The sequence below is a fragment of the Mesocricetus auratus genome, unplaced genomic scaffold (genome assembly GCF_017639785.1).
Source record: "Mesocricetus auratus isolate SY011 unplaced genomic scaffold, BCM_Maur_2.0 Super-Scaffold_4256, whole genome shotgun sequence".
In the NCBI taxonomy this organism is placed as follows: domain Eukaryota; kingdom Metazoa; phylum Chordata; class Mammalia; order Rodentia; family Cricetidae; genus Mesocricetus; species Mesocricetus auratus.
In genome coordinates this window covers 38,437,726-38,581,904 of record NW_024429182.1, presented here as the reverse complement: position 1 = coordinate 38,581,904, position 144,179 = coordinate 38,437,726, and the positions used below count along the sequence as shown (strand labels likewise).

Below are 144,179 nucleotides of genomic sequence, written 5' to 3'. Positions count from 1 at the left end.
TAATGTGGGCGATAGCAATATAATATATAACCCAAAGCATTTACAGACACAAATTTAAATGTAAGCTGAGTACAGGCTTCAGCCAAGGTCTGAAGAGTAGCAAGTTATCTCATGGTGTAAATGAAGGTGAAATGTTCCAAATTTCTTTTACAAATGTTTTATATTTATTTATTGGTGTGTGTAAGTTTTACTTGCATGCATGTATTCAGGATGAACATGGTGCCTAGGAACGTCAGAAAAGGGTGCTGGATCCCCTAGAATTGGAGTTGCCCGTGGCTATGGGACACACATAGGTACTGGGAACCAAGAGTGGCAAGTGCTCTTAACCAGGGACACCTAATATCACAAACTTTTAAAGATAATTCTGCAGTCCTACATTTCTCTTGTCCATTTCCTAGTTGAGAGCTTCCGGACAGAGTAATCTATAGTTTCAGAAGCAGATTCCATCATCTTTACCCTTAAATCATCTATAAAACGAAATCATTAACTTTGTGAAATTGTTACAAGAATTAAATGAATTAGTTTATCTAAAGGATTTGAAATAATGCTTATCACAGAAACAGAATTATACATGTGGATAGAGGCAACATTTATGCACCCATACATTCATGTTATCTTTAATTATTTTTTTTCTGTTATAGTCTCTACTACTCAGATACCAAATTTCAAAACCAGAGTTCCCTTCAGACACACTCAACAGGCAAAGGTTTTTCCTCCCTTAACATTTCTCTCCTCCTACCAAGGGACCCTTCCTTCATCTGACTGCCCGTTATTATAGTCGCAGCCACCTAATATATTCCTGGAGCTTTTCCTGTCTTCACAAGCATTGTTGTGTTTGCTTTCTTTCCTTTCTTAAGACCGTGGATTGATCTCAGGCGTGGATTCTAGACAAGAAAGTGTTTTACGACTGAGCTAAACCACACGAGCTAAGACCCGAGTGTTCTTCCACTACTGAAACCGCTTCAGTGCCTGAGCGTGGTTTACTCTCTGAATGTTAAAATAGTATGTGTATAGGGTGTGGAGACAGAGAGAATGATAATGGAAAGTGCTGACAACTGAAACAGTTCTCTATGAAATCTGTTTCTGTTTATTTTGGTCTGTTTATTGAGACAGGCTCTCACTGTGTAGCCCAAGGTGGCTTTGAATTTGTAATTCTCCTGCCTCATCCTCCCAAATGCACCACCATGTAATTCTTTCATTGTTGGAATTTTTCCTGTAAGTTGAAAATGATTATCAAAATGAGGTTGAACAAAACAACCTCATCATAGTGGCTTCAAGACCATTCTGGGTATACAGTAAGATCCTGTCAGAGAGAGGGGAGGTGGGGAGAGAGAGCGAACAAAATACTTAGCTGGCTTTGCTTTGGGGATGTCCAGAGTCCCTACTTACCCAATTAATGATTTTTAATTCATTACCTTTGCACATGTTGTTCTTGAAATGGAAACTCTGTCTTCTGTATTTGTCTCCCTGGGAAATTCCTTTTTATTTCTGGTTTTGAGTTGGAACCTCACTATGCAGCACAGACTGGCCTCAAACCCCTGTTTCTGTTGCTTCAGCCTCCTGGTGCTGGCATTATAGGTATGAAGCACCACACCACGATGAAAACTCCTATACGCTGGTAAGATGTCGGTGCTATGCGCCTAAACCCATCTGCTGTTTCCCCTGGGACTCACAGCGTTCTTTCTGGCCACCCCGACCCCGCCATACTTTCTCACATTCTGTAATTATTTGGCTGTCTTGTTCTAAACCCCGAGTTCTGTAGAACAGATCAACTCTGGCCTCTTTCATTATTTAAATCCCAATTTAATCCCAATTTGTGACTCCTTGAGTTCAGGTTTCCATTTGCTGGCTCTGGTGTCCTCACTTTCGTGGCGAGAGGCTGCCACGTGACAATTCTGTTGAGGCTTCCCGTTGTTCATAGCTAGGGCTTCGCCATACTTAGTCTCCCTGTTTGTCTTCCCTAACTTTTCCTCCTTGTGGAGGCAGTGAACCTTTCTTGGTGAGATGCTGAAAGGCAGGCACTATTTTGTTATGCTCACTCACCTCCCAGGTCCTTCTCTTGATGGGATCTTGCCTTTAACACTTTTCACTATGACTCTTGCAAGGCTGTTTCACTCTCTATAAAAACAGTGTGTCAATCCAGTGGCCCTTCTAAAAGAATAATTATCATTTGTTTTGTTTACGCAGTTTGCTCAGAGAATTTACTAGGCCTAATACTTCATGCTAACTTGTAAAAGTTCTTCGCAGTTTGCTCAGAGAATTTGCTAGGCCTAATACTTCATGCTAACTTGTAAAAGTTCTTCAAATATTATTAACAAAATGTAACAGGATATCTCTGTAGCCTTATATATCTCAAAGACTAGTGATCTAAGTGCCACGGAGAGACTGTTGTGTCCCACGTGACCCCCACCCCAGTCTTAACATCATTCTGCTGACACTTTAGGGGAACAATAAATGGCTCTTTATAAGTCTCCAGGTTTTGTTGCTTTCTTATCATGCAGGGCTGTGCCTTTTGTAGCTTAAACAAATCATTGAAAAAGAAAAAGCTATGGATATCAGCAGCAAGACAAAGTCACTTTGAAATATCACTCTCAAGCACCAAATACTTCCTAGGCTGACGAAGGTGCTTACAATCTGCCCTTAGAGAATGGAGTCTGGCTGGTCCAATGCTTCCTGAGAGCAAAGCCCTGGTCTTTCTAGTTTAGCTTTGTTCCCTGAGTCTCTGACAGTGCCTGATTCACGACTGGAAGTCAAATATTTAGTGAGTGAATAAGTGAATGAGGCCAGTCTAAGGGAATGCCAGAGTCTCAATTTATTGAAACCAGTAGAAAAGAAGACGCTGGATAGATTTCCGAGCCCCTAGATTTGTTCAGAGAGCAGCGCATGATGCATTTGTTTGATATGCAATGAAGATGCTCAGCTCTACCAGCTGAAGGACTGTGAGCATCATGGGTTGTTCCCAGAAGTGAGGGCTGTGAAGATGCCATCCTGTCCCTTTGTGTCCCAGCTGCAGCAGGGGTTTTCCGCAGTAGCTTTACTGGAATACAAGATCGTGTTAGTGGTGGCTATCCTCTCATCTGCTTTTTATCAACACAGGACAGTTTCCTGTATTTGTCAGTGATGTGGAAATGACACAGCTGACGTTAGCAGACATGAGTGACCCAAAGTTATGCTGTGTTGCTCCTCTACTCCCGTGCTCTAGCCTTGTTCGTGTTTTAAATGACCCTCGGTTACTCTTTTCTTTTTCTTTTTTTTATTTTCCTTTTTAAAAATGTGCATTGATATTTGACCTGCATGCCTTTGTGAAGGAGTCAGATCCGTTGGAATTGGAGTTACAGACAGGTGTGAGCTGCCATGTGTGTGCTAGGAATTGAACCTGGGTCCTCTGGAAGAACAGCCAGTGCTCTGACCTGCTGAGTCATCTCACCAGTCCCTTCGTTTGCTTTTTTAGGATTTATTTTTAAGATTGTGTACACGTGTGCCCATGAATGGAAATGCCTGACGAGGTCAGCAGAGAGCATAGGACCCTCTGGAGCTGAAATTATAGGCAGTTGTGAGCTGCCTGACGTGGGGACTGGGAACAGAACTTGGGTCCTCTGCAAGAGCAGCATGCATTCTTAATCGCTGAACCATCTCTCCAGCCTGAAGCAGTTACTCTCTTAAAGCCCCACTTTATTTTCTGTCTGAGCTCACGGTCACTTGCATGGTAGCCAAACCCAGATAATCTTGATCGATTGTGTGTCTCAGGTTTTCTTTCTTCTGCTGTTAGAGTCCAGGGAACTGACAAATGATGATGCGGGGCCAGAGGAGGGAGAAGCCTTAAATCACCGAAATGTGGTATACCCTGTACATGCTCAGCACGAACGGAGGAGAAAAAAAGGGGGGCTGGAAACAGTATTGGCTCCCTTGGACTGACACTGGATTGGCAGCGATGCGCTTGCAGCCAGGGTTGAAGTCATTTTCTACTTCGGCACTGCTCGGTCTATGGGGAATGCTGGAGTCAAGAGTCAGCGGCGGGATTTTGGGAGCAGGCCAGCAACTACATCTGTTCTCAACTGTAAGTGGACTGGAAAAAACACTGAGAGAAAGCCAACGAAGAGAACACAGAATCTTTGCTGCCGGCAAGGCCAGGAAAGAGGAATGGATCCATCACAAAGACGCTGAATTTAGAGACAAGCCTTTATGGAAATTAAGGGTGGACAATTCGTGCTCTGTTTGTGAAGAGCCACTCTCATTTCTGACAGTATTAAGGTCAGAATTCACAGCACATGAAAGCCATGTTGGCAGCAGGGTTTGGTGGTGCCAAACTGTCATCTCTGCACTTAGAGGGAGAGGTGGGAGGAAGGAAGAACGAGGCCAGCCTGGAAGAGGTATTGAGACCTTGTCTGAAACACAGAAAACAATGCCACATAGCACTAAAACCTTATGCCTCCCACTTGTTGGGAGGAGTCTGGGACTCAACTTGAGTGTTTTGGTAATGTTTACTAGATGCTGAACACGTTTTAGTGAATTTCATACAGGATTTCTTGTCTACAAAAACATCACTGGACCTTACTGCAGGAAGACTATAAAACCATTTTTCTCTTTTTATACAGAGGTTCTCTATCGGCTTTATGTCATGAATAGCGAGAGTTGGAGCAAGAGTACTTAACAGCTGTAGTTTGGAAACACAATGGCCTGGGTTCAAATTCCAAATCCATCATTTCCTGGCTGTATGACTTCAGTCAAGTTGCCCTCTGACCTTCAGTGTTTTCACCTGAAATGGGGATCATAACACATGACTAACCAGGTTATTGGGGGGACTGATGTGTCCCTAGCCACTTAGAAACCACAGGAAACACATTAGCTTCTTTTTCTCTTACTTGTTTAGTTTCTTTTTATCATTATAATTACTTTTAAAGTTTTCTTTCTTTCTTTTTCTTGTGGAAATGGGCATTTAACTAAGGGCTTTGTGCATATTAAGCAAGCACTCCACCGCTGAACTGTATATATCTACAGCCCTTTTTTCACTTTTTATTTTGCAAGAGAGTTTCACTAAATTATCCAGCTAGCCTTGAACTCAATCTGTAACCCAGGCTGGCCTCGACTTGTAGTCTGCCTGCCTTAGTCTCCTTAAAATCTCATCTTCTAAGCCTACACCACAAAGTCTGACTTATTTTATTTTTCGCTGACACAGATAAGGGAATTTATTCAGTATAACATGATACATATAGTCCATATTGAAATGATCAAATCCAGGTAATTAGCATATCTGTCACTCTAAACACTTTTCATTTCTTCATGGCTAACTACAAAATCTTCATAGTTACTTTTTTAAATTAAAATATATGTTTAAATTAAATATGTTTTATGTAGCTCTGAGTTGACCAGACCTCACCGAGTAGGTCAGGCTGGCCTCAACCTCACCGAGCTCCACTTGCCTAGCTCCTGGAGTGCTAGGATTAAGGGCGTGCACGACCACCCCTGGAGCTGCTTTGAAACATATGTACATGTGTCAACCATAGTCACCATAGTCATCGCACTATGCAGTAAACACTAGACTGTCTACACTGTGCATGACTGACCCATGCCTATCCATCCTCCTGCCCCTTCCTGCGTCGTCTTTAGTGCCCACTGTTTACGTCCACGAGATCAGTGGCCTTAGACTCCGCATGTGTGAGACCACGCAGTGCCGGTCTCTCTGTGTTCCTTGAGTTTTCTTGCTACCTGCCAGACACCATTGCAATCCAGTTTTAGTTTCTAGAGGAGTTGTTTTGTGTCATTGGAATGAATGAAACACATACGGCTTGTCTAAACTTGTAATTGTTTTCTTTTTTTTTTTTTTTTTTTTCAGACTAGCTAAAAGTGACAAGAGTAACCAAGAGTAACAGGCTGGGCGGGTTATGTGTGATGGAGCAAAGGCTGAGAGTCTCCTGGCTCAGCCACGTTGGGTTGGGTGAGCTGTGACAAGGGCCAATTGGGCTGTTCAGTCAAATGCCAAGTTCATCTCGGAAAGACTGTATGAAATGGCAGTTATAAGTTTATAAGTAGCAAATAAAGTATTCAAAATAGTAGACACAGTTAGAAATAATTTCCAAATCACCTGCAAAATATTTTTTTAATTTTTGGCTTTTAGAAAGGTCTATTTTCTAATTAGCCAACAGAACTCATACAAAGAGAATCAACATTAATAACAGAGAGAGTAAGGGAGGGAGAGAAGGAGGAGGGTAAGAAGAGAGAAGCTGTCATGGGTCCCTGAGCCCTACTCAACCTGTGAGTTAGTTATGATTTCTTTATGAAAAACGAGATAATTTAAATGAAATTGATTGTGTTTAAGGTGCCTTTCAAACCCAACTTTTTAGCATGTTGTACTTTGTTGAAGCTTACATTTCGGTATCTCCTTTGTTAACATAAATACCAATGGCATATTGAGAGGTACTTCAGGTAGTTTCTCCCTACAATAGTACCAGAGAAGTGTCCTCTCTTATTATTCCTATTTCAGGGACAAAGTAACTGGACCTGAGAGACTTAAATACTCTTTAGAGAACAGCCAGTTAGGAAACAGAGTGAAGACTTCCTGGGTTCATGCTTTTAACCCTTATGTCTCCCATGCTGCTCACTGACAGTGGGATGGGAAGCTTCTCTGGCAACAGAGAAAATCAAACCTTGGTGGAAAATATCCTCCTATATTCCTATTAGAACGGAGGTTCTTAACCTTCCTGATGCTTCATCCCTTTAATAGAGTTCCTCATGCTGTGGTGACCACCAACCACAAAATCATTTTTGTTGCTACTTCATAAACTGTAGTTTTTCTAATCTTATGGATCATAATGTGCTGTCTGGTGGTCTTAGATGACCCCTGTGGAACAGTGATTCACTATACCACTTATTTAGTCTACCACTGAGGTATAACCCAACCTCTGTGTGTGTGTGTGTGTGTGTGTGTGTGTGTGTGTGTATGAGTATGTGTGTATGTGTGTACATGTGTATATACACTTTAAAAAATTACAAACAGTACATAAGAAAAGTTTCATGGTGACTCTCCCTGGTAACAAGATAAAATGGTACTCATTTCTTATTCTGTATTTCTCTCTGCTTTGTAGGATTTCTATAATAGACATGCAGTATGTTGGTCAAAGGACACATACTTACATGAAAATGGCTTTATGAAGCCTGTGACTTCACACAATGAACAGCCAATAAATACACACACAGTTCATACTTGACTGCAGCCAAAAGGCCAGTAAGTGCAATAAGTAGATTTTTTTTTTAAATTAAGCCTTTCTAAGTTGACTCTCCAAATTCAATGGGGACATGTTTTGGAGAAAGTGTACAACAGTGCAAAGGGGTGTTCTGGCCACACTTAATGCTGTAGAGATATATGAAGCCTTTGTTAGCCTCAAGCCCATGAACCCTTAACTCCGGGCTGAGCACAGTCTTCCTTCTCCTAGACCACTGCCATCTAAGCAGAAGCATGTTGGTGAGCTGCCCCAGAGCCAATAAGTCTTCCAATACTCTGTGAAAGCCACAGAAAGGCCAACTTCTCTCAGAACAGGTAGATGGAGAAACAATCTCTTAGTTCCTGTACATCCAGCCATATTGGTACAGACTCAACTGAAAAAGGCAAGCAGTTTCCCCAGGGCCAAGTGACTTGAGTTTTCTCTCAGGGGGTACTGGTCAAAGTCAGCTGGCATTACCAGCAAAGCTCTGGCCTTTTGTAAGGAAGAAAACAGACAAACACGGAGAGAACCGAAACTGAAGGCCCGAGTGTGTTGATGGGGGAAGAATTGGGCTGCGAGTACTGTGGGGACACTCTCAGGATGTAAAGAGAAGCTTTTTCTTTGAGAGAAGCCTTCCCGCCAGCCTGGTTCTAGAGCCGCATCAGTCCCAAATAAACACACAGGAGGCTATATTAATTATGAAGCTGTTGGCCTTGCTTGTTTCTTACTGGCTAGCTCTGACTTAAGTAATTACCCCATAATTGTTAATCTAAGTATTTCTCTTACCGGAGAATAGTTCCGGGATTCCTACCCCATGGTGTTACATCTTGACTCTCTGTGTTTTTCCTTCCCAGAGTTCTCCTGGACTCCTAGTCCCACCTATCTTGATTCCCTATTGGCCAGACAGTGCTTTATTGACAAATGCACAGGACTTCCCCCAACATCAGGAAATGTCCATTGTTCTTAAAAAGCAAAGAAAGCTCTGGGCTAAGAGCTAGGAGCCTGGTGCCTTTCTAATTCTAGTTATGTCTATAACAGAATTGAGAGTAGAGTGTGGAACATTTAAGTGAGCTGTAGAGTTGCTTCTAGCCTTTATAGTGTCAACAGAGACTTATAATGAAGATAAACAATAACCATTTTAGTGAATACAAAATTTGCCCAATACCCATTACACAAGGAGAATAAATCACAATGCTTCAAAGAACTGTGAAGCCCTGAGCCTTCTCTTTCACTGTATTTTTCTAACGATGTTTAACAGCCAACTCTCTTGCGTCTGTGTTAAGTGAAGCTTTTTCTTTGCTAGCCACTTTGGTTTATCTTCCGCCAGTTGCCTGGGCTCTGCCGCTTTGTAGTCCCCAAATAAACACACAAGACGCTGTATTAATTATGAAGCTGTTGGCCTTGCTTGTTTCTTACTGGCTAGCTCTGACTTAAGTAATTACCCCATAATTGTTAATCTAAGTATGTCTCTTACCGGAGAATAGTTCTGGGTTCCTACCCCATGGCGTTACATGTCGACTCTCTTGTGTTTCTCCTTCCCAGAATCCTCCTGGACTCCTAATCCCTCCCATCTAGATTCCTATTGGCTCAACAGTACTTTATTGACAAATAACAGGCAAATAACAGGACTTCCCCAACATCTCCTCTTTTCTGTTTAAACAAAAGAAAGGTCTTAACTTTAACATAGTCAAATTATATATAACAAAACAGTTATCAAGTAAGAATACAGTTACAATATTTTGTCTATCAACATTTAGCAAGATTTAAAGAAAATATCATCTATCTCATTCTTGTGAGTCCAAAGTCCTATATGTAGTTTATCTTTTATCATAACTAAGGAAAACTATAATTATAACTATCTGTCTTCAACTCCATCAAAGACCACAGAAGGATAATATATAAACACTAGGATTGACAGAGATATCTTACTGCCTGGACAGTCACCCGAAGCTCCTCTGTAACATTGGGGCATCCATCTTCAGCTCATAGGCCACAATGTGTCTGGAACACTTCTCAGCAAAGCAGGAAATTTCAAACTGTCCATCTGCGCTGGCAGTCTGTCAGTCATTTTTCTTTGTCCTGTAGAATGTCTCATAGACTCTTCCATGAAGCAGGAACCCTGTAAGACTGAGTTCAGCAGTCACTTTCCTGTGGGTCCTGCATGTCCAGTTTATACAGCAACAGTCAAGCAGTACAGGCAAGAGCAGTTTCTTGCCCAAATGTCTAATCTTGCCATGTTGAAAGCAAACTCCATAACAAGTTTCTTCGATGCCCATCTTCCTCTCAGACGTAATTGGTGCTGTCAGGAGCAGACATTTCTCATTGTCAAGAAAAACCCTAAACCATTTTAATTACCATTTTCTGAAGGTCTTTGAAAGGTTTGAAGACTGTATATCTATCTCAAATACATCTCTATATATCTAGAAAACCTAACTTACCTAACAATAAATTCTGACTATTATAAGTAACTATCTATAGTCTGTATTCAATTATGCATTACGTTTTAAAAGAACAGTATAAGCACAATACTTAATCAAGGGGAGAAATATAAGCATCACAAAATTGACCTTGATTTTGTCTCAATAAATGAAAAACAATACCCATACCATAATTCCCCTTTTTACCATTAAAAAGAGATTGGTTGTGATCATTAACCAATTATAAACAATCCCATTTAAATGAAAACAAAGATTTATAAACACCTTATCTCTCCTATAAAAGGGGCTTCAAGAGGACAGCAGAGGCCACTCTCTCAAATTGCAACTCACAGTGAAACAGCAGGCTGGCCACTCCTGGGTGCACCCCAAAATACAGCTTACTTGAACTGGATTTGTCCTTCTCTCCTTGAGATTCTCAGGTTTAACAATCATCAAAGAATTTTCCAGAAGGTTATACTGACTTATATCCTTGCAACTAGTGTAGCATAGGACAAATATCTCAATATCCTTGCCAGCATGGGTAATTCTCTTTCAAAATCTCTTCAAGTGTGAAAAGTAAAACATGAGAGCATTTGATCATTTAAATGTAGATTACTTACAATCACCATTCCTTAGATCCAGAGATTCATGGACAGTCAGTCGTATTTGTTTCTGGATAAAGACAACTCAAGTGTCTTTCTGCTTTGTGATGTATTGAGATGTAGGTAAGCTGCCCAACATTCTTGCTATCACAGCTGTGAGTCATTCCTGCTGAGATGCCTTCTCCAAGACCAAGTGTCAACACCGATTGATTTCTGTGGTTTTCTTGGGGGAAGGAAAGACAAGTATTTTCTTGGAACAATATTTTGGCAAAATGGAAATGCACTGTAGAGGTCAGTTACATAATATAGAGGTAATCTGGGGTAGACTTTTCTTCACTTTCTGGGGAAGATAACTTGAATCATGTTTGGAAGATTTACTTAAAAGATGTTAGAGAGAACTGGCATTTTGGTTCTCAAATGCTTGCAATAAGCAGGTGTCTTAGCTAATTATTTATCACTGTAGATACACTAAGATGAAGACAGCTTGTAGAAGAAGTGTTTAATGGGCTCACAGCTCCAAAGGGTGAGGCTATCATGGCATGGAGCATGGCACTGGAGAAGTAACTGAGAACTTACATCTGATCCATAAGCTTGAGGTGGGGAGTACAAGAGTGGGCTTCTGGAAGCCACCCCCTCCAACAATGCCACACCTCCTCATCCTTCTCAAACACTTCTTTTTTTAAATCATATTTTTTATTTAAATTAGAAACATACTTGCTTCACATGTCAATTCCAGCTCCCTCTTCCTCCCCTCATCCCTTGCCCCTCCACCAACTCCCCCAGCCCCCCACCCAATCCCTACACCATTCCCTAGGAAGGGTGAGGCCCTCTACATGGGATCTCCAGAGTCTGTCATTTCGTCAAGGGCAGGACCTAGGCCCTCCCCCATGTGTCCAGGCTGAGAATGGGCTCCCAAAGTTCATTTGTACGCCGTGGTAAACACTGATCTACTACCCAAGGCCCCAGAGATTGCTAATGCCTCCTCACTGACACTACATTCAGGGGGTCTGGATCAGTCGCCTGTTGGCCTCTCAGCCATCAGTCTGGGGTTCAAGAGCTCCCCCTTGTCCGGTCAGCTGTCTTTGTGGGTTTCACCAGCATGGGTCTTGACCCCTTTGCTCATCGCTCCTCCCTCTTTGTCTCTGGGTTCTAGGTGTTCAGTTCAGTGTTTAGCTGTGGGTATCTGCCTCTGCTTCCATCAGTCAGTGGATGAAGGTTCTAGGACAGTATATAAGGTAGTCGTCAATCTCATTATCAGAGAGGGTCATTTAAGGTAGCCTCTCCACTACTGCTTAGTTTTCCAGTCTTCCCAAACACTTCTACCAGCTGGAGACTGGGGTAGAATATTATCTTAAGGTGTGTAACTTTTGTTTATGCTGTATTTGTTTACCTTTGTGAAAATGTGATTCTCTGCCTGTTTAAAACACCGGATGGTCCTAATAAAGAGATGAATGGCCAATAGCAGGCAGGAGCAAGGATAGGTGGTCCTGGCAGCAGAGAGTATAGATAGAAGGAGAACAGAGGAAGAGAGAGAGCAATGAGAGAACAAGGAGAGAAGGACATTAGGGGCCAGCACCCCAGCTCCCCAGCTCCCCAGCTCCCCAGCCCCCCCAGCCCCCCAGACAGCCAGCCACCCAGCCACCCAGCCACCCAGCCACCCAGCCACCCATGGAATAAGAAGGAAAGTAAAGTATACAAAGAAAGATAAAAGCCCAGAGGGGAAAGGTAGATGGGTTAATTTAAGTAAAGCTGACAAAAATGTCGGGCTAAGGCTGGGCTTTCAAAAGTAAGAATTACCCTCTGTGTGTGATTTATTTGGGAGCTGGGTGGTGGGCTCCTCACAGGGGCCAAAGAGTGGAAAGAGTAAGACTTGGCACAACAGGGGACCAAGCATTCAAATATATGACCTATGGGGCCGTTCTCACTCAAACCACCACAGCAGATGGGTGTGGCTGTTCTACCAGAGGTACTTTTGACTTTGTCGTCTTTGCACCTATGATGGTACTGGAAAGGATAACCTACCCAGGACACCACAAACTTAAAAAAAAAGTTGTAGTCAACATGCTTAATGTTTCCTAAATTTGGCTTTCTTGGTGTATTTGCAAAGTGACCTTCTCAGTTTTTACTAGTGTATATTAATTATACAAAATAATGGAATTCATTGTGACATTTTCCTGAATGTATATAACATTCTTTAATCATATTCATCTTCCTTACTACCAATCAAAGTACCTTTTGCAAAAATACCTGAGCTGTATTTCTGAAACATTTAGTATATAATTTAGAGAAAAAATATTTGCAATTAAAACACATCATCTGATGTCTGTTTATTATCTACATGGAAAACCCTCTCTATAAATAAAATGGAGAAAGGAAAGCGTAAGAAAGGTAAAATTTGACCTCTATGTAACAGCCCGATTTGGCCTCCATTAAGATCCTCCAGCCTGAGCCTCTTCAGTTTCCCCGACAGGGTGCTAATGCTGGGCTTTGTGCCTTGTGCTTCACATAGGCTAAGCACTTGCTCCACCACTGGGCTTAGATGAACTTCTGTGTTGAGATTGTGGCTTTTCTCAAGTTAAGGAAGACTTCATTCTGATGTCAATGTTACAGCTAACAATTTAGCTCAAGGCCACATGTTGTGACAGACAGGGCAGGCTGAGGTTAATGCATCTGGATTCTGATCCCACCTTTGCAACCAATCAGACCATCAGAATGCTGCACCCTCACAGGGTCTGGTCCTTTGGTAAAATGTAGCAATTGTTGATATCCTCCAAGTCAAAGGATCTCTGATTCTATTTCTGGGTTTGATAATATTGTCTAGGCAGAGAATGTCCAATTTGATTAATGATTTGCTGTTGTCAGAGCTAATAAAAAGGCAAACATCATTTTGAAAAGCATCTCTCTACAGCAGTAGTTCCCTTCCTCTTTTTTTTTTTTTTGGTTTTTATGAGACAGGGTTTCTCTGTATTATTTTGGAGGCTGTCGGTCCAGCCCGGCCTCGAACTCACAGAGATTTGCCTGCCTCTGCCTCCCGAGTGCTGGGATTAAAGGAGTGTGCCACCACCGCCCGGCTCCCTTCCTCTTTTTGACAGTGTGAGATACTCCATTGTTTCTTTTTCTTTTTAAAAGTTTTTTTAAATACTTTTTAGGGGTGTGTGTGTGTGTGTGTGTGTGTGTGTGTGTGTGTGTGTGTGTGTGTGTAGGGGTGCACATTGGGTGTTCTGCAAGAATAGTCATTGCTCTAAACCACTGAGCATTCTGTCCAGCCCTTCATCATTTCTACTACAGGTATCTAGAATATTCTTTCTCTGTTCTTCATTTTCCAAGGCCTATCTTTTGTGGAAAGGGGTAATGGAAAATATGAAATGTTGAGGCCAGGGCAGGGAATGTTCACAGGAAGAAAAGAAAGGACAAAGATGAGAAAGAAGGCCAGAGTGGGAAAGGCCTTCAGGAGAATGGTTGAAGAAAGCAGTGGCTGCCATGGAGAGCAGGAGAGGTGAGCGTTGTCCATGGAGGATGTTCATGAGAGCTCGCTGTGTGTCGAAAGTGAAATTCTTTCCATTGTTGTTGTTTGTTTGATTTTAGAGACAGAGCCATTCTTTGTAATGCTGACTGGCCTTGAACTTACTATGTAACCCAGGCTGGCCTTGATCTTGCAGTAATGCTCCCTCCTCAGCTTCTCAAGTTCTTACTGGGGTGAATCTCTACATCCAGCTTGAAATTCTTTTTTTTTTCTGGTTTCTTAAAAATACTCAAGAGTTAAGATTTATGGAGTTTCTTTGTTGTCCTTTGTGGTGGAACATTTGTTCTTTATATATGAGACAATGTGAAGAACATAGAATGATATAACCTTGTTTGGGGTTATATTTATAAGGTAGAGAAACATACTCCAACTGTAGCCTTCAGTCCTAACATAATGTTACAGAAAAAACAGAAAAGATGCTGTCGTAATGTCAGCATTCAGGGAGGGGAGGCAGGAGAAGTTTTAGTTCCAGGACAGCTTAACACACACACACACACACACACACACACACACACACACACACACACACACACACACACACACTTCTGAAATATGTATAGTTTGGAAAATTTCACAATAACCTCTCTTGTTGGAACAGGGTCCAGGAATGGAGTCATATGAGGAGAATTCTGAGTGCTTGTGGGAACACTCCAAGAAAACAAGACAAGAATCTTGGGGTCTCAGTTTCTTCAAAGCACAAAGTTGTTCTTGGAACAGGTTTTTGTGTGCCTCCCAGGTGTAGCAGATAGGAGTGATAGTTCAGATAGTCACTATTGCTTGCTGCTGTTACTCAATTAAAATTTTAAATTAACCTTTATGTGCCTGAATGGAAAAGCATGTTTTTGCCATGTGCAGCTTGTCCTTATGATTGTATACAGACTGAACTCATGAAAACTTTACCCATGTGACCTTCCTAATCCTCAGAAATTGTCAAAGGTTCTGAATAAAGTTGGCTATTGCATGAGACTTTAGTTCACCTCATTTACTCCATTCTCTCAGGCCCCACTGCCTCTAAGTGGTGATATTCTGTCACTGCAATTTGTTCATTTCTCAATCAAAAATAATTGAGTAATCTGAGATATGTTAGCATAGCACAGTTAAAATAAACATGACCCTGGATGGGCTGTTCCGCCAGGACAGGAATATACAGCAAACCAATAGCCAGCATCAAACTAAATGGAGAGAAACTCAACAAGATTCCTCTAAAATCAGGAACAAGACAAGGATGTCCACTCTCTTCATACCTTTTCAATATTATACTTGAAGTTCTAGCTAGAGCAATGAGACTACAAAAGGAGATCAAGGGGATACAAATTGGAAAAGAAGTCAAACTTTCACTATTTGCAGATGATATAATAGTCTACATAAGTTACCTGAAAAATTCTACCAGGGAACACTTACAGCTGATAAACACCTTCAACAAAGCAGCAGGATACAAGATTAACTAAAAAAAAATCAGTAGTCCTACTATATATAGATGATAAATGGGCTGAGAAAGAAATCAGAGAAATATCACCCTTTACAATCGCCACAAACAGCATAAAACACCTTGAGGGTAATGCTAACCTAACAAGTGAAAGACCAATACAACAAGAACTTTGAGTCTTTAAAGAAAGAAATTAAAGAAGATAGCAGAAAATGGAAAAATCTCCCAAGCTCTTGGATAGGTAGGATCAACATAGTAAAAATGGCAATCTTGCCAAAAGCTTGTCTATACTTTTTAAGATAGGCCTATTCAGAGGGAAGTTTCCACTGGGAGAGATTCAGTGGCTTTGAGGCCCCTGTGGCTATCATTCATCACAAGTCACAAGACAGGTACACAAAACAGGTAAGTAGAGTTGGTCCTTGGCTTAAATGTCACAATCCTTCTTTTGTGAAACGTGGAAACACCATGCCATGATTTTGCAAAGCATACCATGTTTAATCTGCATCCTACTCCACCAAGCTTGTGCAAGCAATAATCATTTTTTGCCTTTATATGACAATGCCTGCAAGGCAGACTCTGAATTATAAATAATTGTAAGGGAAACAACACAATGACCACATGATGAGATTGTGTGTGTGTATGTGTATGTATGATTATGACAGATTTTTGCCCGAATTAACAGCTTTATTTGCATGTAGCAAGAAACACAATTACATTTAAGACAATCTCTTGCCCCATCTTATGTCACTATTTCTCCTTTTGCACAATGACCATTTTGATCATAATTCTATTGTATCCTATATGAGTGTGCATATATTTTGTATAGGCAAGACATAGACCGGCAAATGATTTGGAGAATACATATAGCGCACAAGATATTTGTGCACAACTAAAAATAAACAAGTGAAAAAAAAGCAATATACAGATTCAATGCAATTCCCATCAAAATCCCAGCACAATTCTTCACAGACCTTGAAAGAACAATACTCAACTTTATATGGAAAAACAAAGGACCCAGGATAGCCAAAACAACCCAGTACAATAAAGGAACTTCCAAAGGCATCACCATCCCTGACTTCAAGTTCTATTATAGAGTTATAGTCCTGAAAACAGCTTGGTATTGGCACAAAAATAGACAGGTAGACCAATGGAATTGAATTGAAACACTGATATAGACCCACACACCTACAAACACCTGATTTTTGACAAAGAAACTAAGAAATTATACAATGGAAAAAAGAAAGCATCTTCAACAAATGGTGCTGGCATAACTGGATGCTGGCATGTAGAAGACTGCAGATAGATCCATATCTATCACCAAGCATAAAACTTAAGTCCAAATGTATCAAAGATCTCAACATAAATCCATCCACACTGAACCTCTTAGAAGAGAAAGTAGGAGGTACCCTTGAATGAATTGGTATGGGAGATCACGTCTTGAACATAACACCAGTAGCACAGACACTGAGATTGACAACTAATAAATGGGACCTCCTGAAACTGAGAAACTTCTGTAAGGGAAAGGACACAGTCAACAAGACAAAACGACAGCCCACAGAATGGAAAAAGATATTCACAAACCTCACTTTTGGCAGAGGACTGATATCCAAAATTTACAAAGAACTCAAGAAGCTAGTCACTAAAACACCAAATAATTCAATTAAAAAGTGGGACACAGAACTAAATAGAGAATTCTCAACAGAGGAATCTAAAATGGCTGAAAGACACATAAGAAAGTGCTCAAAACCCTTAGCCATCAGGGAAATGCAAATCAAAACAACTCTGAGATACCATCTTGCTCCTGTCAGAATGGCTAAAATCAAAAACACCAACAACAGTTTATGCTGGAGAGGATGTGGAGAAAGGGGAACACTCCTCCATTGCTGGTGGGAGTGCAAACTCGTACAGCCACTGTGGAAATCAGTATGACAGATCTTCAGGAACATGGTAATCAGTCTACCACAAGATCCAGCAATTCCACTCTTAGGCATATAACCAAAAGATGCACATTCATACCATAAGGAAATCTGTTCAACTATGTTCATAGCAGTATTATTTGTAATAGCCAAAACATGGAAGCAACCTAGATGTCCCTCAACTGAAGAGAGAAAATGTGGTACATTTACACAATACAGTACTACTCAGCAGGAAAAAAAATGGAATCTGGAAATTCTCAGGCAAATGGATGGAGCTAGAAGAAACCATCCTGAGTGAGGTAACCCAGTCACAAAAAGACAAACATGGTATGTACTCACTCACATATGGAATTTAGACATAGAACAAAGGATTACCAACCTACAATCCACACCTCCAGAGAAGCTAGGAAACAAGGAGGACCCTAAGAGTGTCATATACATGGTCCCCCGGAGAAGGGGAAAGGGACAAGATCTCCTGAGCTAATTGGGAGCATGGGGGGGGAGAGGGATTTAGGAGAAAGAGAAGGGAAGAAGAGGAGGGGAGAGGAGGACATGAGGGAGCAGGAAGATTGAATCAGGGGAAGAATGGAGGAGAGCAAGAAAAGAGATACCACAATAGAGGGAGCCAGTATAGGTTTAAAGGGAAATCTGGCACTAGGGAAATATCCAGAGATCTACAAGGATGACTCCAACTAACAGTCTAAGCAATAGTGGAGTGGCTACCTTAAATGCCCTTCTCTGATATTGATGACTACCTTATATGCCATCCTAGAGCCTTTATGCAGTAGCTGATGGAAGCCGAAGCAGACACCCACAGCTAAACACTGAGCAGAACTCCTGGAATCCAGTTGCAGAGAGGAAGGAGTGATGAGCAAAGTGCTAAGACCAGACTGGAGAAACCCACAGAAACAGCTGACCTGAACAAGGCAGAGCTCATGGGACCCCAGAATGACAGCTGGGAAACCAGCACAGGACGGATCCAGACCCCATGAATGTGGATGTCAGTTTGGAGGTCTGGGCAATATATGGAACCTCTGGTAGTGGGTCAGTATTTATCCCTAGTATATGAATGAACTTTGGGAGCCCAGTCCACTTAGAGAGATACTCTCTCAGCCTAGACACATGGAGGAGAGCCTAGGCCCTGTTCCAAATGATATGACAGACTTTGAAGATCCCCCATGCAAGGCCTCACCCTCCCTGGGGTGCAGAAAGGGGATGGGATAGGGAGTCAGTGGGCAGCAGGGTACAAGAGGAGGGATTGACATGTAAAACACGCTTGTTTCTAATTTAAATAAAAAAACGAAGAAAAAGCAAAACAACAATAACAACAACAAAATAAATAAATATGACCCGGACTTAAACCTTAGACACATTATGTTTAAGATGATTGAATATACTGTTACATGCCAAATACTTGGTGAATATTTAATGAGGAGAATATAAATTCTCATAATCTCTCTCTCTCTCTCTCTCACACACACACACACACACACACACACACACTCAATGATTCTTATATTGGACATGTGTAATAAAAAGCCAGGACTGGGTATGGTATCCTATGTTTGTTAATCTCAGTCCTCAGGAGCTGGAAGCAGGTCTGTGAATCGGAAGCCAGCCTGGGCTACATATAGAGGTTCTCCCTACTCCTCCCCCCCAAAAACCTCCGAAGCTAAGCTTCCAAATTGGTTTCTCTTTATCCATACAAAGTGATGGTAGAATTGGTCTAACGGAATAGAAACAGAACTATGTCATTTTTACTAACCTGTCCCCACTCACCTATGGACACATTGATAGGAATGCCCCAAAATGGCCACTAAATTGTAATTGCAGCCATGGTTCCCATTTGGGCTGAGTATGAACTCAGGTCCTCCTAAATGTTAATGCTGAGAGGTTTCTTACAACATCTCAAGGCTCCACAGAATTGTGTAGAGACAGACTAACTAGCTTTGGTCTGCACACATGCTGGCTGTAGCATTCCATCAGAATCGCCAAGCCAAGTGCTAAGATGCAAATGAACTTAAGCTTTTGGCCCTGTATGTATAGGGTGCCCCCTGCTGGTAGAGTGGAGCCTTTCCCAGAAAAAGCAGAAATCTGCTAGCTTGAACACTCACTGTATCAGATCCTTATAAGAGCAAATATTTTCCTGATAGTTTTTTTTCCTTTTTTAAAAAATTTAAGTTAGAAACAAGCTTGTTTCACATGTCAATCCCAGTTTCCTCTCCCTCCCCTCCTCCCCTGCCATCTTCACCAGGCCCATCCAATCTCCACTCAGATCCCCAGGGAGGGTGAGGCCCTCCATGGAGGATCTCCAGAGTCTGTCATTTCATCCAGGGCAGGGCCTAGGCCTTCCCCCAAGAGTCCAGGCTGAGAGAGCATCCCTCATTGTGGGATGGGCACTCAAAGTCTATTTGTACGCCATGGACAAATACTACCCAAGGCCCTATAGATTACCTAGGCCTCCTCACTGACACCCACATTCAGGGGGTCTGGGTCAGCCCCATGCTTTCCACACAGCCATCAGTCTGGAGTCCAAGAGCTCCCCCTTGTTCAGGTCAACTATTTCTGTGGGCTAAACCAGCCCAGTCTTAACTCCTTTGCTCATCAGTTCTCCCTTTCTGTCACTGAATTCCAGGAGTTCAGTTTTCCTGATAGTTTTTATGTGTTTGTTTCTTATAAGATTCACTTGAATTAAAGGTAGAAGATAGTACACTTTCATCTGAAGTTTAAGGATGCAAGTTTCCATGGCAATATGAGATACCATAATTCCTTTTTGGACATGTTAATATCTGATGAATAAAGTGAATCATTTATGAAGTCCAACAAAAACCATAAAATATAGTTCAAAAGAATTTCCCTAGTGTGTTTATGATGTAAAGCTTATCATATCCAAGGTGTTTTATTGGGAATGAGCCCAAGTCATTAAATAAGCCTACTACTCGTGTTCAGCTAGATAGTATTAAACCTACTTTCAAATGCTTACCAGATTAGCACCTCTCTCAACCCTCATCAGAGAAGCTTCTCTTTGTAGTGGATGGTGATTAACACAGAGACTCCAACTGGTCAATATGCAGAGAGGGAGAGACTTCCGAGTTCTCAGCCTTAAGGACAGCTGTATCACACACACACCCTCCCAAAGCTAAGGGGTCATCCAGGAAGAGGGGATTGTAGGAGCCAGGGGCAGTGGGTGACACACCAGGGCAGTCATGCATACGAACTCACATCAGCTGTGACTGCATGCCTAAGGTCCAGCTAGACAAAATACCAGCATGGATGGGGGAGGTGGTTAGGAAGTTCCACACTTGGCCAAGGAACTATTAGGCAACTGATGGGTGCTATAAGGGGAAGAGAGTCAGTTTTCTGCAGAGATTGGGCTCCTGAGAGATTAACCGTGCTCCAGTAGGTGGCCCTACACCCAACCACGTAGAGGCAGCACCAAGCAGACTTAGTGGTTTAAGAAAACAAAACAAAACAAGCAAGCCAAAAACATGAAATTGGGAGAGAATGCTTGGAGGAAGGGATAGGAGATGTTGGAGGGGAGGAAATGAGGGGAAAGAAGGGATTTGATTGAGACATTATCTGCACGTATGAAATCCTCAATGAAAAAGGGATATTTGGATAAGAAAAGTGTCATAGAAGGTACACAAACGTGTTCTTATACATAACCTTTCCTGAGACTTGGACTCTCTTTGAAACTGCATGATGCTCTCTAGCTGTGGCTTGCTGGCCTGGAACTCACTAGGCAACCCAGGTTGAGCTTCAGTTTCTAATTTTCCTGCCTCAGCTCCCTGAGGGCTGGGCTCATACAACCACAGCTGATTGCCTGAAAATCTTGAGTGCTGTTTGATGTGCGTCATCTCCTTTAAAGCACAGCACTGCCCCTAATATGACATTTCCAGTTTTCCAAACGTAAGTTTCCAATTAATTCTGGGAATTTTACATCATTTGCCCCAGTTCCACTCATCTCCCAGTTCCTCCATGTCTGCCCTCCGCCCTTGCAACCTCTCCAGGATAGAAAATAAAATTAAAAAACAAACAAACAGCTCCTGTACCAGGCTTTTTCTTTTAGGTCACCAAGTACCTTCCAAATCATGACACTGGCAGCCCTGGAACTCACTCTGTAGATCAGGCTGGCCGCAAATTCTCACAGAGAGCTGCCTGTCTCTGCCTCGTGAATGCTGAGATTAACTATATATTCACCACTACGCCTGATTCAGGGTTTCATTTTACATATTTTGTCTGTCTGTCTGACACCTGTCTACCTGTGTATCTATATCTGCTTATATTCTTTTAAAATGATTTTTCATCTTATTTCATATGCATTGGTGTTTTGTCTGCATGTATGTCCCTCCTCCCCCTTCCTTTCTTCTGTCGAGAAAAGGCCTTAACAGCCCAGGTTGTACTCACAATCATGGAGTGGCCGAGGATGGCTTTGGACTCCTGATCCCCCGCCTCTACCTCCAAAGTACTGGCATTGCAGATGTGCACTGTCCCACTTGGTTTCCTTCTTAAAATGATTTAATGCACACAATTGCTTACTTCCAACTGAATAACGATAGCAAGCCATGTCTAAAGGTGAGTCTTCTACTTCTACAATGACATATTATCATTCCTTTACATTTCTACTGATGATTTTATAATACTGGTTGCTGTTTAGAATCAGGAATTAAAATGGCCTTTGATACCAAAACAAGACACTGATTGATATGGTCCTACTTCAGGTGTCACCAGAGCTTAGAGAAGGCCATACCATCTTAATGACTGACAATATCTCCCTTTTCTCATCTTCCAGGAAGCTCATTTAAGAGCAGATGTCTGAGGTTTCCAAAATAATGCAAAGCACTTGTCTGTGATGCTTCCATGTAGAGTGAAGCCTTTTCCGTGCCAGCCACTTTGTTTTTTTCCCCACCAGTCACCTGGGCTCTGCCGCGTTGTAGTCCCCAAATAACACACAAGGCGCTGTATTAATTATGAAGCTGTTGGCCTTGCTTGTTTTATACTGGCTAGCTCTGACTTAATTATTTACTCCATAAATGTTAATCTTAAGTATTTCTCTTACCGGAGAAAGGGTCTGGACTTCTTACCCCCATGGCCGCTACATGGTGACTCCCTGTGTTTCTCCTACTCAGAGTCCTCCTCGACTCCTAGTCCCACTTATCTTGCTTCCCTACTGGCCAACAGTGCTTTATTGACATATACATAGGACTTCCCCATCACTTCCATAAGCCACCATCTCCATTTCTAATAGGTACTTTTGTAACTTTACAAGTGGACTAAACCTCTGCCAACAGTTGTCTTCATTATAATATTGTGCAGGCTTCATTTTCCATCATGGTCTAGGCTATCCATGTGATCCAGCCAAATGTCAAGATACACTCAGGGGCATCAGTTGTTTGAATGTGTGGTGATATTTTGTTTGTCTTGTACAAACAAAACTTGTCTGAAGATCAGAGTGCAGAGCTAGCTACACTAGTTAGCCATAGAGGACAGGCAGTGGTGGCACATAGCTTTGATCCCAGCACTCGGGGAGACAGAGGCAGACAGATCTCTGTTAGTTCAAGGCCAGCCTGAACTACATGAAATTGATCCAGTCTAAAAGAGAAACAGAGACAAGCAGTGGTGGCTCATACCTTTAATCCTAGTACTTTGGAGTCACATGCCTTTACTCCTAGCATTAAGGAGGTGGAGATAGGAAGGGATGTGGCTGGCCAGAAAGAGGAATATAAGGCAGGGCAGTCATTCTGCAGAAACAGTCTGAGGATGCAGTCTGAGGATACAGTCTGAGGATGCAGCCTGAGGATGCAGTCTGAGGATGCAGTCTGAGGCTGCAGTCTGAGGATGCAGTCTGAGGCTGCAGTCTGAGGATGCAGTCTGAGGATGTAGTCTGAAGGTGCAGTCTTAGGATACAGTCTGAGGACAGGATGAACCCTTTGGTAGAGCATTGGTAGAGGTCAGAACTCTAGGGCTGGCTGCTCTGCTTCTCTGATCCTTCAGCCTTCACCCCTTGATAGCTGACTCCAAGTTTTTATTATTAAGACCAAAGGGAGAGTTCATGCTACATGAATGTACTTGTCCAGTCATTCTAATGAGAAGTTCTTTTCGTCTTTCTGCCACCCGTCCTGGCCATGGTAATGCACTGTGGTTCCATAGTGCAAGCAACTGTTAAGTCCAGCGTGCAGCATGTGCTCATATCCACTTTCTTAAACTATGTATTCAGCTGTCTTCAGAAATAATCTGGAGTCACATGACCTATGGGCTTCATTTGAGTGAGTGAATGTGTGTATGTGTGTGTGTCTGTGTGTACATGCGACGGTGAGCTTGCACTTATGTATGGAGGCCAGAGGACAACCTCAGGTGTTGTTTCTCAGCAGCAGCCTATTTGTTTTTTGAGACAAGATCTCTCACTGACCAGGAACTCAATAGACTAGACTGGCCAGCCAGCAAACCGCAGCATTCCTACAGTGTCTACCACCTGAGCTCTGGGGTTACAAGTGTAGAGGTTCAAATCAGATCTTCATGCATGCATGACAAGTACTTGACTGCCTGGGCTATTTTCCCAGCTTTCATGGAGTCTTCTTAAATCGCACAATTGCTAGGAAAATTTTCTAAATAGCATCATTTTAATAGGGTCACAGGGGCAGGGGAAGCTTACAGTTTTTAAGTATCCAGATATTACATTTTAAGTTGTTTTAGATTACATCATAAAGGTTATTTGCAAATAAGACATTGATTTATAATAAACACCTGATCAGTGTAAGAGCCAACTGCTTATCTTAAGCTTCAGCGTAAAGCAGACACATCCTAAATACTTACTATTTAGCAGATAGTTATTGAATTAACAAAAGACTATCACCAAAATTTCCCCGTTGATTTTCTAGTATATAAAACATTGTATATGTATGAATATTTTGCCAGTACTAGTGTCTGTGTACCACGTGCATGCCTAGTGCTGGTGCGGCCAGAAGAATGCATCCTATCCCCTGGAACTGAAGTTATAGACATGTGTGAGTCACCATGTGGTTTCTGGGAATCCAACCTGCATCCTCTGGAAGACAGGCAGTGCTCTTAACTGATGAGTCATCTCTGAGGCCCACAATTCCCCATGTTTTAAATAACATGCAGCTGTGACTTCATCTACTACTTATAAAATGGGTCCTTTTCCTTGGAGGAGAATTTTACACCAACCTTCGGCAGTCTCCTATCATACGCTAAAGTGGACCCATACATTCATTGTGAGGGTGCTTTAAACCTTCAAGGGACCTCATAATTGTAACCTTGTTTCTAAAGTAGCGTCTTCACACCTTCCAAACTAGTTCAGGGCCACAATGCCATTTCCTCTAGGCAGCTCCTCTACCGCTCTGCCTTTGGTGAGTCTGTTGCAAGGATTACAACTCCCAATATGAAGAACTTCTCTAACTTTTTCTTTCTTTTTGAAGTAATGATTCTTTTAAACTCACATCACTCTCGTGGATACAAGCACAATTAGGATTCAGCTCAATATGATCAAACGATTTGTTACAGGGGATAGAGACAGAGTTCAGTTGGTAGAATGCTCACAAAACCGTCAAGTTGATCCCCAGCACCTTATAAAACCGAGTATGGTAGCACATGCCTGTAATGCCAGCACTTGGGAGGTGGAGGTAGGAGGTCAGGAGTTCATTGTCAAAAACAAAACAAAAACCACAAAGAACAGAAAAAGGTATTTCTGACTGAAGAACAGTAGTTCTTGGGATGATTTCTGTGTGGCCATATTATTCATTCATGTCAAATGTCTTCATGTATTTAAAAGCTTCAAGTCTTATGATGGTATTTTAATTGCAATAATGTGATGGTTAGTGCTGGCAACTTGAAAGAATCTGCAATCACCTGGGAGAGATAGCCTCTGGGCATGCCTTTGGGGATTCTCTAGACAGCTTTGAGATGGGAAGACCACCCACTGTGGATGATCAGCATTCCCTGGCTGGGATCCTGTACTCTGCAGCGGCTGGGGGCTGAGCAGCAACATGCATTCATTGTTCTCTGTTTTGATTGTGGGTGTGATGTGACCAGCTGCTCCAAAGTCTTGCCACCTGGACTTCTCCACTGGGACTAGACTGTACCCTGGAATTGTGAGCCAGAAAAAGCCCTTGCTTTTGTCAGAGAATTTCATGCAACGGAAGAGAGGTCAAGACACATAACATCCTCCAGGTATACCGATCCATCCTTCTGATGCTAGAACTGTGGGAATTCCACTCTTAAGAAGAGTCACTTAGCTGGGCATTGGTGGCGCACGCCTTTAATCCCAGCACTCGGAAGGCAGAGGCAGGAGGATCTCGGTGAGTTCAAGGCTAGCCTGGTCTACAGAGCGAGTTCCAGGACAGTCTCCAAAACAATACAGAGAAACCCTGTCTCAAAAAACAAACAAACAAACAAACAAACAAACAAACAAAAAGAAGAGTCACCTGCCTCGTGGTGATAGCACATACCTTTAATCCCAGTACTCAGGAGGCAGAGGCAGGCAGATCTCTGTGAGTTCAAGGCCAGCCTGGTCTATAGAGCTGGTACCAGCACAGCAAGGGCTGTTACACAGAGAAAAATCTGTCCCAACCCCCTCCCCCAAAAGTCACCTGATATATGCTGGGGTTTGAATATTTTATTTTTACTTTCCATTCTTCTTCTTTGGAAATGGATCTAGGAACAGCCATCTCCAGGAGTTCCAGATTTTGAACTTGCAGTCATTTACAGTAAGGTGGGTGATGCCACAAGTTTAGATACAAGGCTTACTCTGACTTCTGTTTAAAAATCAAACTCTCTGTTTCTCTTCACCAGTATGACTTTCTAGGTATTCTCTGCTGGTGTGAACATATTGGCACAAAGTCAAAGTTGATATTTAAAACGATTTGACAATTAACTGGTTTTAGAGAGGTGACTTGTGGTCAGTTATTACAAATATGCAATATAACAAAAAGGGGCCTTCACTTTATATTTTTCTTCCATAGTGTCATTGTCAGTAAGGCCTGGAATAATCCTGTCTGTGGTGGCTGAGAACCACATTTTGGGACATGAAGACATTGCTCTATGTTTCTAATATCACAGTTCATTATGGATTGCTTACCTTCTTTGGGGCATCTGTCTTACTTTCATTTCTAAAATGTATCGTGGAACATTCTAAAATGTTCTCTTTATGTGTGTAGAATATTCTAGACCAAAAGCCTAAACCTCACACACAGCGAATGGCCTAGAATTCAGGTTGAGTTTCAAACACTTGAAACTGGGGCACAGGGCTCTCCTCACCCTGCTTTGTGTCCCTGCCAGCTTCTTTAAACTACTATATTGAATTTCCTGGGAACAAGAGAAAACAAAAACCTTTTATATTGCCCCATATTCTTAAACCAATAGCTTCTTTTGCATAGTTCTATTTATTGCATAGTTAAGAAGAAAGACTATTCATGTTGAAGGTAAATTTTTTAAATGTCGAAGACCCTTTAATGTACAAAACATCCTAACTATTTTAGCTTTCCAAAGGGGAGAATAATCATAAAATGATTAAAGCGTGATATAAAGAATAATAATTTTAGAACAAATATTCTATGCAGAAATCTGTTTTAGGTTCCCATGGAATGAAAAATATTCTATATAAATGGAAATACGTCATACTTTAAAATTTATTCATGCTCTTTACAAAATAACATGACACTGTTGGTCATAGGACAGACAGAAAACAGCAACATATGTTCAAAAAGAGATCTTCCATGTAATTATGATGATCTGATATGCTGATGGCTTGCTCTACTGTTGCCAAAGGATTCGTGCCAATTATGTACCATGTATATAAAAATAAATATATCAAGACAAAAAAAGCTAAAAGTATTAGCTAGACTAGCAGTATATTGATTCAAGTTTCAACTGAGACAACCCGCCTCAGTGAATTAGATGGAGAGAAATAACAAAGACTCCTGACATCGACTTCAGGCCTCTATGTGCATGCATGCATACATGCCTGTGTGCCCACATACATGTGAACATGCATACAAACACATCATATTCCCATACACATACAAAACAAAGAAGGAACGTGAATAGTTCACTTATGAAACTAACAGTTACACTGTATGAAAAGTGCATAAAAATAAAAATCAAGGGATTGGAATGATGGCACAGTGGTTAAGAGCGCGTCCTGCTTTGGAGGAGGACCTACTTAGAACACCCACCTGGTGGCTCACAACCATCCCTAACTCTAGTTCCAGGGGATCTGGTGCCCTCTTCTGGCCTCTGCAGGTACCAGTAATGCTTGCAGCCCACCATTCATGCAGACAAAATACTCATACACATAAACTAAAAAACAAAAAGCAAAAAACCAAAACATAACTTTAAATTAGAAATGAATTAAAAAAATCTCCAAGTACTGAAAATAAACTGAGGCTTAACCTGTTAATAATTTTAATAGCTTAAAACATTGGAAAATATTTAGTTTTTTTTTTTTGTCCATACTTCCTGGCAATGTATTTCAGAGCTAAGTCTTTGCATCTTACAGTTAAATGTTTATTCCTGTGGATAATGCTACTTGATGGCCACCAAGTGTTTATTAAAGCTTGGTTAGAAGATCTGAGGGGACTGTACTTTCTGTGGTGCTAGGAACTAAATCCAGGGCATTGTGCATGATAGACCAGTGCTGAACTATTGCTCCTCCAATCCCAATCTCTCTTTTATTAAAAGTAAATAAATAAGGCCAGGCATTAGTGGCACACGCCTTTAATCCAAGCACTGTGGAGGCAGAGGCAGGCAGATCTCTGTGAGTTCGAGGCCAGCCTGATCTACAGATTGAGTTCCAGGACAGCCTCCAAAACAATACAGAGAAACCCTGTCTCAAAACAACAACAACAACAACAACAACAACAAAAAGTAAATAAATACTCTAAGAGTAATTTAAATCATCAAGTGAACTTATAATTTTAACGTTTTAATTTCATCATAACAGTTTGAACACTTTAACAGTCCAAAGACTCCTAGCTGTGAGTGTCTATAATTTTTTTAATGACTTCCAAAACACAATGGCATAGAGTAGATGTTCCCATCCCAAGTGGAAGCATTCTGGCAAACTGAGTGAACAAAGCAAAACAAAGCCAAAATCCGTCAGGCCAAACAATTCCTGCAGCTCCGCGTCTGGCTGTGGAACTCATAATGTAATCAAGAGGGCTTCAAAGGCTTGAGTAGCTCCACCCTTCCTATTCTTCCCCCCACAACACACATAGATTGTCTTTTAAGGTCCACTACATGCCTGTAGCCTCATTGGTGTATGAATCATGGTTCTAGTATCCGCAATATCCTGAGGTCTTCATCCTCATAGTTTCATGAAATGACTTCTTGGGGGCTCCTTTGCAAGGACTCCTATCTTACCACACATCACCAGGCCATGGCTGGTCTTCATGACCCCTTATATAGTGTGTCCTTCATGTTTTCAAAACCAGTACTGCACTGATGATCCTGCCAAGTTCTACTGCTTGATGGATGTATAACCAGGCTCCTTTGAACCACAGCTGTGTCAGTTCTATATGTAGACCCTGGAGAAATATATTCCTAGGTTATTGCAGAAAGAAGCTAGGTTTAAAAGAAATTATATAGAATTTAGCAATTTTCCAGCATTGCAGTGATCATTAAATTGATGCACTGTTGTTGTGTTCTATACCTTCTAGTTTAATTCTTTAAAATTTGTCCCTTTCTTTTTAAGTGTCATGTGTCTATGTAGAATAAAATATGATCATATCCAACCTCCATTTCCCATCACAAACTCTGCCTATATACTCCTTAGCATGCCCCTTCCAAATTTCATATCTTAAAAAAAATCCATGAAGTTCAGTTTGTGCTGCCCTTACGTACATGGGTTTGGGATCATGCATGGCATCTTGAGAAATCAACCAGTGGTGTCATCTTCAAGAGGAATGAGTCTTCTTTCCCATAGCAACTATCCACTGCTAAAAGTTCCTGAGTAATGGGTGGGCACTGAATGAACTATCCCATCTATGCTGTAATTTCTGCTGGTTTGATCTTGTATAGGTCTTGTGCACGTAACCACAGATACTATGAGTTAATGATTGCTTCATGTCACATCCAGGAGACAGCATTTTACAAAACTCCTTTCCATCTTCTGACTTTTATAGCCTTTCTGTCTCTAAATCCAGTTCTTAATTCATTCTTAAACATAGAAATCAATACTCCCTGCTTCACTTAGTCAGTACGAAGTATCATTACCATGTATGAAATGTTACCATATATTGAAATTTTCATGAAATAGTTCAAAATTTGAAATTTATTTGATTTTCATAAAAACTCCACACTGGGAAAACAGATAATAGTGTCTTTTAAAATAAGTTTTGGAGAGAACTTGACATATCCCAGAGCCCAGAGCTCAGCAGTGTTGGAGAAAGCTTTGAACTTCAAAGTTCTGTAGTTCTAAATTTCAAATGTTTTTACAGCTTGCAGTGAAATACTCTATATCCTTAAAACAAACTCTTTTTAAAAAAATAAGATTTATTTATTTATTTATTGTGTATATAGTGTTCTGGCATGTATGCCTACATGCCGGTAAAGGGCACCAAATTTCATTATAGGTGATTGTGAGTTACCACGTGGTTGCTGGGAATTGAACTCAGAACCCCTGGAAGAGCAGCCAGTGCTCTTAACCTCTGAGCCATTTCTCCATTTATTGCTCTCTTAAATTCCCAACTTTCAGCAAACATTTGTCTACACAGTGGTCTTCCTGAGTCAATAGGAAATATTGGAAAGACAGAGGCCCCTGTGAATTCCTTACATCAGAAAATACAGAAAAGATAGAAAATAGACTAAACTGCTTCCTACAGCAGTAGTTCTTAGCCTTCCTAATGCTGTGACCCTTTAATACAGTTCTTCACATTGTGGTGATCCCAACCATAAAATTATTTCAATGCTACTTTATAACTGTACTTTTGCTACGGTATGAATTGTAATATAAATATCTGATATCAGGATATCTGATATTCGATCTCCATGAAAGGGTCACTCAACCCCCAAAGGATTACAACCCACAGGTTGAGTACCACTGTCCTAGATCATAAAGTAAGAAATTCCTTCCTGGGTCATAAGGAAATATAGTAAAGACACAGGCCAGTCCAAATCTTGATACCAGTTTCTTCTGAGATAGGTATATTCCGTCACAGTTTTCCCTCAAAGAAATAATCTTTAGCCAAGTTAAAATGTGTTAGGACCGTCTGCATATAATCCTTTCTCAAGATTCTGTCACGGCAGCAACTCACATGCCAACTAAGCAGATTTTATCAGGAAATTTTACAAGAAAGTACCAGTAAAACACAGCCTCCATTCCTGGCTCCAGAGTTCTCAAGGTCTCATCTGATGGTCAGCTTTCCTGTTTCCTGGCATCTTGTTCCATTCCAGATAAACATATTTGTCACCTGGGTTTTTACATGACTTTCCCATTGCCCAATCCTCATAGATAAGAACAATGCCAACAATGCATAAATATTTTTATCTGAAGGGAAGGAACAGGTTTCTGGTTCTGTTTTAGATGTGCTTTATTTTATGTGTGTGTTTTTTTTCTGCACGTATGTAAGTGCATCTCATGTTGCCTGGTGTCCATGGGGGTCAGAAGAGGTTGTTGGATACCCTGGAACTGGAGTTAAGGTTAGTAGTGAACCACCATGTAGGGGCTGGAAACCAAACTCAAGTTCTCTGCAAGAGCAACAAGTTCTCTTAGCCTCTGAGCTCTGGCTTTCTGCTTTTAAAAGATAGTAGAGTATTTTCAAAATGAACTGTCCGTTATCACTGAATGCTATTTATGATAGTAGTAATGAAAACATTTACTAGGCACTTAACTTATGGAGTAATTCAACCACTGTATTGTTTTAACTTCCTAAGAAGAAATCACAAGCTTTTCTGGGCCACACTACTATTTTTTCACATCACTGGTCATAGTGAAAACAAACTATTACACAAAGGAACTAACAAAAGTATACAACCAAAATGTTTTACTTTTTAAGCATACATGTTTGAGAAATGAGCAATGCTGAGATTCCTTGGGGCTGGGGATATAGTTTAGCAGTACAGTCCTTGACCTGACTGCCTTAAGGAAAATCAGAGTCCTTTGCACAAATAAATCCATATTCCTTTTCTCTCTACCCATAGATTTCTGTGGGTAAAAATAACTGTGAACAGATGTAGCTATCAGTGGAAGAATTCATTCATGGGCTGGAGAGGAGATTCAGTGGCTAGAACACTGGCTGCTCTTACAGGACACGAGTTTGGTTCCCAGAACCCACATGGCATTTCACAACTGGCTGTAACACCAGCTCCAGGGGGCCTAACATCCCCTTCTGGCCACCACTGGTACTGCATGCATATATAAACATTAAATTATTAAAGTTATTTTTCAATTTAAATTAGAAACAGGACGTTTCACATGTCAATCCCTGCCCCCCTTTCCGACCCCTCCTCCCTTGTCCTTCCACCAGACCCCCAACCCCCTATCCAATCCCCACATCATTCACCAGGGAGGGTGAGGCCCTCCTTGGGAGGATCTCCAAAGTCTGTAATTTCATTCAGGGCAGGACCTAGGCCCTTCCCCATGTGTCCAGACTGAGAGAGCATCCCTCTATTTGGAATGGGCTCCCAGAGATCATTCATAAACCATGATAAACACTGATCTATTAAAGTTATTTTTAAAAAAGAATTAATTCATAAAAATATGTGAAAGTGAACTGCACACTGCAGCTCATGTAGTAATCCCAGTACTTGGGGGGGAGGGCAATGAGAAGGACTGCTTTGAAGTCGAATCCAGGTAGTCAAATATAGCAAGACCCTATGTCAAACAAACAAACAAAGGGTGAGGGATGTAGCTTAGTTGGTAGAATACTTGTCTACCATCTTAGTTACGTTGTCATTGCTGCGGTAAGACACCATAAGTAAGACAAAGTATAGAAGAATTTAATGGGGCTTACAGTTCAGAGGTGAGTCTATGACCAGCAGCATCAGCAGGAGCTGAGAGCTTATATACCTACACAGTCTCAAGTGTGAGATCCAACTAACCTTTAATAGCACAGACTTCTGCACTCTCCACTTCCATCTCCATTAACACACATCTTCCTACAAAGCCATATGTCCTTATCCTTCCCCAACAGTGCCACCATCTGGGGACTAAGAATCTATGGGAACCATCCTCATTCAAACCACACACTTACCATGCATAAAGGCATGGTACATAGTACCTGTAATCTCAGTACTTAGAAGGTGGAGGTGGCAGGATCAGGAATTCAAGATCACCCCCCCTTCACAAGGAGTTGGAAGCCAGTCTGGGTTACATGAGACCCTGTTGAGGGTATCTGAATTAATACTGGTTTTAAAATATTTAGACTTGGGGAAGGTTCCCATCGTTCTCTGATGAGGACTCCACAGACCATCTAAATAGTTTATGCAAACAGTATGCCTTATATGTTTAACATCTGATTTCATTATGAAAGTCTGCACTTTTGAGAGTCTGGCGTTTGTGTGGTCAGTTCTCCAATAAAAAATCCTGGGCACTGAGACTCTAGTGAGTTTGCCTGGTAGAAGACATCAAATTAGCCATTACCACTCATTACACATTGCACATACTATTGAACTCTTGGAGGCCTGACCTGGTTACCTCTGGCTTTCTGCCATGAACCTTTTTCCTTTGCTGAGTTTTCTTTGTATTTGTTCACTGAAATAAATCATAGCTATGATCATCATTATATTGAAAGCACTCTTAGCAATCCTCATATCTGGGAATGAATGGCCTTGTGAGTCTCTCACAGTCTCCTTTAGGGGGTTTTCTTAATCAAATGTGATTATAGTTAGAATTACACAATAGTAATAAATAACAATAAAGAAATGATAGCAATCTCATTTGTGTTATAATAACATGATAATTTGGAGTTACTTGGTGAAAGACTGAACAGAGTGGCTGGAAAGATGGCTCAACTGTTAAGAGCACTGGCTGCTTTTCCAGAGGACCTGGGTTCAATTCCGAGCACCCACATGACAGTTCACAGTTGTCTGTAACTCCAGTGCCAGGGGATCTGACACCTTAATATCAATGCACATAAAACAAATTAAAAAAAGACGGAACAGAAGAAAATAGCATTATGCTGATGCTGTGATGATGATAATGATGTTGATGCTGTGATCAGTTTAGGTCACATGATAAACATGCTAAAACACAGGAGGCAGAAAATACTATTATCCAACACTGAACTTGTCTCAACATTTTCCAAAGTGAATTCTTTTAAAACAACCACAAGTGGCTTTCCTGACTCTTTCTGAACATTCAAGATGTCGAAGCAAGGATGTGGTGGGCCCACTGGAGAGAAATTCTAGATTTCCCTGGGTCCTGTGGTAGGAGCTGTGATTAACTGTGCTGACAACACAGGAGCCAAAAATCTGTTTATCTTCTCCATGAAGGGAATCAAGGGACAACTGAACAGACTTCCCGCTGCTAGTATGGGCAACATGTGACCACCACAGTTCAGAAAGGCAAACCAGAACTAAGAAAAAGGGTCCATCCAGCAGTGGTAATTTGACCACAAAAGTCGTATCAAAGAAAAGATGGGTTGTTTCTCTATTTTGAAGACAATGCAGGGGTCATAGTAAGCACTAAGGGCAAGATGAAGGGTTCTGCTACCACAGGTCCAGTTGCAAAGGAATGTGCACACTCATGGCCCAGGATTCTATACAATGCAGGCAGCATTGCCTGATTCTTCAGTGTTTTTTGTAAAATAAATTTACTAAAAAGTCTCTGCTTCAAAAATAAATAAATAAAAACTACAAGCGAGTCAGAAGAACAAACGAGTGACCTGACTGCCAGCTGAACTGCCCACTCCCCAGATTCTGTTCCCCAAGGCTCATCCCACAGTCCGTGCTCCCCCCACCTCGTCACCCCCACTGCTGCTGGGCCCTGCCCCCACCTCATGGACTCCTGTGGGTCAGGTGCTGGCTACACCAGTGAGAAGAACACCCTTCCCCACAACTCCAGCACACTTCACCTGCTCAGGTGCAGGCCACAGCAGTGAGAACAGAGACAGAAACTCCCTATTGGATCTGAGGTCAGGCTGGCCTCCAGAAACCCAGGCCACAAAGTCTAGAAGAACAGAGGAAACAGAGACCAAGGAACAAAACACCCACCCATCAAAGAAAAACTCAGAAATCAGAACCTTGAAGTAATCATCCCAAACCCAGGTGCCTAAACACCAGTGTTAAGGATACCATCAACAACGGCCAGGGCAATATGGCACCACCAGAGCCCAGCTAGCTTACAATAGCAAGACTTGAAAATAACTGTTAGCATGAGGTTCCATTTACATTAGAACTGTTAGGATAGTATATGATCCTCAGACCCTTCTCTTGGGTTTGCATAATGAAAAGTTTATGCAACTAGCTGACATCTCAGATAGCTTCTGAGGGGAAGAAACACCATGCCATTCTTAGCCTTTGAGCAAACAGACTTCAGCTACTTCCTGCGTTTAAGGATATGCAATGTATTAATATCCACAAGAGCTCATTTGAGATCAAGGCAGGAGGACAGCAAAGCACACTTCCCTCTTGTCAAGGTTAAGTACTCATGCCTGACTGATCAACTAGAGAGCCTGGTTTTTGCATGTCTCAGAAAAAAGTGGTCCAAGTTGGTTTTGAGGGGGTTATTTACTCTTCCTATCCTAGCCCAAAGCCTTACATAGAAATCAGACCACACTAACAGGTTCTCCAGCTCTCATCACTTTCACTACTATATTTATGTAGAATAGATGACAACTTTTTCTGTCTTTTTTCTTTTTTTTTTTTTCAAGGCAAGGTTTCTCTGTGTAGCTTTGGAGCCTGTTCTTGAACTCACTCTGTAGACCAAGCTGGCCTTGAACTCACAGAGATCTGCCTGCCTTTGCATCTCCTGCACTAGGATTAAAGGTGTGCACACCACCACTGCCTGGCAGTAGATGACAATTTAAAGGCATGTGAATATTTTGGTGATGAGAAAGAAACAGATGTGTAGGTGGTTAAGAGCAGAGGAAGCCTCTGTAGTCTGTTCAGGTCTTGTCACGTAAACCATGTGATCCTGTAGATGTTGTTGGCACCAGTGGTGAGATGCCCTAAGGATTTTGTGATAAGAAAACCATGCTTTAGGGTCCTGGGAGTTGTCACCAAGGGCACTTTATCTCCAGTGGTGAATCATGCCTTGAGGAACGACTCCTTCCTTGACACAAGGTGCTGATGGAGACAGAACCAGTTTATGATTTCTAAGCTAAGAAACTTTTTGTTGTGAGCTAAGGCATATCAACAAAATCATAATGTAAGGGGAACACAGCATTAATATGCTATAAATGAAGGTGAGACATCTATGCTTGATTAGTAGGGCTAATGGGGAAAAGTAGCTGCATGAGGAGCAGCCGAGACTCTCAAAGGGACACTGCTTCAGTAATCTTCCCCAGCCAGTGCACACTCTAGGCCGGAAAGGGATTCTGTCTGAACAACTGGGACAAGAGTAAAAGCTTTGCCTTTGTAAGTGAGGGTGAACTGCAAATGAATGGTAGTTTGTCTGTGGAGCATTCAGAGGTGATACAGGGATATGGCAAAGAAAACGCCCCCCAGGCAATACAACTTGTCGTTGTGCACCTGGGCACCCATTTTGTATGGAAACACAAGAGTTTGGGGTTAAAATATGTAAATCTCCATGGCAAAAAGCTAGATGAGTTAGCTAGGAAACCTGGAAAGAAAAAGGATTGGTGGCTGAGGGTCAAGGCAAGTGGATAGACTTGAAGAAATGCTAACCTCCACCAGAGAACATCACAGAAGAGGCGTGGAAAGCCCACAAGGCAAAATTACGGGGATGATTGGCTAGTAGCTAGCAGTGTCATTCCACTGCTGGCAGGATGAATGTGTAAATTAAGGGACTAGGGTAGCAGAAATGAAGGCCATGCCAGGAACAAGCTTTGTGAGTTTGAACTCACTAAGAGGTCTATCTGCCAGCAACAGAGAGTAGGGAAGAGGGTGACTGCACCAGACTCCTTTTGTCTTGCAGAGTAGCTGTTTTGTCAGCAAAAGACAAATATTTTGAGTAAGGGTTTCCTTTTCCTAAATTTGGGGCCTCTGGAACGAATCCTTTCTGAGGACTTGGGATATTAGCCCGGAACTCTGTGTAACTTTGTACTGGAAAAAGAACTTGGTTGTAGCAACAGAGATTTGAGAGTGACTCCTATCATATGGTAGGTCAGCCAGCTGCCACAACAAAAAGGCGGTGGCATAGTCTGGAGAAGGCTCAGCTCAAGGACAGGCTCATAAGCAGTACTTGGAAGGGTTAGGATTAGGGGGCAAACTCCATGTGGCTCTTCTGCATCACAGCATTGACACACTACATGGTAACTGCATCACAGACATGATACACTACATGGTGACTGCATCACAGATGACACACTACATGATGACTGCAGAGCAGACACACTACATGGTGACTGCATCACAGAGCTGACACACTACATGGTGACTGTATCAGAGAGATGACACACTACATGGTGACTGTATCACAGAGATGACACACTACATGGTGACTGTATCACAGAGATGACACACTACATGGTGACTGCATCACAGAGATGACACACTACATGGTGACTGCATCACAGCATTGACACACTACATGGTGACTGTATCACAGCATTGACACACTACATGGTGACTGTATCACAGAGATGACACACTACATGGTGACTGTATCACAGCATTGACACACTACATGGTGACTGTATCACAGAGATGACACACTACATGATGACTGCAGAGCAGACACACTACATGGTGACTGTATCACAGAGATGACACACTACATGGTGACTGTATCACAGAGCTGACACACTACATGGTGGCTGCATCACAGAGCTGACACACTACATGGTGACTGCATCACAGAGATGACACACTACAGGGTGACTGTATCACAGCATTGGCACACTACATGGTGACTGTATCACAGCATTGACACACTACATGGTGACTGTATCACAGCATTGACACACTACATGATGACTGCATCACAGAGATGACACACTACATGGTGACTGCATCACAGAGCTGACACACTACATGGTGACTGCATCACAGAGATGACACACTACAGGGTGACTGTATCACAGAGATGACACACTACAGGGTGACTGTATCACAGAGATGACACACTACATGGTGACTGTATCACAGCATTGACACACTACATGGTGACTGCATCACAGAGATGACACACTACATGGTGACTGTATCACAGAGATGACACACTACATGGTGACTGTATCACAGAGATGACACACTACATGGTGACTGTATCACAGCATTGACACACTACATGGTGACTGTATCACAGCATTGACACACTACATGGTGACTGTATCACAGCATTGACACACTACATGGTGGCTGCATCACAGAGATGACACACTACATGGTGACTGTATCACAGAGATGACACACTACATGGTGACTGTATCACAGAGATGACACACTACATGGTGACTGCATCACAGAGATGACACACTACATGGTGACTGCATCACAGAGATGACACACTACAGGGTGACTGCATCACAGATGACACACTACATGGTGACTGTATCACAGCATTGGCACACTACATGGTGACTGTATCACAGCATTGACACACTACATGGTGACTGTATCACAGCATTGACACACTACATGATGACTGCATCACAGAGATGACACACTACAGGGTGACTGCATCACAGATGACACACTACATGGTGACTGTATCACAGCATTGACACACTACATGGTGACTGTATCACAGCATTGACACACTACATGGTGACTATATCACAGCATTGACACACTACATGGTGACTGTATCACAGCATTGACACACTACATGGTGACTGTATCACAGCATTGACACACTACATGGTGACTGTATCACAGAGATGACACACTACATGGTGGCTGCATCACAGAGATGACACACTACATGGTGACTGTATCACAGCATTGACACACTACATGGTGACTGTATCACAGAGATGACACACTACATGGTGACTGTATCACAGCATTGACACACTACATGGTGACTGTATCACAGAGATGACACACTACATGGTGGCTGCATCACAGAGATGACACACTACAGGGTGACTGCATCACAGATGACACACTACATGGTGACTGTATCACAGCATTGACACACTACATGGTGACTGTATCACAGCATTGACACACTACATGGTGACTGTATCACAGCATTGACACACTACATGGTGACTGTATCACAGAGATGACACACTACATGGTGACTGTATCACAGCATTGACACACTACATGGTGACTGTATCACAGCATTGACACACTACATGGTGACTGTATCACAGCATTGACACACTACATGGTGACTGTATCACAGCATTGACACACTACATGGTGACTGTATCACAGCATTGACACACTACATGGTGACTGTATCACAGCATTGACACACTACATGGTGACTGTATCACAGCATTGACACACTACATGGTGACTGTATCACAGAGATGACACACTACATGGTGGCTGCATCACAGAGATGACACACTACAGGGTGACTGCATCACAGATGACACACTACATGGTGACTGTATCACAGCATTGACACACTACATGGTGACTGTATCACAGAGATGACACACTACATGGTGACTGTATCACAGCATTGACACACTACATGGTGACTGTATCACAGAGATGACACACTACATGGTGGCTGCATCACAGAGATGACACACTACATGGTGACTGTATCACAGCATTGACACACTACATGATGACTGCATCACAGAGATGACACACTACATGGTGACTGCATCACAGAGATGACACACTACAGGGTGACTGCATCACAGATGACACACTACATGGTGACTGTATCACAGCATTGACACACTACATGGTGACTGTATCACAGCATTGACACACTACATGGTGACTGTATCACAGCATTGACACACTACATGGTGACTGTATCACAGCATTGACACACTACATGGTGACTGTATCACAGCATTGACACACTACATGGTGACTGTATCACAGAGATGACACACTACATGGTGACTGTATCACAGCATTGACACACTACATGGTGACTGTATCACAGAGCTGACACACTACATGGTGACTGTATCACAGAGATGACACACTACATGGTGACTGTATCACAGAGATGACACACTACATGGTGACTGTATCACAGAGATGACACACTACATGGTGACTGCATCACAGAGCTGACACACTACATGGTGACTGCATCACAGAGATGACACACTACATGGTGACTGTATCACAGCATTGACACACTACATGGTGATTGCATCTCAGCATTGACACACTACATGGTGACTGCATCACAGGGATGACACCCTTCATGATGGCAGGGCTGTTTCCATTCCAGATTCGACTTGATCTGCAGTTTTTTTTCTTGTTCAGGGCCTCATCCAAAGCAGGCAGCCTCTGGCAACTCTAAGTGTATGAGTCCCAACCATGAGTGAAGGTATGGAATATGTTGTCTTCCAAACCCAAAGAGGCCCTGGAGGCGTTGTACTTCCTTTCACTGGGAGAGAAGCAAGATGTAATAATTAACTCTCACTTTGTAAATTTACTCTAGCATACACCTCACTCTTGGGATTCTTGAAATTCTATGGACATAAAAAGTTCCCTCACTACTCTCTAGAATACATGTCTTACTGTAGCCTTCAGCATGCTAGTCACTTCTTGCTCATACAGTGTCACTAACGTGTTGTTTCATGAGATGGTCTAGATTTCATTGCAATATGTTATGGTAGAGGGCTGCAAATCTATATAGCCCTTAGGCTATATTATAATTATAATATTGTATATCATTATCTACCACATATATAAAATTCAACTACTTCTAGTTCTTCTTTCCTAACTGGGGTAGAAAATAACACTTTTGCAAAATCAGTAGTTGCCCACCACATGCCTGGGACTATGTCACTATTCTCTGTCACAGATACTAGATTCAGCACAGCTGTAATTAGCCCTCTGAATAGTTAGGTTTGCCTGTCTGATTCCTGGCACACGACCTCCCTATTGCTCTCTTTTCTTTATTATAGTTTTCTTTTGGGCATATATTATAATGGGACATTATGTCACATAACATTTGTTTATTGTTTCACTCCTCACTTGAGTGAAAAAAGTAGGTTCCACACGGCAGGCACTTGTCAGTGTTGTTCTTTGTCATGTCTTTAGCTCCTGGAACAAGGCTTGGCATACACCAGGAATTCAATAGACTTGTTAATAAGTGAATGTGGTTTTCTTTGTGTGTTTGTAAGGAATCACGGACTCTTGTCCTTAATTCATCCCTTGGAACTATGGTGAGTTATTTATTTTCAAAGGCATTGTTTTAATTCAAAATACCAACCAGAAAAATACAAACTTCTAATTTTTGTTTTGCCTTTTGAGACAGAGTCTCAGTGTGTAGCCAAGTTTGGCCAGGAACTTAAAATCTTCATTCCTTAGCCTCCCAATTGTTGAGATTATGGATGTGCACAAAGCTGCTTGATTTTCTTTCTCTTATTTTCAATGTCTTTCAAGGCAAAAGAGTTAGAGACAGCCCCACTCCCACTGTTAGGAATTCTACCAGAACACCAAGCTGCACAACCATAACAATTATGCACAGGACCTATCTCAAACCGATGCAAGCTCCATGATTGTTACTTCAGTCTCTGTGAGCTCGAATGAGCCTTGCTTAGTCGATTCTCTGTAACTTAGAATTTCTTAATCTAGATCTGGAGAATTTCAGAGTTGTCAATGGATAGGTCTGTTTTGAAGGGATAGATTGCAGATTTCTGTAGATTTTTAAAGGAGACCCACCACCTTCTACAGAGATCATAAGTTCCTTAAATGGCCAAGCATGGTGGTACATGCCTCTAATCTCAGGACATGGGGCTGTGAGTTCAAGACCTGGCCTGACATAGAGTTTTAAAATAGTCAGAGTGAAGCAATGAGACACTGTCTCAAAATAAATCAATTCCTTATCTGGGAGGTGATATCTTACACCTTTAATCCCAGATCTCAGGAGACAGACATGGATCTCTGAGTTCAAGGCCAGCCTGGTCTACAGAGTGAGTTTCAGAACAGCTAGGGCTACACAGAGAAACCCTTTCTTAAAAAAATTAATTCCTTAATGATTAATTTCAGCCAATTTCCAGCTTTCCATCTACTCTTTCAGGCACCAAAGGTGATTGGAGGCTTTTCAAGACACAGCACAATTGATTAGATAAATGTTCAGGACTGGTAGAGCCCTGAGGTTTTCTGAATTTTCCCACAAGGATGTCAACAATATGAAGAAATGTGGTTACTATGAATGTTGCCTTGTATATTAACACATAAAAACCCAGGTCTTCTATCTATTGCAGTCCACCCCATCCATCTCCAGTCCTTTGGACTGTAATCCACCATACCTGTTCATATATATTTAAGCACATCTAATCAACCATTTATCCATTTGCATCCATTTTTCTGTTCGTTTGTTCACCAGCTCCCCTCCATACAAACCACAATCCATACAAAGAAAACCTTGTTCAAATGATGGAGGTCCATTCTGTTTCTCTTCAGAGTTCAATCACTTTTGCATATCTCCACTTTTTTTTAGTTTTGTTATATTTTTATTATTTAAAACAATTTTTAACTTTAAAAATATTTTGATAATATTCTTCCCTTCCCACCAAGTCCCTCCTGATCCTTTCCTCTCCCCACTCAACCAACTTTTAAATTCTTTGTTAAAAAACAAAAAAATTCCAACACTACAACAAAGCCCTCAAAACAAATAAAATAAAACAAAACATCAACTTCCCCACAGAAGCAGACAACTGTAACAACACATAACACACAACATACCCACACACAACACACACACACACACACACACACACACACACACACACACACACACACACACACAACTAAACCAAGCCAAACAAAAAACCTGTATAGTCCGTTTATGTTGGTCAACTACTCCTGAACATAAAGACTGCCCTCGAATGGTTGACATATTCAGTGTCATTTTATTGGAAAAACTGGTTTTCTATCTCCAAGTAGGACTACATGACAGTTCAGTTATTAACCTTTACCCTAGTGGCTAGGTTTCCATGTGTTCATTCATTAAAAAATAACAATATAAAATATAACATGATAAAATAAAAACTATCACATCGGAGTTGGACAAGACAAACCAATAGAAGGAAAAGAGCCTAAGAGAAAGCACAAGAGTTCAAGATTCACTCATTTGCACATTCAGGAATCTCATAAAGAAACACTAAACTGTACATATTGTGGAACACATAATATATACAAAGAGGACCTGATGGAGACCCGTGCAGGTCCTGTGAATGCTACTTCAGTCTCTGTGAGTTCATATGAGCTTTGCTCATGTTGATTTAGAGGTCTTGTTTTCTTGGTGTCCTCTATCTCCTCTGGCTCTTATACACTTTCTACCTTCTCTTGCACAGGGTTTCCAGAACTCCAAGGGCATGGATTTGATAGAGGCATCCTATTGGGGGCTGAGTGTTCCAAGGTCTCTCATTCTCTGCCTAATGTCTAGCTGTGGGTCTTTATATTTGTTCCCATATACTGCAGGGGAAAACTTCTTGACGATGGCTGAACCACTGTTAAATTCTCTGCTGAGCTCACTTTCTTTGCTGTGAGGTATGCAGGTCTGTCCCTGGGTATTAGGAATAGTGCTTCCAGCGACAATTTCAAACACACTTTTGATGGTGATTAATATCCACTGGGAAAAGAAAAAAGGAAATGATGTCTTCATCTTCTTGAAATTTCTCTTTTAGTGAAATAATATCAGTGTAAAAATCCTCAGGCTGCGCATGGTGGCACACACCTGTAATGCAAGCATTTAAAAGATTGAGGCAGGAAGATCAAGAAATCAGCCTGGGCTACATAAGAAGTTCCATGCCTGTCTAAGCTACATATTGTCTCAAAACAAAACAAAATTGTAAAATGGGGAGGGAGGGGAGGAACAACAGCTCCAAACCAACAAAACAAAACCCAACCAAACAAAACCAAAACACTCCAAAATTCTCATTGCACTAAGATTAAAAATTCAGTTAATGGTTGCATGTGTAGCTTAGTGTGAAGTACTTGACTGGCGTTTCAGAAGCCCTATTTTCAACCCAATACCACATATACACACACAAAAGTCATGTCAAATCAATGCTAATTTTTCCTAGAGGCAACCACTACTGACATTTCGGTGTATTTATCTTCCAACTCTATTTTACACCCACACATAACCATCTGTACTTGCTTTTATAAAATGAGATTCTAGTGTGCAGGCTATTTTAGAATGTTACTTTTCGTTTCACATCTCTTGGGTGTCTTACTAAATGTGCATTTACACCATGAGTAAATGATGACAGAGAATCTGTGTGGAGGTTGGGAGGTCTTCTAAACTCTTAGAAACAGTTCTGAGTGAGCTGCCTTGTACAAATATCCATGAGAATTTGTCTTATACCAACTAGATATGGGTCTTATTTTCTGAAACAAGCCAACCAACCAATAAACAAAAAACCTCGAGTTGAAGGTGATAATCTCTAAATTTCCCTTTGTCTAAGAATCTAATTATGGCAGATATCCCTAAATTATAACATATTTTTCTTGATTTTGCATAAATATACATAGATCAGATAAAAAGACTCATATCTCCAAGGTTCAAAGTAAGTGAAATTAACAGAAATGAGAACTTTCAGACATCCCTATAGATTCCTTTGATAGCATGTTTTAATACTAAGTTATTTTGGCTGTTAGTTATCTTTTTCTTAGCTTAAAGCTGAATCTGTCAGGGAAATTTATTCAATTAATTTTTGTCATTAGCAAATCTTATCTGAACCCTCTGGAGGATAATGTTCCTCATGGATACTTTTCAGGTTTAACAGTTCATTTTATCTTTTCTTATAAAACAGTTAGAGCTGTTCTCTTACGAAAGAGAAGGGTTGAATTGACAGAAGCCTTGATAATGAACAGTCACTGTCTTTTTTGCCTTCACTAAAGGACATTATTCAAAACAATGCCTGTGCTCTTTAACACTTATTTCATAGAAGATAGAGAAGTCATGACGAGCTAGTTTAGACTAAGGGGCACGAAGGGACATGACAAATGAGATACACAACCCTTGGATCCTGAGTTCTGGACTGGGGACATTGCTGAGCTCATTGATGAAGCCTGAATGTGTACCGTGTGCTGAATTTGACAACATGTTATGCTGTGTCCTAAAGTCCCTATTCCCAGGAGATGTACTTTTTAGGTATTAAAGGGAATGACATCTGTCGTTTTATTTTCCAGTGATTCAGACAAAACATATCTAAATGTGAAGAAAAAGGTAAGAGCAAAAGATTAAAATGTGGTAAAGAGTCAACGATTGGTACATATGGGTGAAGGATTTTTCACACTATCCTTAGAGTTCCTGTAAGCTTGAGATGATGCCAAAATGAAAAATCCATGCCTTATGGAACAGACCTGTAATGTCTGCTGCTGTCAGGAAACTGAGCCTTAAGTCCCAAACTCAAGGCCCGTCTGGGCAATTTAGTGAGGGTGTCTCACAATTAAAGTGACTATGACTACATAAAGAGGACAGGGGGCATAGCTCAGATGCAGCTCAGTGCTCTAAGTCATAGAGTACTTGTCTTGTGTGCACTCAATAATGCAAAAATTAGAGAGAGAGAGAGAGAGAGAGAGACAGAGAGACAGAGAGAGAACACATGAATGAAAAGGAAAAAGTTCTTAGAATTTTTTTTCCATGTGATACTGATAAGTATTGGATTCCCAGTTATTGGGTTTCTCTGCTGAAGCAATAAGTCAGATCAGGCTGAATTAATAAGATAAGATTTAATAAACAGGGCAAAGCAAAGCAGAGCACTCCTAGATGACTCTCAGGAAGGCAGGAGAGAGAGCACATGACTGACCCATAGATGGGTCTTAAATACCCTGTAGGTGTTGCCTTGATCAGCTCTGGGGGAGGAGCTAACCCATGGTGGGCTTTCTGGTGTGGGCCAAATGAGGCTGGAACAAAGTTTCCCAACAGCTACATGTTGGAATTTTATCAAAGATACACCTCTAAAACGTCTTAGTCTTCAAAATATCTCATATACAGCAAATTTTTCTATAAAAGAAAGTGAAGCGAAAGGTAACAATTAAAAATAAAACACAAGAGCATTCAAGAGAAAAAGAAGCGACTTGTAATAGTTTTAGTGTGGGAAATTTAACATACAAAAATACATATAGATAATGGCAAAATCAGCACTCATCCATTCACAACCTGGAGTTAGCAATTATCCCCAAATTGCTACAGATGTCTCATTTTCTGTTTTGTGCTAATGTTTTTAAAATGAGGCCACTTGTAACTATAGTACCATGATCATGTCTGATTAGATTAACAGTGATCCCTTAATGACACCTAATTCTTGGTCCAAGTTCAAGTATTCTCACTTGACCACAAATGTGTCATTCTTTGACTGGTTGGAATCTGAATGCAAAGCACATATTAACTTGGCTTTTCCCAGAATTCCAGCTGTTCTCTCCTGGTACAATATTATATCTAAATACTTCTGAAAGCATAGGGCAAGAGTCCTGCTGAGACCACTTCACCCTTTTCTTGCCCCTTAAAATCCAACCCCAAATGGAATCTGGTGCTAAAACTTTAAAAATCTGATTTATAGATATTGCAATGGGGCTTGGAGAAATGGTTCAGCTGTTAAAAGCTAAGTTCACAACCAAAATGCCAAGCTATGCAATGGGAGTCCATCCTCCTCTGCTGCACACAGTCTGAACTGTTTGCCCTACAGGCCCATGGGACGCAACAGGCCCCAGGAAGGAAACCTGTTGGCACAAAGAACGAGCTCTCTCACCTCTGCTCCCTTTCCCCTCCCCATACATCAGCATCCCTGCAGTGCACACAGTGAGCAACTGTGTCAATGACAGTGTTATTTCCTGTGTAAATGAAAGTCCATCAGGGCCTCATGTCACAGTGACCACAAGGGTCCCAGATTCATGACTTTGTCTGAGCAGTGTGGTCTAGGAGAAATGACCCACTCCACCCAGCAGGATTTCTCTCTCTTTGGCTTCAGACCATGTCCAGCTTACTATTTTGTACTCTCTATCAAGCTGAATCCCTTGATCTGCCTACACCAGCCTGGGATGTCTGCTTCGTGGAAGGGAAATCAAAACCAAAGACACCAACATCTGTCTCATGACCGTCACAAGTCCTTTACCCTGGAGATTACGTGTAGTTTTTCTTTTTTTTTCTTTTCCCTCTTGTGATGCAGAAAGTGGTTAAGAGGCAAGACTCCCTGGGTTCATATTGCTGGTGCTTACTACCTGGACACTTTTCTAGAGATAAACTTGCTGTTTTGTCTTAACTCTTCCACTGATACCTACTTCCTAAGGATGGGGTGCGGACCAACAGAATCCATTTCTACTCACACACACACACACACACACACACACACAGTGCCTGGTTCATTGTGGCAGTGTATGTGTCACTATTTATTTGCAGATTTTGTTTTATGTGCTAAGTGGGAATGTGAGGCCTCGATACAACAAAAGCAAGCAAAATTCACCACTGGAGATGAAGTTTTTCTAGCTCCTGAAGCGAGGTATTTATCTTTGTTCAACTCCATGTCATGTGTGGCATTTGTTATTGTGTGATCTGGGGGAGGGAGTAGAGTGTAGTAGACTATGTTGGGTACCTTGGCAGATATGTGTGTATGTTTGTGTGTGTGTGTGTGTGTGTGTGTGTGTGTGTTACCTCCTTGGAAAATCATTTGATTTCATTTTATTGATTTATGTGTGGTGAAAGTGAAGCATGAAGGAACTGATAAATTTGTCTGAAGTGAAAGAATGAGTTAATGGATGAGTCAGGACTTGAACTTGGATTTCTTAGGTTTCATCCATTTGTTCAACAGACGCACAATCAGTGATGAGACCTGAAGGAGGTTAGTAGGAAACATAGCAAGTGAAACGATACAGAACCAAGTTCTGCTTCCCTTGGTCTCTTTGTTGGCATGCCTTCTGTGATCAGCTGCAGAGACCAAGGTTAATTTCTGGTCCTCACAATGAATCTTCATATACTTGAAAATCCTTTTCCAGCTGCCTGTGTGATGAAGGCTTCTTGTTCTCATGGGTTTCCTGGTGTTTTAGGTTTTCTAATGCTGTGAAGATACACCATGACCACAACAACTCTTATAAAAGAAAACATTTAATTGGGGCCAGCTTACAGTTCAGAGATTTAGTTCATTATCTCCATGGTGGGAAGCATGATGGTATGTAAGCAAAGATGGCACTGGAGATGTAGCTGAAAGTTCTCTATCTGGATTGCTAAGCAGCAGGAAGAGTGACACTGGGCCTGGCTTGAGTATCTGAAGCCTCAAGCCTACTCCCTGTGATGTAATTCCTCTAACAAGGCCATACCTCGTAATACTGCCACTTCCCATGGACATATGGGGGGCATTTTCATTCAAACCACCACCCTCTGTAAAGATAGCTGTTTCTTTAATATTGTGGACAACCTGAAGTTGATGAGGAAAATGAGTCTTACTATCTCCGAGTTTCAGTCTATCTGTGAAATGAGGATAAGTACCCTCAACAAGAGATTAAAAATTCAGATCTTATGCTATTTGTTAGAGGCAGAGCAATCATGTACACGTACTGGTGTGCACAAGCATATTAGCTAACTTTAAGTTCTCACTCCCCATTTTCATATTGATTGCCTTTTCACTGCCCTGTGGGCCAAGAATCATTTTTCTCATTTTCCAGGTGATTATGTGGAGACATGGGGAACTTAAGCAGCTCCTACAGAGTCACACAGCTAGTCCCTAGTAGAGCCAAGACTGAATCTGAGCTATGGGATGGTGGCTATTTTTATATTAAGTGGGGCTAAAAGAGAAATAAGGCTCGGAAAGTAAAGGGTAGCCAAGAGACTAAACTTGAGTATGACTTTTGCCAAGTCTCACACTCTTTTAAGCAGTTTTGTGCATTTTGAAATTCAGGTTCTCAGGTCCTCAGCTGCCTACCCTCATAGGGGATTCTCCTGTGTCCTCTTTGAGATATGGAGTCCATCTGCCCCTGCTCACACATGCCTGCTCTTTGTACCTCACAGTATGGTTTTTGGCAGCAAATATTAGTATATTTTTTTCAACACAGCATTTATTGGTTTCTTTGACTGGTTCAAGTTACAGTATGCAAACATATTTTTTCACTTATGTGTACTTTCTTCAGTATAGTTTGGTTTCTAGTATTTACCGCTTTAAGTTCGTTTGCTAAACAGTCAGAGCATAGTTTCATCTAAAGTAATAAGCAAAGGGACACATCTAAAACTTTAGTCAATCAACAAGAAGGACTGGAGACTTCAATTGATTGTGCTTGCCTGGGTTTAATCCTCAGCACTGCATTAAAAAAAAGGATAATCACAGAGAAAGAGAACAAAGATATGGACAGATAGCGTGAGGGAACTACAGCTGGCTCTGTGTGGGAAAATGCATCCAGCCTCATTGCTAAAGAGCTATATCATCAGATGGTAGTATCAGTTGTTTTCTGCTGAAATGCAGGAATATGCTGTATACTTACTAATATATTTCTTTTTGTGAGGTAAAGGGACAGGAACATGGGATTTTCATTTAATGCCCTTGGTAAAATATATTTGGCAAGACCTCTGTGAGGGACTGGGTGACAATGACCTTTGCAAACATTATAGGAAACTGCTTTGTTTAGGTCAGAATTTCTTTTATTCATTCATTCATTCATTTTCTGTACATTGGGGTTTTGCCTGTATGTATGTTTTGCAAGGATATCAGATCCCCTGGAGCTGGAGTTACAGACAATTGTGAGCTGCTATATGGGTGCTGGGAATTAACTGAACCCAAGTCCTTTGGAAGAGCAGCCAGTGCTCTTAACCACCAGCCATCTGTCCAGCCCAAGGTCAGAGTTTCTTAACATAATAGATATTATTGAGAGATTGGGCGAGTCTTTGCCTCATTCTGTGGTGGGGGGATATTTAGGATCTTGCTTAAATACGCCCATTAATTGCCAGTAGCACTTTATCCCCAAACCTTTGAGTGCAAAAATCAAAACTGCCTCCAGAAGTTGCCAGATATCTTCTGGGTGACAAGATCACCCTATTGAAGATGCACTGATTGATTTGGGAATGGAGCTTCATGTATGTAATCTCAGCACGTGAGTGGCTGAGGCTGGAGGCTGGAGGCTGGAGGCTGGAGGCTGGAGAGTTTGAGATCAGCCTAGGCTACAGAGTGAGATCAGTTCTAAAAAGAAAGGAAATGAACACTATGGATTTCATTGTCCTTTTTTTTTTTTCTTGGACTCAGTTGGAATGTTCCTGCACGGCTACTTTAATGACTGAATTTATTCAAAAGGGCAGGCAGGACTAGGATCAGCTGGAGTATTGAGATGGGTGGATCTTCTCTCTCTGATACACGCAGTCCTTGTTCCCCACTCGTGGTCTCTCAGTCCAGTGGCTGAGTGAAGATGCGATGGTCTATCCCCCGATCTCTCTAGCAGAATGTTGTTCACGTGGTAGCTAGAGGCTGCCAGTGACACAGAACCCTGCCTGGCATGCATGCAGCTTTTGCTGATTTTCAACTAAGCAGTATTTCTACATATTTACACAGAGTGAAACACTGTCCATAAAAGTAACCATACATTTATGACTTCCTTTGGTATAGTGTGGTATCTTGGTAGAAGGCAGCTCAAACCAAAGTTAGGCAAAAGAGTTTGCAGCTGGCCTTTGCCAGGTGCACAGGGTTTCAAGCCTGGCACCCCAGACTCTCAGACCTCAGTCGATCTCTTTTCGCCAACACATCTCATCTTTCTTGTCAAAATTCTCTTCTGCATGGTAATTAACTTCCTCTAGATCTCAGTCTAACTATGACATTTTAGGAGAAGCATTCCCTGTCCCTATTATCACAGACCTGTCTCTCTGTGTAAATGCTCTCCTTATAGAATGTATGTGGCAGAGAAAGGTATATGTCTAGTCCAGAGTCATGGTGAGGATGTGACTGCCAGAAGCCATCAATATTTGGGAAACATACATAAAAATGCATCGACTTTCTTATATAACAAAACTACATACAAAGAAAAAAACCAGTGAAGAAGTTACTTGGCAGGAATTCAAATTATTTCAAGGTCTGCATTTCTTGAAATCAAAATACATGCTCAAGTTTCATTTCTCCCTAGAAACCATGCTGCTCTGTATTAGCCAATAGTGCAAGAATGTAGGCTTAAGCTCTGACCACTCAGAATGAGGCACAACACCCCATGGTTTAGGAATAAAAACCTAGTGGGAGACCCAGTTTGATGTCATCGCTTGCTAGATTTAGCACAGCTATGCACCCTTCGCCTGCTGAAAAACTGGTTTACCTGGTCGTTTTCTTGAGACCCTGGATCATTTCTTACAAATGTAACTTCCATCTTACTCAATACTCACAACTTTTGTTTAGAGAGTTTGTCACAGTCTATGCCATTGTAGTTATTTGAATGAGGACTATTTGAACACTTGATCCCAAGTTGGTAGCACTGTTTGTGGATGTTTAGGTGGTCCAGGCTTGCTGGAGGAAGTATGACACTGGGGATGGACTTTGAGATTAAAAGCCTTCTGGCACTTACGAGTTTGTTCTCTGATTTGTGATTGTGGTAAAGGATGTAGGTCTTCAGCTTCCAGCTCTATTGGACATACTTACTGCCTGCCTGCTGGCATGTTCCACTGCCATTAGTGACTCTAATCCTTTGGAACAGTAAGCCAAACAAACTCTATGGAGTTTTATCACAGCAACAGAAAAATAACCAATAACAGCTTGCCCTTGCCCCCCTTCCCCCGCTAAGTGCTAGGGCTTGAATCCTGGACCTTGTGCTTACTCAGAAAGAGCTCTCCCATTGAGCTATGAGCTCAACCCAGTTTGCCCACAAGGAGAAAGGACCTGCCATACTTTACTTCTCTGGTGCTTGATAAAACACTGACCAGAAGCAAGTTGGGGTTGGGAGGAAGGTTTTATAATGTCCTACAGGTTACAGGGAAGCCAGGGCAGGAGCTCAAGGCAGAAACATGGAAGCAGGAACTGAAGCAGAGACCATGGTGGAGCCCTGCTTACTGGCTTGCTCTCCATGGCTTGCTCAGCTTGATCTCCTGTGTAACTCACGACCACCTGACCAGGCGTGGGCTGGACCCTCCCACGTCAATCATTGATCATGAAAATGCTCTTTAGACAGGTCAGCAGACTCATCTGACGGAGGCAAGTTACTTACCAGGTAACTTTAGTCTGTGTTAAGTGGACAAAAGCCACTTATCACAAACCCCTAGATGAAAATGTGGGGGCTTTGTGGTGCCATCTACCTTCTGGGATCCATCAGCGTTTACACAGGGGGAAACAGCAAATGATGTGCAATGAACAGAGTGTAGCTCGTCTATAAGAGATGTGGCAGTGATGCAACAATGCAAAGGTTTAGAAAATCTTCCTCACTTTAAAGCAACTTACACATTTTACAGTGGTTTTCTGACAATCCTTAGATTTATTATGTAGCCTTTTTTTTTTTTTTGAGACAGCGTTTCTCTCTAGCCCTGGCTGTCCTGGAACTCACCCTGTAGACCAAGCTTGTTTTGAACTCAGAGATCTTCCTACCTCTGCTTCCTGAGCACAGGAATTAAAGGCATGTGCCACCATGCTTGGCTGTATGTAGCAAATTTTTATATACACATGGAATATAAAATCAGATTTTCCACTTTTGTCATGAATGACATTTTCCTCTCTCCTCTCTCTCTTCCTTTCTTTTCTTCTTTTTTTAAAAATATGGAACATTTAACAGTCTTGTTAGTTTGTTAATATTATTTAAATGATTTTTTATCTAGATTTAATGAGGCATAATTGACACATAAAAATAGTGAATATTGAAAGCATACATGTGATGGTTTGATACACGTTCACCACACATAGTAGGCCAATGACCTTGACTGTCTTTCAAAATAGTTTTATGCTCATTTTCTCAGATCGACATATAGAAAAGTAATTTAAAATTTAACTGGAATGCTAACTTTAAAAATTTGTTAACTATGATTTTTCAAGTCAAGGTGAGCTTAAAATTCCTGGAGAACTCTTTTCCCACCCAAGGGGTCTGGGGCTACTGAGGGACTCTGTTATGACTTTCACATTTAAATTGGTTTTCAGTAATAACTCTGGGAAGCATTTTGGATAATGCATTTTGGGGTAATTTTAATAGTGACACATTACTGGAAATTGCACATTTCCCTTCTAATTTGCCTGTTTGAAGAGAACACAGGATTCTTAACCTTACGAGGCAGAGTGGATTTATATTTCTGTGGGTGCCTGGAAGGAAGGAATAAAATCCAGCCGATAACACTTGATTCAGGACATTGGTATTATTCCAAGTTGAAATTTATGTGCTGGATTTCTCCATTTTTGGTTGCTATGACAAAGCACCTGGATAGCTTATGAAGAAGGGAGGTCACAGTTTTGGAAGCCGATGAAGGGTTTGGGGGAGGAGGCATCACAGAGGCAGGAGCCGTTGTTGGAGACCACATAACAAGTCAGGAAGCTCCAGACTCAGAACTCAAGTCTCACTTTCTAAAATTTATAAATAACCCATTCCTGTGAAGAGCTAACCTCAGAGTCTGGCTAGGAGAGAACTACATTAATTCCCCAGCCTAATCTAGACCCTCCACTTGGCTTCAGCTTTTATAGGGTCAATCACTACCTTGGGCACATGAGCCTTTGAGGGCCACACTTGTGCGGTGTGTGTGTGTGTGTGTGTGTGTGTGTGTGTGTGTGTGTAAAACAAGTACTTTCTATTCTTACAAAAATTCTTTGTTTTATTAGAAATCTCTCAGTGTACTGCATAAATGAGCATATTGAAGAGATGATACAGCTCTTTTTTGTTCCCCTTACAGATGTCACAAAATACATGCAGTAAAGGAATAGTGAAGCTACATGTGTTTTAGGAATATATGCTAGAAAATCTTAATCTAAATAAAGCTATAGAAGCAACTTCATTCAGGTTGAGTGACTAGAAACAACTCATAACCATTTTCAAGGGCAGTCCTCAACTGTTAAGTGAGAATCAGCAAGAGATGCCCTTTTCGAATTCTTAGATCTGGGTGCCAGAAGCAAAGAACACCACATATGTAAAAGTGGCCGTGTAAGTCATGAAAGAAAAATGCTAGAAAAAAGAGAAAACCATACCACTTAAAAAGATTTATAGGGGTTGGAGAGCTGCTTCATGGTGTGGTCAGGTGCTTGTTGCACAGTTTGGGGACTTGACTTCAGATCCCAAGCACTCTAGTACATGGCCCGAGTGGTTGTGAGCTGTAACAGCAGTGCTGGGAGGCAGAGATATGGGGATCCCAGGGCCTTGCTGCACAGCCAATCTAGCCAATCAGTGAGCTCCAAATCCAGTAAAGACCCTGTGTAAAAAATACAAAGTGAAGAAGAGTGACAGAGCCACTCAGCATCTACTTCTGGACTTCATGTGTGCATGTGTGCATACACCCAGATACAGTTCATACAGCATGCAATACACACAATGACACCAGCACAACAAAATATTTTGTGTGACTTTTTTTAGGTGTTGTATGAGGTTACCTTTTCCTCAGAGTAGAAGATCTTGGGATTTTTGAATAATAACAGAGATTTAATTCATATCAATCAAATAGGATGTAGAGGCTTGAAATAGAGTACATATATGTTTTTCCTTTTTGTGAAAAGACTGTGTCAGAGTTTTAATTACACCAGCACTGATTACATCATAAGTTAAGCCAAATGGGCAGCACGCTCAACAGCAAGCACACAGCCCTCCTTAGGCTCAATAAAGTGAGAATGTAGTTGGCTGGACATAGGGAAATAAGTAAAGAAAAGACGGTCTGTAGACACACAGTTGGGCTGCGGTGGAGAAAGGTCACACTGACATTCCGTAATGTTATTGCACCCAGAGGATGGGGACAGGGCTGCTTCTAAAACTTAATTAAGGAAATGGCCTATCAACACCTTTCTCATGAATCATTTCCACACCCATGCACTCACTGGCCCTAACAGGAACAAGTATGACCAGGTCCACACAACTCTAAAATGACCATCTGACCTTCTCAGGGTGAAACTGTGAAGGAACAAAGTTCTAACGGGCTGGAGGAAAACTGCCTAAGGAAGAGGGGATGAGAGTCAAGGGATGCTCTGTCACAAAAAAGTGGGGGTGGTGACAGACATGCTGAACACAGGGACCCTAATTTGCTCCCTGTCTCAGCACGAGGTCCCTCAGCTTCCCAAGGGCACCCCCATTTTCATCCACCTGGCAGGCAGCAGGGGTTAGTGGCTTTTATTTATCCATTGCCTTCAGGTATGGCCTGGGCTCCAAGAGCAGCCAGTTTCCTGTGCCTCCCTAAAAAGTCACTGTGAAGGTAATATGATTTAAAATTCCAGTTTAGCTTAATCACTGGGAGCTAAAGAAGATCAGAGACACCAGCAGCAGAAATTGATGGGAACTTATGAATTGCACAGGGAAACTGCTATAGCACTTCTGTATCGAATCTCACAATGACGCTGCCAGCTAGTTACCATTACTCTTCCTCTTTTAAAGTGCAAACACGCAACCCAGAGAGGTTGGGCATCTTGATCGCAGTTATAGTAGTGAGCTGTGGACTTGGCTTCTAACCCAGGCCATCCGACTAAAGGATCTTAATTCTCAGACAAGGTGTTATGCTGCCTGAACGGTGAAGACATAGTCATGACCAGAGTGTGAATGGGGGGCATGCTCTGAGCACCCCTTTCTCCTCGATGCATTGACAGTAGTGGTAAGGACAACAAATACCATGTAAGTGGGTGATATTCCCAGGATGGACCACATCCAATAGCTGCTCCAGAGTATCCAAACACCTCACCATTTAGTCATTCTGCTGGGCCATGCCAGCCTGAATCCTCCAGTGGGGTTGGTGGCGGGCATCGAGAGCACGCTGCCACACAACTTCTCCTCTCTCTCCTGCTTCTGGGCCCTTCTGCTTCCAGGTACCACCTGGTGGACAGGCCTAAAGGACATCCTGCCACTCTGCCTCAGAGCCTGAGTCCCTGGCAGTCACTGTCAGTTTCACTGACGCTGTCTCCTTTGCCCCTCCTTTCCTGTCTGTTTTTCATTTTTTTATTTTTCATGTTTCACATGAACATCTAAAATAAAGTTTATAAATGTTTCAAAAGTAGTCTATGAAAAAACATCCAACCACTCCCTGTTAACAGACTCTAGTTTTGAAGTTCAGTTTTAGTTTCACAAGAAAACTGAGCAGAAGACACAGTTTGTCTCCCTGACTCTCGGCATCCGTGTCCCTTGGTTTGGCGATGAATACAGATAATGGAAGAGCTCTTTACATCAAGACATCTAATCATGAATTTGTGATGATTATTTTTAGCTACGGAGTAATCGGCCCATTTAATTCTAATACACTCTTGGAAAAGCTGTTTAAACATTCCAGGTTCGGTGTTACATCTCCAAAATTGGCTTAATGACTTTTGGGAGGATTTATATAACATAGCTGAACTCCAAGCAAAGTGCCTGGTGCTCAATAAAGATCCAGAAGAGAGACATTTTGAACAAATTTGGCACAAATCAGGATGCAGGGTACCTCAGAAACACATTATCAATTTGTTAATAAATCAGAACAACAAATTGACTCCTGTGTTTCTAGAGGTCTGCCATTTGAACTCAGTTTCGCTAGTGTAGTCAGCTTCTAGGGAGAATTCTTCATGGACTTTTCCTGCTTCTGGTGGCTGCTTTCCTCCCTGACTCCTGGGTTGTGTCACTTCTGTCACTGTCTCCCTGGTCACACACCTTCCACACCATTGCATTCTAAATTTCTCCCCGCCTTCCTCTCTTGAGTGTGATTGCAGTTAGGGCTCACCTTGGTAACTTAACCTAATCACATGTGCAAAGATGCCATTTCCACATCCAAAAGGCAGCAGGATTAGAATCTTGATATATAGGGCCGTGTGTGTGTGTGTGTGTGTGTGTGTGTGTGTGTGTGTGTGTGAGAGAGAGAGAGAGACAGAGAGACAGAGAGAGACAGAGAGACAGAGAGACAGAGAGACAGAGAGACAGAGACAGAGAGAGACGACAGAGGTCTGCCCCTCCTCTTCTTTAAGAATTATTTTTATATTATGTGCATTTGGCCTGCATGTGCCATTAAGGTCAGAAGAGGACATTGGATCCCCTGGAACTGGAGTTAGAGACGGTTGTGAGCTGGCTTGTAGGAATCTAACCTGGGTCCTCTGGAACAGATGAAAGTGCTCTTAACCACTGAGTCCTATCTCAGAACTCCCTCCTCCTTCCGGGCGTGGGGGTGGTCTCAAGATCTAAACATCTCAGTTGGAAGCCACTGAAAGTGTCCTTCTTCCTTTAAAGTTTGTCACAGAAAACAATCTGTGCTGTTGTTTTAAGTCGTCCTTTTTCTCTCCCAAAAAAGGGGGCTGGGGCTGGAGATGACGGATGTGTAAGGCATCTGTGACATCTCAGAAGTAGGTGGAGTGGCTCCTTGGGTGCATCTTTCCAAGGTTTTTAGTTAATTGTGCATACGTTCTAGAAGTGGTTCCGAAATTGCATGTTGCAGACACTGCTGACTCAGTGAATAGAGTTTTGTTGGGGGAATCCAAGTTTTTCAGGATCTCAGGAGATTCTTGTCGGCCCCAGTCTGAAAACACTGATTCAGTTCTATGAAATCCTGAACCAAACGTTGGAAATAGGGTATTCCCCTTCCTGCCTGCTGGTGTGTCATGGTTGCATGGTGGAGATTTACTGGAAGGGTGGTGAAAGCAAAAAAAGCAAGACTGAAAAATGAACAATCCCGTCTGTACAGTATTTGTTGAAACAGTTCCCCAGGGGGAACACTTCCAACTCTGAAATAAATAGAAGATGATGACTGTCCCGATTTGGCAGTCTTGCAGCTGTCATTAGCTCCAGACCTCGTAGGTCTAACGGATCAAGCCAGGTCGCGCCCTATGCTGTAGGCGAAGCTTTTCCTCTGCAAGAGCAACTTCCGCGAGGGCACCAGGTGGTAGCAGGGCTACTTAAGCCACCCGCCAGTGTATTTTGGTGTAGGATGGGCTGAGGAGTGGTCTTCAGAGTTTCATCCCGCCCGCTGCAAGCTTCAGCCACTCTAGAATATCGTGGGTAGAAGGCGTGGCCAGACCTAGGGATATTTATTCTGGCCCCTTGAGCAAGATGCTGGGGCTGCTCCAATCTCCCAACGCAACAGTCTGAAGTCAAGAGCACGCTGCCTCAGTGGGGAGGGCTGAGAACCCAGATCCCGTGCTGGCCAGGTGGGGGCAGTGCAGACGCCGAGACCTGAGGCTTAGAAAGTTTGTGGGTTGTGTGGGAGCTTGCGGGAAATTATTGGGGGATAATGCGGTGCCGAGTCAGCTTCATTAGAGGAGCGATCAAAGATGATGATGTCTATCTCAGCTGTTAGGTGATGAGGGAAGAGAACAGAAATCAACCCTGGGGCATAGGTGGTGGTGGTAATGGGGGTTCAGCAGCTTGGCCAGGCCAGATAAAATGCAGGCTCAGTTTCGAGTGATATGGACTGTAGGCTTACATTGGCCCGGTCAAGAGGTGACAGGGCAGCAGTATTAGACTCTGTTAGGGGTGATGAGGGCAGAGGATCCGGCTTAACCCAGAAGCTGACCCAGTAGCGTGGTCAGCTTTCTGCAGGTGGTGGGGTCACAGGGGGAACAGATTCAGGCTCAGCTAAGGTTTCTGAGGATCGCAGACTCAGGTTCAGCCCAGCCGGTTCCCGCGAACGCCCAGGTAGTCGTCTGCAGCAAAGCCCAGGGCACGCTTGGTAGCCCCGGCCGCGGGCAGTGCCAGTGTGAGCCCTTCCCTCTGGAGTCAGCGGGAGGCGCTGAACCTTCGTCTCATGCAGGAGATGGGAGGAGCCTCCGCCCCTCCGACAACAAGCCCCGCCCACAGGCCCCGCCTCTGCGCCCGCCTCCCTAGGTCCCGGCCGCCTGCCCAATCCGCAGCACTTTCGGCCCAGCGGAGCCGGCGCTTGTGTGACCGGTGGTGGCCGAGGGGGACCCTAGCGAGAGCGCCCGGGGACCTGCGCGGCTCGGGAACGCGCCCTGTCGCTATTGTCTCAGGGCCGCACGGGATCGCGCCGCCTGGACGGCGATTCCCCTCCTCTTCCTCCGGGAGGGAAGGATCCAAGAGCGCCAAGCCGGGCTGGCTGGAGGAGGTGGCCGCGGAGGCGGAGGGAGGAGCGTTACTCCCCGGTCGCGGCTGTTTCTCCTCCGGCGGAGGCTGGGCTGCCACTGCCGCTGGCTTCAAAGAGGCGGCGGGTCCCGGGTTCCTGGACATGGAGGGGAGATCCGCATGCAGGGACTCCGGGATCTCCTCTCCCGCTCCTCGGGCTACCGCGTAGACACCTGAGTAGACCGACGCCTGGAGGGGGAAGGGAAGGTAAGGCTCCGCCGGTCGCGGGTCCCCAGCCCCGCCTCCTTGGCGGTCCCCGGGGGCCGGGAGGGCGCGGACCCGACCCGCGCACCTGGGCGTCCTGAAGGCCTGGCCGTCCCTGCTGCTGGCGTTTTTTGCAGAGAAACACAACATCCAGTGGTTCCCAGCGTCCGCCTTCGACGGCGCCTCCCCCGCGGGGTTCTCCGTGCGCCCCGTGGCTCAACCTTCTTCCACGAAAAGGGGTCCTTGAGAATCGGGGCTTGATCTCTTTTTCGCCCACTTTGCGTTCCGGGAGAGGGTAACAATGGACCTTTTAAGGTCGGTGTGAACAGCCCTAAACTTTCTCGAAAGGCTGCGTGGGGGATGCGGACTGCAGTGAAAGATTGGAGGAATGTGCATTGTGGAGCCTTGGCGTCCGCGAGCGCGCGCTTGTGTAGTTTGTGGGGGATCTTTGTCTCCTGTTCCCCTGGGTTAGAGTGACCCTGATCCTTGTGGTAAGGCGAGGCTTTAAAATCTGGGCATCTTTGAAAGTGGGGACCAGTTTTAGCACAGGACCCCAGTCCCAACTTTTCCCCGCTCGTCTTGCCAAAAAATGGGGTTCTCTCTGTGAGTGCCCTGAGGGGCTGCACTTAATACTACTTATTACCTTCCAGCAATAAAACCAAGGTCCTGACTTGCCTGCATACCCACTACTGAGGGTTGATATTTGTCACCCGCCCACTCTCTGGAGCGGAAACACCTCACTTAAGTCCTCCGCTTAAGGTTAGGAAAACAGACTTTGATATATGTCTCCTTTCATCAGCAGCTGGGGTTAAAGATAGAGTGCCTAGTATTTTAGGAACTCCTTTCGACTCCACTCACTGTCTTGGACTCCCTTGTGCCGGTGATGTAGTGCGATGCTGCACAGTCGCACATGTTGAAGGTGTGCAGATGTCCTGAGAGCTCTTGGAAAAAGAGAATTTAGAGGGAGAAAAGGCAGGAGAGAAGTTCCATCCGAACTGAGGGAGTCCTGAATTCCCACTGCAACCATGCACATCTGTTGGAAATGGCCGCTAAACACAAATTATATATATTCCTAAAGATTAAGGAAGCTTGAACTTCAGCACTGGTCTGGGAGTCCTACTTTGGTGTGTCCTCTATTATTGATCGAAGAGTTCTTTTGAGTTTGCATTTCTGGGAAAAGCAGACTATTCACCCATCATGCAGTTCACTTGGTAAATAGAGGCCAGTTTGCCATGGTGCTTTCTCCTGTCTTTGAAATAACTAAACCTTAGTTACGTCTATGTGCTGTAGATTCAAAGGAAGCTGTGGATTGGGGCTGGAAATTTGTCTTCTGACTTTAAATTCAGCTTGTCTCATACTGTTTATCTGATTTTTGTCCTTACAGGACAGAAAATTAAGGTTAGAAGTGAACTCTGATCCATCTCCTGTTCTCTGTCCGCCTGTGGATGAGAGTGAGCAGAGAAGTGTGGTGAGTGTGTATATCTGGGTGCATTTGTGCGCGTATAAGACATTAGGGCGGAAATTCTTTGTTGGACTCCCATGACGTTCTGTGCAAAGTGGATCCATGGCTTATTGTTTAAGGAAGGTCTCTTTTCTCCATCTAGCCTGTGACTAGTGGATTTCCTGCAGCGTTAGAATCGAATGAAAGCTGAAAGTGGTGACACCCCAGTTACGCTTTAGGAGGCATAGCCACACCCGTCCTCACAGCTACCAAGAAAATGGGCAAAGTAAAGTGGGTTTGTGGGCCATTATGAAACTGAAAGGATACCATGTAGTAGTTGTGTTGAATTTATAGTTCCAGACCCACATTTATAGATGTTTAAACATTATAAAGCGCACCGAAATACTTATTAGTAATGCACCCATCTATCCGTCTGCCGTGGATCCTTTAACTGAATACTCATAAATCACCCATCATGTGCCTGACAATCTGGAAGGACTCTGAGCGTGCTCTGTGGCACTTTCTGTTAGTGGGAGAGGGAAGTGCAGGAGTGACTGGCTGCAGATGGGGAAGCTAGAGGGCAGGAGATCGCTGCGTGTTTTCCATTGACAAAGATGAGTAAGGCTGCAGCTGAGGAAGTGAGTGTAGCTGGGGACCCAAGCAAAGCAAGAACACTGAGATCTTATCAGTGTGTGAATGGAGACCCACTGTACCTATGAGTCAGGGGGACAAAGGAAATGCCTGGTGGACGCTGGGCAGTAAAAATGGTTTCTGAAACTATCTGTTGAAATCACATAACACAGTAGAGACTGACAATTGGCATAAGAAGGGCCGTTTTTTACTGTTTTATTTCTTTTGAGACAGGCTGGCCTTTTATTGTTACAGCCATCATGACTGTCCGGGTTACTGGCCTGCTACTACACCCAGGAACATTGAAGGTGGGAAGTCAGGCTGGGTTTCAAAAGAAGGTCTGGCAGTCATTAACACTAAATTTCTTCACTTGTGAGATACATTTTAAAATGCTTATTGAATATATATGCTGGAGTCAATTAAGTTTACAATTGATATGCAACACTGCCAATCCAAAGTTTTAAACCGTAGTTTTAAACAAGCTGTAAGTAAATATAAATTATAGCTTAATCAAACTGGCCTCAGCCATAGGTTCTTATTTATTGGCTCTTAAGAATGGAAGCAGGTGTTTGGGACGGTTGCCTGGCTGCTACTCTGTGATGTACCTCCCTTGTCACTCACAGGAAAGCTTTTTGCTGGCTTGGCTTGTGAACACTGATGAGAGGGATGGGCTGTCTGGTCCAGGACATCACTCAAGAGGACTTTGTCTGAGTTTGTCTCCCAAGCCAGCTGTTCCAACAAGGTCACCATAGGAATAGGGTGGGGGTGGGGCAGCTGCATGTTTGAGACTGTGAAAATCACTTTTATTTTCTCCATTTGTAAAGAGGTATAAATTTCAAGGAGACTGTTAAATGCTCTCGTAACAGCAGCTGTTGTCGGGGTGAAACGTGAAACTGTAAGTGGTACTTGCTTTAGTTCTCTACTTGAAATGGACACAAGGTCAACTGACACTTTGTAAATTGCTTTGGATGGAAATTCAAACTCAGATATTTAAAACTATACAGTTAAATGTGAGTCAGGGTATTGGATACTGTTGTACATGCTGAATGCTGGCCTGTGGTTGCAGGGGATCCTACAAATAATGATAAAGGAAATGGAGACCCGAGAGGCTCACTAATTAGGTAAGGTCATGTAGTGAACTGATGGCTGAGCAGGGACAAGAACCCCTTTGTTCTTATTTCCAGATGGTAATTGTCCCCACCTTCCCTATTTACTCTTTTATTCCATTTTGCTTTTGTTGGCAGCTAGTTATTTAGTGTTTAAATAGGTTTTACTTGGGCTTAGAAAGTCATTGTACCTAAGTTTAAAAGGTAGACACATGTCTTTTCATCTCCCATATTTATTTATCCATGATATGGTGCATGTCGTAGGGTGGTATTGTGATAAATTTTTGTCAAATAAGGAACTCCATGTAAAAATGTTAGCTTACTTGCATTTTTTTGTAAACAGGATGCAAATTTGCAATATTGTAGAAGTGTGCTTTTTTTTTTCCTAAGAAGCAAGTTCCTGGAAACATTCAGACATTTTTGTGAATCAGGGTAAAAGCATGCTAGGGGTAGTGTGTGTGTGGTTTTTTTTTTTTCTTTTCTCTTTGCTCATTTTGAGAAACCTTTAATGCTGGTTGTCAGGACCTATGTTCATCAAATATTTTATTGCATTTTTTAGATTAGGCAAGGCACATGGCATCAGATAGAATCATAAGGTGTTTAGTAAAATGTCTTTTTTTTTTTTTTTTTTTTTAGTTTTTTGAGACAGGGTTTCTTTGTGTAGTCCTGGCTGTCCTGGAACTCACTCTGTAGACCAGGCAGGCCTGGAAATCACAAAGATCTTCCTGCCTCTGCCTCCCAAGTGCTGGGATTAAAGGCATGGGCTACCACCACTCTGCTGTAAACTGTCTTTTAAAAAAGTGAAACAGACCCGGAAACTGTAATTACTGTCTCCTTACAAATGAGTGCTTTGATCTATGAGACAAATCTGTTTTGAAATTATTAGTAGATTCCCTCTGTACACAGATTTGTAGCTAGACATTCTCTTTACGAAGTGGGAAATGGTGACCTTTTTACACGAGGTGCACCAGGGTGGCTTCTTAGTTTGGATAGTAGGCAACAGGAAAGTTGTATTTATTAAGAACTTGTGTTGTTTTTGCTTGAGGTATTGACTCAAGTAGCTCCAGCTGGCCTTATACTTGTTATACAACCTCCCAAATAACACACAGGACACAATAATAATTATGAAGCTGTTGGCCATTTGCTTGGTTTCTTATAGGCTAGCTCTGATTTGATTATTAACCCATAATTACTAATATATGTTTTATAAGAACTTATCTTTTTGAGGACACACTCCTGAGCACCCGTTGCTCCCGGGAGATCACATGGTGAGAGCTCTCCTCACTACAATTCCCAGAATCCTCCTAGACTCCTAGTCCCACCTATCTTGTTTCCCTATTGGCCAACAGTGTTTTATTTAAACCAGTCAGACACATATTTACAGAATGAAATCTCCCAACAATGTAGGTGCTGGGAATTGAACTCTAGTCCTCTGCAAGAGTAGGCACTAATCTTAACTGCTGAACCATCCCTCCAGCCCCTTGATGAAATATCTTAAAACATACAACCTACTGCACCACAAACTAGGTGACTTCTTGGTCAGATCTGGATACCAAGTCTCTTGAGTTAACCAGTTGTTTATTTGGAAGCTTTTTCTTAGTTATTGGCTTTCATTGTAGAGACTGGAAGCCTTCAGTGTTAGAGTGATTTTGGCTGTTGGTTCCAGTACTCTTTTCTAAAGAATGATTAGTTTGAGTTAGTAGCACTACTATAAAATCAACTTTGTTGACTGACTATGAAGGCCCAATATGAAGCTTAAAAGATTGTACTCATGAAGTTAAAGATGTGGCTCTAATTGCTCAGTGGGACTGCATTGATAACTACTCCCCAGCCACCGTATGGCATAATCAAACATAAATAAATGCTGTTCGTGGTGAGGAGCTAGCACTTGAAAGGAAATGGGATGTATGCGAAGGTCTAGCTCAGAAGGCCAAATGTAGACATGGCCTGACCTACAGTCATTTTCACAAGGGTCAGCCAGTAGCAAGCTTTTCCTAGCCGCCTATATTGTCTTATCTTGACCTGGAACCTTCTAGTCCTTTTCGTTTTTGTTGCTATTGTTGAGTCTGGAGCACTTGAGCTGGTCATGCTTCCCAGGTTTTCATCCTGTGTTTAGCTGTACAAACTCCAGCCACTATCTTACTCATGGGAGGAGCAACTCCAGAGTACCAGGCCTGACGTCTTGCTGAACATCAGGGCAATTGCTGACAAGATATAATATGGCCTCTATGCTTGGCTGAGGTTTCACATGCTCGGGGAGAAGATGGAGTATGCCTTGCAGTCTGGTTTAGAATTTACTTGCAGTTGACATCATGCCTTCAGGATCCAAAGACTACAAGAGACTTCTGTTTCCTCAATCACCTTGGTTGTTGTTGGTGGTGCACTGTCAATCAGTATCAGAGCTGTTAGTGCACCCTCACAAGGTAAGGGAATTGGTTGGAGTGGTCCCGGGTGAGCCTGTTTGATGGGGTTTTTAGGAAACGTAAAGAGGGTTGCATTCATGGAAACTGAATGAGATCACATAAATTCAGATCCTCCAAGCTAGTTTCTTTGCCCCACCATGTACTGCTGTTACATGTTGACTCCCATTATCTCCCCACCACCCTTAGCTTAGAACTAGACTTGGAGCTTCTTGATTGGAGTGCCAGCTATGCGTGGTCATGCATGTGTGCATGATGCACAAACGTGTGTGCATGTGAGTGTGTATGTTGTAACCACCATGTCCATTGTGAAGCAGAACCCATGTGTCAAGAGATGATGGTGCATACCTTTAATCCCAGGAGAGAGGCAGGTGGATCTTTGAGTGGAACTCAGGCCACCTGAGTTCAAGGACAGCCAAGCTACATAGAGAAACCCTGTCTCAAAAACCAAGCACAAACAAACTGAAATTTGTTCTTGTGTTTTCTGATTAGAACACTTCATTTTAGGGGGAAGGGTGGTAGTGTACTTGGGTTCTGGTCCCGTGATTGAGTAGCCTGGATTGTTTCAGTTTGGGTATCTTTGATAATTGTCCTTGGTTTGAAAAACAGGTCAGAACATAGTCTTTATTCTGTGAGTCATAGAGTTTCAATGTTTGGTGTTATGAGATCATGACCTTTTGGCGTATCTGTGCTTACTAGTCAAGCACACCTCTTCTTTTAGCCTTTCCCCTACCTTATAGTTCTACTGACATAACTTCCTGCCCGATGCTTCTTGAGCAACATTTTAAAGGGTTGTCCCTGGCAGTCTGCAGAGGATGCAGCCAGCCAATGCAGGCCGCGGGCAGCCCTGCCTTTTGCTGTATTAATTAAATCGGTCTCCTCCAGGTCAGACCCCAGCTTTGGGTTTTTCTTTGGAAGGTCAGCTGCAAGGAGATGACGTTGGGGGTCCTCCATTGTGGGCCTCTGCACAGCCATCTGTCACTGTCAGCAGGTTGGAAGCCTCTGTGTCTTTCTAGCCAATGGGGAACAAGGGTGAAGTCGTAGCAGTGGGGGATTGGCCTAGGGAGCCTTGGGAGGGGGTGGGGGAGCTTTTTAAGAGAATGAATGGGGAGAGAGGGAAGGGATCTGAAGAAGAGTAATGGGATAAAAAGAAACAGAAGGCCGAGATGCAAATGACTCTTCTGCCTTTGTCTAATTCTTCCTAGTGAGGAACCTTTTCGATCTGCTGGAAGTACGAACCACACAACATACAGCCAGGGATCTGCCTGGCTTTTATTTGGGATTTGTGAGTGGGGGGCAACTCTCACTCTGCAGAAAAGCCGACTTTGTAAGGTAGGAACAAGGAAACAGAAGAGCCAGAGCTGCCTGGCTCATATCTGCCTAAGGCGGGTTCCTGTTTTCTGTGCTCAGCAGCAGGAGGGTCCTTACTGGTAGGGCACAGGTAGACTGCAAAGTCCTATATTCAGGGCAAATTTTTGTGTGGAGATCTTTTCCCCTTTTAATTACAGTTTGGCTGTGTGGCACTGAGCATGAGTGAGTGAATCCAGTTTGGTTTGGTCTGGTTCTTGGTACTGTTGAAGGACCTTAGTCTAGAAGAAAGACATGCATAATCGACAGCTCCACAGTTCCGCCTGGAGGCCCGTGTGCTCTGCTCCATTTTGCTTTTATTTCTGCTTGGGCAAGTGGTATTAGCTATACTGATTGCTGTCTCAACCCTCCACTCTGTGGATAGGCAGTCCTTTTCCTAACACTGGGGTGATGGTGTACCTCAGCCTTGGGCTTGTTTCAGCTGTGGAGGACTTAGGGTTGTCACCCATTGCTTCTTATGAACCTCATTAGCAGAGCTGAAAGGGCAGGGCTATTCAGGAGACTTATTGTCAGGCCTCTTCCTCATATGGCTTGAAGGACAGGGTCGTAAGAATTAATTAAAATGCTTAAAGGGCACTTTTTTGTTCTTTAAACTTCATTATTGACTCTTTGGTAGTTTCACATCATGTACCCCAATTCTGTTCACCTCCTGGTGCCCCCATATCCTCCCCTCAACCCCGCCATGCCTCCCATATAAGGAAACAAATCAAAGTAATCAAGCAAACACAAACAAAACAAAAACCCCAACAACAAAAATCTCTTTGCTTCTTCTTTCCTGCTTCCCCAACACCACTTCATTAGTCCTGGCGGCACTGGAGGCTTCGGTGTGCCGTATAGTATACCCCTTGGCCCCATCGCTTTTACTGCAAGTGTCTATTGGAATGGGGCACGCCTGGTTCAAGGCCTCTGGTTTCTGGTACACCACCGTCACTGGATCCCCACCAGAACTCCTTCCTCTAGGATTGCTCCACAGGACCAGGCCCTTCACCAGCTCCAGCAGGTCCTAGATGGGGTAGATGCTAGCGTGGGCCAACCCAAGGTCTGGCAGTGGGCCTGGATAGTAGCTAAGCTGGTGAGTCAGGGTCCCTGGGACCATTGGGCCACCCACCTCGGGTGAGGGGCTGGAGTCAGCTCCCCTATATGCTTCAGGGTCAGTTCACCCTGGCCTGTGGTGAGGGGTAGGGGCCATCTCTCCAAAGTGTAGGGGCCAGCTCTCTTGCTGTTGTTTAAAGGACACTTTGACAGTTAGAAAGTATTTACTTGGATGACTTTTGTCTCAGATATTTGTAAACATCATTTAAAATTTTTTCAAAAAGAAATACTTACTTGTTGTTATGAATGTTTTGTTCACATGTATTATCTATACGCCACATGCATGCCTGGTGCCCAGGGAGGTCATAAGAAGGCATCATGTCCCTGGAACTGGAGTCATAGATGGTTGTGAGCCACCATGCGGGTGCTAAGGATTGAACCCAGGTCCTCTCCAGGAACAACATTCTCTAACCACTGAGCCACCTCTCTAGCCCCTAATTATCCTTTACATGAGGGGTCTGTGTCTGCCCAGACGATTACAGTGTAACTTCCCGAGGACACACTCAGTGAAATTGTACCTGAGTGGCTAATTTCACTAAGAACACTTACTGGTTTTTAAATAAATACTTAGTTGTTTTGTCTTTTTTTTAGGGCAGTTTTGGTTTTCATGTGTTTACTATATTCTGACTATAGCTTCCTAGGACAGTATAACTTAATTGAAATGTCATTTTTGGAGCAGGAAAGTAATTTTAAGTAAAAATACTTATTCCATTGTAAATGATTAGTGGCAGTAGTTTTTCTTTTTTAAGTATAATTAGTCTTTTTAGGGTTGTATGTTTGGAAGGTTCCTTATAATTTCCCTGTGTTTTCTGTAAATGGACTTAGTATGTTTTAGAGGGGTTTTTCTTTGTGAGGAAGATAATGTGAATACTTAGCACTTAATTTTGGTGATATTCATCCTATGCATCTACATTGATCAAGTAGAGAAAGCAGATGGGGGATATACAACAATTGCTTTCTGAATCCCTTATCCTTTCATTCCCGGGGCCGTTTGTAATAGGGCATATCTATTCCTCTCGTACCTGGGAACCTTGCTTGGATTCACAGCACTTCATGACAGGATCACTGTAAGTAAATTAGTTGCAATGAAAACACGCTAAAATTTCAAAGCCAGACAGTTGCAGGGATTATGACATACCCTGGCATTGAGACTGGATTAAGAAATGCAGTGTCCTGAGTGTGTGTCCTGTAGTAGCAGTGCATTTGGGCTGTGGGGCCTGCAGTTCTCTGGGACTGTGCTTATTCAAGTCTGAGATCTCAGAGGAAAGCACATACAGCTTTTTCAATCTACTGTTTTCTTCCAAGTAGTCATTATATGTGTAGACATAGGATTCGTGCAGAATTCCTCATGGTGGTTAAAAAACGTATTTTATATTCACCCCTTTCCAACCTCTCTTTGTTCCACAGAAATCTATGTTCAAATGCACAATTTTTACAGCATTGGAAGTTTGAAAAATTGAAGGCCCTAAAAAGTTCCTGGGTGCTGTTTATCAACACCCACCCAGAGTTTCTATGTGTAGCTCTGGCTGTCCTGGAACTCACACTGTAGACCAGGCTGGCTTTGAACTCACAGATCCCCCTGCCTCTGCCTCCTAGCACTGGGATTAAAGGTGTGGGCCACCACCACCAGCTCTAAGTTTATCTCCTATTAAGCAATTTTGTGTGTTCAAGCCTGAGCTTATTGTGTATCAGCAGATACAATCTCTATATAAAGAAAAGTTAAATGAGATACCTAACATTATCCCTTAAACTAAACCAAACTGCAAACTTGAAAGTCACTGTGATGTTATTCCCTGTTGGGCCTCTCTCTAAGACAGGAAGTTGGGAAAATAGGATTTTAATTGAAAATTCAAAGCAGCTGGGAGTTAACAGCTTGACTGGGTCAGTTCAGATGACTGTAGTAAAATATATTATTTGCTTTTATAATTTGTGTACACTTCTTCTGGAATATTTTACTTTCGTTGTATGCTTTTACTTTTTGGGCCCAACACTGATTACATTGTGGAGATATTCTAAATCTTAATAAGAGAGAAAGATTGCTTAGCCAAATTTTAACAAGTTGCACAGACATTCTCAGAAGCAAAGATTGTTGACCATTCAGTTGATTGTTGTTTCAAAAATCACCTTAGGAAATCTTTGATTAGATTATGCTGATATCTTGGCTGTTTCTACAAGTCTAAGGTTTCCATTTAAAAATAGATTCACTTGGGGCTGGAGAGGTGACTCAGCACCAACTGCTCTTCCTGAGGTCCTGAGTTCAATTCCTGGCAACCACATGGTGGCTCACAACCATCTACACTGGGTTCTGATGCCTTCTTCTGGCATGCAGGCATACATGTAGACAGAGCACTCATCCCCCAAAATAAAAACAACAACAACAAAGATTCTCTTTAAAATTATAGGTTGGAGGAGTGGGTGGTTGTGGTGGATGCCTTTAATCCCAACACACACACACACACACACACACACACACACACACACACACACACACACACAGGATTGGATTTTTTTTCTCTTGAGACAAGGTTTGTTTGTATAGTGTTGGCTGTCCTGGATCTCACGTTGTAGACCAGGCTGGCTTTGAACTCACAGAGATCCAACTTTCCTCTGCTTCCCTGAGTGCTGGGTTTAAAGGCGTGCACCACTACGCCTGGCTTTTGGATTCTTATTGAGAGTTCCATATTGCTGGGTGTGCGCATGTCTGATGAAGGATGGTGGGAGTGTTTACAGTGGATAGAGGGCTGGGTGACTTAGACTGATGATGAGACAGAATGAGAGCGGTGTCCTCCATCACTGTGATAAGCACCTTGGTGTATCTGCTGTGCCCGCATGCAGAGGACTTTCCCTCTGATCCATCTTATCGCTTCTTCCTGTCAGCAAGAAGTGGAAGGGAAGGTTTTCCATTTTTTCCCTTGTGTCTACCACATTTCATACTGTGTGATTGAACCCATTATAGCACATTTTGCCAGCAAGTTTGTAGAATTCCTGCTTGCAGATGTTAAATCAACCTATCAGTCAGCAGACTGCAGGTTAGAACTGTATTTTGAAATGGTTAAACAAGAACTGACTTTTTTCTCTTGAAATATTGCTCTTAATTTCTCCAAGTTGCAGTCAGTGACACAGATTAGTTAAGTTTCTCAGAGCCTCAAGAATATTTAAGTGTTAAATAGAAAATTCCTGGCGCGGGGGGGGGGGGTGCAGTTGGGAGAAGAGGTGGGGAGAGATAGGAGAGATGGGAAGAGAGAAAAATAGAAAAATCTGTAGTTTAACAGATTTTCTGGGACTAAATGTAACACAGAATCAGATAGATATTTACCCATCTCTGTTTTCCTTCCAGTATGTGTGAGTACATGTGTGTGTATATATAGATATATATTAAATATATGTCCTATTATACTTGGAACACACACATACACCACACACACACACACACACACACACACACACACACACACACACCCCTCATCTCCTAGCATTTATGATGAATTCCTTTGCAGGAATTTGTGGTCTAAGCACAGTAACCACTTATTGAGTACCTGCTGTGTGTAAGGTCCTGTGAAAACACCAAGGTGAGACAGATGGATAAGAACATAATCTAATTGAAGCATAAGGCTGACAGGAAGACTTTAAACAGTACAGGAAGAGCAGATGGAATGGGGGACTCTTGAGATGGCCTCCTAGACAAGACAGTGCAGTGTTTGAAAACAATCAGTTTAACCCCTCCATTCAAAAAACAGTGTTCTCAAAGGCACACCCCTTTTTATAGCTTTAAAAACCCATTAATATTATGGTAATTAAAAATAATTGCTTTCTGGGATAACTGGCTATACTTATGCCACATAAATTAATTTGTGGCTTTTTATCACTTGTATGTGTTCCTGCTGCTTTGCTATTATTTGAGGCATGAACATACCTGTTTCTCAAGAAAAAATAGTTAACATAACAGAGAGGTTTTTGGGTTATTTTGGTAGGTGGTTGAGGAGGAATTGAATTGGAAAAAAATTGCATATTTCATACTCCTTTGAATGCTTTTTTTTTTTTTTTTTGGTTTTACGAGACAGGGTTTCTCTGTATTGTTTTGGAAGCTCCTTTGAATGCTTTTTATCAACATTTTCCAGTCAGGTTGTTATGATGTTAGAAAATTCTTTTAGTTGTCTGTCTTAAATATTTACTTTCATTACCAGTGTAAATGTTTAATTATTTGCTTGTGTGATTTGTTACTAAGTCTTTTGAGCTAATATTTTTAAGTCATCAGGTAAGTAAATACTCATAAGATAGTTATTTCAAACACCAAAAATTATGCTTTAAAAACTGTGGAATGTTTCTCTGATCTGTACATGAAAGACTTGGGTATTCCCGTTGTGGGTAGCTTGTTTATTTCAGGGGCTGTGCCATGCCATAGTCGCACATGCTACTTAATCCCAGCACTCAGGAGACAGAGGCAGACAGATCTCTGAGTTCAAGGCCAGCCAGGGTGGTTACCCAGGGAAACCCTGTCTCAAAAAACCAAACAATTAATCATGCAAGTTAAACAAAACAAAGTGTAGTAAAATATGGGTGAGCCCCTTTTGTATAATCTGACTTTCACTACAAGAATGACCTTTAAAAAGTGACTGATGGGGGCTGTAGAGATGGCTCAGTGGTTAACAGCGCTGACTGCTCTTCCAGAGGACCTAGGTTCAATTCCCAGCACCCACATGGCAGCTAAAAACTGTAACTCCAATATTTAACACCCTCACACAGATATACATACAAGCAAAAACCAAAACAAAACAAAAAAATTGCAAAACAGTGCACATAAAATAATTGTGCCCGGTGCTCACACTGAGACTGGAACACCAGAGGAAACTTCAGTGGTTTTCAGGGTTAAACAACTATTGAGAGTTTGGGAGGCTGAACACAGTTTGGCAGTATTTCATGGGTGAATTTTACCTTATCTTCCAAACAAGTGATTTAAAACTGAATTTGGGAGCTAGATTTCTTGAGGATACTGCAAAGCTTTTGTCTGACCCTCATTGTTTCTCTGACAGTGTCAGAACCGCTGCTTCCTGAATTAGTGAGACATCGTTTTTTTCATGAATAATTTAGATCTCTAAGTGGCAGTCAATAGTTTTTGAAGTAATGTATTCATAGTACCACGTCTAGAATAAACCCATCAATGTGAAATGAAACCTAAGGAAACATGTTTCTGTTTTACAATTTTAATGATTTTTGTGAATTGAAAATAGGATTGTTTTTTACCACATTATTTATTCTAAAATACGGAAGTACTATTACTTTTGAGGATAAGAATGGTGGCTCATTTTTAGTTGTCAACCGGTGGGCTAATGGATTCAGAAGGATTCATTTATGGCAGATGCCTTCTGAGTTTTCTCGTTAAGTTGCAATTCTGTGACATTGAGGACATGCTATTCTGTTATTTCCAGTGGATTGGTGACTCCCTGGAGCCTCTCACTGCTTTTTATTTTATTTTTTATTTTTTTGTGGCTACATCTGGTGTGACACAGTATTTCCCGAGAGGGCTCTTCAGCTTGGTAAATAACACCAGCCCTTCCTATCTGAGACAATGAGGCAGAAGGATGAAGCTCTAGGGGCATAGATCCCAACCCTTCACAGCGGACCATGACAGTTGTGTCCCCTCCCAGTGAACCTGGCACTCAGGAACTTCCTCTGTCCCTTTCTTCGTTAATGGACAGCTTTGTTTTTGTTTGTTTTTGTCACACTCTGCTTGGCTGTGTTCATTGTTTGGGTCTGCTGCTTGGGTCATAAGCAGTTTCCTCAATAGCACCTTGGATGGCAGTGTTTTTCCTTTGTCTGAAATGTAAGTCTCTTCATCTAAACAATGGCTTTTATTCACACATGGAGCCCCATAGACCTAGTCATTTGACAGACACACTGGCTCTGAGAATGGTCTTTGCCTCATGTAAACTTATGATCAATTTCTGATTAGATTTCCTTTGTGTTCCCCATTAATTTCCATGCCATTTGGGTCCTTATTAGTGGGCCATTTTATGTTTAATGAATTTGCAATTTGGAGACTCTCTGCATGACTAAATTCTTGTTCTTTATCTGGTAGCAGACACGGGGAATTTATTGTGAGGGTATTGCATGAAGTCAGGTAACTCGGGATGCTCTGGTTGTTAAGGAAACAATGGAAGAGGTTGGGTGTCAATTTCTGAAGCTGTTGAGCAATCAGAGTTATCAACAGTTAGTGTAGCAAGGCGTTATATGGTAGTGCTCTCCCTTTCTCCACCTTCCCTTCTTTATTTTTTCTCTCCCCCCTCCCTACCAAATTAACAATATCATTCACAGCTCGTTCTTCTTGGTGCTAACTATAATGAACATAAAGAGGAGGGCCTTTGCTTGTGTCTGTTTTTCTCAGCTAAAAAGAATCACGCATCATTAGTTAAGTGAATTTATTCATGGGAGATTCCAGAGATTAACATGCTGTTTGAGGCCTGTTAGGTCCTGATTGTGCCCTCTGTAAAGAGCTGCGTCTTTAGAGTCAGGGTCCTGGGCTGGTATGGTTTTCTTTCTAGGAATCAGCTTTTTCATGAAAAAAAATGGAGATAGTGATGCCTATTTGTAGATTTGTTTGAGGCTAAGCCTTGGTTACATATTAAGTTCTAACCCACCCTGGTCTACAGGACCCTGTCTTCAAACAAAGTTTTAAAGCCATTGAAAACCTTCTTTTCCTTTCCACAGTGACAAGGTATCATGTATGCTGCTGGCTCCAGGGGACACTCCCCTGCTTTCCTGCAACCGCAAAACGGAAACAGCCATCGCTCACCTGGTTACGTTCCTGGGAAGGTGGTTCCCTTGCGTCCTCCTCCTCCTCCAAAGAACCAGGCTTCAGCCAAATTGACCTCCACCAACCAAGAAGCCCTAGCAACTTTTGCTTTCTCCCCGGAGGAGCAGCAAACGCCTAGGGAGAACCGAAAGCAAAAGAGACACAAGAACACCTTCATCTGCTTTGCTATAACCAGCTTCTCGTTTTTTGTGGCGCTTGCAGTCATTTTGGGAATATCCTCAAAATATGCTCCGGATGGTATGTACTGTGCGTGCTGCATGCTACGCATGCGCATGGCACTTCGAACATAGGTTAAAAGAAGAGCTAAGGCGCTGTACGTAGAACATAGTTTTAAAAAAGAGCTAATTCAAACATAGGCTAAAAGAAGAGCTAGGGTGCTAGGTGGTGGCACAAGCCTTTAATCCCAGCTTTTGGGAGGTAGAAGCGGGCAGATCTGTGTGAGTTGAGGACAGCGTGGTCTACAGAGTGAGTTCCAGGACAGTCAGTGCTACAGAGAAACCCTGTCTTGAAAAACAAAAATCAAAAAATAAACAAACAAGCTAAGTTGAGGAGATAGAATACTAAAACAAAAGCAAAAACAAAGACAACCTTTTGTTACTTAGGCTGGCTCTAACTACCTAACCCACAGGTAGGATGAGATATGATTTCTTATGAATGAGAGCAGTTGTTTGAGGAATCTGTGGGAAATTGTAAGTACGAAGGCTTGGCTTTGCTAGCATTTTTGGCCCCCCACTGTGTCTCAGAGCTCAAGTTGTTCTTGGAGCACCTCTTCAAAAGCTCTTCGAGTCTTTACTACTTCCTGGGGGAGTACAGGGTTGTTCTTTGTGGGAGCCGTGAGTTCTGGATTGCAATAAGTTTATTTGGTCATACTTATAGTGATAAAGTGAACTTCATTTTAAAAAACAAACAAGCGACTAAAAAAGAAATTGTTTTGTGATTTGAAACAGCCTTGGTAATGAGTGTAAAACATTTAAAAAATACTTTTGAGTTATGGAGTATAACCTTAAAAGAAACTTCTATCCTTGTGTGTAGGTTGATACATTTGTCCAGTTCTACCCATTCTGTCCATAGCTGAATATCATGTAGGGAGCTTTAAATTCTTAAATGATATTTGCTTTTCAAGAAGCCAGGTCAGAAATTTAGTGATCAGTATTGAGGAGATAATTCAGTTGGTGAGGGGCTGAGTTTAGTTCCCAGAACCTACAAGGGGTGGGACAGTGGGTCACAACCACGTTGAAGTCTAGGGGCTCCAGCACCCTCTTCTGGTTTCACTGATACCTGGATACACATGACATACATTCACAAACAAACACACATAAAAAAATCTTAACAAAACAAAACCAGATGTGGTCCAGTGTGCCTGTAATCCCAGCACTGGGAAGGTGGCATCAGAGGGACTCCTGAGTCTAAACGGAGCCAGCCTAGGCCAACCGAGTGGGTTTTTCTCTTTGCCTCCACATGCGTGTGTTATCTACTCCTTACTCCTCACACACACACACACACACACACACACACACACACACACACACACACACACATGTGAGAGAGAGAGAGAGAGAGAGAGAGAGAGAGAGAGAGAGAGAGAGAGAGAGAGAGAGAGAAAATGGTAATAAATTTGTTTTGATTGCTTTTGGAGAAACGTGTTGCCTGCTAAGCTCAGTATGTTTTCAACAAACAGTAGCTTCCTAGAACAGTTTAGAACTCAGAGGTCCTGGGTCTATGACATAGAGGACCTCAGACCATCCCAGACCATTACAACCCGAGCTGAGTATCCCTTTGTCTTTGTTTTTTCTTTTGAACGAAGTCTACCACAGGTTTTTGTCTGAGTAGATGCCTCCTTAACTGGATATAATAGTCTAACAGTTGAGGCCCGCATTGCCCTTTGTAAAACTTACAAATATTATTTTATTTTGGTTTTCAGGGTACTTTAGGGATTTTTGTCAGTTTTAAGGTCCTGGAGGAAGTAGTTACCAACATTTCCAAAAGAATAAACAGGGACTAAGAGAGATGAGCCTGTCCACATCTTTGTTGACCAAGCCAGTTGGCCACACTTTGAATTTATTACATTGATTTCCCTTGCTTGTAGTATTGACTTTCTATTCCCAGTTCCAAACACAATAACCAAGTTCTGATTCACATTTTCCAAATAATATTCAGGAGCGGGAAGCCAGACTGGTGGGAAATCAGAGCTGTAATCTGTGGTTTTTCCCTGGTATTTTCTTAGTCTGTCCAAAGCCCTGGGCTGCAAATGTGGCTTCTTGAGTCAGTGTTCTTTAGTTCCACATGTTGGAAAGATCTAGCATGTTGCAGTATTTTATGGTCAGCCTCACCGTGGTGTTTTGCTGTTACAGATGTGCTACTCCTCAAGCGGGCTAGCCCAGGACATGGGGCTGGCTGAGTTGATTTTTCATGATTTCTGCACACCATATACATTTCCTCTTTTAAGTATATTTTGCTGGAAGGAACAACTCAGGAATGTCTGGGGTGATAGTTCTAATGGAGTGTGCTCTCTAGGAATTGATTACAAGCAATTAAGAGGAATTGCATAACTCTTACAATGAACTTCAGGTCTCCACAGACTGAAAGTCTTTCTCAGTAGCTTGTGGCATGTGACATTTGCTTCTTATCTAACACTCTGGAGAATTCCAGCTCTATGTTTTATGAGATAGGGAGGCTGAAGAAAAGTCATGTTAGTTTTTGTAGGGCTGGGGATTGGACTCTGAGCTTTGTCTGTGCTAAACAAGCATTCTCCCACTGAGCTACACTGCCAGCTTCAAGGATGGCCTTTAGTGTAATGGTTTATAATGAAGAGTTACATAGTAATTACGAATCTGGAATGAGAAAAATAATCCCATCAAATGCTTGCCAAAGCCTTAGTGATACTAATTTAATTCTAGTTGCTCTCACTTCAAAGTGACAGCATAGGCTACATAAGCTCTTAGAGATAGGAAGATTACAGCATTGGGAATGCAGGTTCAAAATGCAAATTTAGGATGCTTTCTCTTTTATCTGTAGTCTCTCCTTTCACTTGTGACCCTTCAGCCTCAGCGGTATTTCTTCTTGTTGTCCTCAAGCATTTGTCACTCATTCCTACTTTTCTACCTTTGCTTAATTTAAACACAGGTGCTTAATTGAAATATAGATGAGTTGAGTAACAAATGAGCTAGGATAGCAGGATATATATATTTCCTATCCTTTTTAAAAATAGGTTTATTTTTATTGCTTTTATTTATGTATATATATGTGTGTGTCTGTGTGGGTGAATGGCCACATGTGTGTGTTGGTCACAGAGGCCAGAAGAGGGTATTGAATCCCTTGGAACTGTAGTTTGAGGCAATTGTGAGCCAGATGTGGGTGCTGGGAACCGAACTCTGTGAGAGCGGTCCATGCTCTTAAGCATTGTTTATTGTTCCATCATCTCCCAGCCCCAACTTTCCTTGTATTCTTGTCTCCTCTTCATACTCCTCATATTTAAGTGTTATTCATCCTTTGGGGTCTGAGTCTATGAAGATGCCTCAGGACCTCCAACTTGTTCTTCCTTTGTCTGAGCATACTTGCTCCTAAATTAAGGACCACATTATTTACTATTTATTCATTTCATACATGATGGCTTTTCTCCTAGGCTGGTTTATAGACTTGTAGAAATATGCCCACCACCATCTATACTTTACAAATTCATAGTATCTACTACAGAGAAGACCAAATGATCTCCAGCAAATCTTGAGTTATTAGCTGACCAAAAGTGAAATATGATTTTTCTTTCCCCTAGAAGTATTTCATACTCAAAAAGCCATCGTTTTATTATCTACTTCTCTAGAGGCAAGTTACAATTCTGGTAAAGGAAGATTACAAGTCACGGACCTCATTTCTTCAGGAGGAACTTCCACATCACTCAACTTGCTGACTAATCTTTGTGTTGGCTTCTCTACTCTGCAATTTCCTCATCTCTGAAAATGAGAAGTCATGGTTTTGGCCACTTGCCTTCTGTAGTTTTGTTAGGAAAGTGTGCATGTGGGGAAAGAGGTGCCGTTGCCGCTTATTCTCTGATTCTCTGTGTTTAAGAAGAAACTTTAGAATAGCTAACATATATGTTAGAAATGTCTGTGATTTCTGTTTCCATTAGTCAAGGCATTGAGAGAGAGAGAGACAGAGAGAGAGAGAAATAGACACACACACACACATGCGCGCACACACACACACACACACACACACACACACAGAGAGAGAGAGAGAGAGAGAGAGAGAGAGAGTGTGTCTGTCTGTCTGTCTGTCTGTCTGTCTGTCTGAGATTATGGGAATCTAATCCGCGATCTCAGGCACGATAAGCTAGCACTTTTCTAGTGAGCTACATTGCCACCCTATTATTTTCTTCTCTAAAACGTCTTTATAGTGTGAGTCCCAGCGAAATTCATTCTTAATGCTTTTATTTCCAAAGTAGGTGGTCAGGGGAACTTCATTTTTATCCTGTGACGTTTGGCTTGAACCAGGTGATAACTTAATTTTGTGCTAACATTTTTTTTTAATATATTGAAGTAAAGAATTCATACCTCTTGTGTTTGGGAGGTACTTTCATTCCAGTGGCAGGAGATCAGTGACTCTGAACTTTCCATGCACACCTGTGGTGTTCAATGACAGTAATTCCTAGGCTTGACTGGCCATGTGGTTTTCCTGCACTTTGTTGGATTGGATTCTCTATCAGTGTTGTGATGTTTTGTAGAGAACTGTCCAGATCAAAACCCTCGTCTCAGGAACTGGGATCCAGGACAAGATTCTGGAAAACACATTGTTATCAAGGAGGGAGATATGTTCCGCCTGACCTCAGATGCTACAGTGAATTCTATAGTCATTCAGAATGGAGGTAGGTAATAAATAACCCCTGTCTGTGGGAGACCCATGGATGCTCTGTAATGTGGGGGCCATCTGCTCTCCCTCATATAGAATATCTGTAGTAGATTTTGTTAAAAAAAAGAAAGACAAAAGACAAAGGGATGCCCAGTTTTTTCTCATTGCTGGGATTAGGTGTTATAGGACTGCCTTCAGACTGTTTATTTTGAATCAAAGCTCCAGAGGGTGTCCTTCACAATGGCAGGGGAGACATGGAGACTGGTGTGTCTTCCTCTGAGAATCTTGCATCTGGTCACATCATGGTACCAGGCAGGAAACAGCTGGCATTGGATCCAGGGGACCAATCACCCACATGAGCCACCTCTGGTGACCCACATCTGATAGCCAGAACACAGTTCCAAACGTTCAAGTAGTGTTGTTCCTTGCAGGACTGCTTGTATTTGGGGATGATAAAGATGGATCCAGAAATATTACCTTGAGGACTCATTACATCCTGATCCAGGATGGTGGGGCGCTTCATATTGGAGCAGAAAAATGCCGCTATAGATCCAAAGCAATGATTACCTTGTATGGCAAGTCAGATGAAGGTGAAAGTATGCCAACATTTGGCAAAAAGTTTATTGGCGTAGAGGCTGGTGGGACGCTGGAGTTACACGGGGCACGGAGGACATCATGGACCATGCTGGCAAGGACTCTGCATTCCTCAGGCTTGCCCTTTGGTTCCTATGCCTTTGAAAAGGACTTTTCCCGGGGCCTTAATGTGAGGGTCATTGACCAAGACACAGCCAGAGTTTTGGAATCTGAGAAGTTTGATACCCATGAGTACCACAATGAGAGCAGGAGACTGCAGGAATTTTTGAGAGCTCAGGATCCCGGCCGGATTGTAGCTATTGCCGTTGGAGATTCTGCAGTCAAGAGCCTGTTACAAGGAACAATCCAGATGATCCACGACCGGTTGGGAAGTAAGCTGATCCACGGGCTGGGCTACAGGTAGGTAGACCTTGTTCCTCTCTTTCCAGCTCTGTGGTAAAGTTTATAGCCTGTGAAAGCAGAGAAGGTGGGCAGAGACCCACAGACAGCTGCTGCTGATTTAGCTGGCAGCATGGTGTGTCTTTCCCCCCCCTTCTGTCCCCCCCTCCCCGGCCTTTGCTGTTGGTGCATCCAATTGGCTCTTGTTTGAACCATGGATTTAACTATTAGATGTGGTGCACAGAACAGTCTTGGCTTTGACTTATGAAGCCCTTTGTGAATTGTCTCTCAGTGTAGAAAGCACAGAGATGTGGTTCTGAAAGGCACTGGGCAGAGTGAAGGTAATTGCCTCTGAAGAGACTTCCTGTTACCATAACTTCTGAGCATAATGAAACTGAGGCTACTGAAGTCTAGGCTAATTGAGACAGCCGAGCAGCTGAGAGGTTAGAGCACAGTTCCATGAAAAGGCTGTCATAAAAGCCCTAAGGGGTATCATGCTTAGGGCCCTTGTGCTTTCTTTTTTTGGAATCTTTTGCATGTTAATTTGATTGGAATCCTTTACATGGTGTTTTGATTCCTGTTGCTTCATTGGCTCAGTTCTGTCCAATTCTGGCATAGGAGAGGCAGCCCAAAGTTGGAGCGCTAAGCTATTCATTCATACAGAAGTTATCTCTAATTCTCTAGAAGAGTCTACTCTTCACCCTTGATTTCCTAATACTGTCTGGAGGCTGACGGAAGTAACTGGTTCACCATTTAACTAAAGAAAAAAAAAAAAGAAAGAGAAAGAAAAACAAAAACCCAGAAGTTGTAATTCTGCTGAATGTTCTTAGGAACATTGGGAAATGTCTGCAGTGACAGAAGTGAGAGGGCCTCCAAACTGCATAGTGAAATGTGACACGCTTAGCTTTTCCTTTGGGCACAGTGTTAGCCACAGAAATTCTTGAAGATAATGTTAGTGATGGACAGAGGTCTATTATCATCCTGAATTGTTTCTTACTCACCTTTCTTATGAGATATCAAAACACAAGAAGGAAAAACCAACAGCCAACTGGCATGGGGAAATAATAGGCATGCTCCGGAGGCAAGATGCCTTAGGAATGCGAGGAGTGTGCTATATAGGTAGAAAGAATGGAGGCCTAGACACAGGACATTGAGAGCAAAGCCTCCGAGGGTTTACTCTGATAACACACAGATGGAGAAGTACTATAATAGGATGCAAAGCTTAATGATAGATTACAAGGCAATCCTTATGTAGTCACCACTCAGGCCAAGAAACAAAACTTTGCCAGCAGACCATGGCCCTCTTACCACCAGTGCTAAGCACTGTCATTCATTCCATCTCCAAAGATAAGCTTTCTCCTGAGTTAGGTTTAGGTTAGTTCCCCTTTGAGCTTCAGATAAATGATGGCAGACTAAATAGTTTGTGTCTGGTTATTTTTGCTTACCTCATGAGGGCTCTTCATATTGTCACATACAGGGCTGTCTTTTTTCACCACCCTTCCTTCCTTCCTTCCTTCCTTCCTTCCTTCCTTCCTTCCTTCCTTCCTTCCTTCCTTCCTTCCTTCCTTCCTTCCTTTCTATCCTAAGACAGGGTCTCACTGTGTAGCTCCAACTGTCCTGGAACTATATAGACCAGGCTGGCCTCAAAGTCACAGAGATCCACCCTCCTCTGCCTTCCAAGTTCTGGGATTAAAGGCCTGTGCCATTAAACCCAGCTTCCACTATTGTTTATTTCCTATTGAATGAATATACTAAAGTTTATTTACTGTGGATATCAGAATGACTTTCTAGCTTGTGTTTCTGTAACTATTCCTTTACCTAGCTACTGATATACCTGTGTACCCATTCCCGTAATGCATAGACCAAGGAGTAGAAACATTTTCTTGGCAATGTATTGTATTAGTCAGTTTTCATTAACTGTGACAAAATAAATATCCAAGACTGTTAACTTAGGAGGAAAGATTACTTTTGGCTCACAGTTTGAGAGATTTCAGTCCATGGTCACTTGACCCTGTGGCTTTAGGCCTGTGGTAAGGCAGAGAACATCACAATAGTAATGATAGTGGGTAAAGCTGCTAACCCCACGGTGCCTAGGATGTAGAGTGAGAAGAAGGACCCTGGGATGCCAGAAACCCAGTGACTTGTGTGTGTGCGTGTGTGTGTGTGTGTGTGTGTGTGTGTGTGTGTGTATGTGTCTGTCCGTCCATGTGTCCTTAGAGCCCTGAAGAGGCCGTCAGATCCTATGGAGCTAGATTGTGGGCTGCTTCCTATAGTGCAGGTCCTTAAGATTTAAGACTGGTGCTCCGGAAGGGCAGCTGGTGCTCTTAACTTCTCTGCAGCCCTTAGCCACTCCAACCCCTTTATCCCTGTCACCTCTTAGGGGTTCAGCTACTCTTTAGTATCCCCAGTGGCTAGAAACAATCCTTCAACACGTGGAGCTTTTAGGGAATATTGAAGATCCAAACCAGAGTGGGAGTTTTTGTTTTTGTTTTTTACTTTTTATTCTGCTCTTTTGCTCTTTTGGGGCCTGTCACCCAGCTCCCAAATAAATCACATGCAGAAGCTTATTCTTACTTATAAATGTCCGGCCTTAGCTTGGCTTATTTCTTGCCATGTTTCTTAACTTAAATTATCCAAACTACCTTTTGCCTCTGGCTCTTATCTTTATCCTATATACCTTTCTTTACTTCTTGCTCCATGGCTTGCTGTGTATCTGGGTCGCTGTCCCTGATGTCCTCCTTTCCTAGCTCCTGGATCTCTTCTTCCCAGATTTCTCCTATTTATTGCCTTTGCCTGCCAGCCCTGCCTATTCTCTCTCTTGCCTTGCTATTGGTTGTCCAGCTTCTTATGAGATCAATCAGGTGCTTTAGACAGGCAAAGTAGTAATAGCGTTACAGAGTTAAACAAATGCAACATAAAAGAATACAACACATCTTTGCATCATTAACCAAATGTTCCACAGCATAAATGAATGTAACACATCTTAAAATAATATTCCATAACACAGAGTACCTCCTGTGTGTCCTGATGCAGCAGTGGCAGCAGTGACAGCCTCCGTTCTTTATGCCATCATTGCTTCTGACCCTGTGTCACCATTGGCTGTAACTGTCTCGACTTTGCTTTCTAAATTCCCTTTAACATATCACCACTCATTAATGGAGAAGTTAGAATGGTGTTCAGAAGCCTTCCGTTGTATTGACATTGTCTCCAGTGTACACGAACAGGCACCCCTTTGGAAATCGTGTTCTAGTGCGTTGAAATTTCCCACGAATAGAGGAGCAAGTGGGAATGTTCTAGGGGTAATGCTAATAGAACAGAACATTGTTTCATAGTTGCTGAGGCAGTTCTGGTAAAGAAAGGGAGACTCTGACATTCTTCCTCTCTTCTCTACTGGGAGATAATAGTTGAGATACTCTTTGTTTGAGCCTTTCTGCTGTATTGAGGATATAAAAAGCTCTGCCTGGTTCTCAGACTCTAATCCTCACCAGGGCAGCTGCAGGACTTGAAGGCTGTGTGGGCTTGCTTTAGTGAACCTTTTCTCTGAATATCTGGCCATCTGTCTGGCATAGAATACATTTAGTAATTTTTTTCCCCTCAAAGTATGAAGTTCACATTTTTCTTTTCATGTTTTGAACCAGGAGGCTTGAGGCAAGTTTCCTGGCTTCTTAAGACAAGTTTCCTGGCTTTTGTTGCTATATTTTTTTCTTTGACTAACTTGGGACACGAGCTGGGGGGAGTCCATTAAGTATTTGTTATTTGTAGAAGTTGAATGGCATTTTAAAAACACATTGCTTTCTGCAGGTCATCATTTGTAAAACTGAAAATCTATAGGATAGCAATTCTGTGGCTTCAAGGATGTTTAGAAACTTCTAACTCAGTGATTCTCAACTGTGCCTAAATACACAGACATTAAAAACTGCTAACTCTTAGGGTGTCTTGACCAGGTTTTTAAAGGGTGGGACCCCAGTCAAAAGAATGGTAATTACTGTTGAAAACTGTGACCTCTAAATTAGAGGTGTGTGTGTGTGTGTGTGTGTGTGTGTGTGTGTGTGTGTGTGTGTGTGTGTGTGTGTAGGTCCTCTGACAACCTTATAGTGTCCCCCTCAATCACTTTCTACCTCATATAGTAGGATAGGACCTTCCTTCCACTGAACCTGGAGCTCACAGATTTGCCTAGTCAGTAAGCTATAGTGATCTACCCATGTCTACCTCAGTAACAGATTGGTGCCACTGGACCCTGCCTTTTATTAGGTGCTAATCTGAACTTAGGTCTTTATGCTTGTCCATCAGGTTCTCTACTGACCGAACCCTCTCCCTAGACCCTAAGGGTTCTCAGAGTGTGGTTAGGAGCATCATTTAGCATCGCTGAGAAATTTGCTAGATTTGCAGATTCTTTGATCCCCCCATTCTCAGCCTGTGGTGGCAGGAGAATGGGGCAGTGATCCTATTTATCCATTCTCCCTCAAGTCAATCTAATGCTAAGGCTTGAGAACCACTGCTCAAGTCATTGTTGAGTTGATCTACCTGAACATTCAGGTACCCAGACCCCACAGTATTAACTTTGAAAGCTTCCGGGCCATGAATCCTCTCCCTGGTGATATCCTGGAAGCAAGCCAACAAAAATAAAACAAACCAAGAAGCCAGGTGTGACGGCAGTCTCAGCACTTTGGTCATGGAGGCAAGAGGGTCAATAATTAAGATCGTTCTTTCAGCTGTGCAATTCAGTGCCAGCCTAGGTTACTCAAGACCCTGACTCAGGAACAAAACAACCACCAAACACTGCAAAAGAGCAGATGGCAGTCTTTTTAGGAGATAGCAGGGGATTTATGTCTAGAATGACACATGTTCCTGTGTGTGTCCAGGAAGGAAGTCCATGATTAGCTGATGCCATAGTCATCAGTGTTTCACCTGTAAGAGCTGGAAAAACAAGTTTTTGAAAATCAGGTGCATTTGCTTCTGTGACATCAGTTACCTCAGCAAAAACCTAGAAACTGCAGCCTCAAGGGAAACGTAAGAAATGAGGTACAGATGTTGAAAATCAGTCTCCCACCATATCCATGTCTAGGACTTGGGCCATTTCTGTGACAAATAACCAGATATGCTTGCTGTTCTCCTGCTAGGCAAGCTTGGGCTTTAGTTGGTGTCATTGATGGTGGAAGTTCTTCCTGCAACGAATCTGTGAGAAACTATGAAAACCACAGCACTGGTGGGAAGGCCTTGGCTCAAGGAGAATTCTACACCTTGGATGGTCAGAAGTTCTCCGTGACAGCCTATAGTGAATGGATTGAAGGTAAGCAAAGGTGGTTTAAACTCTGTGAGACACAGGTAAGGACTGTGACAGATAACTGTAGGGCATTACTGTGTTCAAACATCAGTCAGTCTTGGCAGATTTGACAGCTAGTTAGAGTTGGAGCTAATTTTCCTACTAAACTTAAATCTTGTAAATTCAAGAAGTCTGGACTAGCTACTGATCTATTTTAGTTTAGGCAACCCTCTTTGGACTGTGTTCTGGATCCTGAGTCATAGTATCTAATTAAGTAGTGTGATAGTTGACTTTGGTTGTCAGCTTGATGATTTCTGCAGACACCTGTCTTCTGGGCATGTGGGTGGATGAGGTTTATTGAGGTGGGAAGATCTACCCACTGCGGGTGGCACCATTCCTTGCCCAGGGTTCGTCCCTTCTTTAAGTGGGTGAACACAGTGTGACCAGCTGCTTCAAGCTCCTACTGCCTTGAGTTCCCTACCATGATGGAGTGTCCCTTCAAACTGTGAGGGAAACAAACCCTTTTTTTTTTTACATTGCTCTCATCAGCAACAGAAAAGTAATTAAGACAACTAATAGAATACATTTAAAAAAACATAAATGAAATGTTAAAAAAACCAAATAAATGGAATCTCTGAGATGTGACAAGAACTTTTCACATATTGCTTCTAAGCAAGTGGCTTTGGACAGGAAGTGGTATCTACGATGGGGGGAGAAGCTGGACCAAGCCCTGCTTCGGGCCTCCATAGTGGTTTCAGGCACAGGTGGTAAGCCCAGCCCTAGCATGAGTTTGGTCCTGTATGTGTTCAACAGTTCTGTCTACAGGAAAGTTCCAGGCTGGAGGAGACTACACCAAGGGTTGAGTCAGCTTTTCCTGTGTAGGGACCTTAATTTCCACGTCACCTTGGCTGCTCATTTCTGGAAGTGGGAACTCCTACCATCTGCCATGGGCTGACGTCCTCAGTGACCCCTGCTTTCTGGAAGGGTGGAAATTCTCTGGAGGAAGCGGGACACTGAACTCACTTCCTTTTTGTGCCTGCAAGAGGTTATTGTAGGCAGAATTTTCTCCTCAGCCTAGAAAAAAGTGAGAAATTATCAAACACTAAGGTGTTCCCAAGTCTTTTCTGACTTTTTTAAAAGAGAAATCTAATGACTATTCAAATCAAAATTTAGTATCATATCTTGGAAATAAATACTGGAATTTAATGTGAAACTTTTTATGGAGTATTTTATTTTAATGAAACCTTAAATTTAGAATAATGATTTGTGGTAGGATTTCTGATGATCTTTGTTCTAAGTTCCTATTTCCATTTTTGGAAGGATATGCTATATGAAATGAAAATGTTTGCGAATGAACATTTTTTGTTTATTTGTAACATTTTCATTTGTAAACAAAATATGTTTTAAATAAAAATCTATGATAATTGCTGGAATTTTTTATCTTAGTAAATACGAATTCAAGAAAAATACTGAGAATGTACCCAAAATTTGCTCGAATGTATATTTGTGTTTGCATATATGCATACACACATGTACTTTGCAGAAAATACATATGCAGGGCAGATTAGTTCCCAGTGACAGACTTCATGCCTTGTCCTGGTTAGGTTGTATCTGGACAATTGACCAAGACTGTGAGACCATTCATGCTGTTCTTGTTCCTTGTCCAAATTTCCTGTCTTTTTATTCTCCCAACTCAAGTAAACATATTCTTTAGTTCATTAGAGTAAGCATCATCTTGCTAGTTAAGATAAGGCAATGCTGGAGAAGCATTTTTTGAACACAAATCTTTGAGGAAGAGGAGGAGTTTTCTCATCTATTGATTTTGTAAAGTAGCTGTCTTTTATTCTATCCACATTTCCCTCAAGCTTTTTGCTCATGACATTTTTTAAAATCACAGATATTGTAGAGTAAACACTTCAGCACTGTACTGAATGCAACAAACCGAAGTATAAGTTAGAGAGATTTGGAGATACTACTTGTTTTAATCATTTTTTTATTGTTATGATAAACTGTCATGACCAAAGCAACTTACAAATGTAAAGCATTTACTTTGGAGCTTACAGTTTCAGAGGGTTAGAGTCCATGACTGTCATGGTGGAGCAGTAGGTGAGAGTTCACACCTTAAGACAGCCATGAGGCCGAGAGAGAGCCAACTGGTAATGACATGGGCTTTTGAAATCTCAAAACCCGTGACTACCTCCTTCACTCCTCATTCTTCTCAGACAGTTCCTCCAGTTGGAAGCCAGGTATTCAGATACATGAGCACATAGGTCATTGTCACTCAAATTTCCATACCACCTGTTAGTAATCAGAAGTTTCCATCATTTACATTATATCATTCTCCAAAGGCGCTAAGCTGGACAGGTCACAATCATGTACTTGTAGGTGACAGTATATCACAGTCCATAATTATCCATTTGGCAGACATCAGTGACCTGTACTGTGAAGAAGACGAAGAGTAGTGAATACACAAGGGGTTTTGCCCTGCTGCCTTCACTGATGCCCCTTGCAAGGATGAGGAAGGTATAAATACTGCCAATGCTTGCCCAGGCCCAGAGCAGAGGGTACTTTTGGCAAGGATGTTCAGAAGTCTTTAAAGACTCCCTGTCATTTCACTTTGAGGTGCTAGGGAACCAAATCCATGCACAGTTTGTGGTGTTCTACTCAATAAGCTTCTTCCCCAGCAATTTCCCAACATAACGGGTAGATAGCAATTTGTTTGGTGAAGAAGAGTAGAAACCCATCCTAGTCAAAGAATGCAGAGTATGTTTGCCCTTCCACTGTGTAGAAACTAGAGAAGGTGGCATCCATGCGGAGGCCAGCCTTTACTGACTTTGGTTCCTTGACCTTGGACCTTACAGTCTCTAGAACTGGGAAAAATAGATTTCATTGTTTATACATTTTAAAAAGAAATGACTAAAGCAGGCACAAAGCACAGAAATGAGGCATGTTTTGCAATGTACTTTCATTCCTAGCACAAAGATGGTCTGTGTACTAATGTCCTGTCGCTTCTGATGACTTGAACCAAATAAAGCCACCAGACATTTATTCCAGACCTCTTCTGTGTCTAGCCACTTCTGTTGAAGTGTTCCCGGTACATGTGAATATTTTGGGGGATGACAGTATTATAGTTCTTGTACTGAGATGAAATAAGCGCAGAATGTCAGCACTGAGAATCTTCAGACTAATTTTGAAGAATAGTTTACTGATTTAACAATTTGTACATGGTCATTGGTGTATGGACTCTCTTCCTTTGGGGGCCAGAATCCAGATTTTCTTGTGTTTTTATCATTTAGAGACAAATGATTAGCACATGGTTAGCATTATGGAAAAAAATGGCCACATTGTACTTACTTTGGTTTTTGTTTTGTAACTCAGGAACACATACTTGTTTACAAAAACATTTCTCTTGATGCCTGTTTTTTTTTGTTTGTTTGTTTTTTGTTTTTTGTTTAGGAATCTCTCTTTCAGGTTTCCGGGTAGAGATTGCAGATGGAGCAAAGCTTCACCTATTGGATGATGTTGGTAGCTGGGAAGCCGGAGACCGAATTGTGGTTGCCAGCACCGACTATTCCATGTACCAAGCAGAGGAGTTCACTCTTCTCCCATGCCCTGAGTGCAGCCGTTTTCAGGTCAAAGTTAAAGGTACTGGACTCCTCACTTTACTTTGGAAACATGCTCTTTTCTTGGCCTTTGATTACTACAATCCTTTCTCCTGACCACTCCCATATCATCGTGGACACTGATCTTAGAGGTGACACACCGCCATATCATCATGAACCCTGATCTTAGTGGTGAGTGCACTGAACGATAGAGTCCAGAGGGTGGTGAACAGAATGCTACCATTACAGGCAGTGTTTCCACTACTGGTGAGACCTAGCAGGTAATCAGTGCTCCTTATTAAAGGAAAAAGATGACGATTGGCAAATCAGTTTTCTAAAGTCCATTCTAGTTTCTTACTTTTTTTTTATTGTCAGATAATAAACCTGCCCAACAACTAATTAATTTTTTAAATATCAGTCTTTCTTTTGTTATTATTACTATCATCACTATTACTATTTTGGTTTTTTCAAGACATGGTTTTTCTGTGTAGTCCTGACTATCCTGGAAGACTATAACTGTCACTTTGTAGACTAGACTGGCCTCCAAGTCAGAGAACCTCCTGTCTCTGTCTCCTGAATGATGGGATTAAAGGCATGTACCACCACTGCTGGTGTTTAATATTTCTTAAGGAAAGAAAGACTTTTTTTGAATTCCTACTTTCTTAACTAAGAAAGAAAGGAGATCTTTAGTTTATATTTAAAATAGAACCAAATAAGGTAATTTGATGAGGCTTTATCTCCTGCCGTAACTGTGAGGAATATGGTTTTTGGACGAGAGCAGTTCAAAGCGAGATTCTTACTGTGAGCTGTGAGTGGAGAGAATGGCTACCGTCTTCCAGGTTCCTCCTCTCGTCTCCACTTGCAGGTCCTGCCCAAAGCGCCTTGGTACTCGCTTCCCTTGTGGGCTTTAGTGCTTTTTCTTTCACATTGCTTTCTTGTTTCTGTACTCAGCGATTGTATTGTGATGCCACAAAGCAGAAGCTGCAGACAGCCTTCAAGGCTTGTTTTTGAATAAAGAGCATTGAAGTTTGAAATTTTTGTGCTTTAATAAAAGAAGTAGTAGAATGTTAAGTAGAGTTCTTAGCTTAGAGTTGGCATTTTTCCCCCTTAGTGTTTTGTTCAGTTTTCTCCTTTTCCTTATTTTGTTAATACTGGGCACACAGGAAAAGGAAAAAAGGAAACTCCCAAGTTACAATGATACCATCCATCATTACTATCTGTGGAAAGTCCCACACTCCTTTCTGAGTTTAATAGAAAAACATCAGATGGAGAAAGTAAACTTCTTTGAAATTGCTTGTAAACTTCCAGGAAAGGTAACTATTTAAAAGATAGCAGGGGGAAAACAAGATGACATTCTCTATTGGCTGGAATGCAGACGCTAATCACTTAGTTTGAAGTAGAAGCACAATGTGATATTCCATAACAAGAAAATTTCCTTCTAAGGGTCCCTGGCATTTGGTTCTTCATATGTCTGTCGGGTGGCTGCAGAATGAGTGCAAGAACTAGGGAGAAAGTGTCAGGCTGTTCCCATGTCTTTGTTGCTAACTATGGAAGGACTGAGCCACAAAGGGTAGAGCAAACCCTATGACTGTCTGGGGCTGAGAGCAGCAGCAGGAGTTCTGGCTTTGGGTGGGCAGTTGGACTGACAGTCTTGAAGATCCCGCTTCTGGGAGTCTGTCATCCCCAGGTGTTTTAGATAATGTCTTGAGATTGTCAAATGATGGAGAATGCTTTTCTGGATGGTTTCTCATTTTTTTTCTTTGTTCTGACATTGTCCTTCCTTCATCCACATCACCAGAGACCCCCCAGTACCTGCATGTTGGTGAGATCATAGACGGGATAGACATGAGAGCAGAGGTTGGAATTCTCACCCGGAATATTGTGATCCAAGGAGAAATGGAGGACTCATGCTATGCTGATAATCAATGCCAGTTCTTCGATTATGACACCTTTGGAGGACATGTGATGGTGGGTGGAAGGATTTGATGAGTTCCTTGAAACCTAGTAGCTAAGTACTAAGAAATTTTTAAGTTGCTAAGGAACTTTTGGTGGAATTAGGTAGGGTGTGTGTGTTGTGTGGGGGGGGGTGTTATTCATATATATGGATATTAAAAAGACAGTGTAATTATTTTTTAAATATTAGAAAATGTTTAAAAACAAAACCTAAAAGAGAGCAAGGTGTGATTGTGTGCACCTGTAATCCCAGACTTGGGAGACTGAACCAGGAGCATCAAGGAGTTCAAGGCTAGCTTTAGCTATGATATTGGGCTAGACTGTGTGAGACCTCCCCCCCCCCCCCACACACATAAATAAGAAAAAAGTTGTGCCTTTATATAGCCTGGACTGTCATAGTTCATCCATTAAGAATTATTAACTATACATCAGGAAGAACCCAGTCACACAAAGTTCACCATGAAGACCTTGATATCCATGCCTGCAATTTCTCAGAATTTCTTGGCTTTTTAAGAATCTGATATTACTAAAGGTCAGCAGTACTAATATATACAATCAAAATATGGTTCTATAAAAATTATTGTGTGCAGATTTTCATTATGGAGAAAAACAAGCAGTTACCATATGGTGACAGTATTCTATGTGCCCAGTTACTGGGTCTCATCCACATTTGACTATGAGTGTCTGAGCTCTTTTTCTGTGTTGGGCCACCTTTAGCTTTGCTCCTGGATCTCTGGCTTCAGAAATGCCTGTGCTTGAAGATATTGAGAATGCTCTAACTTTGCATCACAAGGGAGTGTTTTATTTTTTCCCTTAGTGGAAAGTTAGAAAGTTAGTTCCAAAGTTAGGATGTTGATCTTTTTCACAATGGAGGATGGTCTGTGGTTATAGTCTTCTTAATTCAGCACTGGTTTTGGCATGTTGTAGCCTTGTGTCAACTGTTGAGTCTTCCGTGTATTTGAACAAAATACCCAAGCAGATGTAAGTGGTGTGCACTTGTCATTCCCAAGGCTTGCTATGCTGAGGTAGGAGGATCCATGTAAGGATAATGATGAGGCCAGCCTGTGCTACATGTTGAGTACTAGGCCAGACAGGGTTGCAAAGCAATGCCTTGTCTGAGGAATGAAACAAAACAAACCCAACTCTACCCTACAACTCCCTATCCTGCCTTGTCCCAGAGCCCACCCCCAGAACACAGTTTGTGATTTTCCTGGTTTCATTTTTCCTTATTTCTGATTAGAAGTTAGTTCCATGGCTCCAGTAGTAAACAGTATTTACTACTGTTTCCCCCTTTCACAGTATTGGGAATCAAACTGGGGGTCTCACACAAGGCAATCAAACCCTGCTACTGAGCTACATCTCTAGCCTCCAAAGTGCTGTGTTATTAATGAGGATCTGGTAAAACACAAAAGGAAAAGAAATGTTCTTATCTTATTGGTGTGTGTATGTTTGTGTGGGGTGCAGGTACGTGTGTGTGTGTGTGTGTGTGTGTGTGTGTGTGTGTGTGTTTTGCATGTTTATGGAGGCCAGAAGTCATCCTTGAGGGGTTTCCACCTTGATTTTGAGACAGAGTCTCATTGGGACCTAGGACTTACCAATTAGGCTAGACTGGCTGGCCAGTGAGCCCCATGAATCTATGTATGTCTGCCTCTCCAGTACTGGAATCACAAACATTTACGTCCCTTCCTTAGCTCTTTACATGGGGCTGGAGACTGTACTCAAGCCCTTACATTTGCATAGCAAACATTCTACTAGCTGATCTATCTCAAAGCCCCAAAATGTTGTAAGATGTTTCCTCCATAGACATCTTCCATTTAAACAATACGTGTGCATACTTGTTGCCTCTTTCCTGTCTTGAAAACTTGATTTGGAATACTTTGCCTTATAGATAGAGAAGAATTTTACTGCAGTCCATCTTTCTTATGTGGAACTGAAACACATGGGCCAGCAGCACCTGGGACGCTATCCTGTGCATTTTCATCTGTGTGGAGACGTGGATTCTAAAGGAGGGTACAGCCAGCCAGCGTCTGTGGTTGGCCTGTCTATTCATCATAGTTTTTCAAGGTGCATCACTGTGCATGGGACCAATGGCTTGCTAGTAAGTAGCCTCACATTGTGCTGACATGCAACTGTTGTTATTGAAACATTAGCTCTCCTTGATTCTCATGACTCCTCCATCTTACACAAGTAAACTGTCTGACCACATGCTGTGCTTTAACCTGATTTTATTGAAGATTTTGGGTTTTCATCCGTAGAAGCCTAGTCTTTTTAAAAATCACCTACATTGTCTAATATGACCGCTTCATGGATGCCCCAAACAGTCTTGTGTCCAGTGACATTCTGCACCTACATTTCTGCAGATCAAAGACACCATTGGATTCGATGCACTAGGTCATTGCTTCTTTTTGGAAGATGGTGTTGAACAGAGAAATATTTTGTTTCACAACCTGGGGCTTCTTACCAAGCCAGGAACTCTCCTCCCCACGGACAGGAACAGTTCCATGTGTACCATCATGCGTGACGGGGTGTTTGGAAACTACGTTCCTGTGCCTACCACAGACTGTATGTGAGTAATTAGTGGACTGGGAGTTGTGTGGTGGTCAAGGCCTTTGACTTTTGGGGAAGCTGTTACTGGGGAAATTTTAGTGGATAGGGTTTTTGTGAAGAATGTTTCAATCACTGTCAACAATGCCTTGCAGGGCTGTTTCAACTTTCTGGATTGCCCATCCCAACAACCATCTGATCAATAATGCAGCTGCAGGCTCCCAGGTAAATGACACTTTTTTGGGTGTCTTCATCCTTGTGACTGTTCTGGCTTGTATGGGTGGGGCCTTTGTGATGAAAATCATGATACTGTTTTCTGGTCCTGTTTGTCTAATTGAGAGTGAGCTAACTGAGGTTGTTCTTTAATTTTCTAAATCCTTGCCAGTTAGGAGCTTCTGTCTAGAGAAGGTGACAAATGAAAGAGCAGAGGTGAGCTGTTCTTCAGGAGTGTAGCCTCTCCACGATGGATTGGTAGTGCACTATATGTGATCTTTCTGGTTTCCAACTCTAGTGCTTATGAAAAAAGAAAGCTTTTCCATGTCCTTAGGGGAATGAGTCAGTGTGTAGAATAATAATGTGTCATTCTGGCCAAGGAACACATCTTTTTGGTAAGTACAGGGGTTAGTTACATTTACGGACATCTTGATAAGGCAGCTGAAACCTCAGCTACAATTTGTTTAAGTCAGACAAATAGGCACATATACACACAAGAGAACAATTTCTTCCTTCCTTCCTTCCCTTCCTTCCTTCCTTCCTTCCATCCTCCCTTCCTCCGTCTCTCTCTCTTTCTGTCTTTCGAAACAATCTTATTTTACATATCAACCCCCCCTTCCCTCTCCCTTTCATCCCCTCATGCCCCCTACTCTCCCCCTTAACTCGTCCCCCCCACCCACTCCCCAAGGATAGTGAGGCCTTCCATGGGGGATCATCAAAGTCTGTCACATCATTTGGGGGGGGCTAGGCCCTTCTCTGTGTATGTGGGCTGAAATATTATCAGGTAGTATGGGAATGGGCTCTCAAAGTCCATTTGTGCACTAGGGATAAATACTGGTTCTACTGTTAGAGGTCCCATAGGATGCCTGGGCTTCCTAACTAGAACCCACATTCAGAGGACTTGATTCGATTCAATGTTGGTTCCCTAGCTTTATGACTGGGGTTGCTGTGCTCTCACTAGATCAGGTCAGCTGTTTCTGTAGTTTTCTCCAATACTGTCTTGACTGCTTTGCTCCTCCCTTCTCCCTCTCCACAACTGGATTCCAGGGGTATGGCTCAGTGCTTAACTGTGGGTGCCTGCTTCTACTTCCATCAGCTACTGGATGAAGGCTCTAGGATGGCAATTAAGGTAGTCATCAATCTCATTATAGGGGAAGGGATCAAAGGTGGCCTCTCCACTACTGCCTAGGTTCTTAGTTGGGGTTGTCTTTGTGGATCTCTGAACATTTCCCTAGTACCAGATTTGTCTTTAGACCTATTCTGGTTCCCTCTAGTAAGATATTGCTTTTCTTGCTCTCTGTTTCTCCCCTGACTCAGACTTCCTGATCCCTCTTGTTCTCCTCCCTGCTCCTCTTCTCCCCTTCTCTTTTTCCTCTACCACCCCATCCCCCATCCCCCCACCCCCTCACCCGTGCTCCCAATTTGCTCTGGAGTTCTTATCCCTTTTTCCTTCTTCAGGGGACCATGTATTTCTCTCTTAGGGTCCTCCTTGTTTCCTAGTTTCTCTGGTGGTGTCGATTGTAGGCTTGTAGTCCTTTGCTCTATGTCTAATATCTATATATGAGTAAGTACATACCATGCTTGGTATTGGCACAAAAATAGACAGGTAGATCAATGGAATTGAATTGAAGATTCGTATATTAACACACACACTTACGAACACCTGATTTTTGACAAAGAAGCTAAAACTACACAATGGAAAAAAAAGTGTCTTCAACAAATGGTGCTGGCATAACTGGATGCTGACATGTAGATCCTTATCTATCACCATGCATAAAACTTAAGTCCAAATGGATCAAAGACCTCAACATCAATCCAGCCACACTGAACCTCTTAGAAGAGAAAGTGGGAGGTACCCTCGAATGAATTGGTACAGGAGATTACTTCATGAATATAACTCCACTAGCACAGACACTGAGATCGACAATTAATAAATGGGATCTCCTGAAATTGAGAAGCTTCTGTAAGGCAAAGGACACAGTCAACAAGTCAAAACTGCAGCCCACAGATTGGGAAAAGATCTTCACCAACCCCACATCTAACCGAGGGCTGATTTCCAAAATATACAAAAAGAACTCAAGAAGCTAGTGACCAAAACACCAAACAATCCAATTAAAAAGTGGGGCACAGAAATAGAGAATTCTCAATAGTGAAATGTGAAATTACTGAAAGATACATAAGATAGTGCTCAACATCCTTAGTAATCGGGGGAATGCAAATGAAAACAACTCTGAGATACCATCTTACACTGGCCAGAATGGTTGCAATCAAAAACATCAATGATAGTCTATGCTGGAGAGGATGTGGAGAAAGGGGAACACTCCTACATTGCTGGTGGGAGTGCAAACTTGTGTGGCCACTTTGGAAATCAGTATGGCGGTTTCTCAGGAAAATGGCAATTAGTCTACCACAAGATCCAGCAATTCCACTCTTGGGAATATACCCAAACAATGCACGTTCATACAACAAGGACATATGTTCAACTATGTTCATAAGCAGCATTGTTTATAATAGCCAGAACCTGGAAGCAACCGAGATGCTCCTCAACCGAAGAATGTATGAAGAAAATGTGGTACATTTACACAATGGAGTATTACTCAGTGGGAAAAAAACATTAAAATCTTGAAATTTGCAGGCAAATGGATGGAACTGGGAGAAACCATCCTGAGTAAGGTTACCCAGTCACAGGAAGAGAACAATTTCTAAGAGAAAAAAAACATTATTTTTAAATGGTAGAAATTGTCCCATGGATAAACATGGGGTAATTTATCCTCATAGTTGAGTGTAGTTCAAAATTACTGACTAATATAGATGAACTTTTAATGAAACTATCAAGACTGTAACTGGGCTGAAAATTACAGTGTAGGTGTGTGAACATCCAGTATCATGTAAATTTCCATATGTACACATCACAGTTGTTCAACATGTTATAAAGGACAGAATGTGGGCCATCATTTCTGAGTTGTGTGTAAGAGGGGAGCTGAAGAGAGTGTTTCCTTGAGCAAACCGGGGTGGAGGCATCGAGGTGTAACCGATGAGCCTGTGTCTGAGATTACTCTTAAAACATGAAATGTAACTTGAAGGACTCTGACATTTGAGGACTGTCTTTTGACCGGGCAGACACTGGACATTTGATGATGTCATATTTCCATTCATTCATTCTCCATCGAGTATCTGAGGCACCTGTGTGGGTTTGTGCTCAGCACTTCTTACTGGAAAGTTAGGGTAGAGAGGCAAGCCTGCACCCGTGCCTGCTTTAAGTCAGCAGTCAGAGCTCTGCTTCCTCTTAGCTCTGCCAGAAGCTAGGACTGCAGAGGAGAGCCATTGCAAATAGCTCAGAAAAGCCTTGGGCAAGGCAGTGAAATGCCTCCCGATCTTGGGCCGTGTCTCAGGCATGTTTTTCCGGTCATTCCTGATTTTTTTCTTTTCTCTCTGGAAAAAATGCTTCAGTAAAGATAGCATTTGCCAGGGCCTTCTTCTCCCAAAGTGGGCAAAACTCTTTCATTACACTGACCCATTGCCTTTTGAAAGCTGCTGTCACCTGTTTAGACATGACAGTGCCTAGCAGCAAGCAGCTGCTGTATGCCTGTGCAGTCCCTGTCCCCCAAGTCCATGGCATCTTGGGAGGGCTGGCTTTGCCCTCTGCTTGCAGGGGTGTGGTCCCAAGCCTTTTCTCCAGCCCCGTTATGTTTTCTTCTCCTGTCTGAAATGCATCCAATATGTTGAGGTGGCCAACGGTTTTTACAGAATAGTTGGTTTTCTTAAGACCCATTTGTCAACTTTGATCATGGAAAAATGTTGACATTACAGTCATTTGGGTATGTAGGTTTGTAAACTCTCCACACTCCTCCAACTAACAGGATACTACATATGTCATATTTTAATTATCTTTTTTCCTCTATTAGATTGTGAATTACTTGAAAGTAGTTGTACTACAGATAAGCATGTAGTGAACACTAAATAAATACATGCTGAATTTGAACCAATATCTTTTTTATGCTATATGTTTAAGTTTTGAAAAGCTGCTTTATCAACGTTCCATAGTGTGAATTTATCCTTCAGTTTGGGTTAATTATTAATTCATTCCTAAAATAGAAAAGGTGGGAATAGAGTTAATAAGAACTTTGATTTCTGTTTCCATGTTTCACTTTCTGTCAGAAACTTTTAAGCTGTTCTACTGTTAGGGCCAGTAGTCCTCCAGTAAAACAGACAGGGTCCACACTGAGAGACAGCACCCTGATTCATACATGTGGCGTTTTCTCCCCCACGCTGGCACAAACTTGCCTGAGAACAGGAAGGGCATTGGAGTTGTTTGAAAGAAGCCAGTGAGCTCTGTCTGCCAGCAGACAGTTGTTTAATAGGCATGACTCATCTATTGATCAGGTTTGGAGGTAAACACGAGAAACCACATTGCTTAAAGGCTGTGTTGTCCTGGTCATGCAGAAGGCAGGCAGGGCTCTCCATCTGCATACCATTTTAGACATACAATCATGGGAAAGCTGGATTTGGGTATTTGCCAACTATGTCTTTTGTCCAATCCTGCAAGCAAAATTGTATTTGCTCTGAAAAATAACCAGATATAACTGTTTGCGGGGGGGGGGGAATGCTGTATAATGTGGGCAACTTTTTGCACACAATTTGGAACTTAAAACAATGGAAAACATTTGTTACAGGGTGTTTTATGAGGGCATTTCACATGGTGGCTTTAGAAAAACCGAGGCTTTATATGCATGAAAAGACAATATTGTATATTTTCTCTCTTATTCAGAATCTTGCTATAATACAAATATTTGTATATGTGACATTAAAGGAGGGGTCAGGAGAAGGGAGTCTATAATGAGATGAGGGAAGGGGGGACAAGGGGGACAAGGAAGGGAAGCAAGGAGGAAAGATAAATACCACACATTTTCTTCATAGAGAGAATCTGGATTGTACATATGTGTCACCATCATAACTCAAAAATCTTGGCCCTCCAGTTGGCCCTTACAAGAAGTAAATGTTCAGTTGTTAGGGACTGGAACCCTATCTCAGGTAAAACAGAGCACGAGATGGGTGGAGTGTATAGGGCCTGAAGGACAAAGAGGAAGATTGAGGCCTTATGTCGCAGATATTGCTATGAATCTCTGGGGTCATGATCGTACCCGTGAACACAACCACATGGGAGTGGTTAGTGCTATGGATATGTAAAATCTCTCCTTACACATGTGTGTGTGTGCATTTGTGTGTATATCATATCCCAAGTAGAGGGAACTGTTTGTGGGGGAAAACAGGGAAGAGAGAGAGAGCTTGGAGGGGGGCCAGACGTGGATGGGGTGAATATGAGTGAGGTGTATTGATCCATGCATATGAAAATGTCATAATGAAACCCGTTATTTTATACATTTTAAACAATGTAAAAATAGTGTCTTTAATGACCTTTCCCTTTCATTTATAGGATGCTGGGATATGGTATTTATTCCACAAAGAACCCACTGGGGAATCCAGTGGAATGCAGCTCCTGGAGAAACCGGAACTCACTCCACTGGGAATATTTTATAACAACAGGGTTCATTCAAATTTTAAGGTAGGCTCCTAACTTTTGAAGTATGTATTATGCACAGGGTATATTCACTGCAGCGACTGGGCCTTCCTGCTGTGACAGAGTGACACAGATACAGTAATTGATGATGAGCAGATGTTCACTTGGCTCAGGGGTCTGGTGGCTGGGACTCTTAATTTGGGCCAGCATCTGTTAAGGGCTCGTCTCTAGTTGCAAAATCCCAAGACACAGCATACATTTGCATGTGCGATCTGTGTGACTCTATCATAGACTTGCTGAGGAGTCCTTTTGTCTCTTGTCCCTTGCTTTCCGCCCACCTGCCTGCCCTCCTTCCTTCTTTCTCACCTTCCTGTCCTAAGTGTCAGGTTTCTAGGATCATACACATTAGTGGTTACATGTCTGGGGCTTGAGACCCTAGCTTTGCTTCTCTGATTCTCTCCACAGTGCTCCTTGAGTGCCTTTTGGCCACTTACTACTACTAAGTATTTAAATGGCGAAATACCATTTAAGAACATCACACTTAGTTTAAGTCACCTAAAGGTCGTTCAGAAACTCCAGTTTCTCTGGTGTTTGTCATTCACCCCTCCCTTTCATCATGATGAATATCGTTGACTCATTTCCTGCTCACAAGTCACTTTAATCTTTTTTATTGTATATGAAGTCCTTAGATCTTTTGCTGTGATATGACTCATATCACAGTTCAGTGAACACTTCCATGTTGGGGTTAGAGAAATGGTTTAGTAGGGAAGATCCTTATTGTGCCAGCATGGGGACCTGAGTTAGGATCTGAGCACCTGTCAAAGAGCTGGATGTGGCCGTGTACACCTGTAACCCAGAGCTGTTGCAAGCAGGGATAAGAGGATGGCTGGGGCTTGCTGGCTACCAGCCTAGTTCCAGGTTCAGCAAGAGATCCTGTATCAAATCAATAAGCTGAGGAGAGATAGACCTGATACTCTTCTCTGATTTCCATACAGGTGCACACAGGTTCATACCCCCCCCCCACACACATGTGTACATACAATACCCAAATACCCAAATCTAAGTATTAGGAGAAGCTTTGGATCACTTGAAGAGCTGAGAGAAGAAAAAACTGCTGTGTTTGCTGTGAGATGGGAAACTGACTAAGGCTAATATTTAGAAAGTAACATCTCAAAGGGAAAAGTCATTAATTTTTAAAAAATTACATTTGTGATATGAAAGCTATGTCTCATAAATTCTTAGTGTCATATGACATGACAATATGCACTTGTTAATTATAAGAGTATTAAACCTGAGTGTATAATTAGGTTTTAATTTGTTAAACTTGGGAATGATTATGCAGAATATTTTATACCTGAAGGAATTGAATCTTTGGAGTCCTGGAAAGAAACTTGCAATGTTGGGATCACTCGTCACGAATGAGTACACTTTGACAAGCCCCTGTGGCTTTACTTATTGAGGCTTCTTGAACCTTTCCCTAGATCCAGTCAGCTGTGTTTATGTGGCTGTTTACTGGGTTACACTTCAATGTTTTATGGACACATTAGAAACACATTCAATATGGAATCCTTCTTTTTTATGCTTGCCCTATTTCTCTATTTCAGTGAATTAAATAACTATTTAATCCCATGTTTGATCTAATCAAAAACAACAAAACAAAACGAAACAAACCAAACAAACAAACAAAAAAACCAAAAACCAAAAACCCTAAGCTTCCCTTCTTGGCCCCACATATTTCATCAATTCTACCATGCCGTCATACTCACCTTGCCACAAATACAGGTCATTTGATTTTCCTCCTGAATGACTGACAGTGTCTCCTAGCTCATGTCCGATGTCTTCCCTTCTGCCCCCTTTAACCCATCTTTAGTTGCAGTATATTTTCTTGTTTGTAGTATTGCTTTTGATAGGTCTCCCATTGCCTTACATCTTTAGCATACCATTTTTAAAAATTATGTTTATGATACGAAAACTGTCTCTAATTATTTCTTGGTATCATATGCCATGACAGTGCATACTTATTTAATTAGTTGTAAGAGAATTAAATCAGCAGGTTTAGTAAGTGTGTGTGTACGTGGCCCGACGTGTGCTCGTCTCTTCTCTCCCTTCCCTTGTTCCTGTTTGTCTGCTCTATCTAGGACTTGTTCTCTGATCCTCCACGCCGTCTCTTCTCTCTAGACATTTTTGTGAGTGCCTTCCTCTGGGACCTCCAGCTGCTTTGTGCTCACCCCCAGCCCATTCTTCTGCTCAGTCATTTCCTCCCCATCTTGAGGATTTCAGCATCATGTAGGAGACATGTCTGGAGTCCTCTCCCTGCCTCCAGGAAGCTTCGTCTCCGTGCTTTTTTGCCACTAGTATCTCCTGTTTCCTTGTCCCCATGCTTTTAGTATTTGGCCACAGCTGTTTCTTTAATTGCATGCCCCCTTGACAGTTTTTGTATCAGTAACAGCAGGGAATATATTTTACTTGCTAATTAACATAGAAACCATTAAGTGTACAATAGGTAAGTGTCTGTTGAATGACCAAACAAATAAGCTAGCAATATCCAGGAAAACAGTTGCTTTTCACAGCCCCTTCGCTTTGAGAGTCACGGCCCCCACTCCCAGTTTCAGGTGAAATGATAAGCTGAGAGTATTTTCACACCTCATTATGCATGTGGATGTACCTTAGAGTCTATGTTCATTTTAGCTCATTGTTGTGTATTTCAGGCTGGTTTATTTGTAGACAAAGGTGTCAAAACAACCAACTCCAGTGCTGCCGACCCAAGGGAATACCTGTGCTTGGATAACAGTGCAAGGTAGGGCAGCCTTTTCAATTTACATCCAGACTTATCATCTCAGGACAGAATGTTCCGATTCAAGTACGAGGTGTTCTTTCTGATGGCTGCATGCAGAGATGAAGCTTTAAAAGCTCATGTAAGAGTTTTGGAAAGATGCTCTGTTGTCTCGGTCCTGAGCACAGGCATTTATTTATCTTAACAAAATGCCAAGCAAGTTGATGCCTTTCTCCTTTGTCATGGTGGAGATTGATGTTGGAGGGAGTTACAGGCAGAAATAGAAACAGAAGAGAGGTTAACAAAGGTTTCCAATTGGGAACAAGACCGAGTCACTGAAAAACAAGCCAGCCCCCCAAACCCCAACCATCTAGAATTCATGGTTAGTGGTCAAAGGGAACATTGCATTGGATTTATTTCAAGGGAATGATCCCAGATGTGATGATCAAGCTGGCTCTGGTTTTTGCTGGTAGCCTCAGGTTCACCTCTTGGCAGGCTGTGTTACTCTCCCGTGTAACCACATAATGTGTTTGGGATGTGGGTCAGTGTTGCAGCAGGCTCTCTCATGTGCTGTGTGCCAGCCAAAGTCAACAGAACATCTCAGATGGAAATAAAGTGTTCTGGATAACATGGCAACCTGAAGCCATATGCAGTAGAAACCATGAACATACTTTCTTTTTTTAATACCTGAAGTTTATTGAGCAGATTATGAGGTTGAATGGGTGATAGATTGCAAAGGCTTTTGCTAGACATTTGAAAGAATAATGACTGTCTCAGTTGTTAAGAGAATGAAGCAGGAAGCACACTGGAGGTTGATGAATGTGACTTAATGTGTAAGGCAGGGCGCTTGCCGTCCGTTACTCAGATGTGAGGTCAGGAGAAAACTGGGGAAAGTGCATGTGGTGAATCACCTATCAGGGTCCCTCAAGGTCAAGCTAAGCTTGAAACCTTGGAGAGCAGTGACCAGGGAACATTTAAGAAGGCCCCAGGGTGAGCACTAAGTAAATAAAACACAAGGTACAGTGCACCTTGCTGGATGATCAACCTGAAATAGGAAGCATGGAGAAGAACTAAAGAAAAAGGAGCAAACAGATGAGAATAAAATTATGAACTAAAAAAATACTGGCTGCCCTAGTTTGCTTTCTGTTCTGTGATAAAAACACCATGATCAAGCTGTGAGATGGTAGCTCATGCCTTTAACCCCAGCACTCGTGAGGTAGTGGCAGGTAGATCTCTGTGAGTTGGAGGCCAGCCTGGGCTACAGAGTGAGTTCCAGGATGGCTAAGAAAACACCGTAAAATCCTGTTTTGAAAAATCAAAATAAAAAATAAAAAAACAACCATGACCAAAAGCAACTTGAGGAGGAGTGGGTTTTTTTCCACTTACAGGTTATAGTCCATGTTGAGAGGGAAAGTGGCAGGAACTCAAGGCAGGAACTTGAAACAGAGACCCTCGAGGAATGCTGTTGCTTACTTAGCTTGCTTTTTTATACAGCCTCTTACAGGCCCAGGCCCACATGCCTAGGGGTAGTGCCACCCACAGTGGGCTGGACCCTCCCACATCATGTAACAAGCAGGAAAATGCCCCACAGACAGCCTAACAGGCCAGTCTGATCTAGGAAATTCCTCAATTGAGGAGACTTCTTCCCAGGTAGCTCTATTTTACATTAAGTTGACAATAAAAACTAATCAACATATTGGCAAAGCCAAAAGAATAATGATGTTACTATGGAAAGTTGCCCCTGCTTTGTTTTGTTTGTTTGTTTTTCCTGTGTGTGTCTGAGACAGTTTCATTGTGGAATTCTGTCTGGTCTAGAACTCACAGGGACTTGCCTGCCTCTGCATCCCAGGTGTTAGCATTATAGGAAGGAGCCAGCAAACCTGGCCACATATGCTTTTGAAAAGTCATTTAGAATTGGTAGTTTTAGTGAGGTGTGCTTCGTCAAATTGTTACTGCCAGAAAACGGTTAACCAATTGGCTCCTTTTCCTGCCTTGAAAGAATTTATCCGTGGCTGCAGGGAGAAGGCTCGGCTGGCTCAGTGCTTGCTTCCCGAGTATGAGATGCTAATTCAATCTCCGGCACCCACATAAAAGCCAGGCTTGATATAAAATAGAGTTACTGGGAAGAAGTTTCTTCAATTGAGGAATTTCCTCGATCAGACTGGCCTGCTGGGTTGTCTGTGGGGCATTTTCCTGATTGCCAGGCAGAGATAAGAGGAACCCTGGAGACCTGCTGAGTCATGAAGAACCCACCCACTGAGAGACCCTGTCTCAAAAAGAATGGGAAGAGTGAGCTAGGAAGCCAGCAGATAGGAGCGTCTGGTCTCCACATGTATTTGTTCCCTCACACTGTGTGCGTGTGTGCAGAGGCACATAATGTACTTTGTATGTGTTTGCTTATATGTATGTGCATGAATCAAGGAGTGGATATATTTAAGAAGCTGTTGACATTGCAGCGAGGCTACCCATTATGGCTTCAGAAGGTCTTTGCTAGATGGACATGAGCAGACTGGGAGAGTGGTAATGGCTCCTCTGCACTCCATGAGTTTTCTTACTAGTTCTCAAATGCATACATATTGGTAAGGAGTTCTGGAAAGAACTAATTACAGAAGAATGACAAGATTCTTGTCAGCTGGCATACATTTAGTTTTGTGTAAACTGATGTGTAGACTGTGCCCACATGTGGTCTTGCAGCCCAGACATGAGTAAAAATGACAACACAAATGAGTAATAAATCAGGCTATAAATTAAACACCATGATTGCAGGATCCAGCAGATATGTTCAGTCTGTCCCTTAGAGAGGAAACTGACTCGTTTACTTATCAACTGAGTCTCTCTCCATGTCTTCAAGATGTGACATGGTAGGAATTCAGAGATGGGGAACTCTTAAGAACACTTTGTTTGAAATTGGAGAATTTCATAAAGAACTTTTTGAAAGGGGTGGGGTGAGGCATTATAACCGATTAGTGCATTCTAACTAATTAACACATTTAAATCAAGGGAGGCCATTATACTAGTTACTTTTGTTATTGTTGTGACTACCACTGGCATTTAGGGTGGATTATCCTACTTCAGTTGGCCCAGTCTATATAATTCATCACAGACATGGCTAGATATGTATTTCTATAATGATTGTGAATTCTATCAAGTTATCATCAGTATTAACAATCAAGGGGCTGGAGAGATGCTTAGTGGTTTAGCGTGTGTGCTGCTCTTGGAGAGGACCCGTTATTCCAGCTCCAGGGGATCTGACTTTCTCTTTCCCTCTTTCCCACCTCATTGCTTCTTCCCCAATGACTTACTTGGCATAGAGAACAGTGGTTGGTGTAGTATGAGGAGCTCTTATGCCTGAGACCTGTGCTGGGTTCTCCTTCCACAAAGATGCTTCGCTCGTTGCCATTTTTGAGCACCTACCATGGGCCTACAGATACAGTAGCAGCATCATGTAAAGTCTCCTTCCTGTGTGATTGGAAACAGTGCAGTGAATTGATTTTTGAAACAAACAGTTTTTTAAATTATTCCTCCTATCTTTGTAAAGTGGTAGGCATTATGGAATTGAGTTATTATATGACCAGTTTTTCACTTTTTCGTTAAAGTCCTTGTAAATGTTATTGAGTGAAGGAAATAAGTGCAGTCTTTGTAATAAAAAAATTCAGTTAGTCTTTTAGGTTTAGGCATTTCCAAGATAACTACTGAATTTACATTTGTCCCTCTAGCTAAAGACATCTAAACAGCATACAATTTAATAAAATAATTTATATATATTATGTTGAAATATATGATTAATTTTTTTCCAGTGAGCACATGTTAGTAACATGTAAAATTTTGTGACGCTACACTGGAGTGCTTGGTCTGCATATGGCTGTCTTTCTGTATGCATGTGTTTTCAGAGGCCTTTTATACATCAATCTTTAAAGGATACATGATAGCTTCAGGCAGTGGTAGCATATGCCTATAATCCCAGAACTTGGAAGGCAGAGGCATGCAGATCTCAGTGAGTTCAAGGACACCTGGTCTACAAAGTGAGTTCTAGGAAAATCAGAGCTGTTACACATAGAAACCCTGTCTCGAAAAGCAAACAAACAAACAAACAAAGAATACATGAATGCATTTTTTCTGGAAACTTACGTGTAAATAAATGTAATTGTTTTGAGTATTTGAACTATAAAGAATTAAGTTGTATCTTAACTTTATTATTTTTTTTATTTGCTTATTTTGGCCCAGTTGAAACCCTGCCCCTTGACCCCATAGCATGTATACACATAGACAGCTTCTGTTTCCTTTACTCACTTCACTTTTTCACCCCACAGGTTCCGGCCTCATCAGGATGCAGACCCTGACAAGCCACGTGTTGCTGCTGTCATTGACAGGCTAATTGCTTTTAAAAACAATGATAACGGTGCCTGGGTCAGAGGAGGAGACATTATTGTTCAGAACTCAGCGTGAGTATTGTCTACAGAGATAACATCTGCTGACACTGCTGGTTACATTTAGTTTTTTATTTTTATTTTTTGATGACAGGGCCTCAGGTAGCCTAGACTGGCCTTGAACTCACTGTATAGCAATGACTTTGAAGTCCTGGTCTTTCTATCTCCACCTTCCTTCCAAGTACTCTTAGAAGTGAGTGCCACATAGCCGGTTGGTTTTTGTTTTTTAAACTGAGCAGAATGAAGGCACAGCCATAGTTTCTGAGATACTTTTATTATTAATTAATTATTAATATTATTGATGCACAGGATGAGCTCTGAGGATGCATGCTACAGTTCACAGACTGCAGATTTTCTGAATCCTCATTCTGGAGTTTTTGTGGGAATTGCACTTGTCTGGTGACATGAGAAGGCTTCAGTGGGTTGACCAGAAACCCGGAATTTAGCTTTCTGTAGCAAACACAATTTATGTCGAAGAGCTAAACAAAAATTTTGATACTACCTGGGGTTTTTAATTTTATTGTGTTGTTTTTGGAAACTCTTTAAAGTTTGTCTGATTTTGCCATGCCTCTCAAAATGAAAGTTTTCTTTTAATATGCCTGTTGACTTATGTCTTACTGTTGGCAGGAAGTGCCTTACTTGGTTTTTGTTTGTTTGTTTATTTGTTTTGTTGTTGTTTTTTTCCAGTTGCATGATTTATTTTTCCAATTGAGTGATTTTAAGAGCCGCTCTTGTGCATAGTGAATTAAGTTGGTCTAGAAAGAGTTTTGGTTTTCTTTCTCCCACTGACGGTTAGTTTCTTGGCTTTTCTCCGCCATCTCTGACTATTTTCACTCCCAAACTTAATACTGTATTAACCTGTAGGGATGGCTTATGTCTCAGACTGAAAAAATTTAAAGCAAATGGCATGATATAATTCTTTCTAAAGAAAAATGATTAAAAACAGATGGTTTAGCTAATACCTTTATATGGTGCTTATTATGTTTCAGACACTACTCAAATACTTGAAATGATTTAGTATATTTATTTCTCTCAAGAATCTTATGAGAAAGATCAGATTATTATTTTAAACTATCTATGAAAAAAACTGAGGGGAAGGGGTTGAGAAACAAGTTACAGTTGGCAGAGTCTGGATTTGAACCTGACACCCTTCCCTTGGAATTGACACTGTGGTGACTAGGAGGTTAAACTCTGTGTGGCTGCAGAGTGAGCATCAGGACTGTGGGTTTTCAAGGTCTACCCCGAGGGAGTTGACACTTCCACATTTCCTGATGACTTACATGTACCCTCATCTTTCTCTTACAGATTTGCAGATAATGGAAAGGGATTGACATTTGCCAGGTTTGTAATGCTTTAAAACATTTGATTATTTCAAAGCTGTAAGTAAAAATCATTTTTGTATGTTTTGGCATGAGGGTGTGGAGTTTGTTTCATAATTTCTTAGTATAAAAAAGAAAATAAAATGATCACTCTCTTCTTGGTACCACTAGAGGGCCAAAAAACCCACATTTTTTTCTTTTAAGTAGACTAATTGCATTTATGCTCTAAAATTCCATGAGGATAACAGACAATAATACTAATGGCAATTGCGCTGAAATTCCACAGGATGGTAGAGTAGTTGTTAACTGTGCTTATAAAAAAACACTTGAACTTTAGACTAAAATTCCTTAAAAATAGAGGATGAAAGAGGAAGACAAACAGGGTGAAGATTAAAAAACATAACTTTATTGTTTTAACTTAGAAATAAGATTTTGAGAATTTGCTTTTCGTGTGCGGGCACACGCGCACGTGTGTGTGTGTGTGTGTGTGTGTGTGTGTGTGTGTGTGTGTGTGTACATGGGTCTCTTGTGTGGGCTTTTGTGTGTGTTTTTCACAGTGCTGGGGACCCTGCTCCTCTAGCCTAAGACTTCATGTGTTTATATGTAATTTTCAAATAACTAACATTGATAAAAGGAATTTTTATAGTATAAAGACAATTTCTGAGGGTTTTATAATATACATTAGAAAAAGGTATTAGATTAAGTTTTTATTTTTTAGCTTTTTAAATGATAGCTTGACTTGTTTTGGGAGGCAGCTTAAACTTCCCCAAGGATGTTTCTAAGTACTGTCTAATTTCTCCAGTGATGGGAGCTTCCCAAGTGATGAAGGTTCGAGCCAGGAGGTGTCGGAATCCCTCTTTGTTGGTGAGAGTAGGAATTATGGATTTCAAGGTGGCCAGAACAAGTATATGGGTACAGGAGGAATAGACCAGAAGCCTCGTACACTACCCAGGAACAGGTGAGTTGGACTTTGGCAATGGAGAATTTAACAGTGGGACAGTCTTTTCCTGTAATAAACTTGGATAGATTGCCTTACTTTGGCTCTTTTCCTGTCTTATTAACAGTACTTCTGTTGTCTGTTATCCTCATGGAATTTTAGAGCATTAATAATTATCCATGTCATAGGTTTTATTATCAGTTTTATTAAGGAGCTGTTCTTGTTTTTATCCCTTACATAAGACCTTATATAAGGACATTTTTCTTTCTCTTGATGTTTTTTTCTTTCTTGAGACTTAGAAGTTGCCAAGCCATAAACTATGACATTAGGTCAGTTTCCCTGCAATTCATGATGCTGGTTTTTCAGAAATAGCCACTGAAAAAGGGAAATTACCTCTGAAAAGAGCCCCAGAAAATGAAAGTTGGAGGATGCCAAAGCCAACTCAGAACCCAGCCGAGGCCATGTAATTAAGATGTGCTTGAGATGGTGATGCGGTAGGGGCAGAATGGGGCAGGTTTTCTGCCATTGCAGTCAGAGCCCTCTCTCTCTCTCTCTCTCTCTCTCTCTCTCTCTCTCTCTCTCTCTCTCTCTCTCTCTCTCTCTCTCTCTCTCTCTCTCTCTCTCTCCCTCTCTCTCTCCTCTCTCTCTCTCTCTCTCTCTCCTCTCTCTCTCTCTCTCTCTCTCTCTCTCTCTCTCTCTCTCTCTCTCTCTCTCTCTCTCTCTCTCTCTCTCTCTCTCTCTCTCTCTCTCTCTCTCTCGGTGAACTTTTTAAAATTGAAAATAGGGTCTTCTCTCATACAATACACCCCAACTACAGTTTCCCCTCCCTCCACTCCTAGCTCCCCCACACTCCTGTGTCCCCCAGATCCACTCCCCCACTGGAAGCCTTGCCTAGTTGTAAAAGATGGCAAGTTCAGACTCTGTATCCAACATTACTAGGAATCCCAACTGGGATAACCCTGAGAGATTCCAGGAAGTTTTCACTGCACTAGCTTTCCACACCACCTCCCAAGGACCTCCAATTCCAGCTGTCTCTCCCCACACTCTCTCCCTCCATTCCTTGTTCCCCCCATCCCTTTCATCTGGTTCTTACCTGCCTCCAATTACCCTCAAAATCTAGTCTATTTCCCTCCTTCCATAGCCCTCCTCTCTCCCTGACTTGTCTGGGTTCATGGGTTGTAGCTCGATTATCATTTGCTTAACAGTGATTATTCATTATTCACTTACTAATGAGTACATTACCGTATCATGGTTGTCTTTCTGGGCCTGAGTTATGTCACTCAGGATTTTCTTTTTCTTTTCTAGTTGTATCCATTTGCCCGAAAATTTCATGAGGTCATTTTTTTTAATCCTCTGAGTTACACAAACTCCATTGTGTAAATGTACTGCATTTTCTTTAGCCATTCTTTGGTTGAGGGGCATCTGGTTGTTTCCAGTTTCTGTCTATTATGAATAAAGTCACAACGAACATAGTTGAGCAAGTGTCCTTGTGGAAGAATGGAGTGTCCCTTGGGTATATGGCAAGAGTGGTATAGCTGGGTCTTGAGATAGATCCATTCCCAGTTTTCTGAGGAATTATCATATTGACAATCAGAGTACTTAAGGCAGTTAATAGCAATAGAGCACCCTTCCAAGCTCCTTAACCCAGCACCCAGGTCTGAGGCTTACTTTGGAGTGGTCTTCATTATACATGTGGGAAATTCAGGTAGAGGAAAGTCTTAGTGATGTTCTCAAGACCCCAGTTCCAAGCTGATGCTATGGCCCACCGAGAATCAGGCCATTGTGGGAATGCTCTCTGGGTGTGGCTCAGGATGACGCAGGGGGGACAGACAAACTGTCAGTTTTCCTGGTGTCCTGTGCTGGATCCTGTCTGGGCTCTTGTCCTTGTGAATGTGCACTCTGTAGCAATCCTGTTGGATCATGAATACTAGTAGAAAAAGAACTTTGTGTTTTGTATGTTGTGGGGCTGAAGACGGAACCCAAGGATTCATACATTTGAGGAATGTGCTCTCTACACCCAAATGTATCCCCAGCCATACTTCAATAATCTTCAGTAGTTAACATTTATCAAATGTTTGTCAAGGCCTCTTCTAAATAGCTCACCTTCTCACCTTCATTTAACCCCCATGAAAGACAGGCAGATATACACCACGTCTTCCTGCTTTATAAACGACTGCTTGTTAAGTAATGGAGGTGGGATTTAGCCCATGGAGCTTGGCTTCAGCATTGTGTGATACAAGATTATGCTGTACTTCCTTCTAACTGTGTGTTTTACAGAAATACAGGTTGTTGGCGGTATGGGTTGTAGTGTGATGCCGACCAGCTTATTTCTGTCTTTATTTTACACTGACTTCTAGTTTCATTTCAAAATTCTTTTTGTATCTTTGCTCAGGAAGTGTAAAGAAACAACAAAAAACTTGCTCAAAAACTTGCTCCTGGATTAATGAATTCAGGTTTTATTTGACTGTGTTTATAGTCTTGTCTGTGAGGGTTAAGTCATGTTGATTTATGTGCCCAGAGTCAGTGCATGAAGTATAGTTTAATCAGACAGCTGGGTTTCCTTGCTAGTCTAAACATTGTTGTTGTCAAACTCTGCCAAGGTACAGGCCAGCTGCTGTAGAAATCCCCTGCAATACTGTTAGTAATGACTTTAATAGGTGAAGAAGCCCTAAGAATTCAGAATATTATGCCTTAAATAAGAGCACTTTATTATAATAAAGTCACCAAATAGAGCATTGACTTCATACAGTAATTCTGGTTAGGAATTACAAGCATAAGAAAGGAGGAAGGAGGATACATGGAAAACATGACTCTTGCCCCTCGGACAGCCCAGGTCTGAGGACCTAGATTGTACATCCTCACCCGCTTTTATGTGGCTTCACAGGAAGCTTTCTCTGCTCACACAGACTTGTCTTTTAGAACAAAAATACAGTTATCAAATAAAACATCCACTCTCCTTCTTCTTCCTTCTCATTTTTTTGTATGGTACCCAGGACCATGTTAGGCAGTCACTCTACAACTGCATCATTCTAAACAAAGCATCACCAGTAAGTTGGTTTAGGGAAGTTCTTTAGAGAGATCTCTGTTGTATCCAAAACAGCTTGTCTCTCCCCACCAAGTCTCTTGTATTACAGTATCTTAATTGTCTCCATAGCACCAATTATCTGCAGTTATTTTTATTTTTTTAGTCTCTTCCAGGATATTGTATTTTTCACTCCATTATGGCTTGTGTCTTGCTTACCACTGTGTCTTGGACTTTTATTTGGTGCTTACAGGATACGTAGCAGTATTCATAAAGCATAAATGCTGTGAAAGGGATTGGCCCACACTTATTAAACATATCTTGTATTTTAATAGGACATTCCCAATTCGAGGCTTTCAGATTTATGATGGGCCTATTCATCTCACAAGGAGCACTTTCAAAAAGTATGTGCCAACTCCAGACAGGTACAGCAGTGCAATTGGCTTCCTCATGAAGAATTCCTGGCAGACCACACCCAGGAATAATGTTTCCCTTGTGAAGTTTGGTCCACAGGTAAGTGTATTCCCGTGGCGCCTTCACAGGCACTGTGGTGTGGGAGGGGAAGAACACATACGCAAAGACAAGGTCTAAACAAAGGACTTGCACTGAGTCTCAATGACAGGAAGAAATGTGTTTATAGTTGCAACCCCTAACCCATACACTTGATCCCATTGAGTTCAGGGTGGAAACAGAAGTCTGATGTGACTTGGGCTGTTTTTGACAGGAGATGATGCCTCCAACACAATAATGACTTAGAGTGATGATATGAGGAGATTGTCCAGTTTCACAGGAAGAAGATGGCTATGATTTTGGAACATTGAGTAGTAAGCTGGACAATAGACCTATGTCCAATGAGATACTTTTCTGTGGCTTTTAGGAAGCTGGGGGATACAAAGTTAGGATAAAGAGGCATACTGGGCAGTGTAATAGAAATTGGGTTAGGACAGAAGACGATAAAGAAGACTTAGAATTTGTATTTATGTTGTAGTTGCCCCCAGAATATTTTTCTTAGCCGTTTTGCAATTACCCACAATATACAGGACAATTTTCTTGGAACCTCAGGCCTGGTCCGTAGTGTCATGAGAGAGACTAAGCCTCTAGTACCCTGACCTACAGACATAGCTTACGATTCTTTTATCATGTCCACATAAAATGTGGAGTGGCCTGGTTGAAAATAGGGCTTGAGATAGGGTTTTCAAAGCCATAGAGTAAGAGAATCCATAGCGATTGCATCCTCATTATGGTGGGGATGCTGTGGGAACTGTTTGTGAATGCAAGAGAAAGGGAGACAGTAGCCAAGAACCCAGAGCCAGCCGACTCCAAGCAATGTTGTTTTCCATTGAGGTGCTTATCATTTACATGTGTAGTTGACACACAGGCATCCCTGATTTAGGAGTGCACAGAAGTGTTTAGAAGTGCTTTTGTGTGCCCTGAAGAATGTTTGCTCCTAACAAGCAATAGCTAAATGGTGTCACCCACAGTCCACTCACAGGACACTGTGTGTTTAGTAAAGAGTTTATTTCTTCTTATTTTTCATCCGCTGTGCTAGGGATTTGAACCAGGGCCTTGAGTACTCTGGCAAGGTTCCACCAACTGAGCTACATCCCCAGCCTCCTCGGAAGGCTTTAAAGTAACTCCTGAGCCAGGCATCTTTTGCACTCAGAATCGATGCAGCAGCAGCTGTTTTCCAGCAAATTCTAGTGTGCTTAGCAATACCTTGCCATCTTCAGCCAGCACAAATACCATGTGTCGGTTTTGGACTCCACTGAATTTTTGCTGGATAAGTAACTGAGTCACTTGGAGTGAAGTCAAACGATTATTGGCATACTTGGAATATGTCTTTATTTAAATCAGGTTTAATTTGTTTACAGGGATTGCACAAAATCTCACATGTGGAGTTTGTTTATTTATTTATTTGTTTATGTTTTTTTAGACAGGATTTCACTGACTAATAGGCCTTCCTGGTACTCTATTTGTAGATCAGACTGACCTCAAACACCCAGAGATTCACTTGCCTCTCCTTCCCCAGTGCTGGGATAAAGGCATTCGCCACCAGGCCCAGCTACACGAGGAGTTTATAGTAGTTTTTATGTAATTATCCTGGTTCCACTTTCTCTTCTCCCAGCTTTATCATTTAAGAGGACAGGGAAAAAAGAATAAAAAAGAAGTTGCAGTTTAATGCTTCCCAGTGGAGCTTCACAAGACTTTAGAAATGTTTTCACTCATGCATGACATTTTGTCGAAGTCAGATCAGCTGGCTACCATGGTTGATGACGCCAGTGATCTGTGACTCCTGCTACTCTGTGGCAGAAACCTCCTTTGTGTGATGCTCTTGGTTTCCTCTGCTTCCAGGTTTCTCTGAATGTCTTCTTTGGAAAGCCTGGCCCCTGGTTTGAGGATTGTGAGCTGGATGGCGATAAGAACTCCATTTTCCATGACATTGATGGCTCCGTGACAGGATACAAGGATGCCTATGTGGGAAGGATGGACAACTACCTGATCCGCCATCCAAACTGTGTCAACGTCACTAAGTGGAATGCAGTGGTCTGCAGTGGGACCTATGCCCAGGTAGGCCCAGCAGCTGGTCCAGACCTGCAGCTCCTGGCAGTGGTACCCTCTGGGAGGATGACAACACCCTCAGGATGACTGGGGGCTTCCCAAGCACAGTCTTTATGGGGGAGGGGAGGAAAGCAAGTGGCAGTGGGAGGGTAGGGAGGAACATTTTACCAAAAGCTCCTCCAAACTGTTAAATCAAAGAAGTGAGTCAGTAGGGGAGGGGAGGTGAATGCTCTTAGTCAGACAGAGTTGAGATAGCTTGGACAAGAGGAGCCATGTTCCTTTTGCTGAGATTTGTGGCGATCCTCCTGCTGTGTCTCTCCTTTCTGTGGGCTGAGACTGTAGGCAAATACTATAACAGATAGGTAGGTCTGTTTCTTGACTCTCAGGTTTTTCATACCATATTCCAAGTATGCCTTTTGCTTTCAGGGTCCTTCTGTCTGTGAAATCTGACTTTGAGACAGAGTATCAGTGAGTCACTGAGAAAGTGTAATGTTCCAAGGAAAGAAATGGGGTTTGGCAATAAGTAGACAAGAAGGAATCCAGGGAAATTCTAATGATACGATGATAGTCTGTGGAGACATGAAAGGGATAGCACAAATAAATGGGGAAATACTTCTTTGAAATCATTAAGCTAGTCTGTATTTTAACAGATGAGAGGCTTACTTGCAAAGTCTGAATAGTTAAGAGCATAGACTCTGAAGTCAGGCTGACGGGATTTGAACCCTGGATTTTGTTATTTGCTAAAGCGAGAGGTGGGTACGTTAAAAGATATTCTGTGGCCCTGCATGATGAGGAGAGTGACAAGACAGGATGCTTTCATGGAACACATTTAGCGTGTGGCCTGGCCTCGGTTGAATGCCAGCTGCCTTTTGAAGAGCCGGGCTCTAAGTCACAGAGCTGGTTTTAACAGTGGGATTTGGGGCGATGGACAATCTTACAGAGCTGAGGTATCAGTTTCCCAGAAACATGCAGGGAGAGAATAGAATCCTTAGCGCCATGTTAAGGATAGTAAAAGTGGGGGATTTAATAATAGATTGCTAGGCTAGGAGTGGTGGTGCATGGTTGATTCTAGCATTCAGAGGGCTAATGAAGATAGATCTCTACTTCATGTAGGTTGGGTTACATAGCACATGTGTGTCTCAACAAAACAAAACTAGAGGAGATAAAAGAATCAAAGAAGGGGCTGATTTGAGCACAAAGAAGGGAACTGGAGGAAGGACAAGGGACAAGGAGTGCTGTAAGTCACACTAGACTGGGAAGGCCCTTACCAGATGCCTCTCTTTGTTATGTGGTTTTCCCTGCCACTGACCTTGGCTTAGCAGCCCACTCAGCACAAGTGCATGCATTTGTGGGTTCCTGCTCGGTGCTTCCCCAAGGGCCCCAAGTTTGATGTGGTTTTCATTCCCTCAGCCTTCTGTAGCTGGCTTAGAGCAGAATTCTTCATTACTACTGACTTGGAAATGACTGTAAAAGAATGTTAGTCTTAAATAAAAAAAAGTCTAGATTGTTCTCTGTAGACAAGCAAAAGGCTTAAGAGGGATGAAGACTGGACAGCATTTCCTGTGAATTGTTTTTTAGCTTCTTTGTTGTGGGAATTTCTCATTCTTTGGAACAGATTGGAGTGGGGGCAGGTAGTAGAGCACCAAGTCCTTAGAGGGGATGAGGAATGGACAGAGAGTTCATAAAGAAAAGAAGCTGTAGTTGTGAACGAGTGGTTAAGGCGATGGACTAGAAAAAAGAAAAGAAAGTGGTTTAAAATATGATCCCCATCTTTCATTTTGTTCTTATTCAGATTTGCCCAGATCCACAATTAAATGTCCCCATCAGTACTTAGACTCGGTGTATACTCAAAAATTAAAACCAAAACCAAAATAAGGAGTTTTTACTCTTTGTGTATCTGTGGTTCTTACTTAATTTTTTTTGCCAACCATGTGTACTTGCGTGTTTGTTTATATATGTATGTATGTTTGTGTGTGTAGGTGTGTTTGTGTGTGTGCACACATACACCAGACTGTTTGGTTGACAATAGTAGATGCTCTAATGAAGATATTATGTCTGTGAAGTATGTAGTATATGGTTATATAGCTTATAATTTTCATAAGTTCCAGTTTTTAACAAAATATTATACATTCTTATTCACTCAGTCAGCCATTCAGCCCTTTGGATTTGTAATGCTGTTTCGGATATGAAACTAATCATTCCACCTTAGGAAGCAGGGTAGTCATCTTATTTCTCTTTGTAGCTGAAGGAAGGCCTGAGTTGTTTATGCTTCCCAGGAGACTCTAAGAATGAGAGAACCACAGGTCAGAAATTCTTTCCTGCAGATTTGCGATTTGGGCAGAAGCCCAAATCCGTAGCTGTTTGTTTTCATTTAGAAGTAATACAGTGTGCGTTTTTGGCATAGATGTTGAGACAGAATTGTCATTCTTTTTGTTTGTTTGTTTGATTGTTTTTCTTTTTGTTTTTTTAGAGACAGGATTTTTCTGGGTAGTCCTGGCTGTCCTGGAACTTGTTCTGTACACCAGGCTGACCTCGAACTCAGAGATCCTCCTGCCTTTGCCTCCTGAGTGGTGGTATTAAGAACGTGTGCCCCCACGCCTGGCTTTTCAGAATTGCTATTCTTTATGGTTGCTTGTAAGTCCTTTGAGGTGAATTTCCACCTGCTCCAGACTGGCTTGAAGGATGAGGCACTGAGGAAGAACAGTGTTATCACTGGGAGCCCACAGTTTTGCATACTACCTCAGGTTGTCCTTTGGCAGAAGGCAGAAGGTGTGTCTGTCTGTTTCCCTCGCAAGTTCATATTCATATGCTAAATATTAATACACTTATGATAATCCATCATGTATTATATGTCTGTAATAACTGTATGTTTAAAGACTGGGGATAGCATAGTAAAGTGGTAAACTTGTAATCCCAATGCTGTGCAGACAGAGGCAGGTGGATCCCAGGGGATGGCTGACCAGCAGCACCTAACCCTGATTGATGGGGCCCGTGCTCATAAGATCCTGTCTTAGAGAACAAGGTGGACAGTGTCTGAACAGCAGTGACTCCTGACGGCATCCTTTGGCTTCCACAATCTCATGCACACATGTGCCCACACACTTGCATGCATATAAGAGTATACAAGCGTGTGCATAAGAACTCACACACACCCAAAAAATGTATTTAAAGGAACATAATCACTAGTCTTATGTTTCCTGCTTCTATTCTGAATTTGTAAGTGGTGTTAGTACAAGGTTAAATTTTCCAGAGGGATGAGTGTTGAGAAGATATTCCGACTCCAAGAACATAAATGAACAAAGTTATAGAAGAGTCCAGTGAATTGTGGGTAAAACGTCAGTATTCCGCATATGATTTTGTTCTCCTGGAGAATGTGTTTCTGGATATTGATTTATTTTAGGAAATTGTTCTGAGGCGTGTCCTGTGGGGGATGCCTTGGCAGAAGGCTTTTGTTTGGCCTGGAACGTGGCTCAAATGCTACTGGAAAGAAATCAGGGCTTTCCAATTTCTCTGAGCTTAGCATGTTTTTCCAGATGCTGTAGAGAGCTTTTTTAACTTTTAGTTTTGAATGGGTGAAAAATGACTTCTTGGGCAAGTGGAAGTCATGGAAGACTAAAGCCAGCGCTCTCAGATATGAATTTACCACAGCATGGATCAGAGGGAGTCTTAGATTTGCCTGGAGGTATATCACTTTCCCTGTGTTTGCTGATTTGCATTGGATTTGTGTTCTTCTGATGGAGTGGTTTCTGTGACAAGCTGTGCAAACCACAGACATTCTCCGTCCTGATGAATAAGCTAGCCTGTGGTGCTGGAATTGATGATGATCTTGGCTGGCAGGACGAGAGTCTGGTTTTAGCCATGTCTAGCTAAAGCAGGCTGCATCGTAAGCATGGCTTAGGCTACTTGGCCACTGCTTATTTAGGCTGGCACACTTATCACAGAATCTCTTTTCAAAGTACAGACCCTTACGTGTGCTGGGTAAGTTCTTAGAGCTGTTTAATCTTTTATTCACTTCCCTTCAATTCTTAACCTTTTCTTAAAGGTGTACGTTCAGACATGGAACACTCCGAATCTTAGCATGATCATCACACGAGATGAATACCCATCCCACCCAATGGTGCTTCGGGGTATCAACCAGAGGGCCATTTCCCCCCAGTACCAGCCTGTTGTCATGCTGGAGAAGGGCTACACCATCCACTGGAACGGTCCGGCGCCACGCACCACTTTCTTGTACCTCGTGAACTTCAACAAGTAATGTTTCTATTTCTGTCCTTGCACAGTCACGGTAGAGAAAAGAATGGCATACCATGAAGCTGTTGAATGCACTTTACTCTTGTGGAGAAACAGTCTAGGCTGTGAGGAGGAAGTGTGATTGTGCAGGTTGATTCTATGACCGATTTGACTTTTAAGATCATTTCTTTCTCTCTGTTATAAGGTGAGGGTCTGTTTTATCCATGTCTAGCTAAAGCAGGCTGCATCATAAGCATGCTTTTGCTAGTATGTCTTCTTTTGTTGTTATCTGAGATAGTTGGGCTTCAATCCAGGACCTCAAGTACATTAGCAAGAGCTCTACTCAAAGCGATACCCTCTACTCAAAAGATAGGTTTTAGTACCATCTGCTGAGCATTGCAGTTTCCTAAAGCTGGCTCCAGTTTTATGTGGTTTTCTGAGTAAGCATGTGGAAAATTAAACTAAAAGACTGGCTCGCTTTCTTTTCTCTTTTCTTCTCCCCACCCCTTCGGCCCCAGTGGGTAAGAGGACTAACACAGCCTTGCTATGTAGTCCATACTGGCCTTGAAATTGTGACAGTCCTCCTGCCTCAGCTTTCCAAGTGCTAGGATTATGGTATGAAATCACAACAACTGACAATATTGAGAGAATTTTGAGTCCAAGCATAGACAGGACAAGAGATAGTGACATGATTAGTTGGTAATGGCGTCTAGGACAATAGGAAGAAATGTTGGGGCATTAATACCAGGAATTTCCTACTCCTGCTTTGTAGTGTCTTTCTGCCCTGTCTTGTGTCACTTTAAGTGCATCAATAATAACGCCCGAGTCCCCAAAATGCATTGATGTTGCTCTAAGGGAAAGAAATCAAAGCACCTTTCCTTCCAGTAGGTTTACCAAGCCCAGATTTGGATTCTCCACTTCTCCCTCTTCATTCCTCCTCTCTAGTCTGCCCATTGTGTGAGTCGGAATCTGCCTGTCTGAGTGCTGTTTGTCTGTCCTTGTCCCTGAGTCTGTATCTGTGTCCTTAACAAAGCTTCACACTATTGAACAGCATAGAAAGCATCACTTGGGGAAGGAATGAGGACACCTTAGAGAAATCTTAAATAGAGTTTCACAAGGAATGAAGCTTTATTGACTTCCTGAGCCCCACTCTCCCAGATAACAAATATTACCGCAAGCATCACTGCAAACAATCTTCTCAGCCTGTATCCATGTGGTGGATATTTGTTTAATAAGGTTGCTTTCAACCTATTATTTTCAGCATTTACTGCCATAATATACTCTGGGTCAGGAATGTGGAAGAGTACATAGTTTAAAATTACAGCTTAGTTTGTAAAAGTTGATTACCTAGGAAATCCAAGGCAAGTACGGTTGATTGGTACAGTGTTCTCTTAAAGGCAGGTTAATCAGATAGGCTGGGGATACAGTAGGGTATCAGTCTTCAGTCGTAAGTGGCCTCAAGGAGTATTCTTAACTTGGCTGTTCCAGTCTCACTAAGTTCCAGTCTCACTAAGGATCATCTGTGAGTCAGGATTCTCAGGGAAGCCTGAAGACGTCATCAAGGGTGACTGGAATGAGATTTGATGATATGAATCTCTCCGAAGATCTCCTCTATGGTACCTATGCCTCTGGTTTTGAGACATCCTTTGCCACCCAGCAGGGAGCCATTCTTCCTTGTGTCAAGGGGTTATGACATGATTGTTCAAGTCCACTCTGGGACTGGGAAAACAGCCACATTTGCCATATCAATTCCTCAGCACATCTAAAGGCCAGTCTCACTTTTTTGGTCCTAGCATCAGCTCATGAATTGGTTCAGCAGATGCAAAACTTAGTTATGGCACTAGGAGACTGTGTGGATGCCTCTTGTCTTGCCTGTTTGGGGAGCACTAATGCACATGCTTAGTTGCAGAAAGCTGTAGATGGAAGTTCCCCAATATCATTGTGACTACCCCTGGCCAGGTGTTTTATGCACTTAACTGGAGATAACCTGTCCCCCAAATACATTAAGATGTTTGCACTGTATAAAGCAGATGAAATGTTAAGCCATGGGCTCAAGGACCATATCTATGATATATTCCAAAAGCTCAACAGTACTGGATAGTTGACTGCAATGCCTTCTGATGTCCTTGAGGTCACCAAGAAGTTCAATGAGAGACCTCATTCAGATTCTTGTCAAGAAGGAAGAATTGGCCTGGAAGGTATCCACCAATATACATCAGTGTGGAACGAGAGGGGTGGAAGCTCGACACTCTGTGATTTGTATGATACACTGACTGTCACCCAGGCTGTCGTCTATCAATAGGAGCAAGAAGGTGTGGATTGGCTCACTAAGAAGGTGCAAGCTTGGGATTTCACTGTTTCTGCCATGCATAGAGATATGGACCAAAAGGAATGAGACATGACCATGAGGGAGTTTCAGTCTAGTTCTAGAAAAGTATTTACTACCACTGATCTGCTGGCCAGAAGCTATGAATTATGGCATCCCACCAACAGGGCAAACTGCATTCACAGAATTGGTCATGGTGGTGAGTTTGACCATAAGGGTGTGGCTTTTAACACTGTGACAGCAGAAGACAAGAAGACTCTTAAACACATTGAGATTTTCTACAACTTTTCCATTGAAAAGATGTCTCCCACCCCACTCCAGTGTTGTGGACTCATTTGAGGGGCTGTCCTGCTACATGGCCCTAGCCAGAACAGCTGGAATGGGGAGGAAAGGGAACAGCAAATAAACAAACAAATAAATAAATAAAATTCAATCTCTTAGAATCTTAGAATGTAAGAGATTTTCCTAACAATGTCTTGCCACACTGTCTCAACTAACCCGTTGTCTGTTCTCACGGTGTCACATTTATTCCAAGGCTGTATTTTTCACTAATTTATTCATTTACTGTATGTCAGTTGATATAATAATGAATGAGCTCACATTAGAGAGGTGAGGAAAATATCAAGTAAATAGATGTCTTTTTCTTCTTCCTCCTTTTCCTCTTCCTCCTCCTCTTCTTCATCCTCTTCCTCTTCTTCAAAGACATAGGATGTGGATACCAATTCAGCATTCTCTGCTCAGGGGAGTAGAGCCAGGACACAGAGAGATAATGATAGTCTGTAACTGTCAATCTAGTTCAAAAGCCCAGTGTTGAGAAAGGGCCTGCTCAGCTCAGAATGGTAGATTTGGTGACTAGGAATATAGGGAATATCAGAGGAAGGATAGAAGTTTAAACCAGAAGGAAGGGAGAGCAATAGTCATTGCCCTGTGTCTTTGGGAAGCTGGTTTTTAGGAAACCTTGCGAATATTAAACTTCATAGATGTTCACATCCTTATATGAAATGACATGATATTTGCATGTAATCCACATGCATACAACATCCTGTATTTTTGGTTATCGGTAGATTACTTTCAATGTTAAAGAACTGTAAGCAGTTGCTACACTATTGTTTAAGGAACAATGGCAAGGGGAAAGTTTGTATTTTCAGAACAATTATGGTGGTTTGATTTGTTTTTCTGCATATTTTCGATTTTCATTTGGTGGTTGAATCTGATTATGTGGAAGCCATGGGGTAAAATAATCTAGAATTACGCTGTGGCCAACCTCTTGGGATTCCATGTAGTTGTTCAAACCTATGCCTGAAAATTGATTAGCTTGTTTATCTTATTGGTCATGAAACTTGGAGTTGTTGCCTTTGCTTAACAAGCAGTTGAGATAGACAGAGGTCTGGGAGTTTGGATCTAAGTAGCTCACTTCCAAGGCTGGGTGCTCATGATGGCAGATGCCCTTGGTGTGAGATTGGTGGGTACTGCAAATGAACTATTGTTTTCTTCTCTAAGCTTGCTGCTTACCTGTGTCCTTCTGATACTGCCAAGCCCTAATGCCCAACTCATTCTCTATGCTGACCCTTCCCTTTCCATCCCATTGCTAGTGAACTCTCATTTCTGGCTCCTTAATGCCATTCAGATATTTCCAGTCCAGTCTTCATAGTTTGTAGCTGAATTTAGGCCGCCAACATCTTTGCCCAGATCCTTGCAGCAGCTCAATCTCTCTACCTTCAGTCCCTAGGTCATATTGTGTTCCTGGTGAGATTTCTTCAGGCCCAGCCTGTTATTGCCAGTGAGTTGCAAAGAAGCCAGTGAGAAAAGAACAGTAGGGAGGATGGGAAGGGAATCAGTGTTCTGGAAACTTACTTTGAGTTGGATCATGGGTTTGAGGTGAGATATTCCAGTGAAATGATGGACAGGTTCTGTAAAGTACAAATGCGAACTTTTCATTCGATTCTGGACAAATAAGACTTTTAAAGGGAAAAAGCAGTGAGCCTAGAAGTTTCAAAAGTCAACACGAGCTTGAAATAAAGTCACTTTTTCCTTGCCTAATTAGCTAAAAGTTCATAAAAATTACACGATGGGCAGAGGCAAGAGGAAGAGATGAATAATTTTTCTGAATTTAGTGTAATTACAGAGAGGTCATAACGCTACTTCTGAAAGGAACACTTTAAACACTGTACTTATTAAACATAAGGAAAATACAGACAAGCCAAAAAGAAAATTGAGGTTATCCTTAATCCTAACTAAAGTGAGGCAGATAAATATTATGGTGCCCTTTCCCATTACCCTCAGGTTTTTCTGAACTGTGGATGGACTGTGATTGTTTAAATAATCATGAACATTGAGGATTTCTACCCCCTGTGCTGTTATAAATGACACCCTATGGGACAGCCCTGTTTTTAAAGCTTTTGGTCTGCCTTCGTATTTTTTCCTTAGTGGGATTCCCTGGTACAGTGTATGAACAGTGTTAAATTCTTGCAGTATCTTAAGGCTCTTTAGATATAGAAAGGTTATGACAAGGCCAGGGGTGGTGGACCTTGTGAATATAATTAGTACACTGAGCTGTACCATTGAAAATGCATAAAATGGAAACTTTAGGTTGTATTTATCTCACCACAATAAAAATGTCACCAAAGGAAATGCCAAAAGGAAGAAAATATTTTAATTTTTTAAAAATAAATAATTTTATATTGAAGAATCATCAGGAAGACCATTGTAGCAGTTTGGTAGCTTGGATAAATGGCTCGAGCCTTCATTTCTCATAGTTGTGCCTCCAGAAAATCAGGATGTCAGGTTGTTGGTGGTTTCTTGTTAGCGTACCCATACCCACCTGGAACTTGAAGAATGTTATTTAACTTTAACTCACAAATACATTTCGGCTTCTCCTGAAACCAAGTTCTTGTTTTTATATTTCTTTGGTATATCTTATTTTCATATTTCATATATATATATATATATGTACACACACACACACAATATTTGGGGCTTAGGACTCAAAAGGCAGAGAGAAGTCACATTTCATTCCGTATGCTGCAGCGTTCAAAAGATACTGACTCAGGTGTGAATATTTTGTTCTCTTTCTCCTCAAAGGGATGACTGGATCCGAGTTGGCCTCTGTTACCCAGCCAACACAAGCTTTCAGGTTACCTTCGGCTTCCTGCAGCGGCAGAATGGCTCCTTATCCAGAATTGAAGAGTATGAGCCCGCACAGTCGATGGAAGAGCTACAGAAGAAACCGTCTGCAAGAAAATTCTATTTTGACTCTGGCACAGGGTAATTCATGGGAGCAGTGAATGAGAACTTAACTCTGATTTTCTTTAAGGATGAAATTGCTGCTTCCCTCGCATAGCTAAGAATGGACGGGATGTGACAGATCTTTAGCAGAGCCTCTGGCATGGACAGCTGTGCATGTCATTATTAGGAGCTAGGAGCCCAGCTCAGATGACTCATAACTATAGTTATCAGTGGTACTCAAGTGGAGATACTTGCTGTTTACTTATTAAGGCAATTTAGGGGAAGAGATTATCATTGTCAAGAGCCATCAGTAGGCACAACTGAAAATTAATTTGTTCTTCTGCAACAACTCTGTGATAGTTATTTATATAAGTTATTTGTAACAGTTGCTTATATTTCACTGAAAGCTCATTTCCCCCTTGTAACTTAAGGTTACTTCTCAAGCTGACCACAAGTTTTTAAACATCACTGTGTAACCATGGCATATTTGCTTCCAACTTTCTCTAGGCTGCGTCTTTCCACTTTTTAATTCTTATGCTGCTCTCCTGGGGTCCTGGTGGCTTTGTCCGCTTTTGTCCAGTTACAGTCTCTCAGCCTGTGGGTGATGGTAGGCTTGATCTCCTCTTCTCTCCAGCAAGTAGCATGCTCCTTCCAATGCCATCCATAAGCTGACTGTCTACCATCTAGGTATAAAGATACTAATGCAGAAAAAAAATGATACCAATGCAGATAGGACTCATCTCTGCAGAGAATTTGATCATCGAAGCAAGCTACTAGAGAGTAAAAAACTTAAATGCTAAAGTCCAACAGCAGTGTAGTTAGTGTGCCTCAGGGGGTAACTCACACATTAGATGAGAGTACGTGACATCCTGCAAAGGGTGCCACACTAGCTAATTCTTGAGCAGTTAGGGGGCGATAGAAACAGCTGGGTGAGGAGTCTCAGGTAGAAGAAACGGTACACAGATGCATGGAGGCATGGACTAACATTGGCATGGCATGTTTGGGAAAGACACAAAGTTCAGAGTGGGAAGAAGTGGGAGCAGAGTTGCCTGGGGGATGAAAGTTGGGGCTCATTTGCTAATCATCTGGTTAACCTCTGTCTGCAAAGCAACCCATTCGCCCTCTCGTTCTCCCAGCAGCCAGTGTGGTAGGCTTAAGAGGCTCCAAATTTCAATCTCTAACTAAATATAAAAAGTCTAACTGGACCTTTACCTTGTTGACGACGGAACATCCACATTCTTAGTTGAATTTTCACAAAAATAAAAGGAACGACCAAATTTGTAAGGACATTCCAGTGGCTACAAGTTTGTGATTACTCATGTACCAAGATGGGACATTATTTCTGGTTAGGTTATTAAAAAAAATCCAGCTTCTGAAGATCCATTTCTTTTCAATTATATTAATTTTGACAATCTAAATTATATATTAAAAGGCTTTTGCCCACTTAGGCCCTTGTTATTTTTTTAAGTATTTATGCTGAAATTACTAGATGTTGGGACAGTCACCAATATTCTTACCTTTTGTGGGGAGAAAGACAAGGCCTCATTATAAACTCTGGCTGGCCTGGAAAAACTCTGTGTAGACCTGACTGGCTTTGAACTCGCAGAGGTCCATCTACCTGCCCTGCCTTCTGAGTGCTGGAAAGGCATGTATCACCATGCTTGGCTCTTGCCTTTTAAAAACAATTTATTATAATGTCTCTAATTCTTTGAGAATTTGGTACAGTCTATTTTGGTTGTATGCTTACCTTTCAGTTGTAACTTTGCATTGCCCATTGAGCTCATCTTAAAATGTGAACTCTTCATTAGTCACTCACATTGTATCAAGCCCTTTGAATCTTGACTCCTTTGGTTTAGGAACACTAGGTTTTCATAGTGCTGTAGCATTTCTTAGAAGTCGGATTTCCCATTCATCTTGGTAGACTGTAATTTAGAACTGGTGAAACTTGTTTCCTCAGCCTGGTTTTGGCCCAGTTGAGAAGGTGGACCCCAGGTCCATGTGCTCTTGGGAAGCATCTCAAGGCTTTGATTGTCTTGGCTTTAGTTAAATGAGCTCCAGTTGCTACTTTATTATCCCCGTTTCCACAATGATTTATGAGCAGTGACAACAAAAGGAATAGCTGATATTTAATGTTCCATTTTTAAACCCAATATAAGTATAGTTTTCAAGTTTTGAGGCAAGCTGAATTCCTTCCTCTCAGACGACCCCTTGAACTAATTTAAACCAGAAATCAACTTTGCTGTCTTTCATGACAACTGAACCAAAGCATCACAGTACTCCCTAAGGCAGTGACCTGAGACACTAGGGGGATTTTAGGAAAGTGAAACGTTTTATTAGCTTTGCAATTTTTTTTTTAAGGAAAAGTTTCTTTATTAGAGAAATACCCCTTGGCCATGAATCAAGTTAAGAAATTTTATGCTTCTTAGAGGAACTAACAACAATTGGCTTGGTTTATATTTTACAGGTTATTGTTTCTGTATCTCAGAGCCCATAGCCACAGAGATGGTCACAGTTACTGTTCATCTCAGGGATGTGAAAGAGTCAAGATTCAGGCAGCAACAGACTCCAAAGACATCAGTAACTGCATGGACAAAGCGTACCCGCAGTATTACAAAAAGCCCTCGGCGGTCAAGCGCATGCCAGCCATGCTCACAGGACTCTGTCAAGGCTGTGGCACCCACCAGGTAAGCAGAGAAGAAGAGGGAGCCTTTGGAGGGAAGTCAGAGTTTCTTCCCTTGGCAGTAGGAGCACTTGACTTTGAAGCATATATTGTGCAACTTTATAAATACATGTTGATGCCTCTTAAATTTTGGTCTAGTCTAGAATGTGTTGCTCATAAGAAGCAAAACAGTCCCCATTTATAGCGAAAGTGTCTTTTTTTCTTGATAGGTTAGTTTACCTTGATTATGAGTTTCATATTTAAAATTAAAGGTTATTGTGTTGGTTAAAGTTTTCTAGGCTTAGGATTCTATTCCATTATTACTATTGGGGTTACTTGTCTAAAAGTGCTATTAAATTGTTTTATTTATGTATGTATGTGTTTAATGTTTTTTGATATATGATCTCATCAATCAAAGGATAGCTTTGAACTTGCTATATAGCTTAGGATAACCTTGAACTCCTGATCATCCTGACTTATTTTTGAGTTCTGGGATTATAGGCATATGCCACCAGGCCCCATAATGCTTTTGTTTTGTTAGTAGTATGAAATTGCAGCTCATGTCAAAACTTGTTTTCCTTTTTAAAGGTCACTATTTTGAAGCAGATGCTATTATATTTTTCTTGTAATTGAAAACACAGATTGACTTTGATGAGAAGTAAAAATACTTCTCTACTTCTCTTGATGGGCTCTTGCTTAGAATATATCCCAGTTATCTTGAAGAAAACGGGGCAGTGGAAGTAAATTTCTAGACGTGCACACAGATGGGGCCAAGGAAAGTCAGAGCAGTTCCAGGTGAAAGAGAAACACAGACCTAATTAATGACCACTTGACACACTTAGTCTTCTGAGAAACACATGTGAAGGAAAAGACGGTTCTGACAGTGTGTTCCTGGGCCAGCATCTCCTGGGAACCTGTCTGTCACTGGGAATTCTTGTTCTACTGCAGTGCTATGAGTTTGTGCTCCAGACTGAGCCCAGGAACCTCCCCCGGCCTGTGATAATGCTGATGCTGCCCATATCTAGTGAATAGTCTTAAAGAAGAAGATTTGCCACAAAAACAAAAACAAACCAAAAAAAAAAAAAAAAAAAAGAAAAGAAAGAAAAGAAAAAGCATCTGACTGTAAATGAAGGAAATACTTAAAATTCTTAGGTCTTTCTGTAGGTCATTTGAGACCAGATTTCTTCCTCCACGGCATAAATCCCACCCGTTTCTCACCATAAGTAGCACCAGGAAGAGAAAGGAATTAGCTCTATGCTTCCCATAACATGAACTTTGTTTTTCTCTATCCTGTCTATGTTTTCATTAATTCTTACTGAGCGTGAAAACAGTGATGTTGTTATGACATTTTCAATCCTATGTATCATTGTACTTTGTTCTCATCTCCATATATTCACAGCATACAGAAAGGACATCCCCCATCACCCTCTCCTATCATCCACTTGTATCTCCATCCCTCGTCCTCCCCATCCTCCACTCTGTACCCCATTCCCTTATCCTCCCCCATTATCCACTGTGTACTCCCTGCATTATTCTCCCCTCCAGTGCTTACTGTGTACCCCCTTTCCTTTGTTAGTTTGTTTTTGTTTTGTTTTAATTTTTTGAGTCCAAGCTGACTTTGAAATTTAGGTCCTCCTGTCTCAGTCACCACACCTAGCTGACAGTTTTTTGATGGCAATTTACTATACTACCTTACTCTCATATTCGTTAATGATCTCTGCTCTCCCATTCTTGTAAAACAGAAAGCCAGCCAACAAACACTGGACTCCATATGGGTTCTTGCCTGGCTCATGTAAATTTTTTTTCTTTTCCATGCTTTGCCCAGAATGTAGGGCCTTGAACTTTCTAGATACATACTGTACCACTGAGATTTCCCAGTCCCAGGTAATATTTTCACTTTTAGGTACTGTTGGGGGAGACATTGAATGCTCTAGCTCAGTGTTCAGAATGACCTTCATTACTAAATAAACTTGGTAACTTTTCAAAATGACTTGATTATCACCAGTGGTGATTGTATGTGGGAATGCATGCTAAGCACGTGATATGCCACTGAGCTAGACCCTGGCCCCTTTTTTATTTCATTAACAAGACTATGCTTCTTTGAAACTGTGATTTTTCCAGAAACCAAGAAGCATACACTTCCTGTATGAAATGTATGAGCTAGAATTCCATGTCATGAAGTGGGCATAAAAAGTTAAGATAAATAATCACTTGGAATAATTGAGTGTGTTCTGAGTGACCTGTGGGATTTCGATACAGTTGCCGTCAAAGATGCAATGTGTTCTCGTCTAGATGGTGTTTAGCAGTGACCCCCACCAGAGCTACCTCCCTGTACGGTTCCAGTCACCCGGTAAAGTAGAAACACAGCGTGGAGATCCATCTGTTATTTCTGTAAGTACAGCCTGGCGTTGCCACAGTCTTTTTGGGCTGCTGTAATAAAATACCATAGGCTAAGTAGCTTAGAAGCAGTAGAACTTACTGCTGACAGTTTTAGAACTCTGGGAAGTCCAAGATGGAGGCTATAGGAAAGTACTATGGGGAGGGCCAATTTCCTGGCTCATAGATTGCATCTCCTCCCTGTGTGTGTCCTGTCGTCTCTCGGGCTTAACTTCTAAGTGTCATTCACAAGGGCATCCCTCATTCCTCAAAGGCTCTACCCCCTGAGACCATCACTTTGGGGATTAGAATCTCAAGCTGTGAATTTGTAGGAGCACAGATATCCAGCCACAGCATCACTTCTTTTCCTTTGGCCAAGTGCAGACCACTGCATGTCTGTGAACTGCTGTGACTTCTTTGTTTTGATCTTCAATCCTAGTGATATTATTTCTGGGACCAGTCATGGGTTTGTCATCTCATTTGATGACTGGTGGCAGGAATGCAGCTGAGATATAAATGCCTCCCAAACGGGTGTGTTTTCAAGTTATTTTTTCAAGTGGATTATTCATCGATTTCTCATAGGCCAGTGGTTCTAAACCTGTGGGTAGTGGCCCTTTTGGGGTCACATATCTGATATTTGCATTACAATTCATAACAGTAGCAAAATTAGAGTTATGAAGAAGCAACAAAGTAATTTTATGGTTGGGGTCACCACAACATGAGGTCGCAGCATTAGGAAGGTTGAGAACCAGTCTTAGCCTAATGTTAAAAAATTATTTAGACTATTTTTCACTAAAGGAAAGGCACATTTAGTTAGAGAATAGTTCACATGTTCACTAAATATGGAGAAAACCATGTTTATTCTTGTTTTGTGAATTAAAATAAACTCCCAAGTTCTTTAAAATATGGGGAATGATAGCTTCTAAATTCCTTTGGCCTTTTCTTCGAAGGCTTCCTATCTCCTTTAAGGCAGAGACAAGAGCAAAGACAGAGTATGGTCTTTCCTGAGAGCATCAATGAAGTAGATGCAAGTCACAGGGTCAGCACTAGTTGGGCTCATAGCCCAGTTGGGAACTAGGACTCAGATGTGGTCTGCCCCAAGTCAGGGCGGTCTGGGGGTCTCTGTGTAAGGAACTCTTTGCTAGCCAATGTCCAGCATCCCTCTCAGTTTCCTGTGGTCTCTGCAGGAATTCATTTTGTTAAAGCAGTGACTTATGATAATTGCAATTCCAAGTGTGTGGGGACAAAATTAGGCTTACATCTGCCCCATTTTTTAAGGTAGTAAGATACATGTAACATGCTTCAAAACAACACAGAGAAACTCTGTCTCAAAAAACCAAAAAAAAAAAAAAAAGATACATGTAACATGAACTGTAACATGAACTTTTGCCATCCTATGCAGTTATATAATGTGTATTTATCATGGGCTGCTGTCAACAACACTGAGCTGATTTCCAGTGTTTCTTATCAAGCTGCAGAGCTCCTGTTGGCATATTTATGTCCAGAACTTTCTCATCGTGACCCATGATGTTAACCCTTTCTGAAAACTTCTTCCCCCTCCTTCTGTTTGTTTGTTTGTTTTTTGCAGAGGGATGGTGCTTTTTGCAAGCACACTTTGAATTTCTGGGAATCATTATGGAATTTCTTATCTTACATGAAATTTAAATATTAGTAAATAGTGGGTCATTTCCATTTTCTTTTTTCTCACATAAGATTCACAGTGGGTAGACAAGATGGCTCAGTGGCTAAATGCAATTGCCAAGAAGCCTAACTACCCGAGTTCAATCCCTGGGACCTCACAAAGTAGAAGGAGGAAACTTACTCCTGTAAATTATTCTTTGACATCCATATTCATCCCATAGCACCCCCCCACATACACAGAGAATATAATTAAAAGAGAAAGGATTACATCAGGAATTTGAATATCTATTTCCTGAATTCGAGCAACTTACACATAGCTAAACAAATTGAGTTCACATAAGCTAAGTCATGGGTTAGAAACAATATTTCAGGAAGGACAAGCATGGCAAAAAGAACCTGTCAAACTCTTGTTAACTGTTAGTATAGCATGCTTTATTCTTAATAGATAAGTAATATGTGGTTAGTATGTAGGTTTTTTTTTGTTTTGTCTTCTCTTTTGTATTGAGAAATTAATATTTAGTAATTCTGGCTTTCCTTTTTTTGTTGTTTTTTATATGTTATTTCATTATCTTTCTTTCTTTCTTTTTTTTCTTTTTGAGTCAAGATTTTCCTAAGTAGCCGAGGCCGGCCTGACACTCATGATCCTCTGCCTCAGAATCCTGAGTGTTGGTGTTATAGTCATGTGCCTTCATGCCCTGCTTGCCATACAAGATCACAGATGGTGACTTAGGGAAGGTTTTTTTGAAACAGTGTAATGATACTGTCAGTGGTAGGGAGGGGAAGGTCATTGTGGCCCCAGGGGCCTTCTTTCAGCAAAGCTGGCTCCTTGGCTGCATAGGAAAGAATTTCAGGACAAAAAGCCAAAATTAGTGAATTTATTAAGTGGAATGCCTTGGTTACTTCTCTTGTTGCTGTGAAGAGACCATGACCAAAACAACTTATAGAAGAGTTTATTGTGACTTACAGTTTCAGAGGGTGAGTCCATGACCACATGACTATCATGGCAGCAGGTAGGCAGGCATGACACTGGGCAGACAGCTAAGAGCTCACATTGTGAGACAACAACCAAAAGGCAAAGAGACAGAGGGCCAAAAGGCAAAGAGAGGGAGAGGCAGAGGGAGAGGGACAGGGAGAGGGACAGGAAGAGGGAGAGGGACAGGGACAGGAAGAGGGAGAGGGACAGGGACAGGAAGAGGGAGAGGGACAGGAAGAGGGACAGGAAGAGGGAGAGGGACAGGGAGAGGGAGAGGGAGAAGGACAGGGAGAGGGAGAAGGAGAGGGAGAGGGACAGGAAGAGGGAGAGGGACAGGGAGAGGGACAGGGAGAGGGAGAAGGACAGGGAGAGGGAGAAGGAGAGGGAGAGGGACAGGAAGACGGAGAGGGACAGGAAGAGGGAGAGGGACAGGGAGAGGGACAGGAAGAGGGAGAGGGACAGGGAGAGGGACAGGGAGAGGGACATGGAGAGGGACAGGGAGAGGGACATGGAGAGGGAGAGGGAGAGGGAGAGGGAGAGGGAGAGGGAAAAGGACAGGAAGAGGGAGAGGGAGAGAGCTCTAACTGGTAATGGCATAGGCTTTTAAAACCTGGAGCCTATCCCCAGGGGTGCACCTCCTTCAACAAGGCCCTGTCTCCTAATCCTTACCAAAGAATTCTACCAAATGAGGATCAAACATTCTAGGCCATTCTCATTCAAACTTACCTCAGAAAGGGGAGAATCTATGCCTCAGATGTAAAGGTAAGTACAGGAAAGCAAGAGAGCCAGGGCGCATGGAGGGGAGCAGAGGGAGAGGGCACAGTCTAAGACAGTGTAGACTTCATAAGAGAGTTGGGCTTCATTTTCTTCAGTTCTGTGACTTGCTAACTTGCTCAAAAGTCATCATTTATAGCAGTGTTCAGAGATTAAACATAAACATAGAAGGAAACATACAAGTTGGCATTCTTACTCTTTTTGTAAATGAACCTGTAAGGTGGTTTGGTGAGATGCGTTTTTGGGGTTTAGGGTTGCTAGGGTGCTAACATGGTAAAAACTGACAGCCACACATATTCTGACCCTATGTGACTTGTTTTCTTTAACTTTAAGATATCTTTAGGAAAACATGTGCTATCTTAGTGGGCAGTTTTAATTTATCTTGCCTCTCAGCCAGGTTCCAGGATTAAATGTTTCCTCTGTTCCCTCATTCAACTTGGCTTCCATACTTCATAGCACAGTCCTATGATGGAAAGGTTTCTGGATGCACAAACAAACAAAAATCCACTAAAAAATAAACACACAATGCACCTGGGGTATTTCTGACTCTGCATGGGATCATGACCTACAGTTAAAGAAGCTGAAATCTGGAGGAATATGGGTACCAGTGTAAACCAAACATGATATATTTTGAATCCTGAGCTTAGAAAGAGCTAGAGAAAACTCAAGCATCCTAGGGATGTTCCTGAAATGGAGATGACATATAAGATATTTTTGTATTTTCAGGTCAATGGTACAGACTTCACCTTCCGGAGTGCAGGCATTCTCATCCTTGTTGTGGATGCCTGCAGTGTTCCCTTCCGGTTGACAGAAAAAAAGATGTTCCTTCCTGCAGATGCCAGTCAGATGGGAGAGTATTTAAAGTCTAGCATCCCTCCAAGGTAGGCCCTGCACCAGAGCAAAGCTGCCTTAAGACATGACTCCCCACTTCCATGCCTACTTCTGAGCTCTGTTTACTCCATGAGCATTTCAGGCTCTGTGAGGTAGTTTTTTCTTCAGTGGCTGTTGCTCCCACTGATGGACTCTCAGACAGCTTTGTACAGGATTCAGGACGCCATTGCCCAGGTCAGTTGGTATCTGGGAAAGAGTAACTTAAGTTTTAAGTGGTTGTGTGTCCCAGATCTCTTTTAAGAGCAGTGTCTGGTTTTTGTTGTTGTCATTCATCTCTGAAAAAAAGAGGCCCTGGAGAACATTTCATTTTCTGGATTGACCAGACCATTCTACTCTGTGGTAGATAGTAAGTGCAGCCATTTACTGAAAGAGCATAAGTGTCCTGTAGAGTGAAGCTCGCCCGGCCCTCTAGTCATTTCCATTGATCTGAAGGTATATGTTCTTGTGGCCTGTAGAACTAGCTCCCAATAAATCCCATAAAGTCTTTGGATTATTTTGGCATAACATTTGTGTGCATGTGTTCATTCTCTCTCTCTCTCTCTGTGTGTGTGTGTGTGTGTGTGTGTGTGTGTGTGTGTGTGTGTGTGTGTGTGTATGTGTGTGAGGCATGGTATGTTTGGAGGAGGTCATTCCTCAGTAGTCTTCCCTCAGTGTCCACAGAAGTTTGGTTTTATTCCCCCTGCAGATATCTGTTCCCCTTATTTAAGATGGTGTAATATTTGCATATAACCTTCATAGTTCTTCTGTACGCTTTAAATCCTCTCTCTGAATAATGGCAAGACCCATGTAAATGTGATGTAAATACTTGTTATATTGTATTGTTTAGGAACAGTGGTAAGAGATGAAGTGTGTTTGTATCCAGTATACATGCAGATTTCCTCTCCCCCAAGTTTTCACTATGTTTCCTTTGTACATGATGGAATGCTTGCCCATGCATGCCCAGGTGCACATAGAGTGAGCGTAGGGTATCTTATACTTCTTCTCTTTCTACCACTTGGGTCCTGGGAATGGAACTCAGGTTATCAGGTCTGCAGAGCCTGTGGATAGGAGGACCAGCTAGCTATAGAACTATCTTACTGTTAGGATAATTTTAGAGAATTCCTTTCTGAGGTTTCAGCATTTAAAGATTTTTCTCAGCGTTTAAAAACCCATATCCGGCCTTGTGGTGGCGCACACCTTTAATCCCAGCACTCAGGAGCCAAAGGCAGGCGGATCTCTGTGAGTTTGAGACCAGCCTGGTCTACAAGAAATAGTTCCAGGACAGCCTCCAAAGCCGCAGAGAAACCCTGTCTCAAAAAAGCAAAACAAAACAAAAAACCATATCCTCACTTTTCCTCAAACAACCCAGGATATAAATCTCACCAAATAGTAGAAAAACATGGTTTTGCAAGGTACCCTACACACTGAGGATTTAAAACAACTAACTAAGAAGAGACTTTTTAGAGAGAGTTATTTCTCCAGCTGCCTGCTGGTTCTATTACTGTGTTTAGTTTTCAGAGGCTTATGCATTGAACCCTAGGATTGCTACATGCGTATATTGAATTTTAATGTAGTATCAAGACGTTATAGGGCAGGGGCCAGGAGTAGTGGCAGTCTTGGCATTCTGGAAGTAGAGACAGGAGGATCACTAGAAGGTTGGTCTACTTAGGAAGGTCCAGTCAGCCAGGGCTTCAGAATGGAGTTATAGTGCAGTGACTTTCTGAGAGCCTGTGGGTGGGCTGCCTGTGTGTGCATCCAGATTGGCCTCATAATTCCATGCTGTTGAAGTTCAGACCTGCAGGACTTCTGTAATAATTCTGAACCCAATCACCACTGCTTTAGGAGAACTACAGCCAAGAGCCTATACCATAGTTCTGGTAGTAAGCACTTGTCAAAGGAATGGAAATTAATATTAAAGATGCCCCTCACTAAATTAAATTATAAATTATACAAGTAGCACACTTTCTGTATGTGGGAGCAAACAGCTTCCCTTCTTGTTGTACTTGGCAGCTGGTATTGCAGTCAGTTCACTTTGAAGAGTGGTAAGTTCCTTTTTTTTTAAAATTATACCAATACAAAGATCTTATTGGTCAGATACTAAAATAAAGCATGAAGCCATAGCAATTATCACAGGAAGAGAAGCAGGGATCCACAAACAGCTCTGAATATTGTATTGATTTTACTGTACATTGAAGATGCCTTTTTCAAAATTTTTACTATTTTTATGTGTATGTATGTGCCTTGAGCCTGCAGAGACCAGAAGAGGGCATCAGATCTAGTAGCGCTGGAGTTACAGGTGGTTGTGAGCTTTCGTGTAGGTGCTGGGAATCAAACCCAGTCAGTCCTCTCGTGGAACAGCAACTGCTCTCAACTGCTGAGCCACCTCAGTAGCCCTAAAGATTGCAATTAAAACAAACAAATGAAAAAAATCTTTTTGAAGCCACAGAGAATAGCTTGTTTGTTTTTGTTTGTTGCTGTTATTTGTAGCGCTGGGGAGTGAGTCCAGGACCTCCCTATTCTAGACCAACACTGCACCATTGATCTGCACTCTAACACTAATCTTTATGTTTTAAGTTTGTGTTTACTCATTCACAATAAAGAGGTAATGACAGAGAGAAACCCAAAGCACCCCCTCTGAGTAGACCAGTCCTTGAAAGGCTGGGTTCCACTCTGCCCCCATGCCTACATGACTCTTGGTTTCCATACCTTTGGGTTTCCCTGTGTTACGACCCTCCTAAGACCATGAGAAGTTCCCTTTGCAGCAGGCAGTTGGGACTTGTGTCAGTGGGAACAAAAAGAACCGGGCCTGTTTTCCTTTCTAAATTTGCTTTTGTCGAGTGTTCCTCCATGGCTCTCAGTCCAGAAAGATCTTCAGTAAATCCATGCTGAATGACTAACATTGGTTCTGATTGTCTAACTTTGCCCACAGGTCAATCGTTCTGTTGAGCACAAGAGGGGAAATAAAACAGATGAATATCTCCGATTCTTTAGTACTTCTGGGACTGGTCAAACCAGCACATCTGTATAGCAAAGGTTTGTATTTGCAGTATCCTATGGCGTCCTTATGATGCGGCAGTGAAAATACTTCTAAGGTGGTGTTTATCTGCTAGACTGTTTTCATGAGCTCTCCCTTGAGGGAGCATCCTTGAAATAATTTCTTCATAAAGAACTGTGTCAGAGGAAGTGTGTTGGGTTATGGTGTGTCATCTGGGTGGCAAAAATTGCTTGCTGATGTAAGGAAGTGAGGTATTTTTATCAATACATATGTGTGTGTATGCATGCGTACGTGCGTGTGCATGTGTGTGTGTGCGCGCGTGCACGCACGTGTGTATATGCACCAATGCATGCTCCACTCTGACTCACCTCCATCATTATCTTGCTGAAACTGGTAGCTATACACAACATTTCTCTCTCTCTCTCTCTTTATAGGCAGTATTGTATTTTTGGGATTCAGCGGAAACTTTAGACCATCATGGACTAAGCTGTTCACCAGTCCTGCTGAGCAGGGCCTGGGGGTGCTTGAGCAGTACCTCCCTTTGCAGATGGAGGACTACGGGTGCTCCAGGGCCAGCAGTGTCCACAGAAGAGACCTCGAACTGTTACAGCAGGCTTTGAAAGTGCTTTAGAGACTTGACTGTAATTTAAGTGCTGGGAAAGAAAAAAAATGTGAACTAACTTATTTAATTTATGGCATTTTAAGATGACACTGTTAACCCAATGGAACCATTTTCCTGTTTGATACAAAAGGGAGAGAGAGAAAGAATTCAAAGCAATTGCCCGAGTGCCAGCTGGCGTACCTTGGCATTGCCCAGACGGTAAAGAACCCTCTGTCTTCCTGAGGCTGCTGAGTTCGGAGAGCAGTTCTCTTGTCCCTCGAATTCATAAGGCAGTCAGCAGTGCTTCCCTTTTTATAGAGTGGGGTGCAGGAGGGCTTCTGAGCGGCTGCTGTAGCACCTCAATACTTGAAGTCTAATGCTCATTGTACAGTTGACTCCAGTGACTGACTTGGTCGGTGATGCCCGGGGCTCATTTGTGGGCTGCCTGTGAGGTTTTATGTGATGCTAGATACCATTTTAAGTGGCAACTCAGGCCCAGCACATGCCCTTCTTGCTCGGACATGTACTCTTTATATTCACTTGTGTATTGGTTATCTTTGAGGGTTCACCTTTCTAAGAGGGAACCATATTTGGACAAAGGGCTTTTGAAATCTTTTTGATCTGTGACCATTGAGCGGAAAAACAAACCATTACTTGCCCCCAAGTCTGGTGGGCTTTGCAGCTTTAATCCTTAACCTGTCTTGATTGTATATTTGTATTTAAAATGCAGACCTGAACTGACTTGTCTTTAAAAGAAGCAAGCCACTTCCCAAACTGTAAACCCTGCCATTTTAACTTGCAAAGGGGAGCCAGGTATGGTGCCACATGCCTTCACTCCCAGCTTTCCAGAGGCAAACCAGTCTCTTAAGTTGAGGCCAGCCTGGTCTACATAGTGGGTTCCAGGACAGCCATGGCTACTTAGAGAAACCATGTCTAAAACAACCCCCGCCCCCCAATTAACTTACAAAAAGAAACCTGTCCTTGGTTTTGATCTTGTACCTGTGTTTTGTTGTGTGGGTTTTTTTTTTCTTTTTAAGTGTCTCTGCTCATCATCCTACCAGAAAATCCCAGAGAGCTTACTGCTTCTCCATAAATATTGTATCCAAGGGGAGGAAGGAGACACCTTTTTAGGTCTTACAATCATGGAGACGACATGAACCTCTTTGTAGCCTTAAAAAGAGGAGCCTCTCCTAGTGAATGTAGTTTTCAAACACAAGAAGAAGGGATACCATGATGTCCAGTGCCCCAGCCGGTGGGGACACAATGTGGCAAATGAGGCTGGCCTTGCAGACAAGGAAGATGCATCAGAATGCTGCTGCGCTGCATGAAGGCGGGTGGATGAGCATCCAGGCACGTCCCCCGCTGCTGACATTAGCATCCAGGCACGTCCCGCTGACATTAGCAGTGAATATGGACAAGCTCATCTTCCTGTGTGAAGGGCCAAGGCTGATGCCTGTACTTTGTGTCTCTGTGACTTGTTTTCCTTTCCTGAACATGCTACCTCAAAGTGCTGTGACAAACCATGCCGACTGTCAGTGCTCACAGGAGGGGCACATGTCTTAATCAAAGTCTGCTGATTTGTTTGTTTGGGTTTTTTCAGATGTGGGTTTCTGTTTGTTTCTTCTTCTTTTTTTTTTTTGTACAGTGAGATCTTACCTATGAAATCTATTACCGGGTAATGGTTCCTGAAGGTGATTGAATTGTGTGTGGGAATGTGTGTGTGTGTGTGTGTGTGTGTGTGTGTGTGTGTGTGTGTGTGTGTGTGTTATATTATGACTTAAGTATATTTGATGTGTGCTTTTTTAGAGTTCAGGTTTTTTAAAAAAATATTTGGTGAGGGTATGCAAGTGTCAAGGCACTCAGTTTTTCTGATGTATGTACTAATAATTAGGGCCTAAGTTAAATAAATAAAAATGCGTGTGCATGTATTTTGTCTGTGTGTTATTTGTGAATCTCTGAAGTTGTTGAAATCTCAGATATTTGCTTTAAAGAAGTTATTGGCAGAAATAAAGGATGACGGTCCACACAGATTTGCAAGACTGACTTAAAAGGTCAGGGAATGAGTTTTACCATGAAGAAGATCCCAGTGTGTGCTGGAATCACCTGAAGAGCTATAAAAAGTACACAGGCCTGGTGGACCCCACTCTCTTACTCACAGATTGGAGTTAATGAGTTAATTGATTTTAGGTCTAGCTGGGGCACGTGCAGTATTTTTGTTTTGATTTTTTAAGCTTCCTGGTCACATTACTTAGAGCCCCACTGTTTAGCTTCCATCTGCAAAATTGTTGTAATTAAAAAAAACAATTGCATGGGGTTCAGCGGTTAAGAGCACTGACTGCTCTTCTAGAGGATCCAGGTTCATTTGGCAGCTCACAACTGTCTGTGACTCCAGTCCCAGGGGATCTGACACTTTCACACCAATGCACAAAAAATAAAGCTAAATAAATTAATTAAAAAAACAATTCTATGTATCTGTATGTAATTTTGAGATCCGTATGTCACACACAGGATTCTCAATCCTAAAGTATTTTATTGTTGTTACCTTTTGAAAGACTTTTTTCACCCTCAGGACAGGCTTCCTCTGTGTAACAGCCTTGGCTGTCCTGGAACTCACTCTATAGACCAGGCTGGCCTCGAACTCACAGAGATTCTCTGCTTCCCAGGTGCTGAGATCAAAGGCGTGTGCTACCACACCCAGCTTGAAAGGCTTTTTTTAAAAATTTGTTTATTGATTCTTTGGGAGTTTCACATCATGCACCCCAATTCCACTCACCTCCTGGTCCCTCCATATTCTCCCCTTACCACTCCTGCAGCTCTCCCACAAAAGAAAACAAAACAAAGTAAGCAAACTAATGAAAACAAGAACAATAACAAACCCCAAAACAAACAAACAAAAACCAACAACCTCTTTGCTTCTCCTTCTGTCCTGTCTCTCCAATACCTTTTCATTCATCTGGAGGCATTGGGCGCATGCATGTGTCACATGGTACACCCTTTTGTCCAATCAGCTTTGCTGGCAAATTTTCATTGCAAGAGTCGATGGTCTGGTTCAAGGCCTCTGGCTTCTGGTACACGCCATCACTGGATCCTCACCAGAATCCTCTGGGATATCCTGTGGTCACCCTGAGTCTTGGAGATCCTGCAGGTATTTCTTCACAGGACCAGTCCCTTCATGAGCTCCAGGAGGTCCTAGATGGGGTAAATGCTAGGGTGTGCCAACTCAAGGCCAGGTCGTGGGCCTGGGTGGTAGCTGAGCTGGTCAGTCCAGGCCACTGGGGCCACCCATCTCAGCCGAGGGGGCAGAGTCAGCTCCCCTCCATGCATGCCTTCAGGGTTGGTTCACCCTGGTCTGTGGTGAGGGGTGGCAGCCCTCTCTCCTGAGTGCAGGGCCCAGATCTCTTGCTGTCATGTTCAGTGAGATGCAAGGCCAGTCTTCCCAGGGCCAGCGAAAGGCAGACTGGCTCAGCATATCCTTCTGATTTCATCTTGCATGGCTCCTAAGGCTTCCTGAGGTGACACAGGCCACAGACATCAACAGAGACCCCAGCTGCAGCTGGACCACAGACCCAGACATGGCCCTCAGTGGCAACTTAGGCTGGAAAACATACTGGGTCTGGTGGAAGCAATGGCCACTCAGGTTGGGAAGGTTCTGGCAGCTACATGGCCGCTGACCACCACCAAGGCCTCAGGTAGCAGCCCCAACACTGGGCTTCTATGCGACCTTTGGTGGCAATATGGGATTTGAACTTCAGTACAGACACCAGCCATGCTAGGGCCAAGCACCCAGACGTGGTCCTCAGCAGCAGCTGGGTCTGGATGTCACCACTGCCCCAGGTGGCAGTGCAGGCCACTCAGGTCAGCACAGGTCCCAGAAGCAGTATGACCCTCAGACACCAACGTGGCTTCCATGGTAACAGGAACCTTGAACATCACAGACCCTGGCTGTAGTAGGGCCACAGACTCTGACATGGACCTCAGCTACAGCTCCGGCTCAGACGTCACCATGACATTTAGTAGCAGTGCAGGCCATTAAGAGCTGCTTGCATTATGTCCCTCAGACACCAACCTGGACTCAGGTGACTGATCTGACCTTGGGCATCCTCATGGCAACGAGAGTCACATCAGTCAATCTGGACTCTAGCGCTAAAGGGCCACGGACTCAGTCAGACATGGTCCTCGGCAGAAGCCTGGGCTCAGGTGGCAGTACAGGCCACCTATATCTGTATGGCCCCTGTTGTGGCAAGGCCACAGACTCAAACCAAGATATAGGCTCAGGCCCAGATCCTGGGCCTCTGTGTGGGTCCTAGGGGGCAACGGGGACCACCAGACTTCAGCACAGATCCCAGCTACAACTGGGCCATGGACCCAGACATGGTCTAAGGAAGCAGCTCAGTCTGGTTGACATTCTAGCTCTAGGTGGTAGCCCTGGCCACAAAGGTCAGGATGGCTGTGGCAGCTGCGTGGCTCCTAGACACCATCAAGGCCACACGTTGTGGCCCAGATCCCAGGCTTCATGTGGCCTTTGATGACAACATGGGATGGACATAGCCATCAACCTGGCTATGGTAGGACCATGGACCCAGACATGGTCCTTGGCAGCAGCTTGGGTCTGGTTGTCACCATAGCTCCAGGTGTCAGTGAAGGTGTCCCATATTGGCATGGATGCAGTGGTGGTGTGGCCCCTGAACCCAAACAGGACCCCAGGAGGTGGCCCAGACCACTGGAATCAGCATGGCACTTGGTGGCAGCAGGAGCCATGGACATCAACACAGACCCTGGTAGGACCAGGGACCCAGACATGGTCCTTGGTAGCAGCTGGGCCTGTACATCAACATGGCTCTGGGTGTCAAGCAGGCCTCCCTGCTCAAGTCTATTCACCACATTCACCATGGCCCCCCGTGGCAAGCGGGCTTCCAAACCTGCCCACTCCTCACCTTCATTTCTTCCTTTCTGTGTCTCTCCACAGCGAATGAACCACCCACCCCCCCATTTCTCCACCACGCATTTGCTTATAATGAGGCCACCTGCCTGGCGCCATGCGGTGCTGGGTGGGCACATGACTGTCTTCCCACCAGCTAGGACATTGAGGACCCAGGCTGGCTAGTCCCCATCTCAGCGGAACTGCATCAGGTGGGGCATGGATTTGAAAAGCTTTTTAAAAAAGAAGTTTTCAGTCTGTAACAATAGTCTTTGCTTATTACTCACCAGAACCACTGCCAAGGTTTCGCTGTGTCTTTTTGTGCAGAGAAATTGTATTCTAAGGTGATATGCAGCTTGGTGGGCATTTTCTATCAGGTGAGGGCTTTCCTTGAGTCCCAGAAATGAGGCTGTCCACTGAGGAGAAACACAGTGGCTTTCAGATGTCAACTGATGGCTGTTTTATGTCTTTGACAGAGGGTCCACCTGAGCTACTGCTGCATAGATGATTATTTTGAAAGGTGAAGACTATGTGTCTGAGAAGATGAAAGGCAGGTGCATGGCCTCATGGGAGATAACTTCCAAGCCGCCTCCAGGCTGATGTTTACTCAGCCTGGGGTGGAGACGGGCTCTGGGCTCCTGTTTTCCAACTTCACCACACCCTTCTCATATCTTTATGCCATTAAGCTGGCTACTTTGTGTGGAGGAGGGGAGGGCATGGAGGAGATGGGCAAGGGTTGAGTGCTCCTGATGATGGATTTTCATTCCTTAGATGGTGAAGGAATGTTTGCCGCAGTCCAGTGGAAATGCATTCCTTAGGAAGGCATGCACTTAACCCCAGGGCACATTCTCTTCTGGCAGACCAGAGCTTGCATCCCACTGAGGATACTTACTAGCTCTGTTCTGCAGATTTGGAGTTCATCCTCTGTAATTCTTTTTATTTACCGTCTGAGGGTAGGCCTGCCTATGTAACTCAGGCTAGCTTCTCACTCATAGAGATCTCTACTCCCCAGCCTACTTAGTACTGGAGATACTGATAGTTCCAACACTCAGCTGTGTCTAGGGCCTTGTACAAACTAGGCCTCTGGATTCTTGCTGAGGTTTTGGGCACTTACTTAGCCATGATTAATAACCTGAGGAATTCTAGAGTGACGACCTTTAATAGGGTAACAGAGTACATTATTGTTGTTACCCTGACTTGCTGATGACCTACCTCAGGCTGCTGCAAATGGGAGTAGACACCCTGGGCTGGGGCCTGCCTGTGCTCTCGTTCCTCCCTCCCCCTTTCTCTTTTCACCCCTTTCTCTCCCCCTCCCTTCTATCTCCCTCTTACCATATCTTATCCTTTTCCCCATCTAGTCCTGGGGTTGACTACAGGGCCTTACACATGCTACGTAAATGTTCTAACTGCCCATCTAGACCCCAATCTTTCTCAACCCTGAGAAGTCCTCCAGAATCCACCCTGGTTCCTTGTTTACAAGAACAAGATGTTACTCACTGTTGGCTTCAGTGATTCAAGCCATTTGGAAAAGGTGTTTCAATTTTATTTAGCTTCAACATGAAGAAGCTAGCTGATGTAAAATACTCAGGCTCTGGAGTTAATTCTGAAGTTTGCCAGAGGAAAAAACCACTTCCACCATTTTGGCCACATTTAAGCAAGTTTTTACTAAAATTTTGAATACTGGCCGAGATGGAACTTGGTCAGAACCACCACCTGGAAACTTTGCAGGTGTGTGGCCTCAAGACACATGTTGGTAGGACCTATATACAAAACCCATAGGCCACCATACTTTCTCATGAGGCTTTGTTGTTGCTTTCCAAGAACTACAACTCCCAGAATCCCAGGAACTCACCAGGTTAATTTAGGGTCTAACACTGGCACACACTTTATTGTTAGATGGTATAATTGGAGACCGACTGACTAAAGTTTGTTTTCTGAATGAGCAACTCTGCCCCAGGGGAGCTCCAAAAACACTAGCCACACGATGAAAATGTTTTAGTTGAAAATACTATGAAAGTTGGGAAGTATATTCATAGATTATTTAGAAAATTTCTTTAAGTAGACAAAATGATTTTCTTATATAAGAAAAGTGACACATGTAAAGGCTGCCCCCAGAAATGGCCAGGAGCCATGATCATGGTTCCAAACTAATGTGGTAGCTCCTCCCTTCATTTTTGAGTTAATAATGGTGAATTTTTGCTTTTTTATTTTCTAGTGTTTTGAATGTCATAATTGCACATACACGGTACATTATAAAGTTTTGATATGTATATATTAGATAATGATCTGCTTTAAGTAATGACCATATCTATCACTTGAAGGTTCATCATCCATTATGGTCAATACAGTCAAACTTTTCATCACTTTGAAATATTTAATACATTATTGTTGATGGAAGAAAGAGTTCTAGTTTTCTGTGGCTCTGTTGAGAGCTAAGAATGGTTTTTGGTTTTAGGTATGCTCCAGAAAGGAAGGCCTTTTATTATGTGAAAAGTATATGTAAATTATGTGTCTGTCTGTAAATAAGGTCTAGTTGGATGGAACCCAGCCAAGCTCATATTGTCATACTGACTACTGCTAATTTTATGTCTTAGTAATGCTGAAGGAGGCTTTTGCCCACTATTAAACTCATTCCTGGAGAAGTTTGCTGAGCCTGGATTGTGGAGAAGAGCCCACAGGTCAGGTTCCTTGTTTTGTTCTTGGAACTTGTCAACATGTAGAGAACTTAAAATGTGAGGGAGAAAAAACCTGCAACAGTCACATGAGGCTCTTGAAAGCACAGGCTCGCCCTTCCCCCAAACTGCATTGCTCTCCAGGTGTTGCTTAAGAAGGCTGCGGCTTGAAAACCCCACAGGACCTAGTAAACGCTCATTTCTTCCCCACACTTCCTGCAGTGGAAACACATCCACCTACATTTGGAGTACCATGCATTCCTAGCTTATGGGGTTCCATTTTTCTCCTTGTCTCCCCTAGAATTTGCTTTCATTGATTGCTGCCAGCCAGATTCGATGCACACCAGAGTGTGTGGCAGCTACCGAGGCAAGCTTTTATGTGAAGCCCATGCTCAGGTTTCCCCTTAATGATGTCTGAAATTCTTGCTGTTAAAATTCTTCCTTTGGCTATGGTTATTCCTGCTTAGAAATCTCAGGCAG

General features: G+C 42.4%; 1 protein-coding gene and 2 pseudogenes across 3 annotated transcripts; all 3 read left to right on the top strand.

The window, feature by feature from the left end:
• The first annotated feature begins 33,400 nt into the window (after positions 1 to 33,400).
• LOC101843978 lies at positions 33,401 to 33,822 on the top strand (annotated as a pseudogene).
• A 24,361-nt stretch (positions 33,823 to 58,183) lies between these two features.
• Cemip2 (cell migration inducing hyaluronidase 2) lies at positions 58,184 to 138,037 on the top strand. Of its 3 annotated transcripts, XM_021225383.2 has the most exons (26): positions 58,184 to 58,630; positions 60,012 to 60,095; positions 65,430 to 65,556; positions 73,390 to 73,732; positions 78,213 to 78,353; positions 78,769 to 79,330; positions 84,430 to 84,599; positions 88,029 to 88,217; positions 89,973 to 90,142; positions 92,016 to 92,225; positions 92,488 to 92,693; positions 92,827 to 92,896; positions 98,319 to 98,447; positions 101,111 to 101,199; positions 105,486 to 105,617; positions 106,908 to 106,943; positions 107,724 to 107,879; positions 111,216 to 111,393; positions 113,233 to 113,448; positions 117,482 to 117,690; positions 123,077 to 123,259; positions 125,685 to 125,904; positions 128,172 to 128,270; positions 132,370 to 132,524; positions 135,443 to 135,546; positions 135,943 to 138,037. In XM_021225383.2, the coding sequence occupies exons 4-26, from the start codon at positions 73,402 to 73,404 to the stop codon at positions 136,137 to 136,139; spliced, it is 4,152 nt and encodes a 1,383-aa protein (XP_021081042.1). In that variant the 5' UTR covers positions 58,184 to 58,630; positions 60,012 to 60,095; positions 65,430 to 65,556; positions 73,390 to 73,401; the 3' UTR covers positions 136,140 to 138,037. The 3 variants fall into 3 exon arrangements, with proteins under 3 accessions (XP_021081042.1, XP_021081044.1, XP_005063822.1); XM_005063765.4 differs by lacking the exon at positions 65,430 to 65,556 and having other exon boundaries at positions 58,185 to 58,630; XM_021225385.2 differs by lacking the exons at positions 60,012 to 60,095; positions 65,430 to 65,556.
• On the top strand, positions 118,963 to 123,069 carry LOC106022580 (annotated as a pseudogene).
• Positions 138,038 to 144,179: the final 6,142 nt, after the last annotated feature.

Bases quoted from the DNA above. Each gene is read 5' to 3' on its own strand.
- Cemip2 (XM_021225385.2), top strand. From the start codon at position 73,402: ATGTATGCTGCTGGCTCCAGGGGACACTCCCCTGCTTTCCTGCAACCG. The intron at 92,226-92,487 runs GTAAGTAGCCTC...ACATTTCTGCAG, and splicing joins ATGGGACCAATGGCTTGCTA to ATCAAAGACACCATTGGATT. The intron at 135,547-135,942 runs GTTTGTATTTGC...CTCTCTTTATAG, and splicing joins AGCACATCTGTATAGCAAAG to GCAGTATTGTATTTTTGGGA.